Source organism: Petromyzon marinus, chromosome 43, assembly GCF_048934315.1.
Source record: "Petromyzon marinus isolate PM22_M1 ecotype Great Lakes invasive population chromosome 43, UKy_Petmar_22M1.pri1.0, whole genome shotgun sequence".
Lineage (NCBI taxonomy): Eukaryota > Metazoa > Chordata > Hyperoartia > Petromyzontiformes > Petromyzontidae > Petromyzon > Petromyzon marinus.
Window position 1 is genome coordinate 4613014 of NC_133709.1, and position 109305 is coordinate 4722318.

General features: G+C 50.9%; 3 protein-coding genes across 6 annotated transcripts; 1 reads left to right on the forward strand and 2 right to left on the reverse strand.

The window, feature by feature from the left end:
• Window positions 1-969: 969 nt before the first annotated feature.
• CCDC137 (coiled-coil domain containing 137) lies at window positions 970-14757 on the reverse strand. Its single transcript, XM_032970208.2, has 7 exons — window positions 14354-14757; window positions 5425-5552; window positions 3675-3832; window positions 3131-3285; window positions 2910-2992; window positions 2548-2627; window positions 970-2270 (listed from the first exon to the last, which is right to left on the reverse strand). Exons 1-7 carry the CDS (start codon window positions 14419-14421, stop codon window positions 2040-2042), a joined length of 903 nt encoding a protein of 300 aa, XP_032826099.2. The 5' UTR covers window positions 14422-14757; the 3' UTR covers window positions 970-2039.
• Window positions 14758-23669: 8912 nt separating this feature from the next.
• Window positions 23670-30914, reverse strand: COQ7 (coenzyme Q7, hydroxylase). The gene is made up of 5 exons (XM_032970225.2): window positions 29778-30914; window positions 27528-27642; window positions 26657-26796; window positions 25830-25898; window positions 23670-24905 (listed from the first exon to the last, which is right to left on the reverse strand). The coding sequence occupies exons 1-5, from the start codon at window positions 30045-30047 to the stop codon at window positions 24828-24830; spliced, it is 672 nt and encodes a 223-aa protein (XP_032826116.2). The 5' UTR covers window positions 30048-30914; the 3' UTR covers window positions 23670-24827.
• A 698-nt stretch (window positions 30915-31612) lies between these two features.
• On the forward strand, window positions 31613-88782 carry LOC116951493 (transmembrane channel-like protein 5). 4 transcript variants are annotated; one of them, XM_032970149.2, is made up of 22 exons: window positions 31613-31771; window positions 48746-48916; window positions 53875-54045; window positions 67562-67647; window positions 69059-69190; window positions 69856-69954; window positions 70592-70788; window positions 72080-72340; window positions 73516-73670; window positions 74621-74762; window positions 75026-75178; window positions 76004-76170; window positions 77862-77940; window positions 78707-78804; window positions 79408-79512; window positions 80361-80436; window positions 81046-81179; window positions 83431-83598; window positions 84734-84812; window positions 85183-85320; window positions 86063-86123; window positions 88204-88782. In XM_032970149.2, the coding sequence occupies exons 3-22, from the start codon at window positions 53930-53932 to the stop codon at window positions 88215-88217; spliced, it is 2460 nt and encodes an 819-aa protein (XP_032826040.2). In that variant the 5' UTR covers window positions 31613-31771; window positions 48746-48916; window positions 53875-53929; the 3' UTR covers window positions 88218-88782. The 4 variants fall into 4 exon arrangements, with proteins under 4 accessions (XP_032826040.2, XP_032826043.2, XP_032826041.2 ...); XM_032970152.2 differs by having other exon boundaries at window positions 69068-69190; XM_032970150.2 differs by having other exon boundaries at window positions 48746-48810.
• The last annotated feature ends 20523 nt before the right edge of the window (window positions 88783-109305 follow it).

Consider the following 109305-nt stretch of genomic DNA (forward strand, 5'->3'; position numbering starts at 1 on the left):
CTCATCACCCGTGGTGGGAGGAGAGGGGGGATGGAAAAGGTGAATTTATGGGGGGTCCACGGTCAGTTGGCGCACGCCGTGCATGGAAGAGAGTGGCGGCGCAGCGGTTAAGACGCCACGTGCCGAGTTCGATTCCCGGCCGTGGCCGGCATCCGAAGCTGGTCCCCTTGCCCGACACAGCCCGACCCGGACTGGTGGCGGGGAGTTGGCACGTGGTCGACTCGACCCGAGATGAAGGAGCCATTTAAAACACCAGCGGCTGGGGAGACAAAGGCGGCCGGGCGCGGGGCTTCGTTCACACCCACCAGGCTTGCCGCGCCGCCGCACTGCAGCTCGTCGAGCGCTCGCTTCGCGGCGGTTCGCGCACCGCGCTACGAAACACCGGCGAGCCGAGTTCAGCTCCCGGGCAGGGTCACAGTCGGTCTCGCGGCTGTCACGCTTCACCGCGTTGACAGCGTCGCGCGCGACAGCCGAACCCGGCGACCCGGGCTTGATTTCGTGACAAGAACAAGGTCGATGACTGAACCCCCCCCCCCGCCCCCCCACCCCCCCCCAGGGTTAATGACTGCCGCTGAAAAGCTTTAGTTTTGAAAGCCCTTAAGGGAACTGATGAAGTTAACTAGGGACCTGGGAGATGAAACAGATTAAACGCGACTTATATGTTTTTTACGTTATTTTAATATTTCGTATTAGGCTATTTCGTAGTGCGGCGATTTCTTTTTGTTTATACTCAATGGTTGTTATATCTGGTCAAATAACGGTGAAATACAAATAGGAAAAATTCCCAACTTGAACTGCGAACACTGCCGCTTCATCCAGCAGTGGACTGCCGAAGGTTGTTTGTACGTACCAAAGCCGTGCATGTAACGAGTCTGCATGGAATAACTGGGGGGGTTCGCTCTAACGACACAGAAGGATTCTTCAATTTGCTACTTCTCAAGGCACCCACAAAGTACGCGTGAGATGGGGTGAGAGAAAAGGACTGCTTTATGGTTCGTCGCCAACGTCACGTTTAGACGAAGGGAGCGAACGAGAACGGACAAACGAGAGCGAAACAGGAACAAAATCATTGCATACGCACGGATCCGTAACGCTTCCACAACGCGCGCGTGTTCTCGGACGTACTTAATCATTTGTAATAACGATGCCCAAGCTGCACTAGGAGGCGATGTCGAGTGTGGTGTCTTCGCCTCGGCCGAAAAGGCGCTTATCCATTTAGCGCTGGTTTTTGTTCGCTACCCTTTGCTCAATGTGGTCGGTTTTCTCGAGTACAAGTTCCTAACAGCAACACAACTTTACACAACAATTTCACTTATGTTGGGTCATCTGTACAAAGGTTTTCGTGAACCCCACGTACGTATGTGGTGAACTTCTTTCGCACCGTACGTAGCCAAACGTGCTCATCGGAGAGGTGCGGGGGAAGGGCAAACAAACTAAAGACAAAAAGCAGTTTTAAAGAACTTAGTTTTCAATCGAGATTTAAAAGTGCAACGCTCATACAGAGCTGAGGCATTGCCGCTTAAAATTTCAGTTAAAAAAGGATGAAAAATAGAAACGACGCGAACGAGACTGCGAATCGTGACAATTCGTCAATTTGCCAGGCTCGTTAAGATTGTGGTTAACGCCATGAACCTGAACACAATGTTAAACACAGTGGGGTTTTTTTTTGTGCATTTATTGGTGACCAGGCTGAGGACTCTCCACCTCGCGACACACAGGAACCCAGTTGAACACCATGGACGGCTGAAACCCGGGTTCAAACCTGGGTTCAAACCTGTGACCCTCAACGGTGGCTCTGACCCCTGCGGCCGGGCCGTGCAGCTCCATCCCCAACTTAAAATCTCCCAACGACGAATCGCCCCAACGCGTTCAAATCCCGATCGTGGCGTTTCTAAACAGAAAATAAATAAACACCTTCCCACGGAGCATCGTAGGGGTGGGTGGGGTGGGTGGGGTGGGTGGGGTGGGTGGGGGTCATTCTCATGCTCCCGTCCGGCGACCCCCCCCCCCCCGACACGGCCACGAGAGGCCGTCAGAGGTCAGCACGCGCCACCGCGTGCCGTGGCCGCGGCCGCCTCCCTCTGCGCCTTCAGGTGGCGGTAAGCGCGCACCACTCGCTCCCGCTCCTCCTCCACGATGCGCTGGCGGGCCATGGAGGGCTTGGGTGCCGCTGTCCCGCCGCCGCCGCCGCCGCCGCCCGCGCCGCTCACCCCGCCGGGCCCCTCCGTGGGGACCATCAGTGACCGCAACAGCAGCTTCTTCTCGCCAGCCTGGAGAGGGTGGGGCGGGGGTCGAGGGTCGGCGCTCGTTAGGGAACGCGCCGCAGGGAAAGCCCTGGCGGCGTCGGTGACGACGCGCGCCGATGCGTCGACGGCCGAAGGTGGATTGGTTAACGCCCGCCACCGGGGCTCCGGCGGCACGGCGAGACCGCAGGGTCGCAGAAAATCAGGTGCGCGACAGTCGTCGGATGCGAAATAACGTTGCGTGCACGCGTGTCCGTGCGTGCACGCGTGTCCGTGCGTGTGCGACCGTCCGTGCGTGCGCTACCTTGCTCTGGGCCGGACACTTCCGTGGTTTGGCCGTGAGACTCGGAGGCTCCATGACGACCTCCCCGAACCGGACGGGATCTGCAAACAACGGCACGGCCGCCCAAGGCTCAAGACTCCCACTGCCGGGAACGGCGCGGCAATTACAGGGCGATCCGTGGACAGATACCCCCCCGCTGGGTTCTACACCACAGCGGCTCATGGCGCTGCGTGTGATTGATTTCGGGAGCTATCCGTGCCAACACGGTGTTGTTATTGACGAACGGCGGGAAACGTGTCGAAGCTTTGAAAATAAAATGTTGTTTTCCTTGTGATAATGTTGACGTGCTATTCGAGATGGGGTATCTACAAAATGATCGGCACCTGTGTACTTCGCCATCTCTTGCAGCTTCTCTTGCTTTTTTCGGCGCTTGTTGACGAACTTGCCGAGCTTCTTCTGGTTGTACCTGCGACGCCGACAACAGCGCGTGCGAGCATATATATATAACAAAGCGGACCTAACTCACGCACACACAAACGCGCACGGACGCACGCACGCCACGCCACGCCACGCCACGCGCCGTACGTGGGCTCGCAGTGCTGACCTGAGCTTGGCCTCTGACTTGACCGAGGTCTTGGCGCCCTTATCCCCTCCCCCTGAGCCCGACCCGCCGCCCCCCTCCACCACGCGTCCACGCTTGTCCATCTTCACGTTCACCTCCGGCTGACGGTCCGGCATGGCCCGGCACACGTCCCTCACCTGCGCGACGCACACGCCAAACGCACGCGGCGCTCGCCTACACAGCCATCACCACGCGCACACACACACGGCACTCGCCTCCATGACACACCACACGCCCCTCGCTTACACGGCACTCGCCTGCACGGCGCACCACACGGCAACAGCCTCGCATCCGCTCGACGCTCGCACCTACTGCTCGACACGAAACAAAGATCCCCGTGTAGCCTTGACAGACTGTTGGGGCAAGTGCTGCTAGCGAGCACCTATGAAGGCCGGCACGGCCCACGAGGGAGGACGGGTGGCCAGCCCCATGCCCGCGCATGCGCAGATGCCCAGCACAACCCTGCTGCCCACCAGCCCCCGTCCCCCCCAAGGCCCACCCACCCCACCCCACCCGCCTCCCCCACCTGCTCGGCGGCACAGTTCATGCGCCACACGAAGGTGCTCTCCGACTCTCCCCGGCGTCGGCGGAAGCGCGGCACGGCGGGCTCGCCCGTGACGGCCGTGCCCCGGGTCGGCTGCGCGCCAGCCTCCACGTGCGTCCCCACGAGGCCCACGCGGGCGTCTGCGCGCAACACGAGAAGGCGGCGTTGGCGACGACGGGCGGTCGGTGACCGCGCGGGAACGGCACGAACCGGAAGCGCGTGGGAGAGCTCCGCGGCACGACAGCGATCGCCCACTCCGCCGAGTGCCCAAAGAGGGCAGTCGGTGCTGTCCCGTGCGGTGCGGTGCAATGGGGATTCGTGAAGGAGGGCGGTTACACCGTTTTGGACGTAGCATTCAGGCGTTCGTGTGGGTAATTGCCAGGTATAATCACGAAGCGGGAAAGTGCACGGCGAGCGGGGAAATCGGTGCCCTCTATTGCGTGGTTCAGAGGTCACTTGAACCGATGTCAAGAGGTTAGGTCTGTGATATTAGCTTGCTTCCGTGGGCTCTGCGCGAGGTCCGAGTGGATGCGGCTCGGACTCGCGACAAAATCGGGATAAAATTGGGGGGGAGAAATTACCACGTGAAAAGGACAGACGTGGCACATCAGTGAGACCTTCAGCCACATCAGGGGGCAAGGCTGATCGGGTAACGCTGCCTTCTCTAATCACTCGGTAATAAAATAATTATTGCTGAGATTAAAGCTCCATGCCATCGAGCCACGGCGAGGAAATCACCGCCCGACCACGCAGTCCCGAACGACTGAAACCTCAGCCCATCCAACTACCACTCACTGCCAAGTATTCAGAACGTTAATCAAATTATGCCCCCCCGCCTCCCTCCGCCGCCCCCCATCTCGTTAGCGAGCCCTGCCACTCATCGTTAGAGAGGCCTTGCAAATGACTCGATTCGGTATTTTAAGGGAAAAAGTTCAGACGACTTTGGCAGTTGCACGATATCAGATGCTCTTTTAAAGATGTGAGTCATTGATAGACTAATTATGAGGAGACTTTTTTTCTACTTTAGTGCAATGGGCGGACCAATTATGAGTTCTGTCATTCGTAGATAAATACATTTTTAACCTTTACGGATAACGAAGAAATGCTCAGGAAACACCAAGTGGTTGTACGTACTTGAACCAATGGACTTATTTTCATCCACGCTGGGATGGCGATGATGCATTCATTTCCGTGTACACATCAAACCGTCGACTCTCCCCAAATAACAATGCCAAATTCATAAACGCTGAAGATAATTACCTTCACAATGACAGACCTTCTGTATCGTTAGTTTTTAGTCACACTTTGGACTGAGTTTCTCCTAACTAGCGGAAATGGCCACAACACCAAACTAAACCGTTCTGTGGCGAAGCTTAACAGCAAACCCAGCATGCCCTGAGTGTCAAGAAAACACAGGAACAGACTTAACGATCAACACATTTGTATCCACTTACATTGGCGACCGTTGGAATATTCTGTCCAAGTTTGAATGCAACCCCGTGGGGTCCAGCTGTGCTAGGGGTCGACACTTATCACAACAATTCCTATTCCTCCTCCGCTACGATGTGCCCGTAGTTTAGGACCAATGGGATTCACACCGAGTCTTCTCAACACTTCCATTTTGACGACCGAGTATCTACTGCCTGATCGCGGCAGCCCTGCCGAGAAAACCCAGCGGCCGGCGCAAGGGGGGAATGTTCAAGGCGGGGGGGGGGGGGGGGGGGGTTCTCACCTTGTCTGTTGCGGTTGTGTCGCTTGTCCTTCATGCGCCGCTGGTTCTCCATGATCTCCCGCAGCTTCGCGGGGATGCCCTGCTCGTCCGTGAAGCGCGGGGCCCGCGTCTTCTTCCCGCAACCGCCCCTGCGTCACCGCGGTCGGTCGCGCGGATTTACAGAACACGGGGAGGGGAGGAAAGATCACGCGTGTGCGTGGTTCAGGAGCGGGTTTTCAATGTACGCTTTTTGCTCAGAAACACGTGACGCACCAAGTCGATAACCATTGTTTTCAGGACGGTCCTGCTACAATTGGGATGTTTGGCAGATTAAATAAATAACTGTTTGAGTTCGCGTGGGAGGGCACTGGAGTACCCGGAGAAAACTCGCCATGCATGTGAGGAGACAATGCTCAAAATCTCCGCACAGATATACGGGCAGTCCCCGACTTAAGAATGGGTTGTATGTGTGTTGATCTTCTTTCGCACCGTACATAGCCAACCATGCTAATCGTTCCGGAGAGCCGTAAGTTTTGAACACAATAATGTACCGTATTTAAATGCAGTCAGTGTTACAAAGTGTGTTAAGGTTCAACAAAAAAATGGAAGCAATTGTTACACGTTGCACATTTGCACGTAGCACTGTAAATAGTTCCGCGGTTCAGTTGGCAAGTGCGAGTTCACGTTCGCAAGTCGGATGGTTAATTAAAAAAAAAGACATTAAGGAAGCTCTTTCATAAGTGTGGATGCGCGCAAGTCGTGCGTTTGTAAGTTGGGGGCTGCCTGCATTTAATAATTATCCACCGCTGTTGCCGATTGATGATAAAGCCGGCGTTATAACCACCCCCCTAATCATTGACATCGTTCAATTCAGTTCAGTTCAATTTATTTGGTATAGCCCTGTGAGCCAATCGGCTCTTGTATTGGGTGCAAACGCAAGAAACAAAAAACATGAACAAGAAAACATCTTAAAGTGACTATGTGACTGTGCAAACAGAAAATCCAGGAAAAAAACATCAAAATATTCCTATAAAAGCACCGTACACCGACGCTCTGTGCAAAAATCCCAGTGGGATGCAAGTTAAACAACAACCACAAGACAACTTAGATTAAGGCCATCAGTCTAACTCCATACTACAACAAACAAAAACATGGCCAAACCAAAAAACTTTTCGAAATCACCAAAATAAAGCCATATATGCAATGTAACAGTGGGACTGTGACCGAATTTTGAATTAATCAAGGGTAGCGTGGATTTGGGACATTCATCACCACCATCATCATAATCAGCGGCAGTAACATTGGAGATTCTTCACCGACGGACGCAGATGGGTCACTTATCCATAATCTTCATACACAATAACCTGAGATCATATTAGCAGCTTAAGTTGGGAGACATGTTGTCGCTTAATAATAATTCACAGTTTGTTAATTCACTGCCGGATAAAGGGCCTCCCCACGTCTTTCGGTCATGGGGAGTTGTTGTCCACCATATTTCACCACGCGGGTCCGTGCGGGTTGGGGAACGGGGTGGCCTAGACCCGTTTAGACATCATTAGCCACCCACGTTAGCCGTTTACTGGGAACCAGGTTCATGGCGCAGTGCGATAACGCCTGCATCATCGCTCCACCTGGCATTTTACTGTTGGCTCCGGATAAATGGAGGCAATTCCACATCACAGCTACCCCTCTATTTAGTTTAGTTAGTTTAGTTTTTAGTTTATTTATTTTGGTATAGCCCTGTGAGGCATTCGGCTTTTGAATCGGGTGCAACCACAACAAACAAAAAACACGAACAAAGAACGAAACATTTAGACTTCTCCACAATCTGTCTGTCGCCCGATGAAGCTGGTTGTAATTACTGGCAAAACGTCGTACTCAGATTGTAAATGTTGTGGCTTTGCTTTCCAACACACCGGTGTGCTATACTAGTGACGAACTGGCACGTTCTATTTACGTGACAAACATTACTAATTGGATGTGTCGGGTGGTGGCGGGTTTAACGACACATTTATATATTTACGCGATCTAACCCAAAAGAAACTGTATTATTAGGCCGTAAGGTGAAGACGTTTTACGTTTAATCCCGTTCCCATATATGGGGCACTAAATTATTTTCATTCTAATAAAAAGATCTATTGTTTTTGGGCGTTAAAATAAAAGTTCTCCATGTGTAATCCTGCAGTTTATTTTTTATTACTGTTTAAAGTCGGCAATAGTTCTTTCCTCGCGTAATCATATTTTGATCATCAGTGATGAGGCTTCGCGGAACAATCGTCACGTGCTTCCCGCTAGACCAATAAGGTGGCCGCTTTTTTGGGACGACAGGTAAACATTAGTCCAAGATGTCTGCGCCCTTGTTGTCAATATCGAGTAGTGAAGAAGAGGAAATTACGGCCAGACCTCCTTCAAAAGTCCGTAAAAAGTATTTTAAACAATGCTACATGCATCTCACGTCCATAAAGAAAGAAGAAACAAAGGATTTTACACGCACACGGTGGGATACATTCAGAAAAGGCGTCAAACGGTGGCTTTTTTTTCAAGGTGAGAATCAGAGAATAGCAGAAACATACAAACATTGTCTAGAAATCGAGTTTGACAATGTTCCCGAAGACGCTGGGTTTCACGCCACTTGCTACAGGCATTTCATTGACAAAAAGCGATTGGATGCGGCCGAGAAACGGGCCACACAGCGTCCTGAAGCTCAAGATCAAGGCCAGTCTGTGCCATCGGGTAGTAACGATAGTATCGCTACAGTTGATTGTCCGACAAAGAAACTTAGGTCCAGGACCAGCCTGCCAGTAGCTTGCGCTGGTCCTGTGCTTCCTGCCTTGTGCACAATTTGTAAGAAAACGGACAAGTACATTACTGTGGGAGGCAAACGCCAGAAGGACCATCTTTCACAGGCAGAAACGTCTTCAGCAGGTAGGTAAAAACAAAACACACACACAAACACACACACACGTTTGAACTTTTATTCCCTTATGCTGGGTACCATGGCTAACTTTCAATTACAATCACATAATTTATGTAATGTTTATTTTACAGTCAGAGACAGATTTGCATTGTTTTGCATACAGCTACAGCCAGAACACTCAATATTGTTGAACTCTTAACACAGTTTTTTATATTAGTTTAATTAGTTTTTCTTTATTTATTTACAGGCAAGTTGCTGAAAGCTGCTGAGATGAAGACACTAGCATTCTTGTGCATATTCGAGACAAAGACTGCGTGTCTCTGGAGGTGCGATACCACAAGTCCTGTTATAGACAGTACACCAGGTTCTTGACAAAGTCTAGTGCATCGGTTACTGTGACCTCAGAAGAACAGTGAGTTATTAATATTTTATATTATTAAATAATAATTAATAATTCCCTCGCATTTTCACATTTCAAAAGTAAAGCATTGACCATCTATATTGTCGATTTGTCTGTAAACACAGTCTTGACTGCACCAGTAATTCAAAATGAAAAAATGTTTAGTAAATTGTTAAGGTAGAAGAAACTAAAAATAATTTTCTTGCTGAAGAATAAAAAAAATCTCAAATCACTGTCAGGTTTCGATTTGCTACTACTTATACTACATTTAAAATTGAAGCCATTGTGCAATAGTTATGGCACATAAAGTAATACACATCTTTTCTGTTTTTTACGTGTTTTCTTTTCAGAAATGAGCCAACCTTCGATGCCAGCTACAATATCTTCTCGTGAGAGGATCATCCGCCATGGAATAATTGTGTAACCAAGAGGTGTTGACAATGACTCAGCTAAGAAGGATCTTTTTAAATCTGGTGAAAAAACACGAAGATCTTGATGCTTCAAACTACAGGTAATTTGAATACCACAAATGTCTTTGGAATCTTTGGAAAGAACGTTTATGCAACATTATTTTTCTAACAAAAATGGAATTCATAATAATCATAATCATATTCATATTTTATAACGTGTAGAATCTGTTAAGTGTATTTTAACTTAAAAACAAATTCAGTGTGCATATATCTTTATTTATACCATTGTGATCATTTCTAGATTTGAAGCTTTCCTGACTGCAAGAATCCATACTCTTTAGTTCTATTCGGTAAAGTCACGTAGGTATTTTTTTTTACCTACGTGACTTTACCGAATAGAACCAAAGAGCATTGTGATCATCTTTCACTCTATCTTTTTGATTCAGGCAGGATAAATTGAAGAGGAGGTTGGCCCGTGATTTCCCCCAGCTGGTGTTTCACTCTCCCAAGAAGCGCAACATAAGTGAGATGGTTTTTGTTGAGACATTGTCTGCAGATAAGCTGATAGACAGGCTACCCCTCATCCATCAGGTACAGAAACAACAGAGTCAACTGAGGTAACTAGCGAAAGTGACTTTGAAAACAGGGCTAGTGCAAAAGCTGGTCCACAAAGACCAAGTTCAATGGCCTCCATCAATACTGCAGTGGACACGAGGACACTTTACAGTGCGGCATTAATATTAAAGATGTTTCTGTGTGACTCTCCCGGTATGAAATGCCCGTGGCCACCCACATCAGATGACCTAAATGTGAGCGAGGCAAAATCTGTCGTTCCAATTGAACTGTAAAATCTGATTTCCTGGATTATTGGTGCAACTGAGGAACCAACACTGGCCCATTATGATGATTTGAACCTAAAAGTGATATCTATCTGTCAAGACATTGTGTATCTTGCATCTAAGGGTCGGAGGCAGACCCCTAAATCATTGCGTCTTGGTCTAACGGTTCGCCATTTAACTGGTTCATCACAAGTTGCGTCACTTCTAAATAGACTAGGACATTGTGCATCATGGGACACAGTTGTCAGTCTAGACACTAGCCTTGCCCAACTTCAACTAGTAGAGGGCAGAGACAAAATACCAAAGGGATTCTCAAATAAGGTTCCTACAGTACTTGTGTGGGACAATACTGACTTTGGGGAGGAGACACTGTCAGGTCGTGAAACTACCCACCACACAAATGGGATTATGCTGCAAAGTTCTGTAGTTGAACCTGTGTCAACAACAAACAGACAACCACTACAGAACGGAGTTTCCTCATTGAAAGTACCCCCTAGCATCCCTGTCGAAGAGTACCATCATTCTAAAAGACAAGGACCACAGCACTTGTTTCATCAGGAAAGTGTTCCATTACAGGCGGACACATACAAATTGAACACGGCGTCTGCTGTACAAACTGAACTGGCATATGTTTTTGTAAAGTCCATAGATGCTGAAAGATGCACAATACCAAGCTGGACAGGTTTCCATACATTACTTCAAGGTGATGGCACTCTGCAAAAGTCAGCACTGTATTATCTTCCAGTCATTGAGGCTTCACCGACAGAGATGTCAACAGTAAACACAATTCTGAAGCGAAGTGTCCAAATTGCTAATCAGCTAGAACTGGACCATATAGTGTTAGTTTTTGACCAAGCTATATATGCCAAAGTTCAGCAAATCCACTGGAAAGATGATGACTTTACTCAGCGTATAGTGATTAGACTAGGTGAATTTCACACCGGCATGTCCTACCTGAGCATTCTAGGGAAAATGTTTGGAGATGCAGGACTGCAAAACACTCATTGAGTCTGAAGTTGTTGCCCCAGGATCCATCAATGGAGTGATCAGTGGTCATCATTACAACCGCAGTATGAGGGCACACAAACTTCTGTATGAGAGTCTGCAACGCATCAGACTTCTCACCTTCTTAGATTCTCTGCCACCAGAACAGAGATATGAGTGTCTGGATGTCATCAATGAGATCAAATGTGCATTCCCGGACAGAACAATGGATGTTTTGTGTGCAAATGAGAAATTTGACAAAATGTGTTCGAAATATGAAGACTTTGTTAAAAGAGGAAGTGCAGAAAACCCAACGTTTGCCTTCTGGAGTTCATACATCGACATGGTACAGATACTCCTTCTATTTGTGAGAGCAACACGAGAATCGGATTGGCAGCTTCACCTGTCAACAGTGCGCTTGATGATGGCATGGTTTTTTGCGTACGATCGTGTACATTATGCTAGGTATTTACCTTCATACTGGCTGGAAATGGTCAATTTGCCCCTCACACATCTTTCTTGCCACAGTGAGCTCAGTGTTAAAGGCCAGTGGACTATCCAACGTCAAAGTGTCCATGGATTTGCCTCGATTGCTTGTGACCAGGCCATTGAGCAAACATGCAACAGAGATTCCAAGACAAAGGGTGCTTGGACAGGGTTAACACAGAATCGGGCTGCAGTATATCGCTGGATATTGTCGCAACATGAAAGGGCTGCCATAGCAAGACAATGTGAGGCAATGGCAGGTAAATCTCCCGATATAAGGAAACGAAAAGACCTTGACAGCACACGAATTCATGCTGATGAAAGGGCTGTGACCAGAATAATTTCCACCCTAGATTCCATGCTGAATCCTTTTGACTCACACCAAGATGGCATTGTGTGTCTTAGCTCTGGGACAGTAGCAGCTGAAGAAATCATGAGGGATTTGCTCGCAGCTCCGGAAAAGGGGGAAAATGCTGTCAAAGAGTTTATGGACCATAGACTGTTATCACCATCAGTTGACATATTTGCTCCCATCAAAACACAAAAACTGAAGACCTTCAGTGACCAAGCAAAGACAAAGAAGAAATCTGCAGCAGGCAAAGAAGTGATTCTACGTGCCGACAAGAAACTATTCTCCAGATTACTCGTCATTGGTCAAAGTAGAAAAATAGACCTGCGGGAAATTCTGTCTTACTCCTTGGGAACTGTGTCATATCCTTTAGCCAGTGCTGATGGTTCACTTGCTAAAACAAACAAATCAGCTCTTATGGATTTATTGGAAACCAAAGGTGGAGACTGTTTAGTTGACAAAGTTCCGACAGATGGAGCTATTCTCTTTGATGGCATGGCAGTCATTCAAGCCATTCGGTCAATACCAAGTACATTTGGAGAGCTTGCAGAGACCATACTGCAGTACATAGTCAAGCTTGCTCTGAAACACAACTGTACACGGATAGACTTTGTGACTGACCAGTATCCGAAAATGAGTATTAAAAACCTAGAACGGTCACGTAGAGCTGGTGGTGGTACACAACTGGTGAAAATTTATGGACGGGATCAGAAGACACCAACACAATAGAAAAAGTTTCTATCAGATGGAACAAACAAAGAAGCACTGGCAGAATTCCTCTATGTTGTGTGGCGATAGGCTGATCTTACCAATGTGGGCAAGGACTTAAGCGTGTACATAGCACATGGAGACCTGTGTCACTGCGTGACTGTAATGGAGGGTTTACAAACTCTCAGTGCTGTTGAAGATCTGACATGTGATCATGAGGAATGTGACACCAGGGTGTTTTTACATGCACAACATGCTACACAGGAACATCAAACTGTAGTCATCAAGAGCTCTGATACTGATGTGGCAGTGATTGCTTTAAGTCTGCAGCCAGATTTACCTTGTAGGTTGTATTTTTTCACGGGGGTTGGCAACAAAACAAGACTCATTGACTTAGCTAAGGTGTCGTCAGCTCTTGGCACAAAGTGTCTGTTTGGCACTTATTGGGATCCATACCTTCTCAGGTTGTGACTCTACAAGTGCCTTTTATGGCAAAGGCAAAAGAAAGACATTTTCTGTTGCTTGTGAGAAAGAGGACTATCTGACTGCGTTTACAAATCTGGGTAGCAGTTTTAACCTAGACCAGTCTACCTTTGAGCTACTTTGCACATATGTGTGCCACCTGTATGGCCAGTCATCTGCCGAAAATGTGAACGATGCAAGATACAAAGCATTCTGTATGGCATCGTCCATAAACTCTTTGTACCAACACTGCAAAAGGGCAAACTACCAAGCAGCCATAATGAGACATTCTCTGAAAGGTATAATGTGTGCCCCTTCACCCGTTGGCAATGGATGGCACCTCGAGGATGGTGAGTTAACAGTGACCTGGATGACTAGAAATCCTGCCCCTGAAAGTGTGTTGCAGGCAGTCCACTGCAGTTGCAAGCATAGCAAATGTGAGACTGGAAGATGTTCCTGTATGTCTGCAAGACTGTCTTGTACTGATTTATGTCGGTGCCAAAATTGTGCAATTGTTTCACAGGAAACAGAAGACCTACATGGAATGATGGCTCTGATAGTGATAGGGATGATACCGATGAGTAAATATGCGCTGTGTTATAATTTAAGGTGATTTTGAGCTGTAAAGAATCTGTTGTAGAATTGTAATTTTTTTGGCAGCATTCCAAAATAAGGGGACAGTGTAGCATTTCGAGTCATTTCAGCCAACTTGGGCCAAAGTATGCTTATATTTGTATCTTTCTGTGATTACACAGTACCTACTGAAAATTTTGATGTATAAAACATCACAGTTTTGCTAAATTTATGTTTATGATATTTTTTCTTAGTGCCAATCCGTAAAGTTGAAGCATATTTTCTACAAATGTGCCATATTTCATGGTCTACATTCACACTTGAGTATATAATGCACCAAAACCTGTCTCAAGTGTTTATGTACATGTATAAATGTCAGTTTGAGAGATATTTTGTGTTGCTAAAATGTATATAAATAAAGTTACAAACAAAACCAGCAGCATAAGATTTTCGTTTTTTCCAATTCACAATTATATACATTTATGGATCGTGACAAAAAACTGCAGGGTATTTTGCGGAGAACTTTTAACATAAAGTCGATAATGGTTTTGTCTATGAAAAAAATCATTTAAAAAGTAGTGCCCAGGTGTGGGAACGAAAATCATTTTATAGCCACTTTTTCCTAGTTCACCTTATGGCCTATATGGAGGAAATTACACATTCGTACGGCAGGGGCCAGTATGAAATAGAACTATTTAATATTGCACGGGGGAAGGGATCCTGGGACCGCTGCGGAACCAAAAGCTTTCCGAGGACCCCCCCCCCCTAAACTGGTATAAAAAAAATACCCCGGCTCTACGACCACCACGTCGCCCCACTCACTTGTTTATAATGTCCTTCTTGGGTCCGCTGTGGGACGTGTCGACGCTTCTGACCTTGTACCTCCCCATGCTTGCACCGCGCGAAGCAGGAGGAGAACGCTACGAAGGAGCGAACGTCAACGGCGGCTGAAATGAAGCGTGGATTTGGCCGCCACAAGGGGAGGGCGAGAGAACGCGCACAAGACCAAGGCCGACACAGGTCCGCCGAGATGCGGCGAGGGCCGGGTTCTTGTGCGGACGCGATCGTAGCAATCACTCTGCCGTGACGGACGGGAACGGCGTGGGGACGGAGGAAGTGAATAGGCCTTCATCCAGCAGTGGATAGATAAACCACCCCCGCCGCCGCTGCTGTTGCCGATGGTGAAGAACTGGCTTGGGCAGAGTAAATCAGCGGGCCATGCCGTCGATCGTGGGCGCCGCCATGCTGCGATGGCCACGTGACACGGAAACCGTTGAGGGGGCGGGGTGAGGGGCGGGGCGCAGCCATCTTGCTAGAGGAAGGGAGCAGCCTCGCAAAGGGACAGCCGCTTCCTCACCCACTGACGTTTGTTCAACAATTTACTTCTGATTCTGGTGTGAAGTACACTGTCCAAATCTTTAATTATCTTTCTAGCCTCACCTCCCACCCACCCCCCCCCCCCGAGGGTATTGCCCGAAACGTCGCCAATTGTATACACTTCATTTGAAGGCCACGGTGTTGTTATTGATGAACGTGCCGAGTTGTGTTGCTGTTGCTGTTGTTGCTGTGTTTGGTTACACCACTGCCAACGCAAGCAACAGCAGCGAGCCGTCACTAAATCGTTTGTCCCGTGAACGTTGCGCGTGCACAGCCCCCACGTAAGATGGCCGTCGAGTTCACGCACATCTTGAGAACAAAACAAAATCGAATCGCGAAACAATGACGTCACCCTGCTGCTGCTGCTCTATTTAAGACCGGGAGCAAGCGAGGGCTTTACCATTCTGGCGAATTGCCCGATGATGCTGGATGTAATTACCAGCGAAACGTCGTACTCAAACCGTAAATGTTGTGGATTCACTCTTCAACACACCCGTGGGCTAAAGTAGTGAACTATTTGTCTTTTTTGTCTCAACGTGACACTTTTTTGCCGATTGCCCGTGTCGGGTGGTGGAGGGTTACGACACATTTATAAATAACGCGATCTAACCCAAAAACCGTTATTGTGAATAACTTCTCCGACGGAATCAATCAACGCCCCGACAAGCGGGTGCAGAATCTAAACCCGTGAGGGTGGAATCGAATTGACGCACCCAATTACGTGGGAATCGAATCGTGATATTAAAATGGACTAATAATCGAATCGGAGGGGTTGGTTGTTGTGGCGAATTCGGCATGTGCCTAACCTCGCTCTTGACCCCTCTCTGCTTCGGAGTGGGGGGGGGGGGTCCTTGCCACGATCCCCGCCGGCCTCACGCATCTCCCCACCCCCCCCAACCACCACCACCACCACGGTGTTTCTCTGGCGAGGAGTAGGCGGACGGGCGGGCGGCTTCCACCCATGTCCGCCGCGGTGCTGCTGGTTGCTGCTGCGTGGACGCGGGGTCTCCGTCGGACGGCCGTGAGTGTGACGGTCGTGAGTGAGTGACGGCCGTGAGTGTGACGACCGTGAGTGTGACGGTCGTGAGTGTGACGGCCGTGAGTGTGACGGCCGTGAGTGAGTGACGACCGTGAGTGAGTGACGGTCGTGAGTGTGACGGTCGTGAGTGTGACGGTCGTGAGTGAGTGACGGCCGTGACTGTGACGGCCGTGACTGTGACGGTCGTGAGTGAGTGACGACGGTGAGTGAGTGACGGCCGTGAGTGAGTGACGCCCGTGAGTGAGTGACGGCCGTGAGTGAGTGACGACCGTGAGTGAGTGACGGCCGTGAGTGAGTGACGGCCGTGAGTGTGACGGCCGTGAGTGAGTGACGGCCGTGAGTGAGTGACGGCCGTGAGTGTGTGACGGCCGTGAGTGAGTGACGGCCGTGACTGTGACGGCCGTGAGTGAGTGACGACCGTGAGTGAGTGACGGCCGTGAGTGTGACGGCCGTGAGTGAGTGACGACCGTGAGTGAGTGACGGCCGTGAGTGTGACGACAGTGAGTGAGTGACGGCCGTGAGTGTGACGGCCGTGAGTGAGTGACGGCCGTGAGTGAGTGACGGCCGTGAGTGTGACGGCCGTGAGTGAGTGACGGCCGTGAGTGAGTGACGGCCGTGAGTGTGACGGCCGTGAGTGAGTGACGGCCGTGAGTGTGATGCCCGTGAGTGAGTGACGGCCGTGAGTGAGTGACGGCCGTGAGTGTGACGGCCGTGAGTGAGTGACGGCCGTGAGTGAGTGAGTGACGGCCGTGAGTGACGACCCGCGCGGGCGTTGCCCCCCGAGAGAAGTCGCCCGCCGAGTTTTCACCAAAGCAAAAGCGGTGTCGACTTGGGGGGGGGCCGTCCATAAATGACGTCACGCACCGAGAGGGGGGAGGGGGGTGAGAAATGTGACGTCACATCAAAATGCGAAACTTTAAATAAATATAGACAACGCGTTCTACTTATATTCTTAGCTCTTTCGGTAAAGTCACGTTGAAGGGAAACAATAAAATAATAAAAAAATATAAAACAATAAAAATTCTCACGACGTTTCGACCATAACACAAACGGTCGTCAATGGTCGAAACGTCGTGAGAATTTTTATTTTATATTTTATTATTTTATTGTTTCCCTTCAACGTGACTTTACCGAAAGAGCTAAGAATATTAATTACTGCAGTCACGAAAGCTTTAAATCAAAACGTTCTACTTAATTAAATATACTTTTTTTCATATATGTTTTCTCCTACAACATCAGAGTGCAGCCGCACATTAAATACGCACTACAATGACAATAGTTTAAAGCGATTTGAAGCATGTTTTATATATTTTTTTTTGGGGGGGGGAGGGGGGCAGAGCTTTGTGACGTCATATTTGAGGGGGTGTCTGACTTTTTGTGACGTCGTGTGACCAGAAATGGGGGGGGGTCAAAAATCGCGTGACGTCATTTATGGACGGCCCCTTAAGTGTTAACTTAAAACTGTCGTGACTGCAGGAATTCATCTCTCCTTTGGTCCTTGCGGTAAAGTCCACGTAGGTATAGAAACAAATTTAAAAAAACCCACGACGTTTCGATCGCGGCACAAGCGATCGGTCGTGATGGAAACGTCGTGGTTTTTATTTTACTTTTATTTTTTTTTCTATCTACGTGACTGTGCCGAAACAACCAAAGAATAAGCGGTCGACTGTCGTGATCAATATCATCCGAAGCACAGGTTTATTTTGTTGTTGTTGGAAGGGGGGGGGGGGTAGGTCACGTAAATATAAATGTGTCGTTAAACCCGCCACCACCCGACACAGCTCGTAAGGTTTGTGCCGCGTTCACAAATGTTTGTGGATTTGCCCTCCCAACAGAACCGGTGTGCTGTTACTGGTAACTAATCGACACGTTCTGTTTACGTGACGAGCCTCACTAATTGGCCGTGTCGGGTGGTGGCGGATTTAACGACACATTTACGCGATCTAACCCACCAAAAAAAAACCCCACATTGTGAAGGTCGTCACCATTATTGTTAGCCACGGTCTGTCCACTGCTGGATGAACTCAGTCCCTACACCTCTCCACCCACCGCTCCTAAAAAAAAGAACTATTCAGTCATCGCGACCCACCGCGACACTATTACCGCCGTATTTTCCCGCATACGCATATAACCCGCAAAAATAGCGTTTTGTGTAAAACAAATTTCAGATAGCCCGCACCTTCATATACCCCGCAGGGTCTTGTTTTGTTTGTAAAAAGTGGTATACCCCACGGGTTATATATGGGAAAATACGGTAGTCCTCTTTCGAAAGTCACTTTTTACCAATATGGTACACGCCGCACGTGCCTGATGATGGGCAATTCTCTTGTTCAACGATGCAAAAGAGGAAAGGTCAACGCGTCTGCCTCACACGTTGATGGACATACAGGCCGCCGATTAAAATGCAGACACGGACGCTTTTGTGACATCCATTCAATCCGTTTGGTGGATCCTTGCTGTTTAAATCTGTCGCTCAGAGATGGCTTCAAATCCGCTACCGGCTTGATGCTCGGACTCGTAGCAATGCTGCCAAACCCGATCTTGTCATCAGATCTCGTCGAGTCTTGCTGTTATAACCGTCGACGTTTCACACGTATAGGCTTTGCGGGACCAGTACGATCCATAATTAAATTTTGGGGGTCGGATCGCGTGAGTTAAAATGAGCATCGTGGCACCCTTCACCACCCGACACAGCCATTTGAATCAGGTTTGTCACGTGTTGAGCGAACCTTGCCCATTATCACTGCTTCGGCAGCATCACCAGTAACGTTGGAGAGCAATCCGCAACATCTGACAGCATCATCAGGCAGTTGCCAGATTTGTGGTAACTGCCTGACGATGCTGGTTGTAAGTACCAGCAAAAACGTCGTGTCAAATTGTTGAACGTTGTCCAGTGCCCTCCGTCACACTGGTGTGCTGAAGCCATGGCATATAAATACATTGTATTCTACGTCTGTGATCACCAGCCCACACCGACGTTAAAATATCAGCCATCGCCGGGAATCAAACCCACGTCGTTGGGAAATCAAAATAATAGGAGGCATTTTGTTTCGAATTCAGTACAAAACTCAGTATTTCAAGAGCGTGCGAATTCACGCACACATTACGTCACGAAGCAGTCCGTAAAGAGCCCCATGGGGCTCCGGAGCCGCTGGTTGCCGGCTCCCGTGCTAACCACTGCGCCACTGCTTTGCACAGCATGTGGGACACGCGCGTGCGCACACACACGAGAGCTCGATCCCGGTTTAAATCGGTGCTCTCCACACCACTTGGCACGTGTTTACTGACCGTGGCACGCGTGCGGGGAATGGCGGACGTGGTGGATGCGTGGGGTGGAGGGCCTGGGGTTTGGCAAACCCCGCTGAATGCGTAAACCCAACGAAACGTGAGACGATTGATCGACTTGCATCCCTGCGGTCACGAAACGTGCATCGAGAGCAAACGTACAAATCGATTATTTTTTATTCGGATGTTTTATGTGATTGGTTCATGGAAACCTTGATGGTATCACCTGTGGCGTTACTATTGCACCCCTAATGAAGTCTTGCTGTGTGTGCGGTGTACGTGTGTGTGTGTGTGTACAAGGTGACCTGGCGGACGGGTGAGCTAGTGAGCTGCCGGCGAAGTGTCGGTGGACCTGCGGCAGGGTCTTCCGGGTCAAAACCACGATCTGGATCAGATTCCGAGTCTTGCTCAGAATTTGCTTCCGATCCTGCGCCAGGCTCTAGTTCAGGACCAGAGCCATGGTCGGGATCTGGTGCTCAACCGGAGCCAGATCCAGAATTTCTTTCGGGTCCAGGATCAGTGTCTGAATCAGGATGTGACTCCGGATGTGGTTCCGGATCGGGACCTCGCTCAAGGTCAGGATCTGGGTACGACTTCGGGCCGGGTCCCGCGTCCCACACACTCCGGGCATCGCCGCCGTCACAGCCTCCGCCGACGCTTTCGCCGCCCATCCCCGAGCCGCCCGTGGGGTTGTGTTGCATGAGCGGCTGCCCCAACTGCGTCTGGCTGAGTTACGCCGAGGAGCTGCTGTCGCGCTACGGCGATGGTGACGGCGCGCAGGCGGCGCTGGACGCCGTGAGCACCCACGTCAGCGACCCCTCGCTCCGCGCTTTCCTTGATATGGAGCTGCGCACCCTGCTAGGGCGACGATGATTGCCAGAGAGGGGGGTAGACGCTGCCCCTCCTCCAGACAGTCGGGGCCCCATCTCTGTCAAAAACGGTGGAACAATGGCTAAAAAAATCGTGGCGCTGCTTTGGTTCAACATAGCGCTGCAGGCGAGATGACACTCCTTTTGGCTTGTTAGAGGTGGGCTAATTGCAGACGAGTTGACACTCATTGTTTTGCTAAGGTTAGGGGTAGAGCTACAGGCAAGATGACACTCCTATTGGCTCGGGTTAGGGGTTGGGCTACAGGCATGCTGACACTCCTATTGGCTTGTTAAAGGTGGGCTCCAGACAAGGTGATATTCTTTTGCTAGGGTTAGGGGTAGAGATCCAGGCAAGATGAAACTCCTATTGGCTAGGGTTAGGGCTGCAAGCAAGGTGACGCTCATATTGGCTTGCTAGGGTTAGGGGTAAGATTACACTACTATTGGCGTGGCCCTCATCCAGCAGTGGATTGATAAAGGCGTTGTGCATTTGCCCATCCTGAGCTGTGGAATTTCCTTTATATGAAGGGAACACAGGCAGTCTGCATGGGATTGGCCCATTGAGATGAATTGTGAATAATCCGCATGAGATTTGACCTATGATAAATCAAATTGATGGGAATAAATTGCTTAATTTGCCGTGGCGTGAGTATTATGAAGCGAATGTGTAAAAAAATGTACGAGACTTGAGGTTTTGTGTTGCTGTAATACCACGCATTAATGAACGCCACTCTTTGCATTTGCTGCGCAGAATTGCTGTGACAGCTCGCACACCGTGACACAGCCCAGGTGCGTGGGCTGCGTGGAGAATCAGAACTAATAAGGGGCCCAGCTAATGAACGTGTTGATCGTAAATTACAGAACAAATCTGCACACACGCGGGCGTGTGGCTGGTCCGTACGCAAGGCTGGGGTGAGCAACTCTTTAAGAGGGCGGTGATGTGGCTGAGCCGTGGCGCATTTGCCGCTTGTTGCACAGGTTCACGGTTCGACACCAGCGGCTGCCCTGGTTAATATTCACGGGTGTGTTAACTGTCTGCGTCGCAGCTAACATTAAAGATCCCCGCGATCTTATTCTCAAATTACTTAATTTGGTAAAGCCACCTAGCAACATAACCCTCGACCGTGAAACGACCGCAGACTACGTTAAACATAGTGCTTTTAAGCGCTATAAGATGGCCGAGAATATTGGACCGCAGCCCTATGCTGTGTTGGTTCGTGGTGCTTTTACCATACTGCACTAAACTGGTCAGCGGCAGGTTGGTGATGGTGTCTGAAGCCAGTTACCCAGAAAAATGCTAAACAAGAGTTATAATTAAGGCCTGTGGCCAAATGTGTAAAACAACTTCCAACGAAATTTCCCTTGTGTTTCTTATCAAAAGAAATGTAAATTGAGTGAAATTTCCACTCAAGATATTTCATGGAAACCGACCGCGGACCTACCATCCTGCCCCCCTAACCCTGACACTTGGACGATGTGAATAAATATCCCACTTTATTTTCATGGCACGGGGCGCTCCCCTTGAGGGAATCGTGGAGAAATACTATTTATTCATGTGGATGTGCACCGGTGTACATGCTGTGCATTTTAATTAAATCAAAATCGTACACTGCGCTCGGACTACGCTTACATTGTCTAGCATCGTTCTGCAAACGACATCATGAGGGCGTCGAGATGGACCGCTCGGCGAACCACGCTCGTATCTCTCTACGACACCGGGTGAACCGAGGTTTCAACGTTAACATTTATGTTTTCCCTCTCGCGCGCCAGCCACCCCGTGGTTGCTTCCAGCGTTGAATTTGTTGGGAGGCGGAGATGCCTTGACGACGTGCGATTTGTTCGTCAGGATCGAGGCAATCTCATTCCTAATTTCACCATTTGGGCTTCCCCGACGTCCACTTCCCACGTTCATTGGGAAGCACCACCTGTCCTGGGAGGGCAGACAGTGATCGTTATGAGGCAGTCGGCTGCATGTGCATGCACACCCACATCAATATCAGCATCAGCTCATTATGCTCAAAGCATGTATGTTATTATTGTTAGGGCCCGCGGCCGGCACTATAAGCCGAAGCCGCTAATAGATGCCGTGGGAGCGGGACGGAGCTGCCTTTCGGGCGGGCGACTGCTCGTTTAGCTGAGTCTCCCTCTGGAGAGTTCATTACTCGACCGCGGAGATTCGTCCCCATGGCCCTGCGGACGCGGCTCGGCCGGCCCCGTTCCGGCCAATCGTATCGAGGTACTGCACGGGCCGTTAGAATACGCGGCTCGTCGCGTCCCCGTTCCGTCTACGCCGTCTACGCCATCCTTGCCGTCCTTGCCGACCGCATCCGAGGCCCGGATTCTAGAAAACAAATTGCGCTCGCGACGGCGGCCGGTTCCAACTTTCTTCCTGCAACCATGGGACGTGACCAGGCGGCCCAGGGGTCAGAGGCACCGAGCCGCCACCGCAGAGATGCTGGGGTTTGGCTCTGGGTTTCAGACGCCCGTGATTAAACTGGTGCAGTGAGTTGCTGGTCTCGGTTCGGTCAGCAATGGCTGCATGAAAGTGCCCATCTCTCGGCAAAAATGTATAATTGTACTCAAACGCTGAATATTTGTGTCTGTAAAGTGCTTCCCTCGCATGTGTGCATTAAAAGGGGAGGGGGGTGAAGGGTAAAGGATTACTTGAAGGGATCTCAGTAGTTCTGTGATGTCTCCTTCCACGGGACATTCTCCAGCACAGTGTGACGCACTGCTTTCAGTTTTTTTTCAAAAGGACACTCCGCCTCATAACAGACATGGTGCAATTCGAACAAATTGGGGGAACAGAACCCCTCCTGCCACAACCCCACAAAAAAATGGGATTGTAGGAAAGAACCCTCGAGACACGGCTCTGGAGGGCTTGCTCCGCTGTACGTGTACAGCCCGTTTTTTGTCGATCCGCTGCTGGATGAGGCTCTCCCCGTGCGTGCCTTGAGAGCTGTAAGGAATATTTGACCATATTTCACCCCGCCAGCCAGTGCGGATTGGTGGATGGGAGTACAGAACAATACACGTTGCTGCACTGCCCTCTAATGCTCACAACTCGTAACGTCAAGGGTCCCGGCACAAGGCAACGGACTGTTGGGGCAAGTGCTGTTCGCGAGCAAGTCTGAAGCCTGGCACGGTAGACGAGAGGGTGGGTTGCCAGCTAGTTGTGCCATGCCGATGCACGACTTTGCCATTCGGAGGAACTTGTTTGTGGATTACAGGTTTTTGTTTGCTGTAGTAACCAGATTTCTGTGGTGTAACCAGATCCCCATCGAAAATGAGCATTTATTTCCCAATAGCTTTTATCGGTGCGAAAATTTTAAATCAAAAATGTAAATACGGTTGGCTATTTACGGTGCGAAAGAAGTTCAATATGTACTTAACTATAGTAAAAAATATAAATGCCACGATCAACATGGTACGTTGGTCGTGACGGGGGTGCTTCATCCAACAGTGGATTGACGAAGGGGTGTGTGTTATCATTACATCAATGAGAGGCATGCTACATTGTACAGTGGCAACGTTACAATGATTTAATTTCACATAACTTTCACTGGAGTCACCGAAACAAAGTTTTTATTTTTTTAATAACGCTTCATAACCAGCACAACAAAAGACAACTCGGCACACTGCTTATAGCACCGAAAGCAACGAGCTACTCTGGGATTTTAGACCCACAAGTCAAACGCTCCACGACGCCTTTCATGCAAACAGCGCGCACGCGTTTTTATGCCAAGGCCACACATCCCTGGCAGCTGCACGGGCTACACAAAAATTATCACCAAAAACAAGTGCCCGTGTTCGTTTCCACAGTAGTGCTGTCTGTCCCAGGATTAATTCAGTTCCTGAAGAAGCTTCCAGCATGCGGAGTGAAACATCGGACATCAGGCCGAACAATGCGTGGCACGACCCGAGTACACGTCGGAGAGCCAACTCAAGAAGTTGGCCCACCCCAGACTCCTAGGTTTCACTTCTATCGCAGCGAGAGGTCGCTCATTCTCCTCTGCTACGCCCCCCCCCCGCCCACGTCTGGAACTCCCTTTCCACAGCGATCAGTGCTGTCGACTCCAAGGCCCTGTTCACATCCAGGGTCATGACCTACCTCTTTTCCTCCGCCTATGACCGATTGGCCATATCTCAGAATCAAATATGCCCACTGTTTCTGTACGGCATCTTGATATGCGGGTCGCATTTAGACGCTATACAAATCCTAATTGTATTGCATTGTACGTGTGATTAGTAGGTGCCGAGGAGGAAGCACGGCCTGGAATCTAGGGCTCTCACAATGCACAGTTTCACGACACTGCTTTTGTTCCGTCTGTTGCCCGTGACTTTTGTGATCGAATGGGCAAATAACGGCCTGGTGTTCCTACAATGACATAATGCATCAACAACTCTCAAAAGCTCGCCGTAAAGCCTCCGGCGCCACTTGACTCATTACACGCTCACATGATTCAGTCTCCGTGGCTTTGGAAGTAGAATGGTTTGCATCCGTTGTGGAACGCGGATTGAACTGTGGGTTCGGTGATGGATGGGGCAGTGGGGGGGGGGGGAGGGCATTACATTGCTGCCACTGATCCCCCCCTCTCCACTTTTCCAGATAGGTAACCACCACCCACCACACCCACCTCACCCCGGGCACCGCTTGCCACCTCCCAGCATCGTCAGTCCCAGGGTGACGCTCAGTGCGCGATGATCGGCCACGCCGCCACACCGCTCATACGCGTTCGGAGGCGTAGACGGCCACCTTGCAGCCGACCTGAATAGCGGACTTGAGCAATGCGTAAGCAGGAGCCTGCACGCAAGAAGAGCACAACACAAGTTTGGAAGACATCCATCGCATGCAGTGCTGCGGATGTTTAGGGTATTCAGTGCTTTTTCATTATCCTCATCATTCATCCGCCATGAACAATTTACTGCCGGTTAAAGGTTTCCCCTAAGCCTCACCTAAGCCTCCCCAAGCGGCCCACCCACCTTTTCACATTCTCATTTCAGTGTGTTACGCGCCATAAAAAAATAGTTACAAGCGACACTAAAGTTCAACGCATTATAAAAGGCAGTAAATTGCTTACTAGCGAGTTGAAAAATTCATGAACTATTGATTTAGTTTGTTTATTGTAAGTTGTTGTACAGTAGTCCAAAGTGAGATTGCAGTTAAAATGGAAGAGCCAATGCATACGCAACAAGCCGGCAAAAGACTCGCAACTGTTATAAGATGACTTTAAAAGTTTTGGTCCGAGATAAATATAATTGCTGTGACTATGGTGTTATATAGCTAGAGTTTGGATTAGGGATTACGGTCATGATCAGTGTTCGCGATTATAATTAGAATGGTGATTATAAATAGCAATCACATGTTCGTGATAATCTTGATTTGAAGTTTTCGTGACTGCAGGTTCTTTCGGTAAAGTCACGTAGGTAGAAATTTTATTTTATTTTGCACCTACGTGACTTTACCGAAAGAACCAAAGAGTATGTTCGTGATATATAATTAGTAATTATAATTATAGTGGTTGGGTAGTAAAGTGCAGTTTAAACTCAGTCGCTTCCCCACAAGATAAAGTTCTTTAACCATGCTTTTGATGCCGATGCTACGGAGTGCCGTTATAACATGGAAAGAAAACGCAACTTCATACCGGGTATAATAAAATAGTTTTAAGTCTTTTAACACCTCATCGTCATCATCGTCATCATCGTCGCCATCATCGCGGACACTCACCAGCTCGGCATTGTGCTGCAGGCCCGTGTCGTGGTGTTCCATCTCATCGTCGCGGAACTTCCTTAGCAACTACAAAGACAAAGATCCCCCGTTATACCCTTAACATAACGTTGGGGCAAGTGGTGTCAGCGAGCACCTATGAAGGCCAGCATGGGAACACGAGGGGGCCTTTATCCAGTGGCGATGTTTTTACACACCCCACCAGGTACTCATTTGAGGCCGAGTCGACCTAGGGGAGGCGCAGGACCGGTTCAGATGATCGTCACTGATGTTGGCTGTGAGCAGGAATCGAACTCGGGGCGCAAGGTTCGTGGCGTAGCGCGCTAACCGCTCCCGTAACTACACACATGCATACACACATATACACGCATCTGTACAGAGATGCTCCGTATAACCATATAAAGTGTTGGGGCTGTTTGCTAGGACTTATTTTTGCAAGCACCAAGGAGGCTAGTAGTGGGCGCAGGAGAAGGTGGCGTGCCCAGCAACACGCCAGTTGCCTTTGTCGCTCGAGTGCCGATATTTGGTAATGATGATGAAATTTCCACATTAAGATGGATGACGATGGATCGCACGAAAATTATTTTAGGAAACCCTAGATGGGAGTGCATCTCCTGGGTACAATGAAGCCACGTTTTTTTATCGAATTGCTTACCTTTCCTAGACTCTTGCACTCCTATCTTGTTTTTGTATTGTTTGTTGTTGTAACGTTCTGACACGCCCCCTACTGGACATCTGTGAAAACTAGCTTCATAGGCGCATTGGATTCCTCCTGCAGTATAAACAAAGATTCCGATTCTGACGTTTGAAGGCAGGGCGAGGGGCACCTCGAGCAGCTCCGCGTGTTTCTCCGGGTCCTCCTCGACGAGCGTGCGGATCTGGTTGTTGTAGTGTTCCGAGATGCTCTCCTCCACCGCCACCGTGCACGCCATGGCGCCCTCCTTCCCCAGCAGTGCCGAGCCCGCGCCTGGCGCGGAAAAAATCAGCGACCGGCGCGGCCGTCGTTGAGCATCACTGTCCGTCACTTGAAAAATTATATTCTAGTTGCGCTATTGGCCAAGAGCAGGGCCGACGAATGACCCCGATGATCATTCTCAGAGAAGCGGAGCTGGTTCGTAATTTTCTCAAACATATGCCGCTGGGAAGTGCTGGTTCAGAAAACCCATAGGTTATACTTCATTGTCCACATATGGGAATTGGCATATTTATAGAGAGCAACATTTAACGGAAAACTGCAAGAGTAAAAAAGCACAAAGCATTGATTCTTGGAATTGCACCAAGTGGCTCAGCGCTCTCACCCCCGAGTCGCCCGACCACCCGCACATAGAGCACCGTAGTGTTAACGACCGCCCGGCTTCCCTTCATTTATTTATTACAACTCAAAGTCAGCACGGTACAAAACGCCGATCACAGAGCGGGATGGGGAAACAAAAATTCTGCGAACAGCAGCAGCCCGAGTTCGGCGAGCGCGGCAGAGCCCAATGAAGGTGGAGAATTGGGCTCACTTTTCCCACCCAGGTGGGTACCACTAGCGAGGGCATGAAAGTTTATATGGGAGTAGGGGAAAAGGGTAGGGGGAAAGATAACTAACGCAATTGGGAAAAAAAGGGGACACGGGAGAGAAGGGGAGGGGGGGGTCCGCCCTGCTTCTCTAACAAAGTGAGGCAGGATCCGTGCCCTGCGGGAAGCCATACACACCAAGCAGGAACCCGGCCACATTCCACAAGGGCAGCAGGGCAGTGGGACGTACGCGGTGCCGCGATATCAACTCCTCAAACTTCGCCAGGTGCTCCTTCTCCTGATCCCACATCCTCTGTATACGCGCGCACACAAATACACACACGAGCGCGGACGTTAAGCAAGGACAGGTTGTCTGAGGATTTGGGTAATTATTACGGATTACTGATTCTAGAGCTCTGCTAATAGGATAAGACAAAAAAGTCCCACTCCTTTTCCCACGTGTGCCTCTGGACGTGAGGTGTGGGACAGAGCGTGGTGATGCCATCAGCAGCATCGTGAGCTGCGTTACGTTGGGCGTGGCTTGTAGGGGGGTTTCCTGCCTTCAGGAGGTAGTAAATGAAGGCGGCCATCATTTTTAAAGGGGCCCGAGTGATCGACCGAAAAATAAGTAGTGGATTACAATTGTGTATAGCCACACCGAGATTGCATGAAGAACGTTACAATTTAGGAGTCAAGACAAGGAGGCACACATTCACCAAAATTTTTCACAGCGGTACCACAATGATACTTGTGGTAGTTGGATTGGAGAGAATCGAGTAAGGGCCCAATGAAGACTAGAAGTCTATTTTGCAAAGGGATCGTCATCAGCCACTAGTCTATCCACCGCTAGATGAAGGCCTTCACATGCCATTGCTAGGCCTCGTGGTCCAGTGCTGCTACCGTCCAGGATGTTGTTGTCCACTCCTGCACTCGGACTGATCCCATCATCGGTCCCCACGCTGTGTGTACCATGGGTGCTTGTTTGACTATACTTAATCACGCTGGTCAGTGTGGGTTGGTGAAGAGAGAGGGGGGGGGGTTCCTAGGACGGGTGCAGATATTTACTTTTCCCTCATTTTATTTCCGAAAAAAATCTTTGTAAAAATAAACCAAACACAATAACAATTCTAAATAGATATTATTCATGAAACATTCTTGTTTTCTTGCATCACAAATCAAAGCCTAGACTACTGTCAGTTATTTATGTATCTTGTAAGAGCATTGTATCTGGCAGGATGTGCGTTACAAGCGTTACATACACTATGAACTTGCAATGATTTGGAAGCCCTATGACAAGCTTATGTGACAGGGCTTATGTCGAGTGAACAGCAGCTGGAGGACTTTATAGGCAACCTTAATTTCTACTGGAAATACAGCAAAGCATAACACAATACAAATGAGGCCCTCATCCAGCAGTGGATTGACAAGCCGGGCTGTACATAAACATCGAAATTAAACGCGTAAAAGTGCAGTGATTGTTCATCTGTATTTATAGTACACGAGCCACGGCGAACCGGCGATGTGTTCGTAGCATCTTCAAGACATCCCTTGTATCATCATGGGATCTCCTTTGCCAGTACCTAAATATTATCATAGGCTTTTCCCCTTTTTTCTGGCAACAAAACAGGTGTTGAGATGTTAAAACACCAAACTGAAACCTTTTTACAAGGAATCATGTCTGCATTAACCACAATGCTTGTGGTCAGAATGCAAACAAAAAAATACTCTGATGATATATGCATTGTCCTTGAAACTTATTGGTCCACACCATTATTCTGGTCGTGGCATTGTCTTTGGGCTGTACGCCTTTTGGCGTCCTCTGGTCTAACTCCGTTTGAGACGAGGCTCAAAAGAAAGCTGTCTCTGGTGTGGACCAATCAGTTTCAAGGACAATGCATCATATATTAAACTTGATTTGAAGCTTTCGTGACTGCAGGAATGACTCTTTGGTTCTTTCGGTAAAGTCACATAGAAAGAAAATAAATTTAATAAATAGAATACGACGTTTCGATTGCAACACAAGTAACCGTCATCAAAATGCATATATCATCAGAGTATGTTTTTGTTGTTTGCCTTCTGACCACAAGTATTGTGGTTAATGCAGACGTGATTCCTTGTAAAAAGGTTTCAGTTTGGTGTTTTAACATCTCAACACGTGTTTTGTTACCAGAAAAAAGGGGAAAACCCTATTATCATATTTAGGTACTGGCAAAGGAGATCCCATGATGATACAAGGGACGTCTTGAAGATGCTACGAACACATCGCCGGTTCGCCGTGGCTCGTGTACTATAAATACAGATGAACGATCACTGCGCTTTTACGCCTTTAATTTCGATGTTTATGTAGCGGCTTAAATATAATGTGGATTTTGCCCATCTCTGTGAGCGGTAGGTGGTGGAGGAGGGTTCAGTGGTGGAGGAGGGTGGAGGGGGTGGTGTCCCTCGCACCTTGATGACGGGCGCCACGCTGCTGCCACCCAAAACGGCGAGCTGCCCAGCATAGATGCGGTCCGCCCCGTACTCCCCAGCGTGGTCCACGCGGATGATTCTCTCGAGCAGGGCCGGGCCCGCGAGGCCACCCTGCTCAGCGGTGCTGCCGCCGTACGGCCTCGTGCCGATCACCGGCAGGGAGCCCAGAGGTCGGGGACCCCCGGGCAGGCGGAGCCCCGGGCTCGCTCGCCCTGCCCGAACCATCGTCGCCGCTCCACGCCGGAGCATCCTCGGGGGTCTGGGATCAGACCCAAGGCGGCCACGTGAGCCGAGCCGGTCCCGTCCTGCAGACTGCCGATGTCGTTGCTTCTATCGCTGTTGTTGTCGCCGCTTTTATAATTGGCGTTTGCTTCTGCCGCGGCTGCTATGTCCGATTCTGCCGTTGCCGGAGCCGCAAATGTTGTGTAATGCGATTGACTTCCTGCGCGACTGTTCAGCAGCAGTAGTTGCTGTTGTTGTCGTGATTGTTTAGCTGCGATTGCTGTTGTCGACTACTTGCCGACTTTGGCTGAAGTTGTAGCCGTAGAAGCTATGGATATACTGTAGTCTTAATTCTTACAGCTGTAGTAAATTTGCTGTTCAGCGGTTGCTGCGGTAATTGCTACAGGTGTTAGTTGTCGCTGCGGTAATTGCTACAGGTGTAGTAGTCGCTGCGGTAATTGCTACAGGTGTAGTAGTCGCTGCGGTAATTGCTACAGGTGTAGTAGTCGCTGCGGTAATTGCTACAGGTGTTAGTAGTCGCTGCGGTAATTGCTACAGGTGTAGTAGTCGCTGCGGCAATTGCTACAGGTGTAGTAGTCGCTGCGGTAATTGCTACAGGTGTTAGTAGTCGCTGCGGTAATTGCTACAGGTGTTAGTTGTCGTAGTTGTCGTAGTTGTCGCTGTGGCTTGTGTCTTCTGCGGTCCGCAGCCCTCGGCGCACTGTACCGTGTTGTGTCAAGTACAGTGGCGTGCGTGCTGAGCGCGTGCCCTTCAGCAAACAGCTTTGGCCGCCCACCTCTGCCCCCAAGGCGGAGAGGACGACGTTGACGAGGCGGCAAGTCGCGAGCGGGAGCCGCAATCGGCCCCGGGGGCATTTATCGCTTCGAAAAGGCGAAGTGTGGGGAAAATAAATAAATAAACCTGCTTGCCTCTGCCATCTGCAATGAGCGGTGTCGTCATCACGTCGCGCTGGTGACGTCACGCGTAACCCCCGCGACGGTGACGTCGTTACGTCACCGGTCCCGCACGTCCGTTCCATCGCGTGCGCGCTGACGTCACGTCTCCGGGTCCCCCGGTTCCCCCCCCCCCCACCTTTCACATTTAGAAACACCGTGCGTTTAGACTCTTGTTTTACATTACTTTGCTGGCTATAAATGTCCAAATCACGGGCCACTTTGTTGGGCTTTTTTGAACGATAATTTATTACCTCAGTGGGGTTTGCCTGTTAGGATGGGGGTTGTATTTGTGTGTGTTTGGGTGATTTGTTTACGACTGGACATCTGTGGAAAAAAAGAGCTTCATTGCTCATCGGATTCCTCCTCTGCTGCAGTATAAATAAACATTCTGACTCCACCGCGCCTGTGACGTCACACGCATTGTTGAAAGTCCCCTCCCCCCGCAATTAGCGATGGGGGGGAGCATGAGGGGGGAGGGGTTAATGCGTGGGGGCGTGGTTATAAGGAAGAAGGCGGGGTTATGGAGTGAGGGCGGGGTTACTCGATAGGGGGCGGGATTAATGAGTGGGGGCGGGGTTATAAGGGAGGAGGCGGGGTTATAGAGTGGGGGGCGGTTTAAATGCATGGGGGCGTGGTTACAAGGTGGCGGTTGGGGGGGTGATATAGAGGCGGGGTTTTGTTTTTAGCCACCCGTACCCGGAGTCACAACCGGACATTGACTTTGACGTGTTGGACAGGGGAGCTGCTGTCAACGACGGACGCTGCTCTCAAGATTCTCGCTGCCTTCTCTGCGAGGTGAGCGGCGGCGATGATCGGGCGGCGCCTCTCGGCTGTGATTGCGTGTTGCTTCATTGACGGAGGTTCACGGATACCCAACGTGCTGCAGACTGCGTTAACGAATAGACAAAGGTGCAGCAGAGCCCTGTGATTTTTCGCGTTAAGCCACTGCTGGCATTGAAGGTCCTCGGCTGGAGGAAACCACAGAATGCTCTCTTCCACTTTGTCCCCAACCAGGTGAGATCTGCCCATCGACTAACGCGCGTGGCTTAAGAGGAACTCAACGTAAAGCGCGGTTGGGTTCAGGTTAACAAAACAAAAAAACTCAACAAAAAAGTTCGACAGACAAGTGGAAATCACGGCTGTGTGTGTGTGCGCGTGTCTGTGTGAGCTGTAGGACCGCTGTTGGAAACGGGCCGTGATCAACATCGGTTAAATAAAGATGCGGACGAGAGCGGGGTTTGAGTGTAAACTGTGAATGACAATGAAACGCAACGTGGGTTTCTCTTTTTGTTTAAACACGCAGTAGGATTTTGCGATCAATAAGATCCATAACAGAGGTTTTTTTTGGGTGAGGTCGCGTAAATTTGAATGTGTCGTTAAACCCGCCACCACCCCGACACGGCCAATTAGTAAGGTTTAAACGACACGTGCCAATTCGTGACTAGTTCAGCACACAGGTATGCCACAAATGTTGTGGATTTACTCTCCAACAAACCTTACTAATTTGGCTGTGTCGGGTGGTGGCGGGTTTAACGACACATTTAGATATTTACGCGATCTAAACCCCAAAAAACATGTTTTGTTTGTGGAAAAGTAACGATCCAATGCGTCTGCATTTTTGTTTTTTCACACAAAAAAGATAAAATTACAAACATTTGCGAATAACACCGTGGTCTTGACACATATAACAGGTCGACGTTTCGGGCACCGGTCCTCATTAACGGGTTCTTGTTATTTGAGCTTGTGCACCACCACTGCCAAGGCCTGAAGCAGCTAGCCAGCTAACGGCATCTTAATCGCCAAACGATTAATTAGTTTAATTGGTGCGAACCACCATCGCCTTGATGTTGCGTGACCTTTGGTTCGGAAACATTGGGCCGCACACGAGCATTGTGACCAGGTGGTGAACAGCTCGTGGAAGTGATCCGTAGCGCGCTAGGAATTAAACTGAGAACACGGAGAGAGGAGCGACGCGTGGATTAAATAGCATAAGCAGGTTAATGATATGATTACAACTGTTACACGATAGCCCAAGTTGGGGAGTTTGGTGGGGGGGATCGGACAAAAAGGACACGTAACTTGCTGGAAGGGATGATGATGATAATGACAGATGGTCAAGATTCAATGACGTTCTCTCTCTGTCTCATTACGTTCACCGAGGAGAGGTGGAGGGCTGAAATCATCTGGCGTGCAAGGTGCTGGGAGCGGGCGGGGAGGGGGGTAATGTCGCATGGCAGAGTTTGTGGGAGACGGTGACGGCTTGGGGAAAGGGGGCTTCATCCAGCAGTGGATAAAGCATCGTGGCTGATTACCACAATGATGCGTACGGGAAACATAACTACGGTGACTCGTGGCGCTGTGCCCAGTAGCGAGGTGTAAAACGTAATCCGCCACTAATCCACGATTAAATGCCGCGTTTGTCAGTAAAAAAAACATGCAGAGATAACGTGAAGTGGTTTATCAGTGTTACACGTAGCGCTCACGTGTGTGTGTGTACAGCTGTTTGGATATTGGACTGGTTATATATGTACCGTATGGTACTTTGTGTGTATGAATGTGTGCGTGTGGGAAGCGGCAGTGCCGTGCGACCCGGGTTCGATTCCCACTCACGGCCAACACCACAGTGACGATTATCTGAACCGGTCCGGGGCCTCCCCTAGGTCGACTCAGCCTCAAATGAGTAACTGATGCGGTGTGTAGTAAACATCGCCACTAGGGAGACAAAGGCGGTCGGGCGTGGTGCTGTCCACCCACCCCCCCCCCGTGTGCCGTGCCGGCCTTCATAGGTGCTCACTAAAAGCACTTGCCCCAACAATTTGTTAAGGCTATACGGGGGAACATTGTATCGTTTTGGTGTACTGTATATTTTGTGTATAGTAATGTGTGTATGTACTTCCTTGTGGGTATGTCTCTGCGTTTGTGTGTGCCTTTGTGTGTTTCGGAGTATCAGTATTTGAGTGTGCGTGTTTATGTCTTCGTGTGTATTTTCGCGGACGGCGCAGCCAGCGACGCTCACAACAACTAGCGGAGCGCCGGTTGAGTAAAACGCAGCATGTTTACATGGTGGGGAGCACAGACTGCACATCTGTCAGTCGTCTCAGTCGGTCAACCCATGACACCTGGGTCTGTCCCGTGGCGTCTTGCCAGCGAGCCTTCGACACTTTATGTGACCTCAAAGTGCACCTAGCCTGGCACAAGCGCTGCGTGGTGGTGTCAGCGCCACTTACTGACGAACGGCTGTTGTTGTTTTTTTCACACTGTGTTTGTGTATCTATTGGTGTATGTGTGTGTTTCTCGGTGTGTTTGTGCGTGTGTATTTCCACGTATTTCTGTCCGTGTGTGTGTTTGACGCGTGTGCATTTCTACGTGAGTGTGTGTACTGTGTACATATTTGCGTGTCCTGTATATCTATATTTTACCGTGCGTATTTGCATGTGTAATCTGCATGAATCTGTATGTGCGTGTGTGTGCATTTGACTGCGTTGTGTCTCGGGCTGTGATTGACGGTGTCTTGTGTCAATGTATGACAGCCACGCGTTCCTGTGCGTGGGCGCACACGCGTAGTGTGTGTGTCTGCATACGCGTGTAAAATTTTTTTTTATTAACCCACCACCGGTTTGAGGTTAGGGCTAGAATTTTCACTCTTCACCACAGATGTCCATCCGCCACCCATCCACACACTCATCCAAACAAGCATTAAAAATTCCAACCATCCACCACCCCACATATCCACCCATCCATCCAGCTATCCAGGCATGGATTGACATACTTATCCAATTTGTCATCCATTCTTCCAACCAACGATCCACCCTTCCATCTATTCACTCTTTCATTATTCGCTCATATTAACATAATTTCATTCACCCACCCCTCTGAATGTCCACCCAACTATTATTTAATCTATCCAACCAACCAGTCATGTAGTCATTCATTCAATCAACGACTCAACTTTTCAACGAGCAATCTAGAATTCAGTTTTATCGTCCATCCCCCAATATACCCAACCACTCATTCACTCACCTGTACATTCACTCAGAGACTAAACTCCACTCCAGCGAAGACTAAACGCCACTCCAGCTGAGACTAAACTCCACTCCAGCTGAGACTAAACTCCACTACAGCTGAGACTAAACTCCACTCCAGCGGAGATTAAACTCCACTACAGCTGAGACTAAACTCCACTACAGCTCAGACTAAACTCCACTCCAGTGGAGACTAAACTCCACTCCAGCTGAGACTAAACTTCACTCCAGCTGAGACTAAACTCCACTCCAGTGGAGACTAAACTCCACTACAGCTGAGACTAAACTCCACTCCAGCTGAGACTAAACTCCACTCTAGCTGAGACTAAACTCCACTACAGCTGAGACTAAACTCCACTCCAGCTGAGACTAAACTCCACTACAGCTGAGACTAAACTCCACTACAGCTGAGACTAAACGCCACTACAGCTGAGACTAAACTCCACTACAGCTGAGACTAAACTCCACTCCAGCTGAGACTAAACTCCACTCCAGCTGAGACTAAACTCCACTACAGCTGAGATTAAACTGCACTCCAGTGGAGACTAAACTCCACTCCAGCTGAGACTAAACTCCACTCCAGTGGAGACTAAACTCCACTCCAGCTGAGACTAAACTCCACTCCAGTGGAGACTAAACTCCACTCCAGCTGAGACTAAACTCCACTCCAGCTGAGGCTAAACTCCACTACAGCTGAGACTAAACTCCACTCCAGCGGAGACTAAACTCCACTACAGCTGAGACTAAACTCCACTACAGCTCAGACTAAACTCCACTCCAGTGGAGACTAAACTCCACTCCAGCTGAGACTAAACTCCACTCCAGCTGAGACTAAACTCCACTCCAGTGGAGAATAAACTCCACTACAGCTGAGACTAAACTCCACTCCAGCTGAGACTAAACTTCACTCCAGCTGAGGCTAAACTCCACTCCAGCTGAGACTAAACTCCACTACAGCTGAGACTAAACTCCACTCTAGCTGAGACTAAACTCCACTACAGCTGAGACTAAACTCCACTACAGCTGAGACTAAACTCCACTACAGCTGAGACTAAACTCCACTCCAGCCGATACTAAACTCCACTCCAGCTGAGACTAAACTCCACTCAAGCTGAGACTAAACTCCACTCCAGTGGAGACTAAACTCCACTCCAGCTGAGACTAAACTCCACTCCAGTGGAGACTAAACTCCACTCCAGCTGAGACTAAACTCCACTCCAGCTGACGCTAAACTCCACTACAGCTGAGACTAAACTCCACTCCAGCTGAGACTAAACTCCACTCCAGCTGAGACTAAACTCCACTACAGCTCAGACTAAACTCCACTCCAGCTGAGACTAAACTCCACTACAGCTGAGACTAAACTCCACTCCAGCTGAGACTAAACTCCACTCCAGTGGAGACTAAACTCCACTCCAGCTGAGACTAAACTCCACTCCAGCTGAGACTAAACTCTACTCCAGTGGAGACTAAACTCCACTAGAGCTGAGACTAAACTGCACTACAGCTGAGACTAAACTCCACTACAGCTGAGACTAAACTCCACTCCAGCTGAGACTAAACTCCACTACAGCTGAGACTAAACTCCACTCCAGCTGAGACTAAACTCCACTCCAGCTGAGACTAAACTCCACTCCAGCTGAGACTAAACTCCACTACAGCTGAGACTAAACTCCACTACAGCTGAGACTAAACTCCACTCTAGCTGAGACTAAACTCCACTCCAGTGGAGACTAAACTCCACTACAGCTGAGACTAAACTCCACTACAGCTGAGACTAAACTCCACTCCAGCTGAGACTAAACTCCACTCCAGCTGAGACTAAACTCCACTCCAGTGGAGAATAAACTCCACTACAGCTGAGACTAAACTCCACTCCAGCTGAGACTAAACTCCACTCCAGCCGATACTAAACTCCACTCCAGCTGAGACTAAACTCCACTCCAGCTGAGACTAAACTCCACTCCAGTGGAGACTAAACTCCACTCCAGCTGAGACTAAACTCCACTCCAGTGGAGACTAAACTCCACTCCAGCTGAGACTAAACTCCACTCCAGCTGACGCTAAACTCCACTACAGCTGAGACTAAACTCCACTCCAGCTGAGACTAAACTCCACTCCAGCTGAGACTAAACTCCACTACAGCTCAGACTAAACTCCACTCCAGCTGAGACTAAACTCCACTACAGCTGAGACTAAACTCCACTCCAGCTGAGACTAAACTCCACTCCAGTGGAGACTAAACTCCACTACAGCTGAGACTAAACTCCACTCCAGCTGAGACTAAACTCCACTCCAGCTGAGACTAAACTCTACTCCAGTGGAGACTAAACTCCACTAGAGCTGAGACTAAACTGCACTACAGCTGAGACTAAACTCCACTACAGCTGAGACTAAACTCCACTCCAGCTGAGACTAAACTCCACTACAGCTGAGACTAAACTCCACTCCAGCTGAGACTAAACTCCACTCCAGCTGAGACTAAACTCCACTACAGCTGAGACTAAACTCCACTACAGCTGAGACTAAACTCCACTACAGCTGAGACTAAACTCCACTCTAGCTGAGACTAAACTCCACTCCAGTGGAGACTAAACTCCACTACAGCTGAGACTAAACTCCACTACAGCTGAGACTAAACTCCACTCCAGCTGAGACTAAACTCCACTCCAGTGGAGACTAAACTCCACTCCAGCTGAGACTAAACTCCACTCCAGCGGAGACTAAACTCCACTACAGCTGAGACTAAATTCCACTCCAGCCGAGACTAAACTCCACTCCAGTGGAGACTAAACTCCACTACAGCTGAGACTAAACTCCACTACAGCTGAGACTAAACTCCACTACAGCTGAGACTAAACTCCACTACAGCTGAGACTAAACTCCACTCCAGCCGAGACTAAACTCCACTCCAGTGGAGACTAAACTCCACTACAGCTGAGACTAAACTCCACTACAGCTGAGACTAAACTCCACTACAGCTGAGACTAAACTCCACTACAGCTGAGACTAAACTCCACTCCAGCTGAGACTATGAGACTAAACTCCACTCCAGTGGAGACTAAACTCCACTCCAGCTGAGACTAAACTCCACTCCAGCTGAGACTAAACTTCACTCCAGTGGAGACTAAACTCCACTACAGCTGAGACTAAACTCCACTCCAGTGGAGACTAAACTCCACTACAGCTGAGACTAAACTCCACTCCAGCTGAGACTAAACTCCACTCCAGCTGAGACTAAACTCCACTCCAGCTGAGACTAAACTTCACTCCAGTGGAGACTAAACTCCACTACAGCTGAGACTAAACTTCACTCCAGCTGAGACTAAACTCCACTACAGCTCAGACTAAACTCCACTACAGCTGAGACTAAACTCCACTACAGCTGAGACTAAACTCCACTACAGCTGAGACTAAACTACACTCCAGCTGAGACTAAACTCCACTACAGCTGAGACTAAACTCCACTCCAGCTGAGACTAAACTCCACTACAGCTGAGACTAAACTCCACTACAGCTGAGACTAAACTCCACTACAGCTGAGACTAAACTCCACTACAGCTGAGACTAAACTCCACTCCAGCTGAGACTATGAGACTAAACTCCACTCCAGTGGAGACTAAACTCCACTCCAGCTGAGACTAAACTCCACTCCAGCTGAGACTAAACTTCACTCCAGTGGAGACTAAACTCCACTACAGCTGAGACTAAACTCCACTCCAGTGGAGACTAAACTCCACTACAGCTGAGACTAAACTCCACTCCAGCTGAGACTAAACTCCACTCCAGCTGAGACTAAACTCCACTCCAGCTGAGACTAAACTTCACTCCAGTGGAGACTAAACTCCACTACAGCTGAGACTAAACTTCACTCCAGCTGAGACTAAACTCCACTACAGCTCAGACTAAACTCCACTACAGCTGAGACTAAACTCCACTACAGCTGAGACTAAACTCCACTACAGCTGAGACTAAACTACACTCCAGCTGAGACTAAACTCCACTACAGCTGAGACTAAACTCCACTCCAGCTGAGACTAAACTCCACTACAGCTGAGACTAAACTCCACTACAGCTGAGACTAAACTACACTCCAGCTGAGACTAGACTCCACTACAGCTGAGACTAAACTACACTCCAGCTGAGACTAAACTCCACTAAAGCTGAGACTAAACTCCACTCCAGCTGAGACTAAACTCCACTCCAGTGGAGACTAAACTCCACTACAGCTGAGACTAAACTCCACTACAGCTGAGACTAAACTCCACTACAGCTGAGACTAAACTACACTCCAGCTGAGACTAAACTCCACTACAGCTGAGACTAAACTCCACTCCAGCTGAGACTAAACTCCACTCCAGTGGAGACTCAACTCCACTACAGCTGAGACTAAACTCCACTACAGCTGAGACTAAACTCCACTACAGCTGAGACTAAACTACACTCCAGTGGAGACTAAGCTCCACTACAGCTGAGACTAAACTCCACTACAGCTGAGACTAAACTCCACTACAGCTGAGACTAAACTCCACTCCAGTGGAGACTAAACTCCACTACAGCTGAGACTAAACTCCACTTCAGCTGAGACTAAACTCCACTCCAGCTGAGACTAAACTCCACTACAGCTGAGACTAAACTACACTCCAGTGGAGAATAAACTCCACTACAGCTGAGACTAAACTCCACTCCAGTGGAGACTAAACTCCACTCCAGCTGAGGCTAAACTTCACTACAGCAGAAGCTATCCGTATGCGTGGTTGTTGTTTTATGCTTTAATTAACCAGGCAGTCAAATAAACCCCATCCTCGATTTGATGAACAGACACACACACACACAATTAACTAAAATCATTAACAATCACAGACATAAAACAATTAGTCACACAGACATTGAAATAGACAAACTCGGACAGAATCAGAAATCACAATACAGCACGGTTACAAACATGAAATAGAGGGACGAACAAACACGGCCATTTTATCACTGACCAATTCAAACATAAATACAAAGATCGCCTGTATAGCCTTTACTAGCCTGTTGGGGCAAGTGCTGTTAGCGAGCACGATTTGAAGGCCGGCACGGCACCCGAGGGGGTGCCCCCCACTCCGCCTCGGGGATTAGTGAACAGGAAGAACAGACGGCCAACCTGACAGCCGATGACCAATTAAACACACAAGACAGACACACAGAACACATAACTGCCCCCCCCCCTCTTAGTTAATGGGCGCAAGTCGGGTGCCCCCCTCCGCACTCCCTAGGGGTGAGTAAATAAACCCGAGCCTCCCGCGTCTGTGGTTCTTAATTGAGTCGCGAAGAGGTCCCCGGAGGAGGGGATGGGGGGGGGGAACTCGGCTAAATGATCATATTCAGAATATGTATTTATCCTGGAGGAATCCGATGAGCTATAAAGCTCTTTTTCACAGATGTCAAGTAGGGGCGGGTAAGAAGGCTACAATGGAAGAGGGCCCCCCAGTGATGTTGTTGGGGTTTTTTGTGCTTCGGTGCGGCCGACGTATCTCAAGCTTCCAAGTCGGCGCGCGTGTGTGCCGTGCCATGCAGCAGGTTAATGGAGCACATGGTCTTAATGGAGGCCCTTCCGCCGGCAGAGGCATCACCCAGCCATTGCAGGGGCTGCACCTTTATATCCCTTTAAATAGCCTGGCGGTGGTGGCGATGACGCAGGTGCGGCCGCCTCGCTCGAGATTTGCGAGTTCGCACGCGTGTGTGGCACGACGTGAGTCGGGTTGATGGAGCACCGGTCTAGTCAAGGCATACAGAACCCCTTTTCACAAAATACATACCACTGGACCGGTTTGTTGGTTGGTTTGTGAGATAGCGACTGAATAAAAAAAGGGGTCGTAACTCGAGACTTTTCTCTCTCCCTCTCTCTTTCTCACACACACACACTAAAGGGCCGTCCATAAATGACATCACGCGATTTTGTAAGACTTTTGACCCCCACCCCCCTCGTCACACGGCGTCACAAAAAGTCAGACCACCACCCTTAAGTATGACGTCACAAAGCTCTGCGCCCCCCCCCCCGACCCAAATAAAACATGCTTCAAATCGCTTTAAACTATTGTCATTGTAGTGCGTATTTATAATGTGGCGCTGCACTCTGATGTTGTAGGAGAAAACATTTATCAAAAAGTCTATTTAATGAAGTAGAACGTGTTGTCTATATTTATTTAAAGTTGCGCACTTTGATGTGACGTCACATTTCTCAAACCCCCCCCCCCCTCGTCACGCATCGTCACAAATATCTGCCCCCCCCCTCCAGGTGCGTGACGTCATTTATGGACGTCCCCTTACACACGCAGAGAGAGTTACAGGCAGGAGGCAGGCCACGTGGGGTGCAGGGCAGGAACGATCCAGTTAGAGTCCTGGTCAGGGTACACATTCTCCCGTCACGTCGTCATCACTTCCTCCTCTTAATTTCCCGTCATCATCATCACCATGGCCCTCTGGCCATTAACACGAAGCGGATGGTGGTGTGGATAGTGTGCGTTACACCTAACACCACGCCCGGCCGCCTTTGTCTCCCCTAGTGGGGTGTGTTTGTACACCGCCCTGTACAGCACAGTACGCTAACCACTGCGTCACCCCTCCTTCAAAGACACACGTATACAATGACAAAGATCCCCCGTCTTAACAGACTGTTGGGGCAAGTGCTGTTAGCGACCACCTATGAAAGCCGGCACGGCGCACGAGGGGGTGGGTGGCCAGCACCACGCCCGGCCACCTTTGTCTCCCCCAGTGGCGATGCGTAAACATCATACCAGGTACTCATTTGAGGCTGAGTCGACCTAGGGGAGGGCCCAGGAGCGGTTCATACAATCGTCCCCGTTGTTGGTGTGCCGTGAGCCGGAATCGAACTGGGGCCAGCCGTTACGCTACCGCTCTCCAGGGCGCACACACAAACACGCACACACACACAACCACGCACACACACGCACACCCACGCACACACACACACAATCACGCACACACACGCACACGCACGCACACACAAACACGCACAAACACACACACAAACACGCGCACACACAAACACGCGCACACACACGCACACACACACACGCACACACAAACACGCACACACAGACACACACGCACACAAACACGCACACACAAACACGCACGCACACAAACACGCACACACAGACACACACGCACACAAACACACGCACACACAAACACGCACGCACACAAACACACGCACACAAACACACACGCACACAAACACACACAGACACACACGCACACAAACACACGCACACACAAACACGCAAACACGCACACACACACACACGTGTGCCACAGTGCCGGCCTCGAACAGCACTTGCCCCAGCAGTCTGTGAAGGCTATACGGGGGATCGTTGTCTTTTTTGTCTTGTTGCCTTCCAGCAGCGGATTGACAGATGGCCGTGCATTATTAATCGTAGAGGTTATGGATTTAATTGCACCGAGGTGGCTGGCGGCGGCGGCGGTGGTAGGTAAAGCTGCATTGTAAATTGAAGACGTGGAGAGGCGATCGACTTTTGCGAGTATTCTCTCACGCACACCACCATCTCGCCTCCTGTCTTTGGGGGGATAATAAATCGAGGCCAGACAGGCGGGCCCGCTCCTGGTCCGCTGATAAGGGAGATAAGGATGCCCTTCCTGCCCGTTGTTGGACCGTGAAGTAACTGTGTTGTGAGCGTGTCGGGAGTGCGCGTTCCGATGTGTACACGTGTGTGTCTGTGTGTACGCGTGGTGTTAGCCACTCTCCCCCCCCCCTTGTGTGCCGTGCCGGCCTTCATAGGTGCTCGCTTAACAGCACTTGCCCCAACAGTCTGTTAAGGCTACACGGGCGATCTGTGTCTGTGTGCACGTGTGTGGGGGGGAGCGGTAGTGTCGCGGATAGCGCTACGCTGCGCTATGATCCCGGTGCCCCGAGTTCGATTTCCGCTCACGGCCACCAACACCAGGGACGATTATCTGAACCGGTTCCTGGGCCCTCCCCTAGGTCGACTCAGCCTCAAATGAGCACCTGGGGCGATGTGCATATGTTAGCGTTTGGGAGACAAAGGCGGCCGGGCGTGGGTGCTGTGCGCTAGTATGTTTATGGGGTCCACGTGCGTGACTGAATCTGTGTGTATTATTATGTCTGTATTATGTCCACGTGTGTGATTGTGTATGTCCACGCACGTACGTCACGAATCATTAACTCCCGGACCTACCCAGGAGCTCAAGTGATAACGCCCTCATCCACTCAACCCCCGTCATCCGCTCACGAATGTCCCACCCATCCATAAACTCTCCCGTTCAGTGCTGGCCACTATAAACCCTCACTACCGCACGATTAACATCGTTCAGAGCTCATATGGCAAGGGGTGTTACGGGCTTTCCATTGATGTCAACCTTTGGTCGGTGGGAGCTCGTTCATTTTTATTGTGCTGTCCCCGCCGTCCGTAACTATACTTTCACCTCGCCATCCGTGCTACCGACTAGCGGTGGCTAGGAGATGTTAACTACCTCGCCTTGTATACAGGAGGTTCGTGGGTTCGAGCCCAAGCCTGACGTCTGCTGCTGTATATTTGCAGTTTGCGTGTCACTCTCATCATCATCACGGTGGCTAGGAGATGTTAACTACCTCGCCTTGTATACAGGAGGTTCGTGGGTTCGATCCCAAACCTGACGTCTGCTGCTGTATATTTGCAGTTTGCGTGTCTCTCTCTGTCATCATCATCATCATCACGGCGGCTAGGAGATGTTAACTACCTCGCCTTGTATACAGGAGGTCGTGGGTTCGATCCCAAACCTGACGTCTGCTGCTGCTGTATATTTGCAGTTTGCGTGTCTCTCTCTGTCATCATCATCATCACGGCGGCTAGGAGATGTTAACTACCTCGCCTTGTATACAGGAGGTCGTGGGTTCGATCCCAAACCTGACGTCTGCTGCTGCTGTATATTTGCAGTTTGCGTGTCTCTCTCTCGCTCCATGGTCGCGTGGATCTTTCTCCGGGACCTCCGCTTCCCCCCCCCCCACCGACACATTTAGAAACGTGCGTTTCGAGTATTTGGCTGCAATACGTTTCCATTTGACACGCCTTATATAGCTCAGTGGGCCTTACCAGGTAAAATAAATAAATATTTAGCTTACAGTTTTTATTTATTCATAGACTTCCTTCTCCCTTTCAAGTCCAGGCTCAAGACCTGCTTTACTTCATCTGCCAGTGACTGACTGCCTCCCTTAGTATAAAACAAATGTGTATGCCCACTTTCTCTGCACAAGTATTTGAGATGCAGTGGTTTTTAGTCCCTACAGTAATCCACATTGTACTCGTGTTATTGTATTTCAATAGGTTAACATTACAAGCAACAGCCAGTCCTTCAGAGAAATGAGAGAGGAGGCCATTCATTCCCTGAGACATTTTCCCTGCCGTGCATTTTTTCCTGTTGGATACGTTTCTTGTTTTTTTTCTTTCTCGAGATACCTATGACCTGAAACGTCACTGCGTTGTGCAACTGTGGGAGGGGGGGGGGGGCTTGCGTCTCAAAGTCTCTCACACACGGCCATGCCCTCCCCGGTATATTGCCTGCCATAAATAATCGCGATAATCATTCGCGTCGTTGTGTGGAGAATATAAAAAAAAACTCAATCGATGAGCAGACGATGCATCTCCTTAACATATCTGCCTCTCCGCGTCAAAAATATATATGCGGTATTGCTTTTTACACAACCGATCGGTACCACGGACTTCTGGTAGTGTAGACTTTGAGTAGCCATTGGTTCAGTCCAAGTAACCTTTTAGTTTGCTCGTGAAAGTTTGCGTGTGCTGAATCAATGCTGCTGAAATGACGCACTCCCAGAAGGTAATGTGGATGATGGGATGTGTAAAAAAGAATACTGTTCGCTAGCACCTGTTAAGGCCAAACAATGGCCTGCAGAAGGCCGCTGGGCTGATGGAATGTATTTTTTTTATCATGCAGAGAGCCAGCTATTAAGCACTATTAAACTATTAAACGATTTTTTTTTGTTTTATCAGGTAAGGCCCACTGAGCTATATAGCTCATTTTCAGAAGCGATATAGCTCAACAAAGTGGCTTATCATGTGGAAATGTATAGCAGCCAAATACTATTAAATGCATGTTTCTAAATGTCGAGGGAAAAAGCGGAGGACCCAGAGAAAAATCCACACGACCATGGGGAACACATGTAAACTCCAAATATACACTCGTCACTGTCGGAATCAAACCCATGACCTCCTGTATACGAGGCGAGATAGTTCACATCTCCCCACCGTGGCTCCCTATTTGAAGGAATGAGACGTTGTCTACTTTTCTAAACACTTATCACGGTATGGATGACAAGGGCTTTGTTGCATGCACCGAGTCGGATTACCACAATTTTCACCGTAAGATACGATATTACTTTTCGGGGTTATGAACATTGTAGCGGTATAATGTTCTCATAACTTCGTAATCGTATTTCACATTTTTATCGTCTCGATTTCGTGGTCTAGTCTTTTTCAAAGTCCTTCAGTTGCAGTTCGCTCACCTCAGCATTAAGGCATGAAGTCTTCTAATCATTGCAACTTTGCAATGTACAGCGTAACGCGTACAATGCACACCCTGTGATAAAATGACGATGTCATGTATCTGTCATCCTGTCAATTACTCCAGAGGATATGCGAGTTTAATGTGCAAAGGGGGTATACTGTGTATATATAATTAAGAACCCTAATTATAATAAACTTTAATTATTAGTTTAATCCCCTTAATTTTTTGTCAGGAAATGAAATTTCAAGAAAAAATAATTTGACCAGCCATAAATCGCGATGTGACGATATTTTTTCAGACAAGTGGACCTTACAGAACCTTATAGAACAAATTCCGGTTGATTTGGTTTAACCATGCAGTGGAGAACGCTCGTCATTTGCGCGCGTGACCTGGGTCACCACAATGGCAGAAGCATAAAATACAAAAAGTACATCAGCAAAGCCTTCTCCGTCTGCGTATGGCTGGGGAAAAAGTTGTAGTTTGACATTAAGTTTAGCATCCATTTCTATGTATGTATGTAAGCACTGGTACCATAGTACTGGCACCATATTCCTGCACCTCTGATTAGCACGGTTTGCCATGTACGGTGCGAAAGAAGTCCAACATACATGTATGTATGTTCAACATACATGTATGTATGTTAAACTGTTGAACTTGTGGGGAGTGGTGGCGTAGCGGTTAGCGTGCTGCGCTACGAACCTACCGACCCGAGTTCAATTCCCACTAACGGCCACAAACACCAGTAACGATTATCTGAACCGGTCGTGGGCCTCTCCTAGGTAGACTCAGCCTCAAATGAGTACTTGATGCGGTGCATAAACATCGCCACTAGGGAGACAAAGGCGGCCGGGCGTGGTGTTGGCCACCCACCCCGTCGTGTGTCGTGCCAGCACTTGCCCCAAGAGTCTGCTAAGGCTTTACGCTTTTATGTACGTATGTTGAACTTCTTTGTTGAGGCAGTGTGAATGCTCGTGATGCCACCAGGAAATGGATCTCTCAGGGCAGTGGTTCAACAAAGTAAAGAGCTATCAGAACCCGAAACAAGCAAAAAAGTTTAACAGGAGAAAATCGGAATATCGACGACGTGTATCGTGGCACAGTGGCGTGTTGCCACATCGCGGCAGATCGAGTTTGACCTCCCCGTTCCATGGGTCGCCTCTCGAGGCAATTTTGAGCGGCTGGTGTCCCTGCGCGAATTGAAACCACCGAACCGCACTTTTCATAACTCCTCCAGCAGCAGGAAGTAACAGCGGAGTGCTCGTTCACCCAGCGGTGACTTTGTAGTATGCAAATTATGTGTGGGGAAACGTAGCACGGTTACTGCTGCGGAAGACGCTAATCGGTTTCCATCAGGAGACCGCGACATAAAATGGTAGAGTGGACAACTTGGCAAATATATTTTTTACATATACGTTGAACTTCTTTCACATGGAACGCAGCCAGCTGTGCTAATCGGAGGTGCGGGGGAAGGACAACGAACTAAACACAAAAATCAGTTCTAAAAAACATAGTTTTTGAATCTGGATGACTTAAAAGTACATAGCTCGAGTGGCTTCCTAATATCGGAAGGAAGAGCGTTCCAGGCGGCCGCAGAAGCCCATCAGAACGCGCGCGATGTGGTGACCGTCTTTGTTCAATGGCTAGCCAAAATCCGTTGCGAGCAATGATGGTTCATTTGAATCCGAATTTAACACGTGGTGTTCATGTATGCTGGCGGTGTATGTATGTGGAATTTCTTTCGCACCCGGCGTAGCCAACCGTGCCACCGGTCTTCTCGTGCAGTAGTCGAATACGTGGGGAAGATTTGTTTAAATTTACCCAGCACCCTGCACGAGCTCCAGACTGTGTCGTAGTCCGATGACAAATCCACAAAGGTCGTGCCGGTCTTGGATTTTTTCTGGAATCTGGCCTCAATGTGCCGTCCCAGGGGCCAAAACTTGGTCACAGCAACTGCGTCTAGGCTGGAATTTCGCTTTGTCTTCAGGGATCACTGAATCGACTAGGGGCTGTGGCGGGGTAAATTGTGGGAAGATTAGGCCAAAATGCCCTCTCGCGAGCTCCATTGTGTCTCGGGGCACAATCCCAGGTGCGCCGCGATATTTTCGGATGAATCAACGGAGAATGAAATAAAAATAATAACAAATGCATAGACACTCAGACATCAACATAAAACAGGTAAATAGACACACAAACACATAGACATGGAAATATATATATATACACGGTCAACCACACAGACACGCACACATCGACATAACCAGTGAAATAGACGAGACGCGTAGACACTGAAACGAAAACAGTAGAGAGAGACAGAAATTCGAATAAAACCGTGACATAGACGGAAGAACAGACGAACATCCTGACAAACGATGGCCAATTGAACACACAGACAGACGGACGGACACACAAAAACACACAACTGGCCCCCCTCTTAGTTAATTGGCTGAACCGAGTGCCCCCCCCCACCCCCCCGGGGGTGAGTAAATCTACCTGAGCCTCCCGCGTCTTTCGGTTCTTATTGAATCGCAAAGAGGCCCCGGGCAGCGAGGGAAGAAATTACAGGGGAGGGGGTGGGGGGTAACTCGTCTTGACGAGGGAAGTGATATTTTTTTGGTTAGGTGCGGCCGCGTAGCTCGAGTTTGCAGGCTCGCACTCGTGCGTGCCGTGGCGTGCAGCAGGTTGATGGGGTCTAGTGGGGGCCCTTCCGCCAGCAGTGGCGTCACCCAGCCATTGCAGGGGCTGCACCTTTAACTAATTACACAGGCCGGCGGCGGTGACTATGATGCACGCGGCCTGTAAACCAGCATTGCGGAGGCAGCGGAGTGTTGTTGGATCACCGCACAAATGCCGTGAAACTCCCTTGTATGTATGTATGTTGAACTGCTTTCGCACCATGACGTAGCCACAACCGTGTTAATCGGAGGTGCGGATCAAGGACAACAGTCCCTTCGAGGCGCCATACTCTAGCTCGCCAGGAGAAGGCAGTGCAGCAGGTGGACTAATCGCCGTCTGTTTCCATCTGTGCGGGGATAGAGTGTTTCCCCCTCACACGTGTGAGTTTTCTCCCGAACGCTGCGGTTCGCTCCCACTTCAGGACCTTCCTGAAAAAGCCCCCCACGCGTACCCAGCGTGGCTTTCCTGGATGAGTAAGTGAAATTAAAATTACGAAGAAAATGTGCGTTGCTTCTTTTGTCTCGTGCAGTGCTGGACCCAAACCAAACCGCCCGCCACCCCCTCATCCCCGCAGTGGTGGCTCCGACTGAAAACGTAAATCCGTAACCTCTGACCATCTCATCTGCACCGTGCGGAGGTGCCACGAGGAGGGCCCCCCCCCCCTTTTACACACCTCGTCGATCACCTGTTATCCCTACAGGTGACGTCTGCACACAGCACGGTTAAATATTTTACCCCGTTAAATATTTACTGCTGACACAGACTCGCCTTTCTCGCTCGGGTTTTCCCCATTGGCGGGAAAACTGATCTATTTTGGTTTCATTGCTAATTCTGTTTGTCAGAGAGAAGGTAGTAATTAGCCCGAGGGAGACCTTTAGACTGGCGTGATTCTTGGCTCTTAAACTCGCTCGGGTATTTTCTCTTTACTGGGTTCCTGCGCTGGAGGTCACGTGCCCTGCGTGGCATCTGGATGTTTTCGTTTTACATTCCAGCCGCCACAAAGTCTTCCTCCTGTCAACAGTAAAACAAGATCTGACCTGGGCCTGAGCAGCGATTGCTGAGCTGCATTGGCCTTCCCGGCTTTCCCGAACGAATGCGTTAAAAGGTCGCGCTCATCACACACAAAGTGCTTGCCAAAGAGTAAACCAAAAATTCCATTCTATTCCATTTCGGATTTCTATAGCGCCCTTTCCAGGGCATTTTGAGACGCAATCTGGCGGCATTCAGTGAGGAAGGTGATGGAATGGATGGAGGGACAGGGGCTGGGATTGGAGGTGATGTTGCTGGGGTAGGTAAGGCAGAACAAGGTGGAATGTGATGGTGATGCAAGGAGCATAAACCGTTATGCAAACTCCGGTCATCCTCGCAGCGGCTTTTGGCTGGCCATTGGACAAAGATGGTCATCGCAATCACGTGCTTTTAGATGCACTTCTGCGGCCGTCTGGAGCGCTCTTCCTTCCCGATACGAGGAGGCCACTGGAGCTTATGCACTTTTAACTCGAGATTGAAAACGTATTTATTTAGAACTGCCTACTGTTTGTAGTTTGTTTATCACGTGACAACTTCATTAACATGGCTGCGTCGGTTAGAGGAGGGTGTATGACACACATTTCACTTTCGCGATCCGACGCCAAAAATGAATCGTGACTCGAGCCAAATGAATCTCGATGTTACATCGACGGTGAGATATCGCTCGCCAATGAACTCTGCAGCGGGATGGCATTCCGGATGACGCGGGCTGCCACGGAGAAACGGCGCCCTGCAGTGACCACTGTCCCGCTCCTCGATGTAGAGAGAAGGAGGAAGGTTGTGAGTAGCTGCTGCTGCGGAGAGTTCCAGCGGGAGCTGTCGTACAGGGGGACAGGAGAGTGGAGAGAGATAAACTGAACTGTAAACTACTTCAATTTTTCTCTTTGGTTCTTTCGGTAACGTCACGTAGAAAGACATTAAATAATGATAGAATACGACGTTTCGATGGCAACACAAAGCAACCAGCATCAGGTACAAATGAATGAGAAACCAAACCTAGTAAACTTGGAAAAATAATGCAATACTACACAGAGAGTCGGCCAACAAAACAGTCAACACCCCACCTGGTTGATTACGTTCTTCCAAGGATTGCTAAATTTGAGAGAGAGACAAAACATAGACACGGAAACACACAGACAGACACACAAGCAGAGAGAGACTCACACAGATACAAACATAGACACACACATAGGCACACAGATGATGATGGTTGCTTGTGTTGCAATCGAAACGTCGTATTCTATTATTATTTAAATTAATTTATTTCTACGTGACTTTACCGAAAGAACCAAAGAGTCATTCTTACAGTCACGAAAGCTTCAAATCTACTTGAATTTGACCAGGTAAGGCCCACTGAGCTCTATAGCTTTTTTCAGGAGAGACCTGGCCACAAATGATAGCTAAACAAAGTCGCTTACCACGTGGAAATGTATTGCAGCAAAATAATCTAAACACATGACGTTGATTCTAAATGTAGAGGAAAAAATACCAGAGGACCTCGAAAAATCCACGCAACCACGAGCAGAACACGCAAACTCCAAATATACAGCCGTCAGGGTCGGGATCGAATCCACGACCTCCTGCACACCAGGCGAGGGAGATAACATCTCAGACAACCGAAACAGAAGCGCGGACGCACGGGCAGGCGATCTTGTAGATGACCCCGCTGGCCATGGGGGCGGAGGGAGCAGAGGGAGCGTAGGGAGGAGGGAGGGAATCTCGCAGAGGTTGACAGGCCCTGAGGAGGGCGCGGACGAAATGACCTTGCCACCGTTGGAGTTGCTCGAGGTCGCGCGATGAATATATCGAACAAGGACGGAGTTTGCAAATAGTCGAGGAGAGACCCGACTCTGCCGCAGGCGAGGGAGTTGGTGACCTCGTCGATGATGAGTGGATGTAGACTGGCGTGGAAAGCCCCGAGGTGGTGGTAGCGAGATGTGATGATGTGGTGGGTGCGGCCGCCGAAAGATGATACTAATAAAAAGACTAAAATGCCCGAGCGCGACTCGGAGGCACGGAGCCCGCCTCTCGGTGTCACTCGGAAGGTTCCACCGGAACAGGTACACCGTCGCTGGTTGCCTTTTTTTATGGTCGAAGGTGACTCGCTGCCGAGTATGAGATGGGGGTGGGATAGAATCCCATAAGGCAAGAGTTGCTGAGCAGAACCGACAATCGGCAGCCACGCTCCCTGATTTGGCTTTTACGAGCAGATCGAGGCGACTCGCTGCGCAGGACGCTGTGGTGTTTCGGAGGGAATGGGTTCGTTCAACTTTTGACCAGGTGAGACCCACTATGTACAGCTATTTTTCATGAGCGACCCGGCCACAAATGGTAGCTCAACGATGTGGCTTATCACGTGGAAATTTGGAGCTGCCAAATACTCTTAAGGCATGTTGATTCTAAATGTGGAAGGAAAAACAGAAAGATCCGGGGAGACATGCACGCAAACTCCAAATATAAAGGCATCAGGGGCGCGGGATCGAAGCCACGACCCCTCGCATTACCAGACGAGGTAGTTAACATCTCTCGTAATGATGCCAGGTGCGTCGGCAGGCCTCGAGTAGAGGGCACGTTGGCACAGATTTGCGGTTACCTTGCGACCGATACGGGCAGAGACGGCGAGCCAGTGGAGGGATTTCAGTGCGGTGGAGGAGTCTGCGTGTCCGCAACCGTTACAACTAAGGCAGCGCGCAACAAGTTGATAAGATCCGGCGGAGTCGAGAGTGGCGCTGAGGAACCTGATGTGGTCGCGGAAATGGAAGGTGGAGCCCAGTCATTAAAATATATGTACAGTATGTTGAACTTCTTTCGCCCAGTACGTAGCCGACCGCACTCATCGGAGGCGCGGGTGAAGGACGACAAACCAAACACAAAAAGCAGTTCGAAAGAAATCAGTTTTCAATCTAGATGATTCCAAAGTGCACAGCTCCAGCGGCTTCCTAACATTGGAAGGAAGAAGCGTTCCAGACGGCCGCAGAAGCGCATCTGAAAGCGCGCGACGATGCGGTGATCACCGTATTTTGTTCGATGGCGAGCCAAAAGCCGCCGCCGCCGCTGCTGCTGCGAGCATGACCGCAGCTCACGTGATGGTGGTTTATGCTCCTTGAGGCTGCGCTACCGCCGCTCCGCTCCCCCTGTGCCGACGTGGTGAAGCCGCTGGCTGTCTGGGGCCGATCGGGAAGCTTTCGTATTTTGGAAGTTTTCCAGAAGTGAAAAGTCGTGGGGCCCAGAAGCACTGCCGCAAAAGGCGTCAGAGGGTGCGCTCCGTGATGAGCCTCCCGAGTGGCCGGGACGTCGTTTTTCGCAGGGGGAGATGTTGCCACGGGCTGCCTCGACGTCACAACTTTTATTTGTTTCTGCGCGACAAATAATAAAAGGTGCGTTCTTTTTTTGGTTGACATTTTTTTGCTTTATTTTTGCTTGCACCAACTCGCCTCGCGTAAATAAATAACGCGTTGCGGTGGAGCAGACTTGCCCCGGCCTGCTACCGCCCCCACGTAACTCGCTCGCCGGGGATGTCAACCCCGGGCGCCGCGAGGCACGGCCCACGGTCGTGACCCACGACAGATCGCCACGTCTCCAACTCGAGAAATCGTAAACCGCGCGCACCGAGTCGAATCGGGATTTTTGTGGTCGACATTACCCCACCACTGCAGGCTGCATTCCAACGGTGCAGGTCGTGCGCATCCTTACATACACAACTCATTGTTGGGGAGTTTATTGGGGTGGCTGAACATGTAATTTTTAAACAAACACGGCTATCGGTGGGGACAGGAGGAGAGTGGGCGAGGTAGGGGATGGCTGTCCTGTGGGAGAGACAGAAGCCGTGCCACGAACCCAGCCACCCGGGTTCGATTCCCGCTCACGGCCAACACCGGTCACGATTATCTTGACTGGTGCTGGGCCTCCCCCTAGGTCGACTCAGCCTCAAATGAGTGCCTGGTGCGGTGTGTAAAACATTCACCACTGGGGGGGCAAAGGCGGCCGGGCGTGGTGTTGGCCACCCACCCCCTCGTGTGCCGTGCCGGCCTTCATAGGTGTCCGCTAACAGCCTAGTCTGTTAGAAAGGTTATACGGGGGATCTTTGTCTTTGGTGGAGGATCTCACGCGGTTAACAAGGTGAGGGTCATGGTGACGCTGGGTCCGAGGGTCACGGGCGTGAGAGGGGAATGTCACATACATAATATTTTTTTACGGCGTATTAATTATAACTCTCTGTGATTGAATGGAATCGGTCAGTTCGCAGCGGTTAGGTCAGCTGACATTGGCCACGTACGTTTGTATTTTGAACTTCTTTCGCATCGTACGTAGCCGACCGTGCTAAACAGAGGTGCGGGGGAAGGACAACAAACTATGGGTATCTGAGTCTATGGATTTCTGTTGTGAGTCTATGGATCTCTGTGTGAGTCTGTGGGTCTCTGTGAGTCTATGGGTCTCTGTGGTGTGAGTCTTTGTATGTATCTTGAACTTCTTCCACACCTGGACGTAGCCAATCATGCCAATCGGAGGTGCGGCAGCGGCGGCGGCGGCGGGGGGGGGACGCAGTGTGTGTTGCATGAGACGCCCGTGTCCACGTTGTCCTCCGATGGCTGTGCGTTTACATTCTGTGCCGATTTCTGTCGCGTACAGGAGGAGCGCGAGGTCTTGCTCCCGAGGATCAGAGCTCCGTTGACCCGCTGCCACGATGGAATACAATTTGCCCGATGCCGATTACGACGATGAGGAAGACGATGACGATGGCGGTGCCGGCAACGTCCCTGGCGGAAGGGATTACCGATCGGACCTCTCGACCGCGGGCTGGTGAGGAAACCGGCTCGTGCTGTCTTGGAGGAGCTATCAAATTAATTGAGCTGCTTGCGCGCGTGCGTGTGTGTGTGTTTGTGCCGACATTCATAAGTGCTCGCTAACAGCACTTACCCCAAAAGTCTGTTAAGGCTATATGGGTGATGTTTGTCTTGTGTTTGTGTAAATATCTGTGTTGTACGTGTGTGCGTGTCTGGGGAGCTGTGCTGTGAACCCGGCGACCCCGCTCATTGCCACCAACCCCAGTGATGATTATTTGAATCAGTCCTGGGCCTCCCCTGGGTCGACTCAAATGAGTACGGTACTTGGTTCCATGGTAAAACATCGTCACGAGAGATACAAAGACGGCCGAGTGCGGTGCTGGCCACCCCCCCCCCCCACTCGCGTGCCGTACCGACTTTTATAGGTGCTCGCTAATAGTACTTGCCCCAACAGTCTACTAAGGCTATACGGGGGATCTTTGTCCTGAGGACCAGTGACGTCGTGGGTAACGCGCTACGAACCTGGTGAGCCGAATTTGATTCCCGCACACGGCCGACACCGGTGAACAATATCTCGACTGGTCCTGGGCCTCTGCCAGGTCGACTAAGCCTTTAATGAGTACCTGGCCACGGTGTGTAAACAACAGCATTCCGGACACAGGAGACTGCCGCACAGCCCATAGTGGGCTGTGCCGGCCTTCATAGTTGCTCGCAAAGAGCCCTTTCCCCAACAGTGTATGTAGGCTATATGAGGGGCCTTTGTCTTTGTGTGTTTTTTGCACTGGCCACATCACCCCCTCACGTGCGCGTGTAACCTAGCAAGCGCTCACTAATGATCACTTAGCCCAACATTCTTTACACTGCCGAGGATCTTTGTCTGTCTGCGTGTGGAGCGTAGGGGGAGCGGCAGCGTAGCGGTTAGCGGCTACGCTGCGCTGCGAAGCTGGCGCCCCGAGTTCGATTCCCGCTCACGGCCACCGACACCGGTGACGATTATCTGAACGGGTTCCTGGGCCCTCCGCTAGGTCGACTCAGCCTCAAATGAGTTGCTGTGGTGCGGTGTGTAGTAAACATCGCCACTGGCGAGACAAAGGCAGCCGGGCGTGGTGCTGGCCACCCACAACCAACCCCCCCCCCCCATCGTGTGCCAGTGCAGGCCTTGATAGATGCTCGCTAACAGCACTTGCTCCTGCAGTCTGTGAAGGCTACACCGGGGGGGGGGGATCTTTGCCTTTTTGTGCTCGAAGGTGCCTGCGCGTACAATTCTTGTGTCACTATTGTTCCTGGCACTTGCGCAACTCTGCTGCCTCGTGTGATTTTCTAACTCTTGCCGCTGACGTCGTCAGAGGCATTCGCTCTGCGTTCAGGACCACCGTGCGCTACGACCCGCGCGACGTGGTGCAGGGTGAGAGGTGTGAGAGGGGGGGGGGGGGGCACCATCATCCAGCGGTGGATAGACAAAATGGGTTGTACACGTGTGTGTAACTTTATGGTTATTGGAGCGAACGAAATTGTACGACGGACGGGAAACGCGGCAGAGCGTGAGGGCCGAAAAACGAGAGACAATACAAACGAGACGGTGAAAATGAGACTTTAATTAGTTGATTATATCACGGCCCTGAATCTAGACACTTCGTTACATCAGTGCGAGGGGGGGGGGGGTAGTGAGCGGGGGTGCCGAGCCGTTCTCACAACTTGCAACCAAATCACCGATATTGTTGGCATGGAAGTAAAACAAAAAACTACAAACGAAAAATTCTGAAATCTCCCTGTGCTCGGCCGTCGAGTGAATCATTCTCCGAGTCGTTCGTCGAAGTTCTCGTCTCCGGCGGATGCGGTGGGACTCGCGCAATCTCCGGTACAGACTCGCGTGAAATTCATGCCCGGCCACTCTATTTTTAAACCGACGTTGGGGCGACGCTGTCACTCACGTGTGTGTGTGTGCGTTATATGTGTGTGTGTGCGGTGTGTGTGTGCGTGGTGTGTGTGTGTGTGCGTTGTGTATGTCTGTGTGCGGTGTGTGTGTGCGCGGTGTGTGTGTGGTGTGTGTGTGTGTGCGTTGTGTATGTCTGTGTGCGGTGTGTATGTGTGTGTGTGCAGTGTGTGTGTGCGCGGTGTGTATGTGTGTTGTGTCCCACCTCTCCCCACCAACCCTCTGTCCGGGATGGCCTCCGGCTCCACCTGGTTCCCCCGGTGGTGGCTGAGCGCCGAAGCTCCAGTTTCCTCCACCGCCGATTTCTTTGCATGCCTACTTGCTTCCCCCCCCACCCCCCCTTGTCTTTATCGTTATCGCGGTAGATATGCGGAATGGCCTCCAGAAAGAGGCGGTGTCCCACGTGTGTTTTTGTTTTCCCCATTGAAGCCCGGATTGTGCAACCTACTGATAACCAAGCGAGCGGCTCAGAGTCTCCGAACTTGGCTCGTGTGCAACTGAATCTGTTCGTGTGTGTGAACGGTTGCGCAACCTGTTGCATCCGACTTGGCGATTCGTAGTGACGCACGCCGTCACGTCACGCATTCGTGAGCTGTGACCAGTCGTTCTGATCCCGTTGCGTCACTGATTTGCTCGAATGTGGATGAAGCAGTCACGTGCGATGATAACGTTGAGCTATGTCAAGAGGGGGTTACAGTTACGTAACCGATTGTGCAGGCATGTACCTGGACTAACGATTGAATAGCAACACGAGAGAGAGAGAGAGATCAGAGATGTATTCAGACCAGAAATGTATGAGAGAAACGGATGATGTATCGACATAGGGAGGTGTATTTGCAGTGGTAACACTTGTGCCCCAAATGGGCCTGCGTTCGTTCCTGACTTGGTCGCCATCATAATACAGTTTTTTTTGGGGGGGTTAGATCATGTAAATAAATAAAAGTGTCGTTAAACCCGCCACCACCCGACGCTGCCAATTAGTAAGGTTTGTCACGTAAACAAAACATGCCAATTCGTTACTAGTGCAGTACACCGGTTGTGTGTTGGAGAGTAAACCCACAACGTTTACAATTCGAGTACGACGTTTCGCCAGTAATTACAACTGGTGAAGCAAGTTGTAATTGATGAAGCTTGTTGTAATTACCGGCGAAACGTCGTACTCTGATTGCAAATGTTGTGGCTTTGCTCTCCAACACACTGGTGTGTGCTGCACTAGTAACAAATTGGCCACGTTCTGTTTACGTGACAAACCTTACTAGTTGGCTGTGTCGGATGGTGGTGGCTTTAATATTTACGCGATCTAACCCCAAAAAACCCCCCCTGTATTTTGGGTGATATTGGTAGCGAAAGCCTACTACTGCGTGTTAAACTGGTCGCCTTTCCGTGTGGAGTTCCTGTGTTCTCTCCTTTTTTCTGCGTGGGTTTCCTCCGGGTTCCTCGTTTTTTTTTTTCCCCCATAGCTAGAAAAAAACACGCAGTGTCATTGGCGTTGGCCAAACACCCCATGGAACTACCCTCCTGATAGAGAGTCTGCGGACTCCCAAGTTACCGTCATGGGTAAATAAGTCGTGGTTGTTGAAAGGTGCAATGTACAAAATAATCGTATTGCACGATGCAAGGTCAGACTGTGAATGAATAAATGCAATAATTAAACATCTGATATCATTAGACCTCCTTTGCCAGTACCAACATGTTATAATAGGGGTATTCCCCTTTTTTCTGGCAATTAAACTGAAACCTTTTTTACAAGGATTCATGTCTGCATTAACCACAATACCTGCAGTCAAAATTCAAACAAAAAACATACTATGATAATATATGATGCATTGTCCTTGAAACTGATTGGTCCACACCAAGGGACGGCTTTCTTTTGAGCCTCGACCCAATTGGTGCAAAAGAAAGCCGTCCCTTGGTGTGGACCAATCAGTGTCAAGGACAATGCATATATTATCATAGTATGTTTTTTTGTTTGCATTTTGACTGCAGGTACTGTGGTTAATGCAGACACGAATCCTTGTAAAAAAAAGGTTTCAGTTTTGTTGCCAGAAAAAAAGGGGAAAACCCCTATTATTAAACATCTGATTGCTACGTTATTTATTGAACCTGCTCGTTTTACTGCAATCGCGACTTCGAGCAGGGCTCGGCAGCCAGAAAAGTAGCCAATTTTTTTCGCATTCGGTAAAACAAAAAAAACAACTCAATATTTCAAGAGCCGCAATACACAGCGTGGTGAACACGAGACAGTGGGTCCTTACTAAATAGCGTCACACGATAGCAGCGGTCCGTAAGGAGCCACCGCACGCGGCTCCGAAGCCACGGGTTGCCAACGCCTGACTTAGGAGTAAGCCGAGACAATTGTACACATCAAGTTCTTTGTTTGTCCTTTGTACATCTTGACAACGTGTGTGTGTGCTATCGGTGCGGGTTAATGTGCGAACATTTTTTGAGGGCCGATGAGTGGTTTTTGGCCAGGCCACCATTTAAAAAACACACACAAATCTCTTGGCTCAATGTACCCGAGCCGAAAATAAAACGACTTAGCAATGCGATGTGCAGTTAAACGAATCTTCTTGGTCATCTTCATTCGTACTGCGAGCCAGGGCATATCACAATAACAAAAACAGAAGCGACACAGCCAGTGCCGGATTAAGCTAGTGCGGGGCCTGTAGCATATGTTATGAAGGGGCCCTAAACAAAAAACAACACGTAAATATTAAAACACAATTTTTTTTACTTGCATAGTAAAGTAATTGTATTTTGTATTTGCTATACAGCCAGATAATACGACAAATCGCTAACCTTAAACACCCAGTCGTTCATAAAAGTTGAAGGCGGTATAGTACTATAGTAATAGAGCAAGTGCAGAATCACTGAACCGGAATTGATGGCTTGAAAGCATTTAGCGTGGGGCCCTTGAAAGTACGGGGCCCGTAGCTACATTTGTAGATACTTTTGCTACTGGGATATAATCCAGCACTGGACACAACAGCATTGCAATTCCAGGCGCTGTTACATTGTGGCGGGCGGCGGAGGTGTCGAACTGTCTTCCCATCGTGGAAACGTGACATCGTCTGTGCGAATCGTGGATAATTATTATTATTACATCGCCACGCACACCCAGTTCAAGGTCGGGTGTTGTCGCGTCGTCTCTCACGGAAACGGGAAGGAAAAGCAGTGTGGTTACCCCCTGCAGAGGACCATCGGTGAAGCAATCCGTGGCATGCAAATAACAGTTATACACCGGCCCGCGTCCGGCGTCGGCATTGTAGTGTCAGCGCTTTGTACATTGTTGAACACGGTTACCTCCCAGCCATTGATCCCCTGGTTACGCAAACAGCACGAGAGAATGGCGTGAACTTCATGTGCATCGCGCACATGACAGTCGCATTGCCACTTTAAGATGTTTTCTTGTTCATGTTTTTTGTTTGTTGCGGTTGCATCCGATTCAAGAGCCGAATGGCTCACAGGGCTATACCAAATCAATGGAAAAATGGAAATGGACGTGACGCAGAAGCCGGGGGCGTGCAGAGACATCGAAGGTTGGCCGAGCGCTGCACGTTTTCGCTCACGACGCCCTCTCCGCTCAGCGCTCGTGGGCCCAGCGAGTCCCCCATATTAACGCGGCCGTTACTGGGCGTAGCTAATTGAGCTTAACCGCTTTATGGTGGACATTATCACGATGTTGTATGTTGTTGTGTTGGCAGCACTTTATATTCCCGCGTTTTACAGCGGAGCAAAGTTTAGCGGTGACATCTGAGCTGCGAGAGACGGCGACCTCGGACTCGGTTGTTTGGAAGCTGCCGGTTGTGATTGCGTGCTGCCAATTTTGAGCCGTTGGGGTTGCTGGGGGGTGGGTTGCAGGTGGTGGAAATAGATGTTGCGTCTAATTCTGGAATCAAACGTCAGCAGCCTCACGTGTTTTTTTTTTTAAATCTGTTGCTGTCCATGTTTCACCCTCTGCTTCCGCGTCCAAGAGAGTGAACTCCTCGATAGAACGCGACGGGGTTGAACGCCCCGCAAAGCTCCGATGAGCGCACGCAGTTGGCCACGTACGGTTGCGAAACAAGTGCTAGGTACATACAGGGGCAGAGCCAGGATTTTCAGGTAGAGGAGGCAACCCCTCCAGCAATGAAAAATGACAGAGGAGTTGTTAGTGAGTAAGAACTTGTCCCTTGCTTTTTTATTCGACGCGTGTGCAGCGATGACGCAGACATCGATCGAGGGGTCGAATTCGAACCACGTTGTGTGATCGGCATCGCGCTCGCTGAAGGTGAATGCCTTCAGGGAAGTCGTGTGCTGTATACGCAACTGCGCACAATTCTGAGTCACTTATAACTGCTTTGCCCTTACTTATTGCCAATTATGGACTCAGACTGTTGTGCTATCATCTCATAGCGTCCCTGGCACGTAATATGCTACACAGTGGCAGTGGGGGTCGCAAAATGCCGCCAGTGCGTACATACATACGAAAAAAAATAAGAATACAGTACTTTAGCCCTTTCTGGCAATAAAACAGTTGTTTTAAGATGGTCAAACACCAATTAGAAAACTTTTGCAAGGAATCGAGTTCGCATTAACCACACGTACTTGTGGTGAGCATGGAAACAAACATGCTCTGATAATATATTTTTTCACGCTTTGATACTGGCACCAAAGGTCCCATTTTGTACGTACGTACATAGAGGTACAAAAGCGATGTCGCATCTCATTCCGGGAACCACCTTACTGCTGCTTTAGCCACATCTCAGCGAGTTGGTTGCGCGGAGCGAGGGTAATTAATGAAATGGCGCGTCCAGTATCATAGCAACACTCCCATGGTCGCACGGTTTGCCAATATTGCAAGCATTCATCCAGCGGTGGACTGACCGAAGCTGTTTGTGATGATGATAATGAGTGCCGGTGATCAACATCACTTGGAATACCGCTCTGTAACTGTACATTGTGCGTTTGTGTTTTAGTTCATGCAGCGCACGTGGCGTTCGTTACACGTGGCTGAGCACATAAGCCTTCTGGTATATTTAACGTCAGTCTTCCTCCTTCTCCTCTGCCTTGCCGTCAGTCAACCGCGTTTCACCTCGCTTATCGACGCAATCACGAGAGAGCTGAAACTCTCTGGGGGCCACTTTCAATCCAGAAAAGCCCACCTTTCCGCCTAGCCGTCCTGTTTAATCAACACACACACACACACAAAAAACCCCCGCCAAATAAAGATTATTATTTTTTTTCACCGCGATTGCGGGTCACGCAAAAAAGTGGTGGCGGCAGCCGGAGCCGGTGTGTGGGTCGCAGTGTCCCCGTGCACACCGCCGCGTTGTACGAAATCCGGCCACCTCGGTTCGATTCCAAGCTGTGGCGGACATCGGCGGCGACGGCCGCCCCCCTCCCCAAACAAGTACACGGTGTACACCATGAGGATCATTGATGATTTTGATAACAAAAAACGTAATTAAAATCATCATGATGGTAAATATATATTTGTTATTTAAACAATAAAAAACACGTACGTTCTTAAATGTATATTCTTTGGTTCTTTCAGTAAAGTCAGGTAGATAGAAGAAAATAATAATAATAAAAGTAAATAAAATAAAAACTACGACGTTTCGATCACAACACAAGCGGTCGTCTTCAGGAGGAAAAATAACTCTTAAATGTATGCAATTGTTTGTAAGAGCGATGAGTCAAGAAATATCTGTGATCTCCGGTTTGCGTCGCTGTAAAGCAGATAGGGGCTTCATCCTTGCCCAATCGTGGCCGCTGGCTCGACAGCTCAACAAATGAAATGAGAATCCGTACCGCACCTCCGATGAGCACGGTTGGCCACGTGCGGTGCGAAAGAAGTTTCGACGCACATATACGTACCGTACCGTACCGGTCCTGGCCTACCCTCCCCTTTTTACAAAGCCACCCGGACCAGTGCGGTGAAGTATGGTGAACAGGCCCACCGCACAACCTTCAAAAAGCGACTGCAGTATGGACAGTGGCTTTGGGGAGGGGCAACACGGATTAAAAAAATACACTCAGATGAAGCTAAATAAACGCGAAACACTTTACAATGACCTACAGTCTCTGGTTCTTTCGGTAAAGTCACGTAGATAGTCGTCATCAGGTGATGACGTCAGCAGGTGATGACGAACGCTTGTGTTGCGACCGAAACGTCGTGTTCTTTTATTATTTTTTTCTATCTACGTGACTTTACCGATAGAAGCAGGGAGTATGCAATTAACTACTTTGTTGTTTACCTGTGTAGTTAATCTGCAGTGGGTTGCATGTGATCCCCAAAGTATATATATTTTGGGATCATTGTGCTTATTGCACCACTGCCAACGCAGGAGCAGCATCAGCAGCAGCATCGCCAAATCATTTATTCGTGGGCACCGACCCTGTACGAGTGAGGAGCAGTTCACATCAGCACCAGCGTACGCGTGAAAGTCCACGACAGAGAGCGTGGCCAATCCACCATCATCATCATCTTCAATCATTCTTGATTTGAAGCTTTCGTGACTGCAGGAATCCATACTCTTTAGTTCTTTCGGTAAAGTCACGTGGTAGGTAGAACAAATTCTAGATCACGACGTTTCGATCGTAACAACAAGCGACCGTCTTCAGGTGAGAGAATCAGACTGCTGTGGACGAGGCATTATATTGACCCGATAGGGGGGGGGGGAGGAAGGGGAGGTTGCCGCATACTCGATCATGTGAACCTTGTCTCGCAGTCTGTTAAAAGGTCTAATAGTTGTGTGGAAACCCTCCCCGTAGAGGCGGTCCTCTCACCTGAAGACGGTCGCTTGTTGTTGCGATCGAAACGTCGTGATGTATTATTTTTTCTACCTACGTGACTTTACCGAAAGAACCAAAGAGTATACATTTTGATTTAAAGCTTTCGTGACTGCGGGGATTCATATTCTTGGTTCTTTCGGTAAAGTCACGTAGAAGGGAAACAATAAAATAATACCAATATAAAACAATAAAATTCTCACGACGTTTCGACTGCAACACAAGCAGTCATCATCATATAACCAAAGAGTATCTTCAGTCATAACGAGCCAAGGTCAATCCACTGCCTTCAATGAGCACCTGACGCTGCCTCGGGCGACCTCTCACGTTCCCTGCGATGGAATAATCCACTCGGCCACCTTGCAAACACGGGAGAAAAGTCTGTGTGTGCCATGGTTAATCCCCAAACCGGGTTAGCGGGAGGGAGCCGTGTTCCATTGTTTATCTCGTGGGTGGTCGTCGTCACGAGGCAGATGCCGACACTCTCAGATATTTGAGCAAACATAGCAACAGTGGGCTTAAAGAATGAAGTAATACATGAGTGAATATTCGTAGCGTATTTACACTTGTTTGCCCAGGAGAGCCACACTGAGCCTAGCTGAATGTGTGTGCCTATGTAGTATAGCGTTTGTGTGTGATGCTGAGCCTGTTCAACGTGTTGTGTGTCTGGGGAGCGGTAGTGCAACGGTTAGCGCGCTGCGCTACGAACCCGGCGACCCCAGGTTGATTCCCACTCACGGCCAACACCAGTGAAGAATATCTGAACCAGTACTGGGCCTCCCTTAGGTCGACTCAGCCTCAAATGAGTACATAATGTTGATAATGTGGCTGGGGATGGTCATGTGAACCCATCACTGAGATAAAAAAAATGTTCACGTGCAATTCCATGCGTCTAACGGTTTTAGATTACGAACCGCCACATACATCGTTCCGCACCTAATGGATAGGAGCATGATGATGTGGCTTGACGGATCTTCACGTGACCAGCCCATAAGGGATTGTGACGGTTTGAGGAGGCTTTCATTCAGCAGTGGTTTAGACCCCATGGCTGACGATGACGAGGCCGAGACTCACCCGGGAGCCACGTGAATATCGGGCAGGGCGCGCCAGTGACGGCACGGCGGTCGTGCGCGAAGTTTTGAACGTGCGAGGCTCATCGATCACCATGGTTGGAACCACAACAGGCCACGTCAGAGCGAGCCTTTGAATGCGGAAAGGCGATCCATTACCCGCCGCACCCCCGCCGCCCAGGTGTTTTTTGAACGCGGTTATCGAATCCGCAGCCACCGCTCGGCGGACGCTCCCAGTGCCGTGAACCGCAATGGCGAGATACGGGGATCGAGTGGGGAAATAGTGAGTGGAGTGACTGACGTGCGGTCAGATAAGCCTTCACCTGAGATGTTTATACACTGCCACCACCCTTGTTCATACGCGGTCGCATGTGTGTATTCGTTTGTGTAGGCGTGTATTTACGTGTACTCTTGGGAGGGAGTTGGGGGGGGGGAGGCTTAATGGTTAGCATGGTGGCCCATGTTCCACTCCCGCTCAGAGCCAACATCGGTGACGAAATATCTAAATCGGTCCCGGGCCTCCCCCTATGCCGATTCAGCCTCATATGAGTACTTGGTGCGGCGTGCAATCAAATAAGCGTTGGGGAGACATAGAGAGCTGGGCTGTGGTGCTGGCCACCCACCGCTTCACCTGCCATGCCGACCTTAATAGGTGCTCGCTAACAGCACTAGCCCCAACGGTCTGTGCAAGGCTATACTGGGCATCTTCGTCTTTGTATGCGTGTCTTCCTCGGCATTTTTTGCGTCTGTATTTGCGTGCGTGCGCGCGTGTGTGTGGGGAGCGGTGGTGGAGCGGTTAGCGCTACGCTGCGCTACGAACCCGGCGACACGGGTTCGATTCCCGCTCACGGCCAACACCCAGTGACGATTATCTGAACCGATCCCGGGCCTCCCCTAGGTCGACTCAGCCTCAAATGAGTACCTGGTGCGGTGTGTAAACATCGCCACCGGGGAGACAAAGGCGGTCGGGCGTGGTGCTGGCCCCACCCACCCTCCTCGTGTACCGTTCCGGCCTTCATAGGGTGCTCGCTAACAGCACTTGCCCCTACATTCTGTTACAGGCTACACGGGGGATGTTCGTCTTTTTGTTTGTATTTGCGTGTGGTTATTATTTGCGCGCGTGCCATCTGCCTGCCCGTTGTTCCCGTCACCGCGTCCCTCACAGTGACGAAGGCCGAGCCGGTTCGAGCCCTGACACCGCGTCGCGGGCCCTGTCGCTCGGTGCCCTGTTTGACGCAGGCGCCGCTCTGTTTCTAATCTAATTTTGTTGTTTTATTACATTTTTTTATTGAAGCAATGCGCAGGCCCATTACGTCGGGTTGTGACGCACACACACACACACACCGCCAACGTAAACTGAACCGGTTATAAAACAATAGCAGGGGGATAGAAAGATGGGAAATGAATATCGGTCTGCTGCCTTTAACCCAGACGAGTCCCCACTGAAAGGAGTAATGGCCGTTTCTTCTTTTTTATATATATAAAGTAAGGGAAGGGAAGGGGGTATAACGGAAACGCACCCGAAATAAAGAAAATCAAATACGAGGCGACATGGACGAGCATGTTTATTACCTTCCAACCCTGCGAGTCCGACTCCCGTCTGATCTGGTAGGGGCTCTACCCCTTACCCCCTCGGTGCCTGTCTCCCGACCCTCCATCCGCCGAGCTTATTTCAGACGCTCTTTAGAAGGGGGCCATCTGGAGCCGCCGCTCTTTGACGTGCGCCTCGCGCACGATTGGTCAAGGCCCGCGGGGAGTTAAGCGCTCGCCGTCGCACACCGCCTAGTGCCTGACGACGAACCCCAACGTACGATGTGGTGTACCCTCAGATCCCCCGAGGTCATCCTCCGCGTGACCTTCCAACCAAGCGCTACGCTCACGCTGAAAAGTCCTCCATTGAAATCCCAAGTTGGGGGGGGGGGGCGTGCGGGGCCTTGGCTGTAACGTTTAGCATTAACACCAGCGTTGATGAAAGCCAGCATGGCTCTGCTGATGAGACAATGAGTGTTCAAACCGGTCCCAGAAATGTGCTCGTATTTCCACGTAGCCAACCGTGCTAATCGAATCATTTCTGTTGAATTGATGCTGTCACAGAAGCCCATGGGGGGCCCAATGCGTGGTGTAAAATTACTTTTACGTTTTTTTTTTATGCGGAGAGACGGAGATGTGAAGGAGATAAAATGTCTGATTATTTTGTGATTCAACTTCTCCGCAACCACGCTGATGATTATTCAAGAAAAAGGGCTCTATTCTCGTGTCGACTCTCTGACATTCACCTATTATGATCACTCAGCCTCGGCCTATGAAGCATAGGGAGTCTATTTAACGTTTTTAGTGCTCTTAGTTTTGTTTCATTAATTTGGCTGTACGTTTCGATTTAAAGCTTTCGTGACTGCAAGGATTCATCTTCTTTGGTTCTTTCGGTAAAGTCACGTAGAATGTACGTCTTTATTTGTGCTCGTGATGATCTTTGCATATGAAAAATACGAATAAAGCGTCAAATGCATTGTTACATATATACGGAAGACTGCGGAACTTGGGCAATTGTTGATCTTTCCTTGGCGATTGTGAGATTAAATTTGCATGAACGACAATGGCGCTGCTATACATGAAGCTAAATATTACGCAATAAACTGTTTTATTTACCAGGTAAAGCCCACTGAGGTATTATTTACGTTTCAGAGATAAGCTGGCCACGCATCATAGCTCATCGCAGTGTCTGGTATCATCGTCACATGTGGAAATTTATATTAGCAGCCAAAGTATCTAAAACGCAAGTTATTTCTAAACTGCTTTGTTAGCCCGTCCTAGGACGGAAGCTGTAATATCAAATATAAAATATTGTGTGGTTGTTAATTGTATTAGGACATGTAGCACGTAAATAAATACTTCTTAACTTTTTAAATGAAATTAAGGACTTCGGAGGATTTCTCAGTATATGATCATTTGTGTGAGTCTCTTATCACTGTTCAAAAGGTTTCCCTGCGGTTGGCCATCCTTGAACACTTTGATCCGCTGAGGATATTTAGTTCTAGACAGAGCCACGCACAACTGGCCACGGGAAAATACGTGTCCGTTGAGATAAAAGCCCACATTTAAAAAAAAAGTCTGACCCTGCGGTTTGTTGATCGTCATCGCATACGCAGGGATTATCGGAATTTGTCGTCGTTTCAGTACGAAAGCAAGAGTGACGTCACTTGGGGCTAGGTCGAGTCTAGGGATGAAGACGATTTCGTCTCGGTTGCAAAGGCGAACAACAATCTCTGTGGGTGTACAATTTGAAAAAAAAGCCCGTAGCTTCACAGCCTTTATTGGCTCGTTATATTAGTTGGTGCGTTGTTTCTTTATTAGCTTTTCTTTACATAAAGAAAGGTCAAAATGAAAGCTAATTTGCGTGAACAAATTTTCGTTCCCGCTCCACCTTTTTCATGCGGAGTGACCCCACCAGTTTATTAATGAGGGGTGCTGGTCGATGTGGAGTGACCGCCACGCGCGTTACACACAGACATTCTTGGCTCATTATTTTAGTAAATGTGGAGGGGGGAAAAAACCGGAGTGAACCTGGAAAATAAATCCACACGACCACCACAGGCAGCGAAAGAACACGCAGACTCTGAATATACAACAGGCATGGTCAGCGTCCGTGATCGAACCCAAGAACTCCTGCTGACCAGGCGAGGGAGATATCATCTCCTCACCACCGCGGTGCCCTACGACTAATGAATCGATTGATTAACGCGCACTTCCCTCCGCAGGGCGCACCCGGTGATCCAGGAGCCGGACAACAGCTCGGAAGGCGGGCTTCATTACGAGTCGCTGCCCATGTCCTCGCTCAGAGATGGTCTCTGCACGCCTCAAAAGCACACCCACGCACACCCACGCCCCACCACGCACACCCACGCCCCACCACGCACACCCACGCCCCACCAAGCAAACGCACGTCCCACCACGCAGACCCCATCACGCACACCCACACCCCACCACGCGCACCCCACCATGCACACCCACACCCCACCACTACACCCTCGCCCCATCACGCACACCCTCGCCCCACCACGCACACCCACGTCCCACCACACACACCCACGCCCCACCACGCACACCCACGCCCCACCACACACCCACGCCCCATCACGCACACCCACGCCCCACCACACACCCACGCCCCACCACGCACACCCACGCCCCACCACGCACACCCACGCCCCACCACGCACACCCACGCCCCATCACGCACACCCACGCCCCACCACACACCCATGCCCCACCACACACACCCATGCCCCACCACGCGCACCCATGCCCCACCACACACACCCATGCCCCACCACGCACACCCACGCCCCACCACACACACCCACGCCCCACCACACACACCCACGCCCCACCACGCACACCCACGCCCCACCACGCACACCCACGCCCCACCACGCACACCCTCGCCCCACCGCACAGCTTCCCCGCCCGTGCCCCGCCCTCTTGTTTGTTTTAAACGTCCACGAATGTGATTCGTAAGCGCAAAACATTGTCCGGCGAAAAAAATGAATGTTTTGCTCGGTACAAATATAATAAAATCGATAAATGAAATCCGTATATCGCTTACTTGCAGTGGGCCCACTGTGCAGATCATGGTGCAAACACAAACTTTACTGTTAACTTTACTGCGAGCTGTTTGCAAGCTGTGCCTCTACCTTTTTATTAACTCCTATAAGTTCTGATTTAAAGCTTTCGTGACTGCAGGGATTCATATTCTTGGTTCTTTCGGTAAAGTCACCACGTAGAAGGGAAACTAAAATAATAAAATATAAAACAATAAAATTATCACGACGTTTCGACTGCAACACAAGCAATCATCATCAGGTGTGAAAACCACAGCAAGAAAATTTGAAAAAAGTGGCGGTTTTTTTAACGTTAGCAACAGGGAGAGCGATTTGACAGTTTGTTCAGATGGACAAGTCCATCTATTTTGATTTAAAGCCTTCGTGACTGCAGTGATTCATATTCTTGGTTCTTTCGGTAAAGTCACGTTGAAGGGAAACAATAAAATAATAAAAATATAAAACAATAAAATTCTCACGACGTTTCGACTGCAACACAAGCAATCATCATCAGGTGTGAAAACCACAACAAGAAAAGTATAAGTTCACTGAAGCAGTCGCTTAAGATCCCCAGCAAGACGCGGTAGCACAAACGACCCCCCTCCCCCCTCCCCCCCAACCTTCGCCGCTTGTGCTGTCTTTTTGTTCGGGCAGTGAAACCAGGATTTGAAGCCACCCCTCAGATGGCTCCTACCCAGCATGCACTGGGCCTGGGGGCCTTGGGTCCCGTGGACGACTCGGCCATCCCCAGCGAGATCATGCTCAACCTGCCCAGCCGCACCGTTGGTGCGTGTCGCCCGCACCATGGCCACGGGGGGGGGGGGGGGGGGGCGAGGGGTGGGGGGCAGCACGGTTTTCTTACCTCTTTTCCACTGCACGAACCGAGCCATGCCAGGGCCGTGCTGAGCTATCGCAGCACCGCCTAAGCAGGCATCAGTTTGTTTTTCCACCGCAGAAGCCGCACCTCAGATTAGAACGGATGGCTACATACGGTGCAAAAAAATTTCAACGCACATACACACGAGCCGTGCCGCTGATGTCAGGCATGGCGGTACAAGTCCGAGACGTGCGCAAGTGACGCGGTCACGTGGTTCACCGCGGTAGTGCGCCGACTGACGTTGCATGCGATCAACGCCGTCATTAGCTACGTCCCTGGCCCTGCTCGATCCCGAGCCAGATTCAGAAGCCAGTGTAGCATGGTTTGGTTCCGGCTTGGCACGGCAAATAGTGGAAAACAACCCGTACAGCAAGGGCCTAGCGCTTGCTCAGCTCGGATGTGCCAGTAAGAAAAGGGATAATATTGGTCCCTCCGGGAAACGTTTTATTGTTCAGGGGTACATCAGAGTGTGTTTGCCCAACTCACATTAACGCTCTGGGACCCCACCGCGAGGTAATGATTGTTCGCCCCACGACTGACTTGGCGGTTGTCATGTGTTGTCATGGCAACGCAGGCCGCAAGTCGGGCAAGATTCTGGGGTCGATACGGCGGCGCAACACTTCCATCCGCAGGAGCAGCTCCATCGCCACGTCGACGAGCACGCCCGACGATGGTGAGCGGGGCACAAAAAAAACGAACTTCGAAAAATTGTGGTCGAGTGTCGTTGGGCTATGGCTGCTGGCCGCTCGTCAGCAGCATCGTTACGGTTCGGGTCGCGACATCGATTCACCAACTAATATCGGTGCTGGACGCTCACGACAGCGGAGGAATTGATAACTTGAGCAATCGGAGAGGCCGTTTCTAGACCTATATTGTCTCCGTGTGGCCTGGGACTGTTGTTTATGTACTCATGCAATTCGTACTTCCATGTTTTATATATATGTTAAAAAATACTCGCGACTTAACTTTTCTCCGTCTTACTCTTGTATCCTTTATTGCACTTATTTTTTTATTGATTTAACTTACCGCTCCTTACTGGGCACCTCTGAAAGAGAGCTTCGCAGTCTCATCAGATTCCTCCTCCAGGATGAATAAAGCGTCTGTACGTACGTTGAACTTCTTCCGCGCCGAACATTGCCAACCGTGCTAATCGGAGGTGCGGGGAAGGATGGGATGAGGCCGGAGCACGCGTCGGCCCTGCGCATGAGCCGCCCCGCGGCCCGCCTCTCCGCCACGTGCCCCACAATCACCTTCTCTCCCCCTACCCCCTCCCCACACCACCACCACCACCCCCCCCCCCCCACAACTAGAGACGGAGTTGCTGCTGCAGGAGCTGGTGGCTCTGTCCGTGGGCGAGCGCCAGCGCACGCTACGCGAGATGCTCACGCCGCTCGCCGAGAAGCGCTCGCTGCAGTCGCGCGCCACCCACGCCGACCAGGACCCCCGGCGCAGGCGCCGAGCCGCCGCCGGCGGCTGCTGCACCCCGTGCCTCCTCAACGTCAAAATCGTGCGTGCGCAGACGCACGGGTTCGATCCTGGACCCTGACGATGCCTGTTGCATATTCGTGTTCTTTCTCTCTCTCTCTCTCTTTCCCCACGTGACTGTCGCGTGGATGTCTCTCTGGGTTCCTCCTCCGGTTTTGCCCCCCCCCCCTCCCTCCACATTTAAAATCACCACGCGTTTAATAATAATTATAATTTCATTTACATAGCGCCTTTCATCGAGGATCCTACAAAGCCTTATGGGACACAGAAGCAGCAGACACTCACCATAAAAGTAATTGTATAATTACATTTTTATAATCTATTTACTTGCTTAACGAAAAGTTTAAGCAGTTGAAGCGTATACATAGGTTTTAAGACGCATTAAAAATGTTTAAACAGTCTCATAGATCCTGATATCTCGTGGAAGAGCGTTCCATAGCCTGGGGCCCAACGGGGAAAAATCTCGGTCACCCACAGACCGAAGGCTCCACCTGGGAATGCAGAAGAACAACGGCATCCCCACATCTTAGGGACCCTTGAGCGGACACATGGGTGCAGCATGTCATTGATGTCGGCTGGGGCAAGACGGTTCACTGCTTTGTAAGTTAACAATAGGAGGCCAACACGGACGTAATATGATATGAAGAATGTGCTCAGGTTAACACCCTAGCAGCCACATTCTGAACATGCTGCAAATGATTTGATTATTTGGCTGTACACACTCTCCGCCACACCCCGGGCATGCCGGCACATCTCCCCCGCATTGCTGCTCCACCCCCCCCCCCCCCACCTCCCACCCCCCCCCCCAAACCGTGGCCACCAAGTTTCTGTGCTGGCCACACCGTGACTATAACCGTAACCTCGGGTATAACCCTTAACCTTAGCCTTGACCTGTGAACTTATCCCTAACCCCTTAACTTAGCCCTAACCCTGTGTGAACGCGTCTTGTGCGTCGCTGTGTACGCGTGCATGCATGGGAGCATAGCGGTTACGAACCCTGTGAAACCAAGTTCGATACCCACTCACAGCCCCCTTCAACACCGGTGGCGATTACCTGAACCGGTTATGGGGCTCCCCTGCATCGACTCGGCCTTAAATGAGCACCCGGCGTGGTGTGTAGTAAACATCGCCACACTGGGGAGACAAAGGCGGTTCGGCCGGGCGTGGTGCTGCCGGCCACCCACCCCCCCCCCTCCCGACTCGTGTGCTGTGCCGGCCTTTATAGGTGCCACTTGGCAAAGAAGCGCTTGCCCCCAACGGTCTGTTAAAGGCTATGCGGGGTTGTGGGGGATCTTTGTCTTTGCTTTGCGCAGGCTCTGAGGAGGTGCCGGGACTCCCTGCGCGCCGCGGGGGAGTGGCTCTCGCCGTGGCGCTCGGCGCTCAAGTCGGTGGGCAGCCGGTTCGGCACGGGCGTGCTCTCCTACTTCCTGTTCCTGCGCTGGCTGCTGTGGTTCGACCTTCTCGCCGTGCTGCTTACCGTGGGCTTCATGCTCATCCCGCAGTCGCTCGAGCTCGCCGATTCCAACGGCACCGCCAGAACGCCGTTCCGCGGCCTCGAGATCCTCACCGGCGCCGTGAGTGCCGCCACCGCCGTGGCAACGGCAGCAGCAGCATTTTAAGAAGAAGAAGAAGCAGCAGCAGCATTCGCATTAGCAGCATCATAGGGCAGTGCGCGAACCGCTGCACCACCCACCGAACCTCCGATTAGCGCCCCGCACCTCCACTTAGCAATGGTTAGCTTCGTACGCCTTTTGGCGTCCTCTGGTCTAACACCGTCTTTGCGACGAGGCTCAAAAGAAAGCTGTCTCTGGTGTGGACCAATCAGTTTCAGAGACAATGCATATATTATCAGAGTGTGTTTTTTTATTTGTTTGCATTTTGACCACAAGTATTGTGGTTAATCATCTTTACCATCATTATTATCGCAATCATCGGCATTAGCAACAGTAGGATTATAATCATCGTCATCACTATTCTCATGATTATCGTCAGTGGCAGCATTAGCATCGTTATCTAGAACATGAGCTGAAGGATCATCATCATCATCAGTCGGTGACTGATACATAACCACACGCAAAGGTGTGCCACTCACAAGCAGCAGGAAGGCACGACTCCCATCATGCCTTGCGTTGCCACGTGACAATATCTTTGCACATGCAGTTTTCTTTGCCTTATGCACATATTTGTTTTTAGCCTGCACGCAATTTTCCAGTACAGATGGGGCTTTTCAACATTTATGGACAGCGTTAGATGTGTATTGCTGCTACAGTTGTCGACACTGCTGCTGATACTACTGCTGTTGCTGCTGCTGCTACTACTTCTGCTATAACTGCTGCGACTACTGCTGCTGTTGCTGCTGCTGCTGCTACTACTACTTCTGCTATAACTGCTGCTGATACCACTGCCGCTATTGCTGCTACTACTTCTGCTATAACTGTTGCTGATACTACTGCCGCTGTTGCTGCTGCTGCTACTACTACTTCTGCTATAACTGTTGCTGATACTACTGCCGCTATTGCTGCTACTACTACTTCTGCTATAACTCCTGTGACTACTTCCGCTGTTGCTGCTGCTGCTACTACTACTTCTGCTATAACTGCTGTGACTACTGCCGCTGTTGCTGCTACTACTACTTCTGCTATAACTGCTGCTACTACTACTGCCGCTGCTCCTACTGCTGCCACTACTGCTGCCACCGCTGCTGCCGCCGCCGTGGTGGCCATGCCGGTGTGCGCGCCTTGGCTGACAGGGCGCCTTCTCGGACTCGCTGCTCTACTACGGCTTCTACTCGAACTCGACGCTGCTGCTGCGTGACGGCAGGGACTCGCCCTACAACATGCAGCTCTCTTACTTCTTCACTACGGCCGCCTACATCATCGCCTGCGCTGCGGGGCTGCTCTACAGGTTGCGCCCGCCCCCTTCCCCGGCGCCTGTGTGTGTTCGTGTGTCCGTGTGTGTCTGTGTGTGTGTGGGGGGGGGGGGGGCGAGCGGTGGTGCAGCGGTTAGCGCTACGCCGCGGTACGAACCCGGCGATCCGGGTTCGATTCCCCCTGAACCGGTCCTGGGGCTCGCCTAGGTCGACTCGGCCTCAAATGAGTACCTGGTGCGATGTGTAAACATCGTCACTGGGGAGACAAAGGCGGCTGGGCGTGGTCTGGGCCACCGAACCCCCCTCGCGTGCCGTGCCGGCCTTTATAGGTGCTCGCTAAACAGCACTTACCCCTCCAGTCTGTTCAGGCTGTACGGGGGATCTTTTTGTGTGTGTGGGGGGGGGGGGGTCGGTGCTAAAACACTGCAAGGAGGCACGATAGGGGGCACAGGTGGTGGTGCATCTGCCATACATCTCAGTCAATCCATGGCACCCGGGTCTGTCCCGTGACATCCTGCCAGCAGCGATCCTTTGACGCTTCACGTGGCCTCAAGGTGCACATAGCCTGGCAACAAGCGCCGTGGCGATGTCACCGCCACTTAGTGGCGAATGGCGGCTGTTGTTCTTGTGCGTGTGTGCGGGGAGCGGTAGTGTCGAGGTTTGTGCGCCGCGCTACGAACCCGGCGACCCGGGTTCGATTCACGTTCACGGCCAACACCAGTGACGATTATCTGAACCGGTCTTGGGCCTCCCCTAGGTAGACTCAGCCTCAAATGAGTACCTGGTGCAGTGTGCGGTCGGGCGTGGTGCTGGCCACCCACCTCCTCGTGTGCCGTGCCGGCCTTCATAGGTGCTGCTCGTGAACAGCACTTACCCCAACAGCCTGTTACAGGCAACACTGGGGAGCTTTGTCTTTTTGTCGGCTGGTGCATCACTGAGCGTGCGACGTTGATGACGCGGTGTGCCGCTCGCTGCCCCCTCCCAGCATGGGGAGCTCTTTCAGCCAGAACTACGTGGTGCCGGGCCAGGGCGCGGACTACAGCAAAGCGTTCTGCTCCTGGGACTTCCGGCTCACGAACGAGAAGGCCGTGGCCCTCAAACAGCGCAACCTCAGCACGCAGCTCAAGGTGGGGGCGAGCGGGGAAGGGGGGCGGGGGGCACATCCATTCAAATAAGGGGGGCAATCGCGCGGTGTAAGAACGTGAAGCCGTGTACGGTGGTCATGATTGGTGGCACGGGGTCACGTGGGGGAGTAACAGAGGGTCACTCTGGGGTCATGACTAGGTGGTCACAACACGGGGGTCACGGTGGGAGGTCACGACGGGAGGTCACAACGCCGGGGGTCACGACGCGAGGTCACGATGTGGGGGTCGTGCGTCCTCCATTGCAGGAGCTGCTGGCGGAGCTGCGCGCCGACGACGAGGCGCTGTCGTTGTCGCAGCGCCTGCGGAAGTTGCTGGTGCACGTGGGCGTGTGGTTCGCCACCACCGCTGCCTCCGCGGGCTCCTGCGCCGGCATCTACTTCCTGTCCAAAAATACTAAGGTGGCGCGGCACGCACGCATTCACGCGCACACACACACACTCACGTACACGCACGCGCACACACACTCACATACACGCACGCACATGTACACGCAAATATAAAGATCCCCCGTATAGCCTTCATAGACTGTTGGGGCAAGTGCTGTTAGCGTCCGGCCGCATTTGTCTCCCCAGTGGCAATCTTTACACACTTCACCAGGTACTCATTTGAGGCTGAGTCGATCTAGGGGATGCCCAGGACAGGTTCAGATAATCGTCACTGGTGTTGGCCATGAGCGGGAATCGAACTTGGGTCGCCGGGTTCGTAGCGCAGCGCGCTAACCGCGACGCTACCGCTTCCCTCGCACGCACACGCAGACACGCAGGCGCAGACACGCACACGCCTAGCGGCACGCCCTTGTATCCGTACAAACGAGCCGTGGGCCCTCATGTTCCTCTATCCCAGTGGTCCGGGGGGGGGGGGGGGGGGGGGGCGGTTCATCATTGGGTCTTCCCCCTTTTCAAAGAAGCTCTCCAGTGACGTTTGTTTTTTACTCATTGTGGCTCCTAGGGGTTAGAGCTTGTGGTGTTACCAAAACTGTGACTGAGACGAGTGCGCAGAGTGCGGGAAAGAGGCGCGGACGGAAGTGGTAAATAATAAAATAATGGCGCGGGCCACGCGCGGACTCACCGCTCACCTCCTGCTGTGCGGCCCGGTTCCTAACAGGCCACGGATCGGTACCGGTCCGCGGCCGGTAACGTTAGTGGATTTCCCCCGTTTCCTTACATCCCCTCCCCCCGTTCCTGTGTCTCAGTGCCTCCGTGTTTGCCCCCGTGTCCCCGCAGCACCCGCAGCAACCGCAGGACAGCAGCCTGGCGGACGAGGCGGCCCTGCTGCTCCTGCCGTTTGTCGTGTGCCTCCTCAACCTGGTGATGCCGCTGCTCTACTCGCTGCTCGGCCTCGTGGAGGTCTACCGTCACCCGCGACACCGGATCTTCGCCAACATCCTCCGGTCCGAATCGCCGACCCCGACTCGCCCTCCGACCTCCTGACCTGTCTCACCGACCCCTACTCACCCTCCGACCTCCTGATCTGTCTCACCGACCGCTACTCGCCCTCCGACCTCCTGACCTGTCTCACCGACCCCTACTCGCCCTCCGACCTCCTGACCTGTCTCACCGACTCCGACTCGCTCTCCGACCTTCTGACCTGTCTCACTGGCCCCTACTCGCCCTCTGACCTCCTGACCTGACTCACCGACCCCGACTCGCTCTCCAACCTCCACCTGTCTCACCGACCCCTACTCGCCCTCCGACCTCCTGACCTGTCTCACCGACCCCTACTCGCCCTCCGACCTCCTGACCTGTCTCACCGACCCCGACTCGTTCTCCGACCTTCTGACCTATCTCACTGGCCCCTACTCGCCCTCTGACCTCCTGACCTGTCTCACCGACCCCTACTCGCCCTCCGACCTCTTGACCTGTCTCACCAACTCCAACTTGCCCTCCGACCTCCTGACCTGTCTCACCAACCCCGACTCGCTCTCCGACCTCCTGACCTATCTCACCGGCCCCGACTCGCTCTCCGACCTTCTGACCTATCTCACCAACCCCCACTCGCCCTCTGTGACCCTTTTACCCATCCCAGTGTCCGAGAGTGAGGAAGAGTTTGAGTAAACGAGGGAGCGAGATTCGAGCCGTGTGTGTGTGTACGTTGCTGTGTGTGTGTGTGCACGTTGCTATATGTGTGCGCATTGCTATGTGTGTGTGTATGTGCGCTTTGATACGTGTGTGTACGTTGCTACTTGTGTGCGTGTGCACATAGCTATGTGTGTGTATGTCCACGTTGCTATTTGTAAGAATGTGTGTGCACTTTGCCGTTCCTGTGTGTATTTAGATGCATGGGTGAGTATGTGTGTATGTATGTATGTTGAACGTCTTTCGCACAGTACGTAAGCTAACCATTGAGAATAGGTTTTTCCCCTTTTATCTGGCAACAAAACAGGTGTTAAGTTGTTAAAACACCAAACTGAAACCTTATACAAGGAATCATGTCTGCATTAACCACAATGCTTGTGGTCAAAATGCAAACAAAAAAAACATACTCTGATAATATATGCATTGTCCTTGAAACTGATTGGTCCACACCAGAGACAGCTTTCTTTTGAGCCTCGTCTCAAACGGTGTTAGACCAGAGGACGCCGAAAGGCGTACGAAGCTAGCCATTGCTAATCGGAGGTTCGGAGTGGTGGTGCAGCGGTTCGCGCACTGCCCTACGAACCTGGCGACCTCAGTTTGCTTCCTGGCCAGTCGGAAAATCAGCGGCGGGCGATCTCCCAACCTGTGCTGGGTCGACTCGGCCTTAGACGAGTAACCAATCACGATGTCCATGTACATCGCATCGGCACTGGGGGAGACACAGGCGGCGGTATACGGCGCTGATGACCCCACCGCCACGGTGGCGGCGACGGTGGCGACCCGTGACGGGGGACTCGCCGACGACACCTGTCCCAATCAACTCAGAATCTTTCTTTTAGATCGGAGGAATCCGATGAGCTATGAAGCTCTGTTTTCCCGACAGATGTCCAGTAGGGACGGGTCAACACGTTACCGTTGAGTAGGTCTGCGTACGTACGTACGTGCGCGCGTGCGAGGTGATACGGAGAGAGTGTGACCCGGCCACTGTGTTGCACTCTGCTCGCAGAAACGTCATCCTGAAGATGTCCCTCCTCGGCATCCTCTGCTACTACTGGATAGACATCGTGCCCGAGTCGGACATAACGGTGAGGATCGTCTTCTCGCCTTCGTCTCTCCCCCCGCTCCCCGCCCCCCATCTCTCTGTCTCTAGTTTTTCACTTTCTCTCCTGCTTTTCGCTGTCCTGCCATAGATCCAGTGCCGTATTATCCGAGTAGAAAAAGTAGCATACGCTTTCAAGCTATCTGTTTCGGTTCAGTGATTCTGCACTTGCTCTATTACTAAAGTACTATACTGCCTTCAACTTTTACGAACGACGGGGCGTTTAAGGTTAGCGATTTGTCGTCTTATCTGGCTGTGTAGCAAATGAAAAAATACAATTACTTTACTATGCAAGTAAAACATTTGTGTTTTAATATTGTTTTTTTTTTATTTAGGGCCACTTTATAACATATGCTGCAGGCCCCGCACTATCTTAATCCGGCACTGCATAGACCGCGACTCGGTTCGTCTCGGGAGACCAGTTTGTCTAAACAGGACACGGCGAGGGCACTGTGTATTCTGGTTTTGTGCTTTGTTTGATTTGTCGAAAATGTAAATCAAATCGAATACGCGACTGGCGAGGGTCTCGCGCTGTCACAGTACCGCCGTGCCCCACCGTCCTTCTGCCTCCTGACCTCTGACCCGAACTTTCCGCCTCTCTTTAACCAATATTTGGCGTGCGTCTTTGTCTGTTTACATGCTCGTGCAATGATCGCCCTGGATCTATTTAGATGTCTTCCTTTAAGACATTTGTCCGAGCCTACTTTACTTGAACTCCTTTAACCCCTGACCTCTCACGTGTGACCCTGCAGTGCTGGGAGACGTTCGTTGGGCAGGATCTCTACCGCCTCATCGTGATGGACTTCATCTTCAGCCTGCTCGAGACGTTTTTTGGAGAATTCATCTGGGGGTATGTGTGGTGGTCAACCCCTAGAAATACAAATATTCCCCCCCCCATAGCCTCTAACGGACTGCTGGGGGCAATTGCTCTCAGCGAGCATCTATGAAGGCCGGCACGGCACACGAGTGGGGAGGGTGGCCAGCATTACGCCCGGCCGCCTTTGTTTCCCCACCGGATATGTTTTCACACCACAGCAGGTTCTGAATTATTTTGCCCACTCTTCAGGTCAGGTCATGACCTCTCAAAATATTAAAACTAGTTTGTTCTAAAGGGGGGGTTTTTTAAATACCGTAGTACCCTTGTACTACTTTTATACCTTGAGTTGCTTTTTAAGCAGACTGATGGACAATCATCCTTCAGTAAATCAAAATGATGATGGTGATGATCGCGGTGATTATCATGATGGTGACGTTCGTGATGATGGTGATGACGGTTATGACGATGGTGACGATGGTGAAGGTGGTGACGATGGTGCTGCTGATGATGGTAATGAATATTGTGACGATGGTGATGATGGTGATGATGATGATAATGATGAGATGATGATGGTGACGATGGTGATAATGATAATGGTAATGATGATTCGGTCGGTAATGGTGGATATGGTGCCAGGTTGGTTGCGCGCTGCTGCTACAAGGGTACGGACGGCTCCCACAAACCCGAGTTCGACATCGCTCGCAACGTTCTCAACCTCATCAACGCACAGACGCTCTTGTGGTACAGCCCACACGCTCGATCGCTCACTCCCTCACACTCTCCCACACTCTCGCACACTCCCGCGCACTCCCGCACACTCTCACGTACTTTTGCACACTCTCACGTACTTTTGCACACTCTCACGCACTCCCGCACACTCTCACGCACTCCCACGCACTCTCACGCACTCCCACGCACTCCCACACACTCTCACGTACTCACACGCACTCCCACACACTCCCACACACTCTCACACACTCCCACACTCTCTCACGCACTCCCACGCACTCTGACACACTCTCACGCACTCCCGCACACTCGACCTGCCACTCTGGTGCACTCACTTGCTCGGTCGCTCATACTCGCAGACGCTCGCTCGCTCGTTGGCTCACGTGCGCTCTTGCTCGCTCACAGTCGCTCTATTTCGCTCGCCCGCTCACTCAGTCGCACTCTGGCTGTCGCAGGTTCATGCGAGCTGCTCACTCTTGCGTGCCCACTCGCTCACGCTCGCAACCCTCGGTCACTCGCTCGCTCACACACGCACACGCACACACTTCCACGCACACTCACACGCACACACACACACGGGCATGCACCCATTTCTCCCGATTCTCTGGGCAACGCAAGCAGTGACGGAGACTTTATTTTCCAGGAGGGGTCTGCTCAGGATGTCCGTGCAATTCATCTTTAATTGTATTTGCATGAAGAAGGCAAGCTGCTGTGTCTGGAGAAACCCCCCCTCCCCACCCCCTCGACGGCACACCGCGTAGATGAGGGGAGAACACGTGTGACGTTGGCGGAGCAGCGGAGGGCGACGGGGTCGGTGATTAACCGATTGTCCGCGTCGGCGTTGTCCTCTCCCCACCCAGGCTGGGATTGTTCTTCTCGCCGTTGCTGCCGTTCATCCAAATCATCAAGCTCGTCATCATCTTCTACGTGAAGAAGGTGACTCCACGCAGCCAGGGGTTTACGGCCACTGCACACACCGCACACGCCGGATGGCTGGTAATCATGGTTGTCGGGGGGCGGGCGGGCAGTGGAGGGACCGTGAGGACTGGAGTTGGGAATGAAATCGTTCGCACGACATCGGCCCAGATGGATCGTTGCGGAGCTGGCGACGGCTTGTGGAGGGCATTAATCCAGCAGCGGATAGGTGATAGATGATGGCTGCCGGTGATAATAATTACAACGATGACAATTGTTTTGTAACGTCGCGTGCGTACCGCACATATATTGTGTGAGCAGTGGCCCCCTTTCCACTGGCACATCCGAGCCGTGCCAGCGCGGGGCCCGCACGGTGCCAGGGGTCTTCCCAGCGGCTATTCGCCGAGCCGAACCAGAACCAAACCGTGTAATGTTGGCCTCACGGGACGTCTCAATCTGGCGTGGGGACCAAGCAAGGCCAGGGGCGGGGCAAATGTAATTTACACGACCTCGGGTTCTGCAGTGGAAAAAGAGGTGTAAGAAGCGGCGAATCGATCCATCGTTATATGACAACTCCCCGCCCTTCCCCCCCCCCCCTTGTCACCCCGGTGACCCCTGCCGCCCTTCCAGCTGAGCCTGCGCATGAACTGCCAGCCGCCGCGGCGGGCGTGGAGGGCCGCCCAGACGTCCACCTTCTTCATCTTCCTGCAGTTCTTCCCCGCCTTCGTGGGCTACGTGAGCCTGGTGGTGGTCGTCATGTGGAGGTGGGTGGCAGCGGCGGGCCTGCGGGGTTGGTGGGGGGGGGGGAGTTGCGGCACGCAGGGCACGGCGATGGTGGCGACGTTGGTGGTGAGGCTGCTGTGAGACTGGTCGTTGAAGGACTGGGTGTCACGAAGCATCGGAGGATCGTGATGGCAACCCCGTAGCGTCGGGGAGGGGGCTGGAGGGGGCTTAGCATACCCCTCCCCCCACCCGCCCCCCACGTCACAACAAAATGTTCGTTCGATATTCAACGCCAGTCGTGGGTTTGCTTCAAAGTTCGGCAAATGCACGTAACCGTGACTGAACTTATGCAGATGTGCCCTAGCACGTCTGCGTCAGTTCAGTCAATCACCCAATACTTAAGGAATGCATCTGTCCCTACGCAAAAAAAAAAAAATTCAAAGTATTTTATTTTGACGAGTTTATATCGGCCACACGGCATTCTGGGAGTGCATCATTTCAGCAGCATTGTTTCAAGGCAAGCGAACTGTGGACCGGTTCTGACACACGGCGGCTCATCAGCAGAGTCGGGCTCGCTTGAAACGAATGCCGGGTGAATTGCCGATCTCGCAGGGGCAAGGACCCTGACTGACGCTTTCCGCTCTGGGGGCCTCGGTTTGACGCAAAATGACGCAGCGGTACACAAACTCAAAATAATCACCGGCGTCTTTGTGCAGAATGTAACAAAATAGATATGCAGACAGTATATCTCCCTTTCACGCGTTGCGTGTGCGTTCTTTTTTGTTCATGTGGAGAGATGGATTCGCGAAGGAGATATTGCTCATTGGACTTTTTTTTTTATAAATGTTCTGTACGACCAAGCTAATGGTTGTTTTTTTGAGTTGCGTGTCGAAGGAAGCACGGTCGCTCGCCCTCTGCCGTTTGAGTGCCGTACAGCAGCTCAACGCTCACCGTAGCTCGCACTCATTCTGCGTGGCGTGTGTCGTCGTGCTCCCCACCCACCCCCGTTGAGTTTTCTCAGTGCCCCCCCCCCCCCGTCTCCTCGTTTCAAAAACAAGCCCCATGCTGCAAAGGGCACACGGTGGGGGGGGGGGGGGGTCACGACAGAGCTTCAGGGGAGGGAGGGGAAGGAGTGCAGGGGCGAGGAGAGGGAAGAGGAAGGGAATGGGTGATTGGGAAGAGGTGGTGAGGCTTCGAGAGAGGAACGGAAGAAGGTTAAGGAGGGGGGCTGCTTCATGTACAGAGACAGTGTTGAGTCTCTGGTGCAGTGTTGAGTCTATGGGCAGTGTTAGTCTATGGTGCAGCGTTGAGTCTATGTGCAGTGTTGAGTCTATGGTGCAGTGTTCAGTCTATGGTGCAGTGTTGAGTCTATGGGCAGCGTTGAGTCTCTGGTGCAGTGTTGAGTCTATGGGCAGTGTTGAGTCTATGGGCAGCGTTGAGTCTCTGGTGCGGTGTTGAGTCTATGGGCATCGTTGAGTCTATGGTGCAGTGTTGAGTCTATGGTGCAGTGTTGAGTCTCTGGTGCAGTGTTGAGTCTATGGGCAGTGTTGAGTCTATGGGCAGTGTTGAGTCTATGGGCAGCGTTGAGTCTCTGGTGCAGTGTTGAGTCTATGGGCAGCGTTGAGTCTCTGGTGCAGTGTTGAGTCTCTGGTGCAGTGTTGAGTCTATGGGCAGCGTTGAGTCTCTGGTGCAGTGTTGAGTCTATGGGCAGTGTTGAGTCTATGGGCAGTGTTGAGTCTATGGGCAGTGTTGAGTCTATGGGCATCGTTGAGTCTATGGGCAGCGTTGAGTCTGTGGACAGAAATCATTGGTAAGTAATAAAACCCCCGTCGTGTAAGTCTCCTTGGGCCGATTATTTTATCGCTCTTACGTCACACTCGTGCGAGGAAGGCAAACGGCCGCCTTCTGATACAAGTACACTACTTACGCGTGTTGTGCTTGTACGCAGCTTCTTCCGTCTTTATTTTCGTCCCTTTCGCCAATATCTGATGTCGATTGTGCTGTTGGCGTCACATCACGGCCCTAAGAACCCACTGGGAACTCTGGCAAGGTGAGTGCCGCCCTCGGTGCTCGTGAACGTAAGCGGATATCGCAAAACTACTTCTGAGAATCCTTTTACGTGACCGCCGGGACCCTGCGGTTGATCGCCGTGTCACTCGCTGGTGATCGTAATCGTAGTAGTAGTAGTAGTCGTAATTACCGGAGGTGAACGCTTGTGATGTTAAAATGACCTCAGGTGACCTCTCGTGACCACCCACGCCCCCTCCCCCACCCCACCCCTCCCCACCGCAGGAAGACTCCGAGCGCAAGCTGCGGCCCGTTCCGCTCGCTGCCCCTGTTCTACGACGCCGTGAGCCGGTGGGTGACCGACGTCGACAAGACGCGGTCGGCGGCCGTGTGGCTCTACATCAACTTCATGGAGAGCGCCCTCTTCTTCTTCATCATCAGCGCCTTCCTCCTGTGAGCTTGCCGCACCGACACGAGCTCCACGAGCCACCCCCGTCCCCAACCACCACCACCACCAAAGAAAGACGGTCACCTCCAATTAGCACGGTTGGCTACGTACGGTGCAAAATAAGTTCAGCATACATGCTTACACTCCATAATAAAGGTTGCTGGGTTAGGTCGCGTAAATATAAATGTGTGTCGTGAAACCCGCCACCACCCGACACGGCCAATTAGTAAGGTTTGTCGCGTCAACAGAACGTGCCAATTCGTCACTCGTACAGCACTAACCGGTTGTGTGTTGGAGAGTAAACTCACAACGTTACACATTCGAGGACGATGTTTCGCCAGTAATTACAAGGACCAGCCTCATCAGGCGCAGAAGCCAGATTTGTGGAGAAATCCTGTTTCGGTCTCAGAGGGATAAATGTGATGTCGTCACAATCAGGTGCGCAGGCCAGCGAGCGAGGGGGGGGGTTAATGTATGCATGCGGCCATCTGGAACACTCTTCCTTCCGATATTAGGAAGCCACTGGCGCTGTGCACTTTTAAATAATCGAGATTTAAAACTCATTTCTGAAGCACTGCTTTGTGTTTATTTTGGTTTCCTTCTCCTGCGCCAATGATTAGCACGTTTGGCTATGTACGGTGTGAAGGAAGTTCAACATACATACATACATACACTGCGTAGCGCGCTTTCAGATGTGCTTCTGCGGCCGTCTGGAATGCTCTTCCGATACTCGGAAGCCATTGGCGCTGTGCACTGTTAAATCATCTAGATTGACAAACTTATTCCTTTTGGACTGCTTTTTGTGTTTAGTTTGTTGTCCATCCCCCGCACCTCCGATTACCACGGTTGACTACGTACGGTGCGAAAGAAGTTCACTATACAAACGACCGCTGTTACAAGTGGAGGCGAAACGAGTCGTGCGATTCCGAGAGCGATCGAATTGCGCAACCGAGTGCTCACGTGCGCGTGTGGTTCCGGAATTAGACGCGACGTCGATTTTGTCCGTATGCACGTACGTTGAATTTGTTTCGCATCCGTACGTAACCAACCGTGCGCCGAATCGGAGGTTGCCGGTGTTAAACCCGTCGCGTTCTATCGAGTTCACCCTCCTGGGCGCGGGCGCCGCGCGTCTCTCCGCAGAATGGCCGTCTACATCCAGTATCAGCTGTACGATGGGCGGAAGCAGACGGTGAAGCTTCTGCAGCAACAGATCAAAAACGTGAGGCCGCTCGTCGTACGCAGAGGTCACAGGGCCCCACAAAACAACTCAACCTTCTTGGGTCACTGCGGTGCTATGCGAGTTGTCGTCGCCGCGCACCAGAGGTCCTCGCTGGTGTGACCTCGTGACCCCTTGAACATCCTGTGACCTCGTGACCCCTTGATCACCGTGTGACCTCGTGACCCCTTGTCCACCATGTGACCTCGTACCCCCTTGACTGCCCTGTAACGTCATGACCACCACGTGGCCTCGTGAGCAGCGTGTGACCTGGTAAAAACCGTTGACCACCCAGTGACCATGTGAGCCCCTTTGCCCACCCCTTCACCATTTGACCCTGTGCCCTCCCCCCCCCCCCACCCGTGCCCTCCAGGAAGGGCACGACAAGCAGTTCCTGCTGGAGAAGCTCCAGAATGAGCACAAGAAGAAGCAGGGGAACCGGCAGGGCCGAGCGGGTGGCGCGGGGAATACAAAACCGTCGGGGGGTCAACCGAAGGGTCCGTCCGCACAGGTACCGCGGCCCTCCCCCCCCCCCCCCCCACCACAAAAAAAACACTCTGATCCCTCCAGCAACATTCCTGCTGCTCGTTATCACGTCACATACTCCTCTCCCAAGTTGCTCGCATTCAGAGTCCTTCGTGACAAAGTCCACTGCGGGGTGGAGGTCCCCCCACGCCGAGTAATCGACGGGGCACGTCGAGCGACACGCCAACCGATACACGCTACACATGCACCGCGCACACACACATGCACCGCGCACACACACACATGCACCACACGCTTCACACACACTCACACCACGCTGGTCAGTGCGGGGTTTCGCGAAGGAGGAGGAGAGGGGCTTCAGGGCCGGTTTCGTCGTGCTGCGTGTCCGTCCCCGTATGCTAGTGCTAGGGTAACTGGGCGTGCGTGCGTGCTAGTGGCGAGCCTGGCTGTCGCGCCGTGTGTCCCTCTCACAGTCAGTTGACCCACGGCGCCTGGGTCTGTCCTGTGACCTCCTGCCAGCGGGCATTCGACACTTGGCGGTGGTCTTAAAGTGCGCATAGCCTGGCGCGGGCAACGTGGTGAATGGCAGTTGTTGTTGTTGTTGTTGTTGCTAGCGCTCGGGGGTAACCGGGTGTGCGTGTTAGCAGCCGCGTCTGCCTCCCCCGCTTGTTGCGGCGAGCGTTGTTCTCCGTTGGGCAGCGGCTGTTTATCACGCTCGTGACACCCCCCCCCCCCCAACCCCTCCGCCGTCTCCGTTTGTCCCCCAGTTCCCGGAGAAGACGACCACGGAGGGGCGCGTCTCGTTCCCGGGCGTCGACTACTCCTACGGTGAGATCCGGCACCGCCGCACGCACCTCCGCGGTGGGGGCGTCCAGGCAGCGCGCTGTCCGTTGCTGGCCCCTCGGCATTCTTGGGCCCTTTTACACCTGTGCTCAGCGACCGCGATCTAAAGTAAAACGGGAGCGCGGAACCCGTTTTAATGCACTGCTGGATGAGGGCCTTCCACACCGCCTTGTGGGGCCGTGAGGGATGTTTGACCATACCTCACCGTGCTGGTCACCTCGGGTTGGCGAAGCTCGGGGGGGGGGGAGTGTAGAACAGTGATAGATTTATCTGCACCACACTTCACGACGCCTACTTGCACCTGTCTTTGGCGGTCACTCATCCAAGCACTATCCCAGGTTCAACCGATTGCGGGTGATCCGGTAAATGGCCGTTATGCATCGGGATAGATTTAGGGCAATCTTGGGACAGCGATGGCATAGAGCGATCAGATCATCGTCATACAATGGGAACCGGGTTTGCCGTTTGACGAACAATTTTACGAGGCAAAATCTAAATACAGGTTTCCCCTGCTTCATACGGTAGTAGTAGTAGAAGTCGTAGATGCATTCCAAACAAAACCACATGAGGAGACAGCTGGCCTGCCAAGTAGCACATACAGCACGTGCAGTACCCACACAGCACGTACCGTACACGCATGGTACACAACACACTATTGTCCCACGTCCGACGGCAATACGAGCGAATTCACACCGCACGCAGTTGCGAACTTTCGTCAGAAATAGGTTAGCCGCGCGTGCACGGCGTGAAATCGCACGAAGGGAACGCGCGCGCCTGGAGCGGGGGGAAAAAAAGCCTGTGCAGCAGCAGTTTGAGTCATGACCTCGAATTGCAAACGACGAATCGTCTCGCGTCGGCGGGGTCGTTGGCGATCGGCACTGCCGCACACAGCTGCTCGCCACCAGGTGGTGGTGGTGGCGGTGGTGGTGGCAGAGCGGAAATTGGATTTTTACAGCCGCCAGCCTTGCCCAGGCAGTCATGACAACCAAAAAATGAAATGAATTAAAAATATATGTACACACACACATGCACAGTATGTGCTTGCCAGTATATTATTGTCTTTTGTTTTGTTTAGCAGATATCAAGTGCGCGCAAAGTATGCGCTAACAAAAAAATACCCCTTTTGGATGACTTGGCGCGAGAACGAATTTCTATTTTAAAACTGAAGGTAGCGTGGGAGAAATGTCTGGGGCTTTCTTTGATGTCTTGGCAACGTAGATTATTAGTTACGTTTCGTTTTTTAAATCTCTAATCAAATTCACATTTGCACGGTCGCAACAGCAGGAGCAGCAGCAGCAGCGAGGATCCAATGTAACTCTTGCGATGATTTCATCATAAGCGGCATTGTGCAGGGATGCGCTGCAAGACCCGGAGGGTGGGTGGGGGGCTGTGGGGCCCATGTCTGTTGGAAGTCGAGACTTTTGACGGTGGAGTTGCAGCAGCCAAAGAAGAGTGAAATGCGCCAGAGAGGACGTCCAGAGCTGCAGATCGGTCGATGAGACCAGCAGCTCGTGTGCGGGAAGAGACCGACACATCGTTTGATCTCCTCTACGGATAACTTCTCTGAATTTCTAATGGGGCCTGGTCTCACTTAACGCGCGGCCGGGTCAGTATGCGTGTTGGATTGGGGTCGAGGCGGTACAATTAGTGTGCCCCCCCTCCCGTCTGATATAACCCCATGCTGTACGTGCTCTCGTTGGGGGGGGGGGCACATCATGACGTCAGCTTACGCATCGCCATGCCATCAGCAAATTACCATCGGCTTTGTTTGTTGAGAAAGTGCATCAGGAGAGCAGGAGGTTTTAGTAAATTGAGATTGGTGTGAAGGTAAATTCTCCCTTTTATTTCGTTTCGGCAGCTATAAATGTCGCATTGTATTGCCGTCCGGTCTATTACAGGGGTTAGAATTCGGTAAAAAAACAACTAAATATGTCAAGAGCCGCAATGCAACGTGAATTCGAGACGGCGGTCCTTAACAAATAACCTCACGTAAGCAGTCCTTAAAGAGCCGCGGGTTGCCGACCAGTTCTATTATAATCCCCATGGTTCTCTCCTGTGCTCTCAGGTCCTGATTACTGAGGGACGGCCCTGGCCGGCCGTCACGGTGACGGACCGAGCGACGCTGAGGGTTGCCTTCGCCACCTACGCTGTTGCCTGTTGCTGCTGCCACGACCAGTGACATTTGAAGTGGCGAGCGGTCGCTCCCGCTCCGTCTTCCTCACTCCTTTACTCCTCCTTCCTCATCCTCCCCGTCGCATCGTGCGTCCTGGACGTTAAACTCCCCGGCGGGTTCGGCGCCGAGCGGATTTTCGAAGATGTTGCCGCTGCACGCTGCGTGTGGTTGCCGCACGCTGCTACACAAACACGCGTCACGCGGGAGAGACGATCACTCGTAACTTTACACAATGATTGATTTTTGTTACGCCCTGCACGTGTAACCTTGCGTAAATTCCGCACATTTTGCACTTGATTGTTTATATATTAATTAATGGTTTTACTGTTACCTCGCTCTTCAGAGGAAAAAAAAAACACTTGTCACGATCACCACCCAACTCCCGACTGTCGGTATCATTTGTATATATATAAAATGGAAAACTGCCTTAATTCCGGTTTTGTTTATTAAATAAAAATGTAAAGCACTCGGCTCAAATCTGCTGCACCTTCCAGGGGTTGTCGCGGTGGCGAGGAGATGTCATCTCCCTCGCCTGGTGTGCAGGAGTAGTAAAAAGATATAGTAAAAAAAAACGGTAAAATAAAAAAACATACCATCGCTCCTCCGTGATGACTGACAAATGGCTTCTCCACAACAATTTCCCCTGGCGTGCCAGCAAACCACCCCGTCTCCCACAGACACACGAAAGCGCCCATAACACGCGGAAAACAAACATTACTCAACACGGCGCAGTAGCAAGCAGCAAGGCCTTTTCGCTGTCTTCGGCTTTCTCCAAATGTTTCGCTAAGATGTTTTGAAGAATGTGCCCCTCATCGAAAAACGAGCGGGTGGGCGAGTGCGCGCGCGTGTGTGTGGTGCACGTGTGTGCGTGTGTGTGTGGTTGTGAGGTCAAGTGCAGAGCCGGGTGAGGTGTGAGGCGAGTGGTGAGATGTAGAAAGGTGGCTGGCGGTTGTGTAGCATGGTGTGTGGCGTAAGTGGAGAGGGCTTTGGGGTAGTGAGGTGAGGCGTGTTGGCCCTCATAGGTGAACGTTGGGCCCTTTCAAGGGAGATAGAGACCACAGCCATGGAAGGAGTTGGCCGCCGCGGTGGCTAGGAGATGTTAACTACCTCGGCAGGTATACAGGAGGTCGGTGGGTTCGATCCAGACCCTGACGCTTGCTGTTTATTTGGAGTTTTCACGTCTCCCTCTCTCCCCGTGATCGCGTGGATTTGTCTCCGGGTTCTCCGAGTTTTCCCCTCCACACTTAGAAGCAACAAATGCTTTTAGAGTTATTTGACTGCTGTACATGTCCACATGATAAGCCACTTCATTGGGCTATCATTTGTGAGAGCCAGGTCGCCGGTGGGAAAAAAAGAGCAGTACACCTCAGTGGGCCTTACCGGGTAAAGTAAATTGTAAAAAAATGTAGAAGTTGGCCACCCTCATGTTCTTCGCCGGCCATGCATACCCCGGGTTGCCACTTCTGAGGTTACGAAAAAAAATCCGGGACGTTATCAACTAGGGGAGACTTTACATGACCGCACGGCACGAGAACGGCATGCAACGCATTTGTTGTTCGCGCGGTTATATAGTTACGCAACCGACGAGGATATTGGTTACGCAAGAATATTAGCGAAGACCTGTTTACGTTGACGTTTCGTCGCTGTTATTCCAAAATGGGCCGTCGATCGATCGGACCACGGCGCTAAGGCCTACGCCCAGGACCACGAACCAAGCCGTGGACCGGAGTGAGAACAATTCTCCAAACTGGCAAACACCAAATAACCATTCGCGTCCTTGCCCGATGATGTGGATAGCACCCATTGATGAGCCAACGCGGGCACGCATCCTTTCCGCACCTCCGACTTAGCACGGTTCGGCCACGTACGGTGCGAAAGAAGCTCAACGTACATGCATGTCGCTGTTCCTTCCCGCGCAATGGCGGAGCCACGATTTTCAGGTGGGGGGGGGGGGCAACCCCTCCAGCAAAGAAAAATGACAGAGGAGTTGTTAGTAAGTTAAGGACTTGTCCCTTGCTTTTTATTCGACGCGTGTGCGGCGATGGCGCAGCCATCGATCGAGGGGTCGAATTTTGAACCGCGTTGTGTGATCGGCATCGCGCTCGCTGAAGGTGTCGATGCCTTCAGGGAAGTCGTGTACTCTGTATACGCGACTGCGCACAAGTCTGTGAGTCATAACCGCTTTGCCGTTACTTATTGCCAATTATGGACTCAGACTATTGTCCTATCATCTCATAGAGTCCCTGGCACGTAATATTATGCTACAAAGTGGCAGTGGGGGTCGCAAAACGCCGATTTATTACTAATAAACCCCAATGATCCGATCGAAATTATGGATTTCGATCGGATCATTGGGGGGCACGTGCCATCTCCCTTCCCCACTGGCTCCGCTGTGTGTGCGTGTACACGTGCCATTGGGCCGCGCAGCCTTGCCTCCTGGAAAGCTGTGCATCTTCTCAGTCAGCAGGGGCTCGTCCCGAGAAAAACACGCGGGACCGGCTCCGGCTTTCAGCGTCCCGTGCGCCAGAGCCACCAACACCACCACCACCACCAACCCCACCACCACCACCAACCCTACCACCACCAACCCTGCCACCAATACCACCAATCCCACCACCACCAACCCCACCACCAACCCCACCAACCCCACCACCACCAACCCCACCTCCACCATCACCAACCCCACCACCAACCCCACCACCACCACAAACCCCACCACCAATACCAATCCCACCACCAACACCACCAACCCCACCTCCACCATCACCAACCCCACCACCACCACCAACCCTACCACCACCACAAACCCCACCACCACCCCCAACCCCACCACCAACACCAATCCCACCACCAACACCACCAACCCCACCACTACCACCAACCCCACCACCACCAACCCCACCAACCCCACCACCACCACCCCCACCACCACCCCCACGCCACGCTCGAGCACCAACGCGTCGTGAGCGGCCAGATGTTGACACAGGCACGGACAAACGAGGTCATGCCGCCGTCCCGTTGCTATTCCCGCTTGCCGAAACTCGACTTTGCAAGTGATGGGGGGTGTTGGGGTGGTTCTCTCTCCTTCTCTCTCTCTCTCACTTGCGGTGCCGCGCTGCTGCTGTTGGTGCAGCAGCAGCAGCGCCCTTTCTTGGGGGGCACGTTGAGGATGGCGCTCCTTCCCCGAGTAGCCCTTTTTTTACACAACACAATATTCTTCGCGATCTGTTTTTTTTTTTACACAGCACGATATTTTCACGATCTTTCTTTTTTTACACAGCACGATATCTTCACGATATCTTTTTACACAACACGATATTTTAACGATATTTTTTTTACACAACACGTTATTTTCACGATATTTTTTTACACAGCACGATATTTTAACGATATATTTTTTTACACAACACGATATTTTTACAATATTTTTTTTACACAACACGATATTTTTTTTACACAACACGATATTTTTACAATATTTTTTTTTACACAACACGATATTTTCACGATATTTTTTTTACACAACACGATATTTTCACGATGTTTTCTTTTACACAACACGATATTTTAACGATATTTTTTTTACACAACACGATATTTTTACGATATTTTTTTTACACAACACGGTATTTTTTTTACACAACACGATATTTTCACGATCTGTTTTTTTTACACAGCACGATAGTTTAACGATATATTTTTTACACAACACGATATTTTTACAATCTTTTTTTTACACAACATGATATGTCCACGATCTTTTTTTTACACAACACGATATTTTCACGATTTTTTTTCACAACACGAAGTTTTCACGATCTCTGGCGCCGCGTCTCCCCCCCCCCCGGCTCCGCCCCGCCCGCCACTCTTCAGTCGTCGCACGCGCAAACCACTTCAAGAAGTGTACACAATCACTGCTGCCGCTGCCCTCTGCGTGCGGTTACAGACCCCCTGCTGCCCTCTGTGCAAACCCCTGCTGCCCTCTATCTACAGTTACAGATCCCCTGCTGCCCTCTATACAAACCCCTGCTGCCCTCTATGTACAGTTACAGATCCCCTGCTGCCCTTTATACAAACCCCTGCTGCCCTCTATGTACAGTTACAGATCCCCTGCTGCCCTCTATGTAGAGTTACAGATCCCCTGCTGCCCTCTATGTACAGTTACAGATCCCCTGCTGCCCTTTATACAAACCCCTGCTGCCCTCTATGTACAGTTACAGATCCCCTGCTGCCCTCTATGTAGAGTTACAGATCCCCTGCTGCCCTCTATGTAGAGTTACAGATCCCCTGCTGCCCTCTATGTAGAGTTACAGATCCCCTGCTGCCCTCTATGTACAGTTACAGATCCCCTGCTGCCCTCTATACAAACCCCTGCTGCCCTCTATACAAACCCCTGCTGCCCTCTATGTAGGGTTACAGATCATCTGCTGCCCTCTATACAAACCCCTGCTGCCCTCTATGTACAGTTACAGATCCCCTGCTGCCCTCTATACAAACCCCTGCTGCCCTCTATGTACAGTTACAGATCCCCTGCTGCCCTCTATACAAACCCCTGCTGCCCTCTGCGTGCGGTGACAGACCCCCCTGATTCTGGGCGGATTATTCCGTGGCAGGAGAATGCGGTGAAAGGTGTCGGTGGCGGCGGCGGCGGTTCGGGGAGGCCTTCATCCAGCAGTGGATTGACCATGGCTGATGATGATGACGATGATGATGATGACACACTCACAATCTGTTTTCACCACGACCGAGCCAACTTCATTATTAATTTCTCTTACCCCGCCCCCCCTCCTCCTCCTCTCCCTGCCCCGCCCCCTCTTGTCAAATCACCGAGGGGCGGGGGGGGGTGTCGAGAGACTTCGCTGAGTCACCCCCTGGGGAAGAGAGCGAGAGAGAGGGGGGGGCATGAGAGGGCTCTTGATGGGGTCCCAGTTGAGAGGGGTCCAGGGGAGGGGATAGCGCGGTGGGTGGGTGGGGGGGGGGGGTTAATGGTGTTGGGCGGTGAAAGAGTGAGGGAGGGAGGAGAGGGGGTGAGAAACGTGAGAGGTGAGGGGGAGGTAAGAGGATTGGCGGGAGGTGGTGACGGTGGATGGTGGGGTTGAGGTGAGGGAAGCGATGGGAGGTGGTGAGGTGAGGGAAGTGATGGGTGATGGTGGGGTGGAGGTGAGGAAGGTGATGGGTGATGGTGGGAGGTGGTGAGGAAGGTGACGGGTGATGGTGGGGTGGAGGTGAGGAAGGTGATGGGTGGTGGGAGGTGGTGAGGAAGGTGATGGGTGATGGTGGGAGGTGGTGAGGTGGAGTTGAGGGAGGTGATGGGTGATGGTGGGGTGGAGGTGAGGAAGGTGATGGGTGATGGTGGGAGGTGGTGAGGTGGAGTTGAGGGAGGTGATGGGTGATGGTGGGGTGAGGAAGTTGATGGGTGATGGTGGGGTGGAGGTGAGGGAGGTGAGGGAGGTGATGGTGGGGTGGAGGTGAGGGAGGTGAGGGAGGTGATGGGTGATGGTGGGGAGGTGGTGAGGAAGTTGATGGGTGATGGTGGGGTGGAGGTGAGGGAGGTGAGGAAGGTGATGGGTGATGGTGGGGTGGTGAGGTGAGGAAGGTGATGGGTGATGGTGGGGTGGTGAGGTGAGGGAGGTGACGGATGATGGAGCGAGGGAGGTAACGCTGAGTGAGGGGCTTGAGGGAGGTGAGCGAGGTGAGAGGTGAAGTTGGCTAGCTGGTGAGGAAGGCGAGGAATGAGGAGGTTGATGTTGAGGTGGATAATGGAAGGCGAGTGAAGAGGTGAGAGGCGTGGAAGGTGAGCGGTGAGAGAAATGAAGGATGGTGAGCAGCAATGAGGGAAAAAGTATTTGATCCCCTGCTGATTTTGTACGTTTGCCCATTGACAAAGAAATGATGAGTCTATCATTTTAATGGTAGGTTTATTTGAACAGTGAGAGAGAGAATAACAACAAGGAAATCCAGAAAAACGCATGTCAAAAATGTTATAAATTGATTTGCATTTGAATGAGGGAAATAAGTATTTAACCCCCTCTCAATCAGAAAGATTTCTGGCTCCCAGGTGTCTTTTATACAGGTAACGAGCTGAGATTAGGAGCACACTCTTAAAGGGAGTGCTCCTAATCTCAGTTTGTTACCTGTATAAAAGACACCTGTCCACAGAAGCAATCAATCAATCAGATTCCAAACTCTCCACCATGGCCAAGACCAAAGAGCTCTCCAAGGATGTCAGGGACAAGATTGTAGACCTACAACAGGGCTGGAATGGGCTACAAGACCATTGCCAAGCAGCTTGGTGAGAAGGTGACAACAGTTGGTGGGATTATTCGCAAATGGAAGAAACACAAAAGAACTGTCAATCTCCCTCGGCCTGGGGCTCCATGCAAGATCTCACCTTGTGGAGTTGCAATGATCATGAGAACGGTGAGGAATCAGCCCAGAACTACACGGGGGGATCTTGTCAATGATCTCAAGGCAGCTGGGACCATAGTCACCAAGAAAACAATTGGTAACACACTACGCCGTGAAGGACTGAAATCCTGCAGCGCCCACAAGGTCCCCCTGCTCATGAAAGCACATATACATGCCCGTCTGGAGTTTGCCAATGAACATCTGAATGATTCAGAGGACAACTGGGTGAGAGTGTTGTGGCCAGATGAGACCAAAATGGAGCTCTTGGCATCAACTCAACTCGCCGTGTTTGGAGGAGGAATGCTGCCTATGACCCCAAGAACACCATCCCCACAGTCAAACATGGAGGTGGAAACATTCTTTGGGGGTGTTTTTCTGCTAAGGGGCAGGACAACTTCACCGCATCAAAGGGACGATGGACGGGGCCATGTACCGTCAAATATTGGGTGAGAACCTCCTTCCCTCAGCCAGGGCATTGAAAATGGGTCGTGGATGGGTATTCAGCATGACAATGACTCAAAACACACGGCCGAGGCAACAAAGGAGTGGCTCAAGAAGAAGCACATTAAGGTCCTGGAGTGGCCTAGCCAGTCTGCAGACCTTAATCCCATAGAAAATCTGTGGAGGGAGCTGAAGGTTCGAGATGCCAAACGTCAGCCTCGAAACCTTAATGACTTGGAGAAGATCTGCAAAGAGGAGTGGGACAAAATCCCTCCTGAGATGTGTGCAAACCTCCTGCATATCAGGCGAGGTAGTTATCATCTCCTAGCCACCGTGATGACGATGATGATGAGAGAGAGAGACATGCAAACTCCAAATAAACAGCAGCAGGCGTCAGGGTCGGGATCGAACCCACAATCCTCCTGTGTAGCAGGCGAGGGAAGCGATGAGTCCAGGGTTTGTGTGTTCGTGGCTGTAGCTGTTACACCCCCCCCTCTCTCTCTTCGTCCAGCTCCTCTATCGGCAAAGCCCACATTTTTTGTTATTAATTCTGAATCGCATTCCAGAGAGCCTAATGTGAGTGAGTGTATGAGTGGGTGTGTTGTGTGCGTGTGTCGACTCTGCCTCGAGTGACTACCTCTTGCGGTGTGTCAACATCGCCACTGGGGGAGACAAAGGCGACCGTGGCGTGGTGCTGCTGGCCACCCACCCCCTTCGTGTGCCACAGTGCCGGCCTGCATCGGTGACACTCGCTAACAACACTTGCCCCAAGAGTTTGTTAAGGCTATACGGGGAGGGAGGGGGGGTCTTCGTTTGTGTGCATGTGTGCGTGTGTGTTTAATTACGTTTGTTCAATATGGGGAGCGGTGGCGCAGTGATAAGTGTGCTGCGCTCCGAACCCAGTTCGATTCCCGCTCACGGCCACCACCAGTGACGATCATCTGAACCGTTCCTGGGCCTCCACTAGGTCTACTCGGCCTCAAATGAGTACCTGGTCCGTTGTGTAAACATCGTCTCTGGGGAGACAAATGCGGCCGGGCGTGGTGTTGGCCACCCGCACCTCCTGGTGTGCCGTGCCGGACTTTTATAGGTTCTCCGCTAACGGCACTTGACCCAAAAGTCTGTTGGGGCTACAGGGGTTATCTTTGCTTTTGCGCGTCTAATGATGACTCCTCGTATATTTTTTTTTTACTTTTCGGTTGTGAGCACGGTGCCAAGCGAATGTTTTCTGTTGTTTTTTTCGAAGAATTTAGCTTCGTACAAAATGTACGCATATTAACTACGGTACTCAACTCGCACTCTCCCACCTCCTCACGAACGCCAGACTCCTTTCTCGACATGTTTTCAAACGTCGTAAAAGAAAAACACCTCTGGCATCGATCGCTTAATCCGTTGGGCCAAACGACGGCCGACTGGGTACATTATCACCGCAGGGGTGGGGAATTGTAAACGTGGATTCTGTTGAGAGCATTGGATATCTGTAGATCACTCGCAACACGCGTTGCGGTGTGTGTGGTGTGATAGCAAGGTTACCGTGTTGGCTGTTTTTGAAGAGAACAACGGCCGGTAACGAAGGAGGTAATGAACGGTCGTTACGTTTGCCAGACAATATACCGTAAAATAAAAGGAACATGATGGGAATTATCCACGGAATGTGACAATTAAAATGGAATTCATCGATAAAAAAGACACTGCATACGTTGAGATGTATGCCCATGGTGGACACTACGCATGGTGGATCAGAATCAGAATCTTATACTGGAGGAATCCGATGAGCTATAAAGCTCTTTATCATTTTTGTTTACAGATGCCCAGTCGGGGCGGGTCAGAAAGTTACAACCACAAACAATACAATAAACACGGCAGGAGTGCCCAGGGTGGACACTGATGGCATTCGCCACCCCGAATTGTACCGACCGATCCCGCTTGGCACGTGGGCTATCACCTAGGCACTGCCACGCACACGTTGTGCTCTGCCTCTCTCTAGGGGAAAGGTCAATTGCTGCCCCGTGTCCTTTATTTAACCACGTGAGCGTCCCGCTGACATCTTTAATCTCCATGGCAAGGGAGCCCTCCCTGCATGGCCCAGCAGTGGCGGTCTAAGGGGTATGTGACTCTTATCTATGGCCCCATAGGTAAGCCTACGGGCATCAGCGTTAGGTCACCGGTGACCGGACTGGCACCAACATCTCGCTAAATTTGAGAACCCGGTTTTAATCACGGGGGCGGCTGAAAAACCGGGTTCGAACCCAGGTGCTCAGCGGTGGCGGCTCAACGCTCTGACCCCCTGAGAAACATGACCTCCACCTCTAAGCGTGCACAAAGATTTAATAATCGATTAAGATAATCGTATCGTTACGAGCGCCTGCTGCGATGCCGTGTGTCGGGTATTTGTTGTCTGCCTCAAGCCTGCAACTATCGTCACATCACTATGCGCTTGCCATTTCCTTCACAAAGCCCGACTGCCGATGATTCCCAGAAAAGCGAAACCGGCCTAGGGTTTGCTTGCTTAAGCGAAATGTCGCTTGACAACATTGGTCCGGAAAACCATGATTTTGATGGACGAATATATATATTTATACGTACCATATACATTTCCATGTATTATTGTTTACCCAGGAGAGCGTCACTGAGTCTCAATACTCTTTCAGGGAGGGTCCTGCCAAGTTTATTTATTTCAGTAAGGTGCCGATGATTGCTGCTCTGAATAAAATAGCGGTGCAATTTTTATTTAAATTTGGCGGAAAATGTTGGAGCGTGACGCCGACACTCTTGCCAGTGACGTCACGGGATTGTTAACCTCTTCATAACCTGTACGTCATTGTGCAGGTTGGAAGGGCGCCACGGTGGTGAGATGTTAACTACCCCGCCTGGTATGCAGGAGGTCGTGGATTCGAACCAGACCCTGACGCCTGCTGCTGTATATTTGGAGTTTGTGTGTCTCTCTCTCATCATCATCATCACGGTGGCTAGGAGATGTTAACTACCCCGCCTGGTATACAGGAGGTCGTGGGTTCGAACCAGACCCTGACGACTGCTGCTGTATATTTGGAGTTTGTGTCTCTCTCTCTCTCCCTCATCATCACGGTGGCTAGATGTTAACTACCCCGCCTGGTATACAGGAGGTCGTGGGTTCGAACCAGACCCTGACGCTTGTATTATTTGGAGTTTGCGTCTCTCTCTCTCTCTCTCCGTGGTCACGTGGATTTTTATTTCTCTGGGTCCTCCGGTTTTCCCCCTCCACAATTATAAACGTGAGTTTAGAGCAGTGGTTCTTAACCGGTGGTGCGAGATGCCCCTTTCTGGGAACCAAAAGGGGTGCAAGCTGCATTAAAGGTGAAGAACCACTGGTTTAAAGTAATTTGGCTGTTATCAATTTGCACGCGATAAGCCACTTTCGTTGAGCTATCATTTGTGATAGCCAGGTCGCTTCTGAAAGAGAGCTACGTCGGCTTAGTGGGCCTTACCTGGTAAAACATTATTTTTTTTTAAATTTGCCATAGTTTAGTTAGGTACCAGGCAGGTATGTGTGCGGAGTCACGTGGTCTGGCGCAGCTGTAATCGATACACGCGGTGCGCAGGCATCGGCCGCTGTTAGTTGGAGTTAATTAATTAATTAACGAGTCTAATCCGAGCACAGGTTCTGCCTTTGTCCGCATCGCCCCGCGAGTCTGAGTCACAGTGGCGTGGCCACGCTGGGCACTGCACACGCCACGTCAGTCGCGGCTTTCAATCTCGCAGTATTAATGGGGCTCCCGAAAAAAAAGGGGGGGAGGGGGGCTTAATATATCGCGTGGGGGGTGGGTGTCTGTTGCGATGTTGTGAGTGTCTGCTGTGTGTTGTGAGTGTCTGTGTGTGTTGTGAGTGTCTGTGTGTGTTGTGAGTGTCTGTGCGATGTTGTGAGTGTCTGTGTGATGTTGTGAGTCTGTGTGTGTTGTGAGTGTCTTTTGCGATGTTGTGAGTGTCTGTGTGTGTTGTGAGTGTCTGTTGCGATGTTGTGAGTGTCTGTGTGTGTTGTGAGTGTCTGTGTGTGTTGTGTCTGTGCGATGTTGTGAGTGTCTGTGTGTGTTGTGAGTGTCTGTGTGTGTTGTGTCTGTGCGATGTTGTGAGTGTCTGTGTGATGTTGTGAGTCTGTGTGTGTTGTGAGTGTCTTTTGCGATGTTGTGAATGTCTGTGTGTGTTGTGAGTGTCTGTGTGTGTTGTGACTGTCTGTTGCGATGTTGTGAGTGTCTGTATGTGTTGTGAGTGTCTGTTGCGATGTTGTGAGTGTCTGGATGTGTTGTGAGTGTCTGTGCGATGTTATGAGTATCTGTGTGTGTTGTGAGTGTCTGTATGTGTTGTGAGTGTCTGTGCGATGTTGAGTGTCGCGATGTTGTGTCTGTGTGTGTTGTGAGTGTCTGTTGCGATGTTGTGAGTATCTGTGTGTGTTGTGAGTGTCTGTATATGTTGTGAGTGTCGCGATGTTGTGAGTATCTGTGTGTGTGTTGTGAGTGTCTGTATGTGTTGTGAGTGTCTGTGCGATGTTGTGAGTGTCTGTTGCGATGTTGTGAGTGTCTGTGTGTGTTGTGAGTGTCTGTTGCGATGTTGTGAGTATCTGTATGTGTTGTGAGTGTCTGTGCGATGTTGTGAGTGTCTGTGCGATGTTGTGAGTGTCTGTTGCGATGTTGTGAGTGTCTGTGTGTGTTGTGAGTGTCTGTGTGTGTTGTGAGTGTCTGTGTGTGTTGTGAGTATCTGTGTGTGTTGTGAGTGTCTGTTGCGATGTTGTGAGTGTCTGTGTGTGTTGTGAGTGTCTGTGTGTGTTGTGAGTGTCTGTGTGTGTTGTGAGTGTCTGTTGCGATGTTGTGAGTGTCTGTGTGTGTTGTGAGTGTCTGTTGCGATGTTGTGAGTATCTGTGTGTTGTGAGTGTCTGTATGTGTTGTGAGTGTCTGTGCGATGTTGTGAGTGTCTGTGCGATGTTGTGAGTGTCTGTTGCGATGTTGTGAGTGTCTGTGTGTGTTGTGAGTGGGGAGGGGGGCGGTGAGCGGTGGGGAGCGGTGGCGCAGCGGTTAGCGCGCTGCGCTACGAGCTCGGCAATCCGGGTTCGATTCCAGCTCACGGCCGACACCGGTGACGAATTATTATCTGAACCGGTGGTGGCCCTCCGCTTGTTCGACAGCCTCAAAAAGAGTGCCTGGTGTGGTGTGTAAACATCGCCACCAGGGAGACAAAGGCGGCCGGGCGTGGTTCTGGCCACCCCACCCCCTCGTGTGCTGTGCCGGCTTTCATAGGTGCTCGCTAACAGCACTTGTCCTAACTGTTTAAAGGCTATATGGGGGATGTTTGTCTTCGTGTAGGGAGCGGTGGCGCAGTGGTTGGCGCACCGCTCCACACACACACACAGTTAGATATTCATCTCCAATTAATATATCGCCATGAGCCATTAAAGTTGTGTTTTTACAAAATGTTTGTTTTCTGGATTAATATATTTAAATACTTACATCCGGGGTAAGTGGCAGCTCGTGCGTTGTCAGCATTGCAGATCGTTGTAGCTTTGCAGTGATGGGAAGACGTGTGGCAACACGTATGTTGGGTGAGCTGCTGTAGTTGCATACACTCCAGATAAATGCCGTATTAGTAACTTTGAAGTCGAGCAAAGCACAAAAACACAAAGCCGTAAAAAAAAACAAGGCTGTGAGAAACTCACGAGAAACTGATATCGCGATATCGCGATAATTGTCAAATCCGGCAAATCACGTTACTTATGCGTGGCCACCCTCACTCTGAATCGCTCTCCATCTCCCCGTCGCTCACTGCGAAAACACGCCGCTCCTCCTCCGTGCGGTTCACTGCTGCTCGCTCCTTCCTTCTCTCTTCTCACCATCCCCTATCATCATCATTTTCTGATCATCATCATCTTCTTCACCCTCTCATCATCCCCGACATCTTGGCCCGGACATTCCTTCTCCCCCCCCCTCTCTTTCCCTCCTGCACCGGCTCCTCTCCTCCTTCTGTCTCCCTGCTGCTCACCTTGAGACCTGCCCTCCTCTTTGCCCGTCTTGGATTCTTCCGTAGCGGTCTCCATTCCTTCTCTCTCCCGCTATGTACAATGCTAAACACTGAAACACTATATATTTTTTTTATTTTACCAGGTAAGGCCCGCTGAGCTACATAGCTCTTTTTCAGAAGTGACCTGGTCACAAATGATAGCTCAACCGAAGTGGCTTATCACGTGGACATTTATCGCAGCCAAATATTCTCATCCCCCGCCGCCCGCCGCGTGTTACCCTTCTGTTCGGCTGTCCCGTGGTGTTATGTCACGGGTAAAAAGTAAAAAAAAATAACTATGATACTGATTTGAAGCTTTCGTGACTGCAGGAATCCATACTCTTTGGTTCTTTCGGTAAAGTCACGTATAGGTAGAAAAATAAAATGAAAAAAATAATATATCACGACGTTTCGATCGCAACACAAGAGTATAAATATTATACTGTAGCCTTTCGGATCGTGGGGGAAAAAAAACCCCACAATATCGTGGCAACCCTCGCGATGAGTGACCTCTGACCCAGCCTTGGATTGGCCACTCAGTCTCTCTACCCCTTGGACTCGACTCTTCACGTCGCCCTCCTCGATTCACAACCGCTTTGGCGACCACCGCGGGTAAAGCCACGTGCCACGGGCTGTGGCGTACCAGACGAGAGCGCTGCAGCACTTGACCGGCGTGGTGAAGTATGGCGAAACAACCCCACCATCACGCCCGCCCGCCCGCCCACCCACCCACACCCGGTCCCCACAACCAGCAACCGCATTGGGGGGGGGAGGGGGTGGGGGAGGACATCATCCAGCAGTGGATCGATCGCTGTTTTGTACTAGTACACATAGTATCGGCGGCGGCCCGTGACCAGGTTGAGTCGGCCCGGGTCGGATCGTCCTTGGAGTCGGGCAACACTGCCCCGTGTTGTTTTTCTTGGAACGACCCAAGGCCGTTCCTGGGTGACCGAACCTCAGATCCAGTGAGCGTTTTTTAACATAGGGCACTCGCTGGACACTGTTTTTAAAAAATATATATATTTTACCAGTGAAGGCCCCACTGAGCCATGTGGAGCTATTTTTTTCAGGAGCGACCTGGCGACCACAAATGATAGCTCAACGAAGTGGCTTATCGTCATAATCATGGGAAAATTATAGCAGTTACCAAATACTCCGGAAAACCCGGAGGAAAAAATCCATGCGACCACGGAGAGAGAGAGAGAGAGAGACGCAAACTCCCAATATACAGGCGTCCGTGTTGGGATCTAACCCACAGCCTCCTGTATACCGGGCGAGGGAGTTAACGTCTCGCCACCGTGACGCGCATGTCCCTCTCGACGGGGACTCTTCGCTTTATCCCTGCTGTGGGGGATAACCACCGCCCCCTCCCCCCTCCAGTCGTAACGTGTAATCATTGGTATATGTTTAATGTATTATCTATTGTTTAATTAGGGGAGCACGGCGTATAAGCGCATTATCTCGTTTACACCCAGATTTAGGACGGGTTAAACGTAAATAAATTACCAGAAGCATGCGAACTGATGTTTACATTTGCGATTTGGAGACTGCGCCGCTACATCATCCACGTGGCTATTTATAAAGTAGCCACGCCAACATATAATTGGTTAAAGAATGGTAATTGTGGCAATGATATTGGGTTTCGCGGGAATTATCGGTGAGAATTTCCCGTAACGGGGAATGGAACCGTGGCGGCTCGACTGTGGAAGTTCTCACAAACTTTTTACAACTTTGATAGTGCTGCTTGTTGCTGACCGCTTAGCGTTTTTTTTTTAACTACCTCGCCTGGTATACAGGAGTTGGTGGGTTCGTTCTCGACCCTGACGCATGCTGTATATTTGCGTGTCTCTCTCCCCGTGGTCGCGTGGATTTCTCTCCGGATCCTCCGGGTTGTCCCTCCACATTTAGAATCAACATCGCGCGTTTAAATTCACTTATTTGACTGCTGCCATACATTTCCACACGTAAAGCCACTTCGTTGAGCTATCATTTGTGATGGCCAGGTCGCTTCTGAAAAAAAGCTCTATATCGCTCAGCGGGGCCTTCCCTGATAAAATAAAAAAAACATTTTTAGTTTAAATAGTTGAGTATCAGTCGGAAATTGCGCTACATGTATTCGTTAAAAGGATTCGGTAAAACATCACCGATGTAGCAATGACCCTCCAGAAATAAAAGTACCGAGACTCTGTGAGGCTTTCCAGCCAAAGTAAACAACATTGTTGACATAGTTATTGCTATTTAAATAGTACAGCAACAGACAATACGAAAGTCAGGGACGTGTGGTGGTAGCTATCAGAAGCACATTCCAATCCACCTCCTCCCCCATCTCCACCCCCATCTCCTTCCCCCTCCACATCACTCCCCTTGCTGAGTCAGCGGACCGTGGTTCCCGGCAGGTATTAATAATAATTATGATAATAATGATGTCCTTTATTTACCCGGGATGTGTATGTACGCGTGTGTCTTTGTGGATAGGGATATGTGGGGGTTGGAGGTTTGTGTGTGTGGATAGTGCGGTGTGCGTGTGGAGGTAGGGATACGCCTGGGTGTGTGTATGTACGTGTATGTGTGGAGGTATGAGTTAAGGTGATAAGGGGGATATTTGTCTTTGTAGGGAACTGTGGCTATGAACCCGGAGACCCGCGTTCGATTCCCGCTCACGGCCAACACCGGTGACGATTTATCTGAATCGGTGCTGGGCCTCCCCTAGGTCGACTCTTTTTTTCTGGAAGACTTTGCTGTTTTTTCCTGGATTTTTCTGTTGCGCGTAGTCACTTTAAAATGTTTTCTTGTTCATGTTTTTGTTTGTTGCGGTTGCACCCGATTCAAGAGCCGCATGGCTCACAGGGCTATACCTAATAAATGAAAACTGAAATGAAATGAAAACTGACTCGGCCTCAAATGAGTGCCTGATTGCGGTGTGTAAACATCGCTACCGGGGGAGACAAAGGCGGCCGCGTCTTTTGTCTCGGAGGTAGGAGTGTGCTTGTGCGCGTGTTTCTTTGTTTGGCGGTTCTGGTGGTGGGGGTGGGAGGTGCGTGGGTGGGGATTATGGAGAGCCGTCTTCTTTCCAGACAGGTTAAAGAGGATAGCGTCCAAACAACGGGAGCAAACAGCAGTAGCAACTTACGAGAAAAATCCATTAACGCGCGCCCATCAACACAATGCAACATTAACTCGGCTCATTCACACACACACACACAAAGGTGCACACCGGCGGTCCGCTCCAATACGGTGCACGCGCAGCGAGGCGCGTGGTCTCTCTCGTGACGGCACTGCACACGGTCTGGAGAAAGCCGGCCAGCACGGCAAATAAGTTGGGTGCGAGCCGGTGGCTACCAGCAACTGGCCCAAGCTCTGCGGTCTTGTACATATTAAGATGTTTTCGTGACGGCACTGCACACGGTCTGGAGAAAGCCGGCCAGCACGGCAAAAAAGTTGGGTGCGAGCCGGTGGCTACCAGCAACTGGCCCCAAGCTCTGCGGTCCTCTGCATATTATTAAGATGTTTTCAGCCGGTCGGTGACCGTTCATGCGCGTGGGAGGACATCCACGCATGCGAGGGGGTAAGGCTCTATCCACTTGCTGTGTGTATGTTGAACTTCTTTCGCGCCGTACGTAGCTCATCCGAGGTGCGGGGGGGGGGACAACAAATATCATCACCTCCACGCCCTTGGGAAGGCAGCTTCAGAGCATTTTTTGTGCGATCCAGCAACCCTCATTGCCTCTACAGTGATGGATTGCGGGCATGCTCCTGCTTTGTCACAAACAACAACAAGTTTCGTAGCGGCGTCATTTTACTCGGCCCGAATACTGATGTTGGGAATATAAAAAAAAACTAACAATTTGTATTTTATTTTACCAGTCAAGGCCCACTGAGCTATTTAGCTTTTATTCAAAAGCGACCTGGCCACAAGTATTTGTTGGACCTGGTAAAATACCCACTAAGCGATATAGATCTTAACCCCAGAAGTAGACCTGGCTATCACAAAATGATAGCTCAACGAAGTGGCTGATCATCGTGTGGAAATTTACAGCAGCCAAATACTCTGAACGCGTGACGTTGATTCCAAATGTGGAGAGCGATAAACCGGAGGACCCGGAGAAAAGATCCACGCGACCCCGGGGAGAGAGAGTCATGCAAACTCCAAATATACAGGCGTCAGGGTCGGGATCGAACCCACGACCTCCTAAACATCGGCCAGTGAAAGTGACGTCGTCCCAGAGAATTCGGGCTACAGCCAGAAGTCACCGACGGCTCGAGCTGACAACAAATAGCGGACAACGCGTTCCCAGGACGGTGACCTGAGTTCAAGCTGGGGTCACGTGGCTCAAGCAATGTTTGGCCAATTCCACGTAAAGAGTGTTTGGCTTTCTGGAGTGGGGGGGGGGGCCGGATAAAACCCCACGAGGCGTAGGAGAAGATGGCACTGAAAGAGCTGCACGGAGAGACGGAAGAAATCCACTGCTGTGTTGGCCGCCTCCTGAACCACCTCGCAGCTCAAGAGGTGATATTCCCAGGGTCATCTTTCCCCCCCCCCCAATGGCTGAGCAGGCTCAATCCCTGCGTCTGACGGGGCGATAAATGCGGACGATGATAATGACGATGGTGAAAGTGAGAGCAGTTGACAGTGAATACACGTTGCATTCAAACGCATTCGACCGCGTGAGACCACATTTGTCAAACAACGCAAAGCTAAGGCAAATATCCCCCCCGCCGCCGCCACGTGTGTGTGTGTGTGTAGTCACGCTCCGGCCGTTGTTGTTATTGTTGTTCTAATCGTTTGCTGTCCCTCTCTTTGAAAAAAAGGGGGGGTGGGGACACTAGGGCATGATTTCAATCGTGTGGAACCCCTATTCTTGTTTTTTCCCGGTAAAGTCACGTAGATAGAAAATAAAAATACCAAGAAATAAAGAAAACATTTAATACAATGAAAATATAATAATAAATTGAAAATAATAAAAGCAAAAGACCCACGACGTTTCGATCGCAACACAAGCGGTCTTCATCGGACAGAACCCCGTCCTGTGCTCCTGCCCATTGTAACGATGTCATCGTCATAGAAGGCAGCCCCGCACACAACCCTCGTCACGGAGCTACGAGGGATCATCGCGCGAACTCACTCCGGTCGCAGCAGCAGCAGCAGCAGCAGCCAGCGGCTTTTGGCTGCAAGCCGTCGACGCGCTTCTGCGGCCGTCTGGAACGCTCTTTCCTTCCCGATATTAGGAAGCCGCTGGGAGCCATGCACCTTTAAATCATCTCGATCGATAACGAACTTCTTTCGAACTGCTTTTTTTAATGTTCAGTTCGTTGTCCTTCCACCCGCATCTCCGCGGTTCGAAAAAAGTTCAACATACATAACAAACATACAACCCTCAATCAGCAGTTTACTTGTGAGTTCACCTCTGGCCGACGCTTTACCCGGTCTGATTCTCCGAATCGCTTTCCGTAACCCCGTCGGTGGGTGGTATATCAGCCATCACAGGGGGTGGCTGCTTGCTCCAATATCTGAGCAGTATTAGCAGGGTTACCCCCCCCCCCCACGTTGCCCCATGATGCTATCTTAGCAGAGGGGGTCCCCACCCCGCCCCCCTGGACCTCACAGAAATGATCAACACTTCTGAAAATGTGTTCCTGGCGGCGGCGGTGGGGGTGTCAGAGATGGGGTCATCATTATCTCCTTTCAGGATGGTAATAACTTGTGGCGCCCCACAAGTTACTTTTTGATGGAATTAAAGAGTGGTTTGCGGCTCGCGCCCTACTAAGGTAGTTTCCATCTCCCCGGTGATCCCGCAGGCACCGACTCATCCTTGCAGTGCCGCACGGCTCTCAGAACCTCGGAGCGGGAGGCAGCGGTAGTCCTCCTCGTGGACACTAATGAGCGTCTGCTTTCTTTTAGCGAGCTGGGGACACCTTCTCCAAATATCATAGAGTTTCCAAGAAGGTCTGGGCTGTGTAACCAATGCGGACATAGCGGCTGCATGAGTCACAGTTATAAACCTCACCCATTTCCCCCCTTGGCATTAGAAAGGAAGAGGATGGGGGAAAGATGCCAACCCCAGCTGCAATAGATCACTGAGACCGGGCTATTTTGTTGTATTGAATAGGATCCTAAGTGGATGCCCACCGCTTAAAGTGAAATAATGGCAGGTGCATATTGAAGATGCCAATTCGATGACCAATGGAGAGATCAGCTCAGCTCCACGGTGGGTCTCAGTATCAAGGACACGGGCCCGCATTCGCTGGTGCTGTCACTCGTCCAAGGGATATGTGAAACTACTGCATATTTTTTTTATTTAAAGCTTTCGTGACTGCAGGGATTCATATTCTTGGTTCTTTCGGTAAAGTCACGTAGAAGGGAAGCAATAAAATAATAGAAATATAAAACAATCAAATTCTCACGACGTTTCGACTGCAACACAAGCAATCATCATCAGGTGTGAAAATCACAGCAAGAAAGTTTGAAAAAAGTGGTTTTCACACCTGATGATGATGATGATTGCTTGTGTTGGAGTCGAAACGTCGTGATAATTGTATTGTTTTATATTTTTATTATATTATTGTTTCCCTTCTACGTGACTTTACCTTAAGAACCAAGAATACTGGATATTTGTGAAAAATAGCTTCATAGCTCATCAGATTCCTCCAGTATAAATACATATTCTGATTCTGGATGTTCTTGCTTGGACTCAGCATGCGTCCAGCATGTTGTCCGTATGCGGAGCAGCGTGTTGTTGAATACAAGCCCATGACATGCACGTTTGAAGCAATTGGCGGTACCCCGGGGTCCCGAATAAACGGAAGTCAAAAGCGTAATAAATTAATTAATTAGTTTTTGGTGACTCCGTCCCACCGCGCACACAAATGCCGCGACCCACCTGGCGCGGATCATTCTGTTGTCGTGTCGCCCAAGCGCAGCGAGGACGAACGCGTAGATGAAACACAACTTTGATTAGCGCATCGTGTAGAGCTCGTCGAGAGGGATAGGTCGCCGTGTCGTTCGCCTTCAACATAAAATGACGTCGCAACGCAGTTTATGCGAGAGCCGGGGGCTTATGGGACCCCGGGGTCCCGCCATAAGGTTCACTTATCTATCAGCCTCCTACCTGTTATTGAGCTCACCTGGCGAATGCCTTCAAATGACTCCTTCCCATGTGTTATCGTCTTGATTCACTCGCGCATTCAAGTCACTTAATAAGGTTAATCTTTAGCCAACACCAGGGACAGGAGGTCATAGAATGCAGCTCACAAATGGCTACATTCACCTGCTATTTTTATTTTATCTTATCAGGTAAGGCCCACTGAGCTACTTTGTAGCAATTTTTCACAAGCCTCCAGGCCACAAATGATGTTTCTAAATGTGGAGGGAAAAACCGGAGGACCCGGAGAAAAATCCATGCGACCACGGGGAGAGAGACATGCAAACTCCAAATATACAGCAGGCGTTAGGGTCGGGATCGAACTCATGACCTCCTGTATACCAGGCGAGGTATACAGGAGGTCTCCCTAGTAGTATATCAAACCCACGACGTCCTGTATACCAGGCGAGGGAGTTAACATCTCGATACCGCGGCGCCCTGATGGGAAGGTGAGCCCAGAATAACCTGGGACTCACGGCTTTCCACACCTCACTGCCACGCTCCCACGATCTCAATATTTTTTTCAGAAGAGCCATTCCATGGGGTTTTAGTTTACGTTATCCTGTCCCAAGTGGAGAGAGAACTGTTCCCACCCCTTATGGTGACCACAGCCAGTACCAGTCCACCCGACCTCCCGTCTCCATTCCATAATACGTGAAGGATGTTACTGGTCCAGCTTCCGACGGAGGAATAGCAGCCTCTCCTCCCCAGCGAGCATTCGTACAAACCGCGTCTCGCAGATCCAAAAGCCCCAACCTCCTCGCGGTTGTCAGACAGACGGATGGAGGAACATCGTGGTGCGTTAGTACCCCCCCCATCTCCCATCCACCTTAAACTATCGTGATCAAAGGAGCACAAGGAGAGAGACAATGTGAAGCACGTTGTCGGACCCCGCCGAAGGGGGACAGAGCGTCCACGAGGTCTCCTGGCCAAACCTCACACGGCCGGGCCAGGGGATTGAAACGTCTCCCCCCACCCACCT

Excerpts from the sequence above, each read along its gene's own strand:
- CCDC137 (XM_032970208.2), bottom strand. The coding sequence starts at position 14,421 with ATGGGGAGGTACAAGGTCAGAAGCGTCGACACGTCCCACAGCGGACCC. Across the intron at positions 3,286-3,674 it reads TGAACTGTGCCGCCGAGCAG|GTGAGGGACGTGTGCCGGGC; the intron begins GTGGGGGAGGCG and ends TGCGTCGCGCAG. Across the intron at positions 2,993-3,130 it reads AAGTCAGAGGCCAAGCTCAG|GTACAACCAGAAGAAGCTCG; the intron begins GTCAGCACTGCG and ends TCGGCGTCGCAG.
- LOC116951493 (XM_032970149.2), top strand. The coding sequence starts at position 53,930 with ATGGAATACAATTTGCCCGATGCCGATTACGACGATGAGGAAGACGAT. Across the intron at positions 69,955-70,591 it reads GACGAGCACGCCCGACGATG|AGACGGAGTTGCTGCTGCAG; the intron begins GTGAGCGGGGCA and ends CCCCACAACTAG. Across the intron at positions 81,180-83,430 it reads GTGGTGGTCGTCATGTGGAG|GAAGACTCCGAGCGCAAGCT; the intron begins GTGGGTGGCAGC and ends TCCCCACCGCAG.
- COQ7 (XM_032970225.2), bottom strand. The coding sequence starts at position 30,047 with ATGCTCCGGCGTGGAGCGGCGACGATGGTTCGGGCAGGGCGAGCGAGC. Across the intron at positions 27,643-29,777 it reads GCGTGGCGCCCGTCATCAAG|AGGATGTGGGATCAGGAGAA; the intron begins GTGCGAGGGACA and ends GCGCGTATACAG. Across the intron at positions 25,899-26,656 it reads AACACGCGGAGCTGCTCGAG|TTGCTAAGGAAGTTCCGCGA; the intron begins GTGCCCCTCGCC and ends TTGTCTTTGTAG.